The sequence below is a fragment of the Trichosurus vulpecula genome, chromosome 9, assembly GCF_011100635.1.
Source record: "Trichosurus vulpecula isolate mTriVul1 chromosome 9, mTriVul1.pri, whole genome shotgun sequence".
Classification (NCBI taxonomy): Eukaryota; Metazoa; Chordata; class Mammalia; order Diprotodontia; family Phalangeridae; genus Trichosurus; species Trichosurus vulpecula.
The window spans coordinates 101,114,040-101,258,218 of record NC_050581.1 but is presented as its reverse complement, the minus strand read 5'-3'; the positions used below and the strand labels follow the sequence as shown (position 1 = coordinate 101,258,218).

General features: G+C 38.6%; 2 protein-coding genes and 1 non-coding gene across 9 annotated transcripts; all 3 read left to right on the top strand.

The window, feature by feature from the left end:
- The first annotated feature begins 38,504 nt into the window (after positions 1-38,504).
- PLIN2 (perilipin 2) lies at positions 38,505-72,898 on the top strand. Of its 3 annotated transcripts, none has more exons than XM_036737905.1 (9): positions 38,625-38,856; positions 41,432-41,483; positions 41,920-42,115; positions 43,711-43,793; positions 49,277-49,562; positions 50,264-50,445; positions 53,245-53,379; positions 53,814-54,104; positions 71,503-72,898. In XM_036737905.1, the coding sequence occupies exons 2-9, from the start codon at positions 41,454-41,456 to the stop codon at positions 71,635-71,637; spliced, it is 1,338 nt and encodes a 445-aa protein (XP_036593800.1). In that variant the 5' UTR covers positions 38,625-38,856; positions 41,432-41,453; the 3' UTR covers positions 71,638-72,898. The 3 variants fall into 3 exon arrangements, with proteins under 3 accessions (XP_036593801.1, XP_036593800.1, XP_036593803.1); XM_036737908.1 differs by lacking the exon at positions 71,503-72,898 and adding an exon at positions 56,720-56,972 and having other exon boundaries at positions 38,693-38,856; XM_036737906.1 differs by lacking the exon at positions 71,503-72,898 and having other exon boundaries at positions 38,505-38,856; positions 53,814-54,784.
- A 5,506-nt stretch (positions 72,899-78,404) lies between these two features.
- On the top strand, positions 78,405-117,892 carry HAUS6 (HAUS augmin like complex subunit 6). Of its 5 annotated transcripts, none has more exons than XM_036738896.1 (18): positions 78,407-78,889; positions 81,461-81,556; positions 83,687-83,765; positions 84,872-85,004; positions 86,946-87,093; positions 87,587-87,649; positions 87,785-87,833; positions 88,482-88,655; positions 89,464-89,657; positions 90,742-90,868; positions 91,491-91,593; positions 97,445-97,526; positions 102,685-102,751; positions 104,595-104,768; positions 110,564-110,699; positions 112,709-113,698; positions 113,804-113,842; positions 116,936-117,892. In XM_036738896.1, the coding sequence occupies exons 1-18, from the start codon at positions 78,756-78,758 to the stop codon at positions 117,022-117,024; spliced, it is 2,877 nt and encodes a 958-aa protein (XP_036594791.1). In that variant the 5' UTR covers positions 78,407-78,755; the 3' UTR covers positions 117,025-117,892. The 5 variants fall into 5 exon arrangements, with proteins under 5 accessions (XP_036594793.1, XP_036594791.1, XP_036594790.1 ...); XM_036738895.1 differs by having other exon boundaries at positions 78,480-78,889; positions 90,727-90,868; XM_036738898.1 differs by lacking the exon at positions 113,804-113,842 and having other exon boundaries at positions 78,405-78,889.
- On the top strand, positions 102,474-102,604 carry LOC118832434. The gene has a single exon (XR_005009196.1).
- Positions 117,893-144,179: the final 26,287 nt, after the last annotated feature.

Below are 144,179 nucleotides of genomic sequence, written 5' to 3'. Positions count from 1 at the left end.
GCCATTTGATGACTTTTGAGATGTAGTTCCAAATTTATTTCCAGAATAGTTGGCTTAGAGTTCCACCAACAGTGCATTAGTGTGCTGTTATCCCACAATGCTTCTAATAATTTCTATTTCCCTCTTTTGTTACAATATTTGCCATTCTGATGGGAGAGGTGTGGAATTTCAGAAGTTTTAAAAAAATTTCTATTTCTCTAATTATTGACGTTTTGGAGAATTTTTTCATTTGGTGGTTAAAAGTTTACTTTTTTTACTTGAAAACTGCCAATTCATATTCTTTGGCTGTCTGTTGGGGGAATGGCTCTAATTCTTACATAATTGTATTGGTTCTTCATATAACTTAGACATTATATCTTTATCAGAGGTCTATCTAATAGCTATCTTAGTTATTAGACCTTTATCAGAGAAATTTTCTGTGAGGATTTTTTTCTCAATTGTTTCCTTTTTAATTCTAACTGCATTTATTTTGTATGTGCAAAAGTTTTTCAATTTTAAGTATTGAATTGCATACTTTATCTCTTCCTTGTTTGGTCAAAAATTTTCCCACTCTCCATAATTGTGAAATTTATATTCTTCCCTTCTCCTGTGACTTATTTATGATATGAATGACCTTCAATTCTTTCTTCATACCATTGTCAGAACAATTTTAAATAGCACTTTCAATAGCTTCCCATCATCTACAGAATAATTAATTTCAATTCTTTTTTTTCACTTTTAAGGAGGGATATTTACGTCAAAGGTATGGGAAGAAAAAATACAAACATTTCCCTTAGTACCTTTCTGATGTATTCTCCTACCTCTGAGGGAAGTAGGCACAAAACTTAGCTCAGTTCCTATATAGCATTGGTCCCACCAAGTTCATGTTCACTGCCTGATGAGTTCTTACCTCAACTACCATTAGAAAGGAGTCCCAATGGTCACTCCCTATGCCTCAGGATGGTGTACTAGCTGCAAACCCAAACTCTGGAATTCCAGGATGCTAAGGTTGAGAGCTGACAAAGTCAGAGACTTCATTTCCTCTACTGCTCACCAGATGGAAAGAGTCACCAAGCTTCTCCAAGGCTGCTGAGGCAAAGAAATTCAATTAACTTCTACAAGTTTTTAATAACTACTATGTGAAAGGAACTGAATAAAGACTAAACTCTTAAATCTAGCACTAGAATGCCAACTCCTCAGGTCCTCCTCAGTCTAGACTCAACTTTATCCTACTACTCTCAGACCCTGTAATGGCAAGCAAAGTAGAATTTTTTGCTGGATTGAGTTCTAGCCAATCAGAGACTTGTATGTGGCCTCTAGCCAATCAGACATGTGGATTGAGTTTCAGCAAATCAGATGCCGCCTAGAACTGTATATAAAGAGAGCCATGTTGAGAGAGAGCAAACTGTGAGAGAGCCAGCATCAAGGGGGTGAGCCAGCATTGAGAAGAGACGAGACAAGGAAGAAGAAGAATGAGCTTTGAGCGTTGAGCTGAGAGGAGACCTCTGAGAGATGGGAGACCACTGAGAGATGGGAGGAGACTTCTAAGAGATAGGAGGAGACCTCTGAGAGTGGTGAGGAGATCTCTGGGAGCTGGAAGGAGACCTCTGAGAGCTGGGAAGAGACCTTTGATTGCAGAGACTTGCTGAAGGAGCTTCCGAGATGTAGGGTAGAAACCTGTCCATGGGAAGGGGGTTTAGCTTAAGCCCCCTTTGAGAGCTGTTAAAGTGAAGTTAGCTGTTATCACAGAGTCTCTGGACTTTGGAGGTGAATTGAGATGGCGGTGCTGGTAGTGTGTGTTGTTGCCCTGTTAAGCTTTGTTTTCCCAGAAGCAGAAGCTGTGGGCAAGCGCTGGAGCCCGCTGTTGGGCAGGAGCAGGAAGAGCTTGGATTGGAGCAGTCCCCATGAGCTAAGACCTGGAGCCCAAGCAGAGAGCTGTCTATGTGTGAATCTAGGGGAGAGTCAGGACCAGTCAGCCTACAGAGAAAGAGCCATGGGACTTGGAAGTCAACCTTTAGTCAAGATGAAAGAGGACTTTACTTGGATGTTTGGTATTGATTAAAGAGATTGTTCTTACTGTGATATAGGGGTGGATGGTGTATTTTCTGCTACCCCTTAAGGATGTGTTGTGCTAGGGAAGACCCTAGCCTGGGATGCCTCAACTGTGTAAACAAGTATTTTGGGGAATGCTCCTAAATGCAACGATATATGCTATGCATGTGCCATGTGACATACTGAGTGTTATGATATAGATATTAGATGATATGTTTTGCTTAAGGATGTTGTTATGAATGCTGTGCTTTACTTTATTGAACAATGCTTTAGTTTATTGCCAAGTAAATAGAGAGTTCATTATACTATGTGATTAGACCCTTGAAATTATTCATAACAGCAGTTCTCAAGTGTGCTGCCATGATTGGCATTGCAGACCCAAATCATCTCCTCCAAATAGACTAATCCACACAATTTCCATAAACATACTTTCTTCATTCCTCACCTTTATTCTTGCTATTTTTCCCTAGTGGGAATTTTATCTCCTCCTCTCCCTGCAAATCCAAATCCCGTTCATCTTTCAAAGTCCCACTGAAGTTCCATCGCTCACCTTCCTCACCCACCCCAGCTCACAATGATCTCTGTCATTCTCTCCCCTTCCTCTGAACTCCCATGGCATGTATTGACCATACTCTTTATTTGGCTTTTATTCTCATGCTACCTTGTGTTGCTATCTAACACTCATGCCTGCTTAACTTATTTCCCTACTTTAAAAATCCTTCATCCCTTAAAGCCTAGTACAATATTTTATGTCAGGGATTTAAGGAAAAAGCTACGTAATAATGTGCTAGGCTAACTGATTGGCATTTACCCCAAGGAGTTCAAAGGCAGAAAAAAGGTCCCATATATACCATAATATAGTAGCATTATTTTTTTGTGATAGCAAAGAACTAGAAACAAAGTAGATGCATATCCATTGGGGGATGGCTAAACAAATTGTGGTACATGAATATGATAGAATATTACTGACCTATAAAATGATGAAGAGTTCAGAATGATAAAGAAACCTGTGAAGACCTATATGAACTAAATCAGGGTGAAGTAAGCAGAACCAAGAAAATGATATCAATCATTCAACAAGCATTTATTAAGCACCATTTAGGTGCTAAGTGCTATGGTAGATGCTCTTAAAGACCTTTTTCTATCAGTGTAAACAACATGTTAATCTATAAATATATACAATATAGATACAAAATTAATACAAGATGATTTTGCAAGGAAAGGATTATCAACTAGGAGGTCAGGAAAGAGCTTGTGGAGAACATAGTATTTGAACTGAGTCAAAAACTAATGATTGTCAGAAACAGAGGTGAGGAACATCCTCATGCCAGGCATGGAAGATAGCCCCTGCAAAAGCACAACAATCTGAGATGGAACATTGTGAGTTAGGAACCAAAAAACGAGTTTGACTGGATCATGGCATTCATGAAGGAAATTCATGATAAGGGTTTTAAATATCAAAACACTTGATCCTAAAAGTAAGAACCCAGTGGAAGTTATTGAGTAGGAGAATAATATAGCCAGACCTGTTCTTTGGGAAAATGTCTTCAGGGTTTATATGGAGGATAGATTGCAGAAAGAAAATACTTGAGGCAGGAAGACCAATTTTGAGGCTATTATATTTTACTAATATAATATTAATGAGGCTAACATAACATAATGTAATATTAATTATAATCAGGCAAGAAAAAGTGAGGACTTGAACTAGGATGGTAGCCATGTGAGTAGGGAGAAGTAGATAAATTCATCCAAGAGATGCTGTGAGGATAAAATCAACAAGCCTCGGTAACTGACTGGATGTGGTGAGGGGAGGGGGAGGATGAGAGAGAGAGAGAGTGAGGAGTCAGGGATGACTCTGAGATTGCAAACCTAGGTGACCGGAAGGATGGTGTTTCTGTGGAAAAGAATAAAACCCAGAAACTCCTACCTGAGAGAGCTGCCCAGGGCACTCAGAGATTAAATTATGTTTCCAGGGCCATACCACCACATTGTAACAGTAAGGTAATAATAACAATAAAGACGATAATTGTCAAAATGCCTATGTGGTTCTGTATCGCAAAGTATCCAAGACTTGCCACGTAGAAGGTAAAAGTAAACCATTTATTCAGACACCAGAGAACCAGATCCCACAGGTCATTTATTCAGTCTACCACAGCTATAAAACATTCCACACAAAATATAACAACCTGGAGCCTGGCCACCCCAAAACCTTTCTGACCCCCTTCCGGGGTCTTCCCCAAAACAAACTCACAGTACAGCTAAGTCAGCCTGTTCAGTTCTAACCATCACAAGGGTGGCCATTAGCAGCCATAACTACTCTCTCTGTCTCTGTCTCTGTCTCTGTCTCTGTCTCTCTCTCTCTCTCTCTCTCTCTCTCTGTCTCTCTCTCTGTCTCCATTTCCTATGACATAACTTCCTTTTCCTCTCAGCAAGCTCCTCCTACCACATGTAACTTAGGGTTCTTGTGATGTAAGCAGGTCACACGGCCTATTAATGGGGTGGGAAAGATCTTCAAATCTAAATTGCTACTGCACACATCTGTACGTCAGAGATGAGACTTGGACATGGGTTTTCTTGGCTTAAAGTCCAGCTCTCTACACAGTATACTATACTACCTCTCAATGAAACAAACACAGTGAAATATGCATAATGATCACAACCCAGTACATAGAAAGAACAGCCACCAAAAATAAATAAGTAAAGCGGTATCTCATTCACAAAAACAAAACACACAAATCAAAAACGATTAGTTTCCATCTAAAGCCAGTATTTGATACTAATTAGAAAGTGACAAAGCCACATAAACAGAAAACAACAGAATGCTTTGGATTTAACATATGCTCTCCCAGTGGGAGAAAGTGAAAGAGGACCGGCAAGTATCACCATCAGCTCTAAAGGAAGAAAACAGCAACAACCAGTCCAGCTCAGACATGGTCTTAGGAAGTTTCTTAGGGATGTAGGGACTTGAGGAAGCCAATGCTAAAGTGCTCTGGTTGCTGTTCATACACCAAATATTCTGGCTACCTCATTTCTTCCAGATGCCCTCATACCCTGCAGAAGAACTTTGAGCAAACTTCTTTACCTTGGCTAGGTCCTCATTCCTCACTAGATCTTATTTTTCTTCTTTCAGGATAAGGAAAGAGTAGAGTATTATTTTTTTCCAGATTAATCACAGCCTTGCTTACCCAGGGACTCACATAGGGGTTAGGCATTTTATTTCTGCCAACGGAAACTGATCTCCAATGCTTTACAGCATTGATCAATAGGAAGATATAGATAGATATTGAGGTAGATACAAGTTTTCAGTGTCAGAAACAGGTTCTTCTTATTCTTAAATCTGTGGCAGGATTTTATTCTTTAATTTGTTAAGGTTTAGATTCCTGTTAGGCCTATCATTTAACACCAGAGAAGCTGAAGTCACACTTTAGCTTCCTTAAGGGAGTTAGTCTTTTCCCAAATCCTACCTCAAACACCTTATGTTTGGCCCTGGGACTCATTTTGAAAAGGGGAGTCAGAAAAGTGTAGCACTTTGGGTAAGATTGTTATTACTGTTATGAAAAGGTACATGCCCTTTGGTAACCTCAGGGATCAATGTATCTGTCTGAGGCAAACGTAAAAAGTCAGACCTTTGCTTGGCCTGAACTGCTTACTGTAAGAACAGATTACACACATCAGCAACTTGGGCAATCTCCTTTGTCATGTGTTAAAAGTTAGCTTAGATCATTTTAATATTACACAACTCTCCACTGTACACGTGAACAAGGTCTTTAATGTGTTTGAATCATTTCCCACATAAATTTGATTTCCACTTAAATAGTATTCAAGGTCTACAGGTCTTATGATGTTCCACACGAATAACTCAGTAACTTATCTTTGGCACTAAGTCTTCAATTTTGATCAGGCTAAGGGTTGTGATTACACACTCAGCTCAGCTGACATGCTGTAGACTTTAGTCATCACAGAAATTAACTAAACATTGCCCACGTGATCTTTCAATACTTTAGCATAACCATAGATCTGTGATCATTAGACTGTGAGCTCCTTGAGAGCAGGGATTATCTTCTGCTTTTCTTTGTATCCCCAGTCCTTAGGATAGTGCCTGGAACATGGTAGGAACTTAATAAATGTTTATTAATTCACTGCCTGATCTCATCAGCATGTGTATTCCCTCTGTAGATGGCAACCCTTTCAAGCCTTCTCGTCCAATGCCAGTTTTGTTCATGTATTTCTGTAAATCCTCCAAAAAAGATCTACCAAATATGATGGAAGCCTTCCACTGGTTGTTTTAGTATTTTATGAATACTGGTATAAAAATTGGTCTATATAATTGTTTGTCCCTTTCTCTTACTATATGACTGCCCCCATCTCTTTTTCTGGTCACATACTTAAAACTTTTTAAGTATTGTTGGAATTTTTTTTAAAAGTCAAAAATGCATACATTTCAGCCACATAATAGGATTATTCCTTTTTTTTTGAGCCTGGGGTACATTTGCAAATTTGTAGTAGCACATAGCCATTTACCAGTCCTGCTGTCTATCTATATGCTCTTATATTTAATCTCAAGTATCTCTTTACATGTATACAACACATGTGCGCGCGCGCGCGCACACACACACCCCACCTCCAAAAGGATCTCTCTTCTTGTCTTCTCATTCCTATATACTGAGTATTCCAAAAGTCTTAGTGCAGCTTTAAGCTATTAAAAAAGCAAAACTCTTCAGTCTTTAAGTTAAAGACTAAGACTTTTGGGATACCCTGTATAAAGTTTTGTAACCGGAATGGCCTTTGTTTTCTTTGAGTGACTCAATTTATCTTAGTGAGCTTTACTAGGTGCTAAGCCCTGGGCCCAAACCCCATTAGGTGTTAACGTAATCCATGTGGATGTGAACCTCCCAGGGTCCTAAGGGGAGGGACCAACTCAAGAACCAATCACCAGAGAGCTCTGGTGATTCAAATGAAGTTTGATGTCTGAAGCCCTATAAGAAGGGAGGACAGAGCCATTTGTGCGGGGCTCTGGAGGTGGTGTTGATGAGGAGACTCTGGGCAGCTGTAGCTAAGGAGCCCTCCAGCCTGTAAACCTGGATGCTGAGATTTTGTTGAACTCTGGTAACTATGTGTTGGGATTGAATCAGACAAAGTCTATTGATGTTTGAAATTTGTTTGCATTTTGTTTTGAAGTTCAGGGTGCTGGCTTTTTCCCCTGAACTAACTGAATGATATTTGAATGATATTGGTATTTGAATTAAAAGTAAGCTTGTCAACCCCTTCACTTTGCTTCCCTTGCTTAAGCAGATCAGATGAACCTGTGCTGTTGGCAGCTTTCTGGGTGCTGGCTGTGGGTGAATCCAAGCTGCTATGCAGATTGTTGACACAAGTTTCCACTCTCCTGGTCAAAAATTGGCAAACTGGAATAAGAAAGCAAAAGATGCTATTATCCATTGGACAAATAGGGGAAAAAAACTGGAGGCAAAATAGATAGACTTGGTTATACAAAAAAGGGGGGGTGGTAAACAACAAAAACAATGGATTCAAAATAAGGAAAAGAAATTAAGAAAGAAATCTTTGTAATAGCTATATCTGAAAAAAGTCTGATGCTCAGAATCTATAGCAAATTGACAGATTTATAAAAGCAATGCCCACATCAATCAATCAATAAACATTTATTAAGTACCTACTTATGTGCCAGGCACTGTCCTAAGTGATGGATAATTGACAAAATGACAGAAATTATTCTTAAAATAAGGAACAGAAATTGTTAATGATTCTTCAACAATTGTTCAGACTCTCCACTAATAAGAGAAATATAAAATAAAGTATATTTAAGGTACTACCTTTTGCCCATCAAACAAGCAAATGTAATTAAATGCAATGAAAATTGTTGGACAAAGGATGAGATGTGGTGAAGCAAGCATGCTATTTTGTTAACGGTGGAGTTGTAAATTGTACAATCTTTATGGAGAACAGTCTTGCAACATACAACAACAGTTGCAAAATCAATCATATCCTTTGCCCTGGTGATCCCACTTCTGGAACTATAACTCAAGAGTTATGTTGAAACAAAAAAAGAGCTAGCCATACAAAGATATTTATAGCTACTTTATTTGTAGTAGTGAAAAACTAAAAGCAATCTATTTACTCACTGATTGCAGAATGGCTAAATAAATTGCAGTAGAGCAATGAAAAAGAATGTTATTGTTCCACGAAAAAATAATATAAAGAATTTAGAAAGCTAAATATTTATATTTCAGAAATTTAGAAAAATTTAGAATTTAGAAAGATTCAGAGTAATGAAAACAAATCAGAACATTTGCAATGACTATGATTATATGAAATTGAAAGAACAGCCACAAAACCTGATACCTACATGCAGAGATAAAGATATTAAATGGGAATACAAAGAAAATAAGATAGTACTGTTATTTTATTAAAATTAGCTCGTGATCTTTTTCACTGAGTAAATGTTTTAAAGATTTTAAAGATTTATGCATTTATATGAGATTTTATTCTTTGTGCAAAATGGGCATGTCATTGCCCCTGATGGTTTAATCCTGTCTGATCTCATTGGCCATAATGTCTAATGTAAGGAAACTACCTATCATTCATTGGGAAACAACCTCAGGATGTCAGAATACTGTGAGATTGGTACCTGAATAAAGTGAATGTCCTAGGAGCTACATGCTGGGTTTAAATAGGTAGGTAGAAAGCTTTGGACCAGAGTAAGAAAGACTCACTACAGAGTGAGTCTTCAGTGGGGTCTCTGGAGTGAGAAGGTCTGCTAACATCTGACTAATCATAGATCCAACAAGGTAAATAAGAACACCTGAGCCCACAGATCTCCATCCTCGAAACTGATTAAGCTGAAAGGAGATGGGGAGAGACTGACTTTTCCTTCACTCTATCTGCCCCAGAATATGAGGCAGTGTTTCCATACCTAAATTAGCTTCCCCAGAAATTGTTGCTTACCCGTCTGTTCTTGTAGGAGATTGCATCCATTGTGAGTATGGGGTGTGTGTGTGTGTGTGTGTGTGAAGAGTGATTACATTGTTATGTGAGCTATCTTCTTTGCCTTAATTAAATATTTTGATATTTGATTTGTGGCACCTACACGACTTCTGAATAAAAAGTAATGATTGGGATGGGAACCTAAGTTATATTCACATACTTAAGATTACCTAAAGCACCTTGGGAGATTAAAAGCAGCTAATGTTTATAGATCTAAAGGGGGACCCTGGTTACATAAGGAAACTCCGAATGACTCCTGTAATAAATTGATTCACCATATACCAAATTGCGTAGGAAACAATGTTATGGAAATGAATTTATATAACACTTAAAAAAATTCTAGAGAACACCCTCAGTCCTGATGAAGTTCTGCATATTTAACATGCAGGTTCTGGGTAAGGGAATATCGCTGATGCCAAAAGGCACATGATACCTTGAGGTACCCATGACATATTTCACTGGAGTTTCAGAGATTGCCTGTCAATCTAGACAATGAAACACAGAACCTGTGAACTTAGGCCAGACTAGCCTTAAAATATTGAGACACTTTTATAAGGACAGGGAAGTTCTGTTCTCATCCTGGAAGCTTTCTGTCTCTTTGGTGGACTTCCAAGGAATCCAAATCAAACTATGAAGGCAATAGGGTGCAGTGGAAAGAGTATTGACTTTGGGTAAGGGGAGCTTTGTTCAAATCATGGCTCTGCTGGTTACTATGTGCATGACCTTGATTAAGACACTTAACTTTTCTAGGCTTTGATTTCCTTGTCTGTGAAATGAGGGAGCTGGACTAGATGACTTCTACGCTCTCTTCCAGCTCTAGTTCTATGTTTCTCATCTGACCTTAAGAAGCTATTACTTGGCCTCATAGGCTAAATATTATGCCCACTCCCTTCACTACTAAAGAACCCTTCTGTTCTAGACCCAGGCATTCAATTTGGACTGGGTTCAGTCCTAGGAGAACTTGGCCTCTGCTGAGAGGGTGGGATCCCATTTCTCACACTCAATCAGCTTATTAAGCCTCCAGGCTAATGACCTGGGGACAAATTATTTAAAACTTAGGTTTAGGTTCACATCTAGAATTTCCTCGAAGGGGGGAAGTAAAAAAAAAGACACCCAATGTGCAATATGAATCAAGTGTGGGACAAGTATTTATTTCATACACAAAAGAAATGTTAAACACAGAACACCCACAAGGATGTACTTGACAAAATACTCAAATGGGTTTGTGATCTCATCAATTCAGGAGTTCTCTCCAAGGATACAAATCACCTATCCATGCCAGTCTATCTTGTGTGACTCTAGTCTAAGCCCTCTCAAAAGTTTGCCCAGGGGTCCACCCAACAAGTTGAAGGCCTTTGTCACTTTCTCCCAACATTATTAGGGTACCAGTGGATCCCTCTGGCTATCCACCTGTCATACTTCATTCACCAGCCCACCTTCTCTTCCTATCATATGTTTCCTTGGTGCTATTCTCCAAACAGGCTGAACACCTTACTTTGTCCAGATATTACAAGAGTACTAGTGGAGTACTCTGAATGTCTGCCTTCCCTTTCTCTTGCCAGGATACTAATCCATCTCCTCTTCCTATCATAAAATGACATTTCTTTGCTATGGTTCTTGTTTAGAGTTTTTTGTTGGTTATCTTTTGCAGCCTGCTCATTTTCCTCTGCTCATATTTTATCCACACCAGAACCCAAAATTACAGCTTCTAGTGATAGAGAAGAAGGGGGAGTCATCAGGTTTCATGGGAAGTAACTATTCCTTCTTTTTCACAGTTTACCTTGCCTCCCACCTGAAGGATTCCCCTTTAATGGATAACTGCAGTTCATTTTTCTCCAGTCTTATAGAATCAAAGTAAATTAGACTCTAAAGGCATCCTTTGCAATTTATCCTAAGATTTTTTTAAGGAGTCTATGTTGAGCCCAGTGGGTGAGAACTCTGGCAGATGCCTTTGGTCTCGAATCCTCTTCTAAATTCAAGTTTGGAAATTTCTCAAATCCTGGAATGTAAAGTCACCCGAGGCACCTTACAAATTTAGAGACCATTATGTGGATGTTCATTTCCATTAGGTCACACTTAGGGGTGGGGGCTAGTGGGTAAAGACTCTGACTGTCATAAGACCTTTAGGACTTGAGACCGAAGGCATTTGCTAGAGTTTTCCCACCCTTTGTCTTAACATGGACTCGGCTTAAAAAAAAAATCTTCCTGATTAGTTATAAATGACATAGTCTAATTTAATTAGACTGATTCTCTGAGTAGAAGAAAATAAACTGAAGTAAACTTTTAAAATGGAATCCTCCAGGTATGGGGCAAGGTAAACCATGAATATAAGTCAATATGAGACAGAAGGAATAGTTACTTCCCACAAAACCTTATGACTCCTTCCTCTTCCTCCATCACTAGATAGGGATTTTTCTCAGGCCTTGGGGACAGACAGTAATAGCAGAGGGCCTGATAGTGATATAGATACACAGCCACATGGAAGGAAGAAAGGAAGGAAAGATTTATTAGCCCCTATTATGTTCTGGAGACTGTACTAAGTACTTTACAAATACTATCTCATGTTTATATATATATATATATATATATATATATACATATATGTGTGTGTGTTTGCATATAAATACATATAGTAGATGCACACAATATATGCTTCATAATGTTGACAAATTTTCTCAATGTACTACTTTGATCACTGTAAAGCTCTATATAAATGTGTGTTATGCTATTAATACCTTATGATTCCTGTACTCAAAAACCTTCAGTATCTTCTCATTCCCTTCTCAATAAATTACGCTCCTTGCAATCAAGAACCTCCACAATATAGTTTTCACTGACCTCTCTAAGCTCATTGTATCTGGTCCCCTTCATGTGCTATATCCAAACTGCTCTACTCACCACTCTATCCTTTGCTTAACTTCTCTGCCTCCATGCCTCCATTATTCCCTGTACCTACAGTAGATTCTCCCCCATCTCTATGCATTCCATCTTATTCAAAATAAGAGTTTTGATATCCTTACTTTCTTTGAGACCCAACCTACCTAACCCTGACTACCACACTCAAAATTCATCTCAGTTTCTATATAGTACCAGTCCCACCAAATTCACATCCAAAGGTACTGTTGCTGCCAGATGAGTCTTTTTACTGACTTAGGGTCATAAAGGTTATTCCCAAAGATCACTCTTTGAGGCATTGATGGTGGACTAGCAGCAATATCTGGCCTAGATTCTAGATCTCAGATTCATGTACCTTGTGTTTCTAATCCAGATTAAAGATACCATTCCATGTACCTAGAACTGAAAGGAATGAATGTCCAAGCTGAGGAGACCCCTATTTTTCTGGAAGCCATGGCCACATCCTTTCCCCTTATAGAACAGTTCTCTCACCAAACACCATGGTGCAACTGAAGAGAATAAGGCAAAGAATTGCAAAGAGCAAGCTGACAAAACTAAAAGGCCATTTTGAATGACTCTAAAGTTAATCAAAGAGCCTATCCTTTACAATATGGGTTAGTCAACTGGAAACAGCTACCAACTGTCCATGCATGGGCATGGTAAGCTACCTTACCAAGGTATTTCCTTTACACATCATCTCAATTCTCTCAGAAGTTAGCTCCTAGACTCTTCACACAGAGTGGCACCATCTCAGGTGGTCTGTGTATGCACTAGACTCCATTCCATTCTTTTATCACATAAGCACTATTAATTCTTAAGATTATCTAATTTGTATCTTCAATGCTAAAAGGATGATATATCCAGGACAGGTAAATGTAAATGGATAATGGGGAAAGGGAGAAGATCTAGAAGGGATAAGCTTCGGGTGGTATAGATCAACATAACAACTACAGGAAATGACATATAAGGGTTTAAGTTTTACAAATCACTTTACAAACATTACCTAATTTGAGTCTTCCATATAAATAAGGTGCTATAATTATTGTCTACATTTTAGAGAAGTTAAATGGTTTGCCCACAGTCACATTGTTAGTAAGTATTGTGGCAGAATTCAAACCCAGGTCTGTTCCAAGTCCAATAAATCTATTTACTGCTCCATGCTGCCTCTCCTGAGGTTAATATGAGATCTTGGGGTCAAGGAAAGCAAGTATAGTATGATGGAGCAATTCTTGGTGTAGGTTATACCATGGCAGAGAGATCCAATAAGAAAGAAAGGGTGGAAAAAATGAAGAGGAAGCTCTAAGGATACAATGGACCTACTTCATTAAGACCAACTTAGAATGATTTCAATCTTGACCTTCTTTAACTAATACCATGACTGAATTAATTTTTTTTACAATCTCATAGCTTGTTAAGATAGATGAAGTAATGTATCAGCTCTACCATGTCTAATTCATATGGTTTTTTAAAAAAAAAAGTAAATCCAGGTTCAGAAGGGTTAAAGTACATGCAAGACAGCAGCATGGGTAGGGGATGGTAAAGGTCAAAGGAAGAGGAAAGAAGAGATCAGAAGAAAGAGTGAGTTTTCTCACCCTGTCTTATCGATTAAACCTTCTTCAGATAAAAGACCTTTGGCTCAAACTCAGCTGAGAAAACTTTAACTTGTTTGAATATTGATTGCTTAAAACACAAATAGAAGACTGAATTGGATTTTGCTTTTAAGTCAATAATTGGAACCCTTAGGGGAAAAAGCACCAGAAATACTTGTCCCATAGCCAAGGAAATAATCTACACGAATCATTTGCTAAATGAGAATATTTGGTTCATATCTGGAGCAATTAGATAGCAGTGACTGAGGAGCGACAACACTGGATTTGGACTTAAGTTTAAATTCCAGCTCTTCTACTTACTAATTGTATTACTTTGGATGAATAATTTCACTTCTCTGGACAGCCCCTCTTCATGCCCTCCACCGCCCATCCCAGCCCAGTTTCCTTATCTGTAAAAGGAGGAGGTTGGACTAGATGAGTTCTAAGGTTCCTTCCAGTTCTAAATCCCTACTCTCATAATTTGGTGATTCAATTATCTTTTTGGTGTTGGTCTTCCTTTCACCAGGGCACATCCTGACTCTTCTCATCCTATGCCACTCTTGTCTATGACTTTGTAAAACTTCCAGAGAAAATCTACCCAATGTGTTAGAAGCTTTCCTCTGGTTCCTTGAGTATTTCCTGGATGTCAGTGCTCTACTTTAGTCATCTGTCTTTTATCCCTTGCTCTCATTACAGGAGTTCCCAACTCTTTTTCTGGTCATACATTTCCTCAGTGATGTCTTTTTGCCGTTAATATTGACCTTTGATATTTGTTATTATTGAGAAAGTGCTACAATTTCATCATTCATCTTTCTGTCATCCTTTGAGTCACCTGTAATTTTCAATTGCCACAGGATTTGGAAAAAGAAAAAACGAAAAGACCTATGATCCTATTAGGGACAGGAACTGGACCTGTGATTTCATTAGTATAGGGAGTTTCCAGATGAAGAAACTCCCTCCTACCTATGCAGTTTGGTAACATCTCTGCAACCTCTCTTCTTGGAGAGCTGCCTAGAGGGGTAAGAAGTTAACTGTCTTACCTAGAGTCACACAGCCAGTACAGCCTATATTTATCAGAGGCGAGACTTGAAGCCAGGTCCTCCTAGTTCTAAGACCAGCTCTATGTCTACCATTAAACTCTGCCTCTTATGATTATTAATGGTATTTAATCTCATTTGCTTTCTCTTATATTTAGAAATTGTTCTAAGTTGTCTACCCCACTAGACTGTGAGATTCTTGACATCAGGGACAGTTTGACTTTCTTTATATCCCCAATGCATAACATAGTGTCATTTAATAATTGCTAACTGACTGACTGACATGGAACTCAGTTTCATAGTCACATTCTATTTTCTTTATAAGCAGAACCTTTTATTTTGAATAATTTTTTACTTTTTAAATAACATCCTCAATTATGGCCTTTCCCATTTCATAATACTATGATATTTTGTAACTATAATAGCCAATACCAGATCCCTGAAGACTGGGGAATTTCCACATAGAGACATAAGACTGTTATATACCTACTGGACAGGAGAGGATGGTTGTAAGCCAAGAGAAAATGGCACCATGTTAGAATGTGGTCATTGTAAGACTGAGGAAAAGGAGTACACAGTGTACTGTTTGGAGTAAAGCAGTAGGAACTAATCCATATTCACACCTACTCTCTTCCTGGAATGTCTTGGCTGCACCCTGACTGATTGTTGGCACTTGGTGGAGCTCCTTGGAGCCTTGAGCTCCATCTACACTGTTTTGAAAACTAATTTAATCCAGTTCAAACTAGTATTAATTGGTATAAATTGGTTTGAACTTGTTTGATACTTGTTTGAACTAGATTATGCTGCTGTTTGACCTGGTTAATACTGGTTTAAACTGCTTTGAACTGTTTTATGCTAGTTAACCTGGTTTGAACTGGTTTATGTTTGTTTGAACTGGTTTATGCTGTTTTTTACTGTTTTATACTGCTTTGGACTGGTTTAAACTGATGTAGACTGGTTTAAACTGGATTAAACTGGTTTGAAATGTCTTGCACTGGTTTGAACTATTTTGCACAGGATTAAACTGGTTTGAATTGGATTAAACTGATTTGAACTGGTTTTCACTGAATGAAACTTTTTAAAACTAGATTAAATTGGTTTAAACTGGTTTGACCTAAATTAAGCTGGTCTGAACTAGATTAAGTTGGTTTGGACTTTATTAAACTGGGGATCTTTAGAGGGGTTGTAACTTGCCCAAAGTCACAGCTACTGAATACACAGTCAGGATTTAAACTCAGGTTCTTTAACTTTAGATACAGTGCTCTCTCTCTTGTGTGTGTGTGTGTGTGTGTGCGCGCGCACACACGCGTGTGCGTGAGAGAGAGAGAGAGAGAGAGAGAGAGAGATTGAGAGAAAGACTATATGTGCGTATGTGTCAGGAACCAGGTTCTTGAGTGCATACATATAAGCTTACCTAACTTAATGAAATTAAGTTAACTAGATTGAAAACTTCTTGTGGTCAGATATTCTAAATCTTTTCCTTTGTATCCCCCTCAGCACCTCTTATGGTGTGACATGACTAGTAAGTACATGTTTGTTTCTCTTTAATGTGCCCAGATAGGAGTGGACATTGACTCTGAGAAGTCACATGTTACATAGTCCAGGAGGCACCATAAATTTTCCAGCATTTCCTAGCTCTACTCCAATATTTTCATTCTTGGATGTTTAAAATTTTACATAACAACCCAAATGAAAGAAAACTAGCTCTGACTGAGCTTAAGCTTGGAATAGGTTTCTTTCCAAAGTTACTAATGATCTTTTAGTTGCCAAATCCAATGGCCTTTTCTCAGTCCTCATTCTCTTTGACCTCTCTGCAACCTTTGACACTGCTGATCACTTTTTCCTCCTTGATACTCTTTTCTCTCCAGTTTTTCGAGATACTATTATCTTTTGATTTTCCTCCTACCTGTCTGACCACTTTTCCTCTCTCTTCTTTGTTTAAGCCTCTTCCAGATGATGCCCTCTAAGTGTAGTTGTCCCTCAGACTTCTGTGCTGGGCCCTATTCTCTTCCCTCTGCACTACTTCATTTGGTGATCTCATCAGCTCCCATGGAGTTAATTGCCATCTCTATGCTGACAAGTCTCAAATCTCTCTGCTGACCTCTATTCTCATATCTCCAACAGTGTTTCAGACTGGATGTCCAGTAGACATCTTGAACTCAGTGTATCCAAAATAAAACTCATTATCTTTCTTCTAAAGCTTCTTCCCTTCCTAATTTCCCTATTACTGTAGAAAGTAATGTTGACTTCCCAATCCCTTGGGCTTGCAACCTAGGAGTCATCCTGGATTTCTCACCACCCCATCCGCCACAGCCAATCTGTTGACTTCACATTTGCAACATCTCTTGAATATCCCACTTTCTCTCCTCTGACATTGCCACCACTCTAGTGCATCACTTTATATCTGGATTATTGCAATAGCCAGTTGGTAGGTTTCTCAGATTCAAGTCTCTCCCCACTGCAATCCATCTTTCATTCGGCCACTAAAGTGATTTTCCTAAAACATGGACCCCATCATGTCACTCCATCACTCAAAAAACTCCAGTGGCTTCCTATTGCCTCCAGAAGCAAATACAAAATGCTGTGTTTGGCATTCAAAACCCTTTATTACCTAGCCCCCTCCTACTTTTCAGTCTTCTTTTACCCTACTTCCCTCTTGAATCCAGTGACACTGGCTTCCTGGCTGTTCCACAAAAAAAGACATCCCGCCTCTCTGCTCTAAGCACTTTCTCTAGCTGTTCCCCATGCCTGAAATGCTCTCCCTCCTCTGCTTTGACTACTGACCTCCTAGGTTTCCAAATAAAACCCCATCCTCTACAGGAAGCCTTCCCTAACCCCTCATAATTCCAATGCCTTCCCTCTGTTAATTATTTCCTTTTACTCCTGTATATAGCTTACTTTGTATATATTTGTTTGGATGTTGTCTTCCCCATTCAATTGTAAGCTCCCTGAGGTCAGGGACTGTATCCTGAGAATTTAGCCTGGTGCCTGGCATATAGTAGGTGTTTAATAAATATTTATTGATTGATTGAATAGGACTTTGTTGGTCTAAATTAGCCCGGAAGGCAATTGGGCACTTGCCTAGTGGCCTCTGGGATAAGTTGTACCTTTCCTATATTTCAGTGATGAGGAAATACCAGTTGCCTCCTGCCAACTCAGGAGTGTGTCTATTGGTCTAAAGAAATTTGTCCAACCTGTTTTGTGGTGATAGTCTGACCCTAAAGATAAGAAAATGTCTCTGAAGAAAAAGATATTTGTTTGACTTCCATTCCCCCTCAAGTTTAAATCTGACAAAGTCTTCCATTCAATCAGTAAATAAGTTAGGGAACCAAATTGCCTCAGGAACTGCTCAGCAGCATAGGCTTTTACCAATTGAAGTGGAAAGGTAAATTTAAAGAGATTGGCATGGATAAGATTTAAGTCTGATAAAGGCCTAACAACTGTATTTTCTATTTTTAGGATATTTTAACAAAGAACAGTGAAGATGATACAGTCAAACCATGACATTCAGGTTAGTTCTTTGAAAGAGAATATAATGACACATTTTCCTTGGCTGTCCCTTATGCCTAGAACTCTCTCTCCTTCCTCATCTCCTCCTCCTCGCCTCTTAGCTTCCTTCAAGTCTCAGCTAAAGTCCCATTTATGCAAAAAGCTTTCCCCAGTCTACCTTAATCTTAGTACCTTCCCTCTGAAATGATCTGAAGTTTATCCTGCGTATGCCTTGTCTGTGCATAGACATCTCTATATTTTCTCCCTCATTAGACTGTAAGTCCCTAGAGAGCAAGGGCTGTTTTTTGCCTTTCTTTTTATTCCCAGCACTTAGAATACTGCCTGGTACGTAGCAGGGACTTAGTAACTGATTGCTGTTGATTTGATAAAGATATATACTGTCACGCTCTGAAAATAGATGACCAAAGAGTCACAAATGTTATATCAACCCTTTGATTCTGAAAAGTAAAATAAAACAAAAGCAAAGATCTCAGAGAAAGTCAAAAGGCCTTCTCTATTCTGTTGGAGAAGGGAAATTAGCAATGTGTACCCAAGGCAGTGAGGCTAAGCTTTGATACATATAGTTGTGGCTAGACAAAAAGCCAGGCAGTAAGAACCAACAACAACGAGACAAGTTTGTCTAGTGAAAAAAAGTCTATTCATAGCAGGGTTTCATGACCAAAAGTGATTCCTGCAGTTGCTTGTTCCAGCTCTGGGACTACCTAGGGCTGGCTTAAGCCAGTTCTGTGATTTAGCTGCAGCAGAGTTCATCCTGAAGGTGAGCACAAAGGATTGTTGTTATGAGCACAGCTTACTTGCTGAGCCTTAGCTCTGGAAAAGAGGGTGTCCCCTAACAGTAAAAAGAGAGGGGTAGTCTTGGCATGGAGATCCTGACAATATTATTGAAACCAAATTGACCATTTGGTATAATGTAAAGTGCCTTGTATGCTGTCTCTGTTGCTTATTACCTATGAGACCCTGTCTCATCTCTCTTGGATCTCCATTTCTTCATCTGTAAAATAAAGTGTTTAACTGGATGTGATCCCTAATGTCTCTTTAGCTCTAAATTCTATGATTTTGGAGCAGAATTGTGAGTCAATGTGTCATCAAATGAAATCTGGATTTAAATCTCACTTCTGGAACTTTATAGCTGAATGATCCTGGGCTACTCACTTAACTTCTCCAAGGTTTAGTTTTGACTCTTAAAGTTCCTTAAAAGCTTCCTGTGTGTAATGAAGTTGCCTTTCCTCATAGTGCTTACATAAGCATGTTTCCATTCTTGATTTTTATCTTACACAGGAAAACATGCTATACATTAGGCAATTGTGTTCTAAGGAACATGTTTTAAAAAAAAACTCATTAAAATTCTAAGAAGGCCTGGTGATCAGCCAAATGGATTAGCTAGTAGGAGAGGAGTTGTCAAGAACATGGTCAGTGTATCCATATATATGAGTGCAGCTCATCTCCACACATCTCAGAGCAGTGCCAGGGAAGGGAAAACATAGGGTTAGAGATCTAGATTTGGCTTTCTTAACAGTAATTTTCAAGGGTATTCTAAATGTTGTAAGTCATCCTCCTTCTTACCCCTCCACCTTGCAAAAGGAACTCGGAATTTAAATGAGTCACTTCATGGAACTGCAGCTGGGTCTTCTTCCTGGAAGCATGCTGCCCCTCAAACTGTTCCAGTAGTAGTCTGATGTTTGGTCATGAAGGTTGAGGGGTAGAACACTTCTGTGAATGTGTACTGTGTATTTTTCAATGCTTTGTTTTTCAATCATGTTTTCATATTATAAACTTGATTGCAATCAACAAATACAACCAAATAAACAGAATGAAGAATAAAGTCCCAAGTCAAAACAAAATACAGACCTATATTTTGATAAAACAATCTGTCTCTTTCTCTCTACACACACACACACACAAAAGTGTGTGTGTGTGCGTACATATATATATGTACATATACACACATACACATATAAAACTTTGGCAAAAAAAAATTTTTGCTCTCTCTACCATGAGCATCTCTTTTACATCTGCATACTAATGGGGTTTAATGCAGTCTTAGTCAATGTGCACATTCTGAGACTTCTACGTTTGCTTTGTGTCACATCTTATTTATAAACTCTTCCATATTGCTTTGCATTCTCTGTATTTTTTTTTTCATTTTTAAAGGACATCTAGCAGTGTAGTGGATAGAACGCTGAATTCATATTCAGAGGACTTGGGTTCAAATATCATTTCTGCTGCTTATTAGGTGTGATTCCCTTAGATACGTAAGTCACTTTACTCCTTTTGGTTTCAGTTGTTTCATCTGTAAAGTGAAGAAGTTAGACTAGATAATCTCTAAGTTTCCTTCAGGAAAGCTCTAAACCCTAAGACCTTATGACTATTCTGTGACATTAACATCCTAAAATATGTTTAGGATAAATATATTTATCCTTTCTCTGATTGTTGCTTGCCTAGGGGTACTGGCACCTTACTATTTATGGCTCTCCATAAAAAAAAAATCAATCAGCCACCATACTAAATAAATACTAAGAACTAGTGACTTAATTATATGTTTTAGTGTTTGTAGTTACACTAAAAATGACCGTCATTCATCCCTTCATTATTAGGTTTATTATTGAAATCTCTATATATAAAATACTTTTTGCATTTGATTATTATATTAGTTAATTGTTCTTAAAAATTATCTGAAGATGAAGTTGATTGTATGAAGTTTAAGTCTGCCTACATAAAATTATACCAAATTTGGGATGGTTGAGAATGTAGAAATAGCATTGTATCTCACTCACTGCAGTGGCTTTTCTAAATCTTTTTATCCCTCCTCAGGTATTGCATGGCTTGAGACCCCCCATTCTCTCAGCTGAAAATTTTGCCTCATATTTCACTGAAGAAATTGAGGCGATTTGCCAAAAGTTCCCTCTTATCTCCTCCCCCTCTTCTCACATCACTCAGAGATGAATTTTACTACTATCTCCTTCTTTATACTCATCTCATGACACTGCATTCTCCTAGTTCTCCTACTACCTGTCTAACCACTTTTCTCATTCTCTTTTGCTGGATCTTTGCTCAAGTTGTGCCCACTAACCGTGTGTCCCCCCAGATTCTGTCCTGTGCATTCTTCTCTTGATCCTCTACATGATCTTATCAGTTCCCATATATTTATCATCTCTATGCAAATGATTCCTCTATTTCTGCAGCCTCAACCTCTTTCATTACCTGTAGTCTTATATATCCAATTGTCTTTTGGACATCTAGAAATGGATGTCTTATAGACATCTTGAACTCAATATATCCAATAGTGAACTCATTATCTTTCTGCCAAACCCACCTTCCTAACTTCCCTACTGAAGGTACTACCATGCTTCTAGTCACCATTTTCACAATCTAGTTGTCATTCTCCACTCCACATTTTCTCTAATAACTTTTCCCCATCTTACCTCCCATATCCAATTTGGGGCCAAGTCTTGTCAAGTTGGCCTTCATTATATCTCTCACATATGTCCCCTTCTCTCCTCTGATACTGTCCCAACTGTGGTGCAGGCCTTTTTCAACCCACACCCGAACTACTGAAATAACCTACTGGTTAAAAGTCTTCCCGTCTCAGGTCCCTCCCTACTCCAGTCTATCTTCAATTCATCTGTCAACCATAGATTAGAGCAGGTTTTTGTTTTGGGGTTTTTTGTTTTTTGTTTTTTTAGTAGGTAAAAAAGGCCTTTTTTTTGCCTCATCTCTTACCTAGCCTTAATCATTGAATGACTGTTGCCTCAGACAAACTGAGACCTGGGAAAGACATTATCTTAGAAAGACCAAGGTCTCCCACTGCATTGTGGGTCATCTCTAATCATCTGGATCTATATCTTGCCACTGGACCCCCGATGGCTCCGGAGGAGAGAGTGAGGCTGGTGACTTTGCACAGACCTGCCTCACTTAAATCCAATTCACTTGCAAGTCAAGATAACACCTTCCTGATGTCATTAGTCCTCTTCAAGAATGAAGTACAAACAGCAACAACAAACAACAGTGCCTAACACAGTGCCTGGCACATAGTAGAAACTTACTGATTATTGACTGACTGATCTATCCTCTTAATAAGTGTATGAACCAAATGATAATTTTGGAAACAGGAAATAACACATCTAGGAATGACTAAAACTAGATCTGACTAGTTTTTCACTCTGCAAATCCAGTAGACTTTTCTGAATATGATGATACTTCTACTATATGGGGAAAAGGTCATTTTCCTTGCCACACCCTTATTTGTTATTTGAGCCTTGTAAAGACTATTATTAGAAATTAATTCAAGAAACCTCCTTACATACTTCTACTGAATTTAATTGTGGTTGTTGTTTGTCCTTCATTCTTGAAGAGGACCAATGGCATCAGGAAGGTGATGTCTTGACTTGCAAGTGAATTGGATTTAAGTGATGCAGGGCTGTGCAAAATCACCAGCCTCGCTCTCTCCTCCAGAGCCATCTGGGTCCAGTGGCAAGGTGTAGATCCAGATGACTAGAGATGGCCCACAATGCAGTGGGAGACCTTGGTCTTTTTAAGATAATGTCTTTCTCAGGTCTTAGTTTGCTTGGAGGCAACACCCATTCAGTGATTAAGTCTAGGTAAGAAATGGGGCAAAAAATGCCCTCTTTTACCTACTCAAAAAAAAAAATAAAACAAAACAAAAACCTCAGCGTTTCTAGCCAGAACAGAAACAATTGCTGCTTACACTTTGAGCCATCAAAACCCAAAGACCAAGAGAGGCTTAGGCTGGGACCAATTTTATGAGCCAATCAGTGAGAGCTAGAGTGATTTGAGTTTTAGACATGCTCAGGGAGCTCTATTTGAATCCCAGTGGGATTTATCAAAGCCTGGCTTTCCAGTGCTGTACTTCAAGAAATCATAAATGAAACTACATGGAGCAAGAGTTAACTGTCCCAGTTTTTTTATGATAGAATAAATAAATAGGGAAGAGAAAAAAAAATTCTGAAGCAGAATTTAATATTTTTCATAATGTAGCCCCAAGACTGAAAAACTAACTTTGGAGTGATGATTTTTTTTTCATAACTACAATATGCAAACAGGTAGAGAAATTGAAGAGGGCAGAATGAGAATAAGGAACAAAGAGTAGTTCTATTAAGCTGGAACATAGAGTACAGGAAGGAAATAATAGACGAAGATAGAAAAGGCTGGGGGGGGGGTGCTACCCTGAGTACTCTAATTACAGGTTAATAAAATTTTGAACAGAAGCATAATGTGATCAGAGTAGTGCAACAGAAAGATTGCTCTCCTTGGCCGGGAGAGAAGGGTTGAGAAAACAAGCTACTTTGCTTTGAAAAAGTGGCAGACTAGGAGGAGTGATCTTGGGCAAGACACAGTAACTCTGAATCTGATCTGTGATCTTACTGAGACACCATTGGGTATGGCTATCAGTTCAGAGGATAGGTGATCAGATAGAAACCTTTAATCTTGAGCCCCTTAGACTTAATCATCCACACCTTGCCATAACAATTATCTGTCTCTTTAGCCTGGGGCTTCTACGGAGCTGGAGATCCACACCATTTCATCTCAAGTCTGTCTCACCCAGACTGTGTATGTCTCTTTAAGAACTGTGAAGCAAAACTCAGGCCTCTTCAGACTCCAAGAACAAAACAGTCCCAAATCACACTTCTGGGCTGGGAGAGGGAATGCTTGTCATTATGAACTACAAATCTTAAGATGTCAGACGTCAAAGGACTATAACATTATGATGCTATGAAATATCACATCCATAGCAGACATAGTTAATGTGCTGGTTGGTTTGGCTGAGCTAGTCTTTCCTCTCTTTTCTATATTACGAAGGTTGGTTATTGGGTAGAGAAAGGGGAGGATTTGTAGGGAAATTGAAACACTGTTAAAACAAAAGATTTTTGTGTGTACATGTTTTTTGGGGGGGGAGGGGGATTTGCAGGGCAATTGGGGTTAAGTGACTTGCCCCAGGTCACACAGCTAATAAGTGTGTCAGGTGTCTGAGGCTGGATTAGAACTCAGGTCTTCCTGACTCCCAGAGCCGGTGCTCTGCTCACTGTACCACCTGGCAGCCCCAGTGTGGGTGTATTTTTAAAGAATTGTTGTTTCAGCCATTTTTCAGTTATGCCCAATTCTCCATGATGCCATTTGTGGTTTTCTTGGCAAGGATAATGGAGTGGTCCAGTTCATTTTACAGATGAGGAAACTGAGGTAAACAGGGTTAAGTGACTTGCCCAGGGTCACACAGCTAGTCTCCAAGGTTGATTTGAACTCAGGAAGATGAGTCTTCCTGACTCCAGGCCTAGCACTCTATCCATTGCACCACCTAGCTGCCCTCTTTAAAGAGTGGTTTAGCTGTATGAAGAATGAATTGGCTAAGGCATAGACTAGAGGCACAGAGACCAGTTAATAGACCGCAAGAGATTAGGGTCTAAACTAGAGTCTTTGCTTAAAATCATTAACCACCAACAAACATATGTTTAAGTATACAAAAAAAGGATGGCATATGAATGTGTAAATTTCCATGTTCAGTTTTAAATATATATTCAGTTTAACAAGTTTCTAACAAAACTACCACTTGTTTTATCTTCTGGTTTTCTTTTTGGTGTCTTCTGTGTATTTCTTAAATGTTTCCTCATTGCTCTATTTTTTTCTTTCTGATTTTGCGACTCTAATACCACCCACTAACTCACCAACACAACCATAAAAACTTTCCATTGTAACAAATGATATAGCTATATGAAACCAATCAATAACTTTCTAACCTACTTTCCCACAGACTGAACTTCGAGGCATTTTCCATACTCTAGCTAACCCGGATTACTCACTATGCCTTCTTATTAACTTGCTCTCTCCCACCTTGTGTCTTTGAACTTGAATTTTACCATGCCTGAAATAAACTATAGAAATCTTTCCCCTATTTCAAGGCCCAGCTCAGGTGCCATTCCCTTTGTGATATTTTTGCTGATCTTCCCAGGATAAGGGATCCCGCTCTTCTTGGATTTCTCAGGAGAATTTCATTTGACCTCTTCCATGAATTCATTGTTTTCTAACTTGTATTAAAGTTGTTTGTGAATGTGTTTCATTCCCCAATCCCCACCAGATTGCAATTTTCTGGAGGCTGCAAATGTGTTATTTTGTCTTTGCATTTTTAGCACAAGGACAATGCTTTTTACATGGAACACGGGTGACTAGGGAAATCCAGGATTTGCTGGATTGGGAACCAGAGTTTATCTCAATCTCTGTGGGAGGTTCCCCAGTCTATTGTGTGCTAGTGGTACAAACTGATATTTTGGGGGTGTGGGGAGAGGGGAGAGAAATCCTCCCTGGAAGTCCAAGAGAAGGAATGAACTGCCAAAGGGAGAGGGATAGCAAAAAGAAATCATTTCTACAGCTCTTACTGAGAAAAGCAAAACTAGGGTGTCTTCATTCCACCCCCCACCCACCATTGCAGATAATCTGTAATTATCTTTGATGCAATTTCTCAGTCACTGGGAACCAATAAAGGTTTATACCTCTCAACAAAGGGCCGGGGTACATGTCCAGCTTTATATGAGGTGCCCCAGTCCAACAAATTAGTGCTTCCTTTCATCACCCCTGCTCTATATATGGAGTTAAGTGCTTAACTAACATTCGTTGAACTGAACTGAATTTATAGAATTATAAAACTTAGAGCTGGAAGTTTCTTCTAACTAAATCTATGATCCTAATCCAACCCACTCATGTCAAAGATGAGGAAGCTGAGGCCAACCCAGAGATGTTCAATGTCTTGCTTAAGCAAGTGGCCAAACTGTGATTCAATTCCAGGACCTCCAAGTCCCAAATCCAGTGACCTATTATTCACTGTGTACTTGATCTCAATTTGGTGGATTAGCTTTACCTATGTCATAGGTTTATCCAGGGCAGACAAGTATGACCTATGCCCTACTAGGCAGAGGGAGGCCCAGATCACCCAGCACAAAGGTCATTATGTAAAAGTAAACAAGCTTTATGAAAGAATCTTGTCAATCTAAGGCCTATCCACTCCTACTCGTCAAACTGGTAGCCCTTTGACCTAGAATCTTCACAGTGGGTCCTTTTTCAAACTTTGGGCCCCATCAGTAATCAATCTTATGATGTTTCAACCACAACTATTGAAATATTTTACATGACTTTACATGTATAAATAGGTATCTTATTGCTTGCCTTCTCAATGGGTAGTGGAGGGGCCAGAGGGAGGCAGAGAATTAGGAATGCAGAAATAAATAAATAAAATGATGAATCAGTGATAAGTTAAAAATTTAGTTAGTTTAAGCTAACTGAAACCAGGTTTATTTGCCCACATCAAGGTAATATGAAAATTTTTATTTTTAAAAAAATCTATGGAAATCAACTGCATTAACCAGTTGTTGGGTTATTTTTCATACTCACACTCTGGGAATGCAGTGTGACAAGTCTTAGATTCAGAGCTGAAAGTCTTGACTATGACACTCATTCTTTGTTGAGGTGGATGAGTTCTTTCACACTCCTCGGCTTTTGTATTCCCACCCATCTATAAAAGGATTAGGGTTAGGCTAGAATGATCTTCCACCTCTGACATTTGATGATTCTACTATTTATATACACAATGCATTGGACTTCAATTGATGATTCCTTCAAGAGAAGGAAGTAAGTGTAAATGAGCTCTCTTTAATTCATGAGTTACTACACCTGTACCACTATACAAAAGTTTCCAATTTTTAGGTGATATTTGTTCATCTTCACTGACACAGTGACCTTCCCATATTCCTGTTTGGAATAAGAGCTGGGAACATTAAACAAAATTATGCAAAAAAAATTATATGTTGGTTGGTGTAAATTGTTACTGGGATAATCTCCATTTGGGCATTGAATACAGCACGGTTGAGGAGAGTCCTAGGAGATTTAGGGGAAGTATAGGTGTATGCAGCTTTGCCAGAAAGAAGAAACTTGTCCCCACAGACCAAGTCTGAGGAGAGAAGGGCCTAAGAGAGGGAAGGAGAAAATGAATCACCCCTATGTCTGTACCATGGAGCAAAGGCCTATTTGCCCCATGTTATGTCACTGATTTGCCGGTGGTACAGTAGGAAACTCCCCTTTCCCTCTCCCCCCCGCATTTGGAGTCAGAGGACCTGGATTGAAATCCTGGCTCTCCTACTCATTACTTGGGTGACCCCAGGCAAGTTTCCTCATCTATAAGACAAGAAGGTTGGCCTAGATAGCCTCAAAGGTGCCCTCCACTTCTAAATCTATGATCCTAATTATCCTAGTTCATTTTGATCATTGTTTGGCCTCTAGGTTCTTGTTTGTGCTATTTCTCCTTTCTAGACTATCCTCCCCTTGATTCTCCATTCTTTTATATCTGTCATTACCTTCAAGATCCTTTGCTCGCCACTCACCTCCTTTATCACATTAGCCTTAAGGTGAACCCTAAACGTCCTGCCTTGTCCCAGGCTGTTTGAGTCCTACCACAGTTGGGCCAGTGACACTGGCCTCCTTGCTATTCCAAGAGCAAGACATGCTATCGCCTTATTCCAGGCATTTTCTCTGGCTATCCCCCCTGCCTGGAATGCTCTCCCTCCTCATCTCCACCTCCTGGTTTCCCTAGCTTCTTTCAAGTCCTAGCTAAAATCCCATCTTCTACAGGAAGCCCTTCCCAATCCCTCTCAATTCTAGTGCCTTCCCTCTGCTGCTTATTTCCTATTTATCCTGTATATAGCTTGCTTGTACATAGTTTGTCTTCCCTGTTAGATTGGGAGCTTCTTAGGAACAGGGTGCTTTTGGCACACGACAGGCACTTAATAAATGTTTTCTGACTGACTAACTGACCCAAGGAACAAATATTATCAATGGTTTAAAGAGAGTTTTCTAGGCCATTGGAAGTGAAAATCACTTTGTTTAACTATTTGGGAAGGGTAGCTCAGTTAACCCATTTCAAAAACTAAATATAAAAAGAAATTTAAGTGACCACTATGATTTTCAGATTTTATCTTTTGAGTAATTATGTTTCTGGAAATGCTACAATTGACCTCAAGCCAAGCTTTGGTACTCTATATTAAAATATTTTCAGAGTGTATTGAAAACTCCCATAAAATCCTCAGACCCACAGAGCCCAGAAATGCTCAAATGAGAATAAACTTACTTCACCATAGGTTTTCATAAAGTTCTACCTTCTCCGTAGAAGCAGATGGTCAGGAGGCAATTGTGACCTACTTGGATCATTCAGGTGACAGTGAGATATGAAACTCTCTTATTTACATATAGGCTGAGAACTGGTAGAGACAAATCATCTGATCTCCTGACTCATGATTTGTGATATGGATCATCTTGGGACTAGTAGTTCTAAGGAAGTAAATAATCCATCTCTCAAATTGCAACTCTCAGATAAACATGAAAAAATGAATTATCTCTATGAACGAATGAAATTCATAAGATCGTAGAATTATAATTGTAGAACTGTAAGTTGCTTCACTTCCTTTAGAGTTAACAAACCTCTGTTGAGTGCCTACTATGAGCCAGGTGCTGCCTTCAAAAAGGATAATAATAATATATACCCCAGTGGATTTCTAATTATAAAACCATAAACTGTTAGATCTGGAAAAGAACTCAAAGATCGAGTGATACAACGCTGTCAGTTTATAGATGAGGAAATCGAGGCCTAGAGCAATTAAGTGTCTTGCCCAAAGTCAACAGCTAGGTTAGACGATTAGGACAGCTTTGTAGTTTTTCTCTGTTGAATTTTGCTTGGATCGTACTCTAGAGTGACTTGCCATGAAGTGCAGTGAAATCCCGGATGGGTATATAGCTTCACTGGGAGAGAGGTTAAACTGAAATGCCAGAGTGCACGCTGGTTCCTTTTCACAAACTATATTCTGTCCTTCCTTCTCTCTCTAGGCTTATCTAATTCCTATCCTTCCTTCAAGGCCAAGTTTAAGACCTACATTTCTAGGGTAATGGAAGTAGGGGGCGAAAGTGGGTAGACCACTCCATCTTGTTCTGAGAATTTGAAGAGTTTAAAGTTCACTGCTAGATTGTAAGTACCATGAGGGCAGTGACCATGTTTTGACCTATATTGAATCTCGGCCAGATTCTATAACATGCTATATACAGGACAAATTGGAAATAATTGACAGAGGGAAGGCACTGGAATTAAGAGGGTTTGGGGAAGGCTTCCTGTAGGAAGTGGGATTTTAGTTAGGATTTAAAGGAAACCAGGGAGGTGAGTAGTCAGAGCAGAAGAGGGAGAGCATTGAAGCTATGAGGGACAGCCAGAGAGCAAGCCCAAAGCCAAGAAATGGAATGTCTTGTTGGTTGACCAGGAAGGAGGCCAGTGTCACTGGATCAAAGAGTATGTGTTGAGGAGTTCCCCCAACTATTTTCTTTTAATTTATTCCCTATCTCAGTCCCCATAGAAGCTATTCCAAACCTTCTCCTTTTTCCTATAACCTCCTATATCTCTCCCCCCTCTCCCACCTTCTTAGCTGAGGACCTTACCTCTTTATTGAGTAAATGGGGCCATTCACTTCTGCACTTCTTTTCATCTCAAAACCCCTTGATGTCATCCCCACTTTTTTCCTTTCTTCCAGGCTCTAACAAAGAGGATGTCCTCCCAGCCAAAGCTAATACCTTTACATGCACCCTTGATCCCACCTTTCCTATTTTCTTCAACTGGTTGATCTTTCTGTCATCCCTCTGACCACAATCTCCTACAAATTCTACCTAATCTCTAATCTTCTATCTTTCCCTATCTACTGGTTTCTTTCCCATTGCATTCAAATATGCCCAAGTCTCATCCAGATTTAAGAAATCTTCATCAGACTCAACCATCCTCAAGTCATCATCCTGTATCTTTCTTCCATTTCTCAACCAAAATGCTAGAAAAAGCAGTTTACCCTCAGTACCTTCACTGCCTCTCCTCTTACCCACTCTTTGACCTGTTGCAATCTGGTTTCTAACCTCTTCATTCAAATGGAACTGTTATCTCTCTGAAATTATCATTGATCTCTTAATTGACAAATCTGGTAGTCTTTTTTTTTCAGTCCTCATGCTTTTTGATCTCTATGCTGCATTTGACACTGCTGAGCATCCCCTCCTCTGGTGTCTTCCCTAGGATTTCATGATATTCTCTCCTGGTTCTCCTACTACCTAAGGGCTCCTTCTTATTCTCCTTTGTTGACTCATCATTTATATAATATCTCCAAATTGTGGATGTTCCCCAGGGCTCTATCTTGGGACCTCTTCTCTCACTACATTTTTTTCTCTTGGCGACCTCATCAGTTCCCATATGTTTAATTATAATCTTTATATTATAACTCAGAGATTTTTATATCCAACCTCTGTTTCTCACCTGAGTTGCAGTTCTGTATAACTATTACCTATTTAACACTTCGAATTGGATGTCCTAGAGAAATCTTAAACTAAAAAAAATGTCTAAAAGAGAACTGATTATCTTCCCCACCCCTACCCCAACCCATTCCTCTACCAAGTTTCCCTATTTCTGTTGAAAGTACCACCATTCTTCCCATCTCCACACATCCACAACCTCAACATTGACTTTGACTCTTCACTCTTCCTCACTCTAACTTAATTAGTTGCCAAATCTTGCCGTTCCTAGCTCTCTCTCACTTTTAGCCCATTAAGTAAATATCTGACAATATCACTTCCCTACTCAATGAACTCTATTGGCTCCCTATTGCCTCTGAGATTAAATATAAATTCTTTTGTTGCATCTTGAAGACCTCCTGAACCTGACCCCTTCTTACTTTCCAGCCTCATTGTACATTACTCCCATATCTGTATTTTATGGTCCCACCAAATTGGCCTTCTCTGTTACACAATACTACATCTCCATCCTCCATATTTTTTTACTTGCAGTCTCCTGTGACTGGAATGCACATCCTCATTAGCTTCACATCATGGAATCCCTCACTTCAGTCAAGATACAGCTCAAGATCTATCTTCTATAGGAATTTTCCTGATTCCCTTCATGCTAATACCTCCCCTTTCTGAATATTCTCCCTCCTCCCCTCAAACTATTGACTTCCCCGCCTTCCTTTAAGTCTTTTTTTTTTTGAGACAATTGGGGTTGACTTGCCTGGCTCACACAGCAATAAGTGTCTGAGGTCAGATTTGAACTCGGATCCTCCTGACTTCAGGAGATGTATCCACTGTGCCACCTTGCTGTCCCTACTTCCTTTAAGTCTTAACTAAAATCCTACCTTCCCCAATCCTTCTTAATTCCAGTGTTTTTCTTCTTTTAATTATTTATTTTATAGCTTGCTTTGTATATATTTTTTGTACATTGATTCCCGCATTACAGGGACTGTCTTTTGCCTTTTTTTTTTTTTGCTTCCCCAGTACTTAGCACAGTGCCTGGCACATAGTAGGTGCTTAATAAATGTTTATTCAATTGAAAATTGTATTTAGTCTATATTTATTAGGGGCAGCTGGATGATGCAGAAGATGGAGTGCTGGGCCTGGAATCAGGAAGACTCATCTTCCTGAGTTTAAATCTGGCCTCAGACCCTGTGTGACCCTGGGCAAGTCATTTAACCTTGTTTGCCTCAGTTTCCTTATCTGTAAAATGAGCTGGAGAAGGAAATGGCAAATCACACCAGTATCTTTGCCAAGAAAACCCCAAATGGAGTCAAAAAGAGTCAGACACAACTGAAAAATGACTGAACATGTTGTTTCTTCTCAAATAATGTAAGCTTCTTGAAACTATGGATTGTTTCATTTTTTGCACTTACTCCTCAGCACCTGCATAGTGCCTGGCACATTGTAGGAACTTAATAAATGCTTCTTCATTGATTATTCATACTAGTCATTTGGTATTCAATTAGATACTGCCTTACATAGTCAGCTACTTTTTTATAAGCGTACTACCCTCTTACCTAAGAAATTACAATGGGACTGGGATGAATGCTTGCAGTTTGAGACAGAAATCCTCCTGTGGTCTGATACCATGAGGAGGAGTTGATACCTCTTGAAAGGTAAGAAGTGAGCAAACCACTAAAAGGTTATCAAAGGTCTGGTGAGCATGCTGCTGCAAATAGAAAGAGATGGTATGAAGAAGCAAGAAGGCCTGCCTCATCCTTACTGCCTCCTTTGCACCCAAGCTGCCTCAGCAGGAGTGGGGAGTAAGGGGATTTGAGGGAGGCAATCTGAGGTAATCTGAAACAGGAAAGGAGTTGTCTGAGGTACAAACAAGAGAGGAGGATAGAATGGCTCTACCACTGAAGCTGCTGCCATACTGTGAACTTGGAGAGGAGAGAATGGTAAGATAAAAAGGGAAAAGATCATAGTTGAACAATATGGGACCACCCAGACTCGCTGTAGAAAGCAGTCCCTGTTTGCTAAAAATAACAATGAAAACTCCTACATTCCATTCCTTTTTTTTAGGTTTGTTTGCTTTCTGTATTGGCCACATGTTCTCAGAAAGAAACCACTTTTTATGTGTGTCCTTGGGAGGATTAAAAAAAGCATCTGAGTAGGAGGCTTCAGTCACACTGGGACACAGAGAGGAGGGAGATTCTCTTTCTAGTCCTTGAGATTTCTCTCCAGTTGGGGGCTCTAGATGAACCAAAGAGATTTTTATGGATACATGTAATTATAGTTCCTCAAAGAAGAGAAAAGATTAAATGAATTTGGACCAAAAAGAAAACCTTGATGTGACCTGAGTCAACTTTGTTCTGGTGGGGAGGAGGCTTGGAAAGTAGAAAGTGACCTTGGGCAAGTTTTCTCATAGTTCTTTCCTGGACAATTCCAGGAAAGAGTCCCATCCCCCAAAGGGCTGCTTTGGGACCTTGATTAAGGGAAAGTCCTGCCAAGTGAGATGCCTAAAAGGAAGTATTTCAAAAGAGTGGTTCTGCCCACACCCAGGAGGGGGTAAAAATGTGGGAGCAGGTAGCCTTTTCTTCTGTCTATTGCCTCCAAACCACCATCACCAATGTCAGATTAAACTCTACAAAGGTTTATTAAGTGATTATATTTGGGTAAATCATGGTGCTTGGTTGTTGTCCTACATTCTCCAAGAGGACCACAATGATGTCACTATGCTAGAGTTAAGTTTCAGTGTGTCTGACTGTGGCTGATCAGACCAGCACAAGCTCAGAATGTTCTACCACAGATCAGACACAAATAGTCCATGTGAACATTTGGGGTAGATTCTCTAAATCTATGTATCTTGTGTTTCTTTTGAGCTATTTCAATTCTGTTTTGTTCATAGAGCACAGCACCTTCTCTGATGTGGGCATGCCATGCTGAGCAGTTCTGTGCCAGTGTCTTTCATGTCACACAATCAACAAAGTTCTTAAGAAAGACCTTGTATCTCTTCTTCTGACCACCATGTGAACACTTCTCCTGTGTAAGTTCTCTATAAAATAGTCTTTTTTGGCAAGCGTACATTTTGCATTTGAACAGCCTCTCTGAAGTAGAGTTTGAATGCTTGGCAGTTTAATTTGAGAAAGGACCTCAGTGTCTGGTATCTTATTCTGCCAGGTGATCTTCAGAATCTTCCTAAGACAGTCCACATGGAAGTGATTCCTTTTCCTGGCATGGTGCTGCTATACTCTCCAGGTTTGAAAGGCATACAACAATGAGGTCAACACAACGGCTCTGTAGACCTCCAGTTTAGTAGTCAGTCTAAAACCTCTTCTCTCCCACACGTTCCTTCAGAGCCTCCCAAACACTGAGCTAGCACTGGCAATGCATGTATAAACCTCATTATCAACGTGCACATGCCTGGAAAGTACACTACCAAGGTAAGTGAACTTACCCACAGCATTCAAAACTTCTCCATTTGCTGTAACTGATGGTTCTATGTATGGATGATGTGATGGTAGCTGATGGAGCACCTGTGTTTTCTTGGTGTTAATTGTTAGGCCAAAATTAGCACAAGCCACAGTTGATCTATACTTTGTTGCCTCTCAGCTTCAGAGGCTGCATTGAGTACACAACCATCTGCAAACAGAAGGATATAGAGATCAAAAAACAGCGTACCATATTTCCCCATATATAAGACAGACCTTAGTTTGGGGGCCTGAAATTTGAAAAAAAAATGTATTACATAAAGTTATTGAACTCAAGTTTTATTCATCTACTCATAGCTTTCAGGCATCTTTTGGGCAAGTCTGGTGTGTGTACGCATGCTTAGTCCATTCCATTTCATGAACCTGAAGCACCAGTTGTGTCCTCCTTTGAAATCAGTAACTTCTTTTTCATCAGCAATTCTTCTTGCCTCATGCTGAACCATCTTTGTGGACACAGGAATTCCAACTGCCCTTTGCTCTTCAATCCGTATCTTCAATCCCCTCTCTAAATCAGGCCATTTTGCTGACTTACCTCTCATGGCTTTCATGCTGTGGCTTTTTCAGTAGGGTTTCTTCTTCCTGTAGGCAGTCTCGGTTTGTTTTCTCAGTTGGAGGAGGACCAAACTTACATTCAGCAGCACAATTTCCATTCACTTTTGCAAACTGGATCACTTTTAACTTGAATTCAGCACTGTATGAAAATCTTTTCTGAGCCGTTTCTGGGCAGAACGTGGCAAAATGTAACCTTAATATACCGGTAACAAATGTGAAACAATAAGCGCAAAGACAACAAGCATGAAAAAGCGGGAAATGCAAGTAAAAAAATCTACAACCTGACACTGGAAAGGACTGGGGCTGATCCTCTAACAGATGCCCTTCATTAGACCATCCAGATGAATCCTGGCCCCTTCAGGAAGGCCAGGCTCCATACTTAATAATACTGCCTTGCAGGTGTCTCATCAGAGGAACAAAACAGCTACCAAAGACACAGCTCCATCTCTTCCAGCAATACTTGGAATTCCTTCTTGTTGATTGAGGCATGAAAGATTGTGAGGCCATGAAGTGATGCCTTAACTTTGAGGAGGTGATATTTGTTCTTATTTATAAACAAATTTCTGCACCTATTCTTAGTAGGCAGTTTAAAATGTTACTATATCCCTAACCCTAAACACGAACACTCTAATTAGCAAAGTTTATGGATAAAAAAAAAAAAACTACTACCACTGTATAAGATGCACCCAGTTTTTAGACCCTAAATTTTTCGGAAAAGGGTCTGTCTCATACACGGGGAAATACAGTAGTTCCAACCCTCAATCACTTACTCTTCAAAGTACACAAATATTTATGTTACAAAATAAAATAGAAGCAAAAGAGAGATCCAGACAAAGTATTCTAGAGAGAGAGAGTATTTTCACTTGAGAAGGGGAGTAGAGATAAGGGAAGTCTTCATGGAGTAGGTTGTACCTGAATTGAGCCTTGAAGAAAGAAAAAAATTTCAATAGATGGAGATGAGGAAGGAGTGTGTTCTAGTCATAGGGGAAAGCCCAGACATTCCATGGAGGTGAAAAGTAAAGGACAAGTTTAGGTAGTACAGTTTGGCTGGTGTTACAGTAATTAAGGTAGGACTTTTTTTTTTTTTTAACTGTTTTCTCCTTTGGAGTACTTATTTAATCAAATGCCCTTGATGTGTCTGGCCTTTTTTTTTTAAAATTAAATCAGGAGTCTTTGATGAACTGCTTACCTCAGGGGAAAGCCTAGTTTACATGGGTTTGAGTTGCATGTTGTGACACCCTTTGACGCTGAACAGGGTATATAAACTCAGAGATGGCATTTTGCCTTTGGGGCTTACTCATGGAAGGAGTGTTGAGACTCTGGGCAAGTCATTGTAACTGCCCCCTGGCTTTGCCTACCGAGACCCATTGGTTCTTCTCTGGTAATTACGAATTGTGATTTGTTCTGTTTATATTGTCTCTGTTTATAATTTGTTTGTATTTGCTCTGAAATTCAGGGTGCTGGCTTTTTCCCCTGAACTAAGCGAGTGATATTTGTATGTTGGAGTAAAGTGAGATTGTAAACCCCTTAAAGTTGCTTTTTCCATAGAAAAGCAGATCAAAAGAACCTGTGCTGGCAGCTCTTGTTGCTGGTCTTGTTGGGTCTTACACCTCAGCAGCAGCTGCTAGCCAAATTGTTCTTACAGCTGGCAAGGAGTTTATGAAATGGAATAAGATAAGGCTATATATCTAGGTTAGAGCAGCATCACGGAGGGTTTAGATGGCTTTGTTTCCCTAACTTAACTATAAACTGTCTGAGGGCAGGGATTTTGTACTATCCACTGCATTCAGTACAATGCATTCCGTATAGTAGGGTTTCATAGATCTAGATCTGTTAGAATGGGAAGAAACCTTAGAGGTCACTAGTCTGAACATGCACACATACACACACACACACACCCATGAGAGGGTCAAGGTTCATATCCTAGCTCTGCTTTTTATGTGATTGAGGACAGTTCATTTCCCTTTTCTGGGCTTCATCTATTAAACGTACAGTATAGACCTAGCACAACTGTACTAGCTTCGGGATCATATCATATAAGGTTGTAACATTTCTCTATCAGGGGTTCTCTGGTAAATTCAAACTCCCTTATAAAGTAACCAGTTATATCCTATTAGTAAGCTTAAGGTTTATACTTCCAAGTTGAGGTCAGCTTTCTCATTATACCACATAAAAAGGAAGGTGGGTTGTATATTTAAACATTGTGTTAATAAGGACTACCTTATTAAGACCTCGTTTGAAATCTCATGGAAGGAACCCTTGAGTTCTTGAGGGCCATGTCATCAGAGCACGATGACATCCACAACAGATGGTCTACCTGTGGTCCAAGGACTAGTCTAGCTTCATGTGGAAGAGAAGTTGCTGGTACCAAGTTGGCCACCAATGCCTAATTTTTTTGGTGGGGAGGGAGGCTGGAAGGGTACAGAAACTCATAGCATGGAGAGGACTTGAGTCATCCATACTTATGAAGGAGTGGATAACTAGACGTAGTATCTGTGATATATAATAGATTATGGAAATGCTGAAGTGAATTAAGGGGGTTTCATCCTGAAGTCTAGCAACTATATGCCATTTTTTTTCAGTGTGTTGTATACAGCTTTTAGAAAATGTGACTCACACAGACAGGGGAAATGACTCAGAGATTTTGCAAATGAAAAGAAAGAAGTATTTTGTAGGTGAAAGGGCAGGCATCAATTGCTGCAAAGCAAAAAAAGTGTTCAGAATGAGTTTAGAGGTGAATAGACAATCATTAATAATGTGGCATTCTCAAGCATACTTGTATGCTTTCCCCTGGGTTTCTTTCCCTGCTATCAAATTCCTAGTTAGCTCTGTCTCAGTTTTCACAGTGCCATATTTTCCTCTGACAGTTCCTTCTACTATCTATTGTTAAAAAAAAAAAAGCAAATAAAAATTCTCCATCTCCAATATATTCCTCACACCCTTTTCATCATTTAATGCTCATTAAAACCTGGGTTTCTCTTAGAATCACAAGCTTCCTGAGAGAATAAACATTATCAAAAGTGAATAAAAATGTGTATTTTTAAAAGCAATACTCCTATTCAGGCATTTTTGTATTCCAGTCAAATTGATCTCTCTCACATCTTGCATTCTCCGATCTCTATATTCATAGATCTTCCTATGTGCTCAGGACAAATTCCACCTCATCTTTGCCTATTGAAATCATTCTTTTCTTTCAAGGGTCAGTCAGTTTAGGTGCCATCCTCTTGCTTTAAAATTAATCCATTTCCAGTTTCCCTCAGCTCAAAGTAATTTTTCCTTTCTCAGATTTTATTGAGACACTTTGTGTCTCTCCCCTTCATCATCCTATTATATATTTCATACTTATCTCTGCAAGTCACATTACCTCTATTCTACATTAAGTTTCTTGATGGCAAGAACTTCGTTATTTTTCAGCTTTGTATGCGCAGAGCATATTGCAGAGTCTTGAAGAACTAAGTTCTAAAGCTTTTTTTAGATGAAACTTGAATTGAATTTTGTTAAATTGATTAAGTATATCACTATCATTCTGGAGTTAATTTAATTCAATTTAACAAACATTTACCAGCCAGAGGAAAGGGATAAACCAGATGGCTTTTTATTTCTTGCAGATCTATATATTTTTATTTCTAAAAAAATAGATATTTGGGGGTTGGGGTTCTTAATTCATTCTGTATCAACAAAACCTTTGAAAACTTTTAAATTTCAGTTGTGAAGTAAATCCATCCTCTATCAACAAGGAGAAGGGAAGGTCTTTGTTTTCCTTTCTAAAAATTACTCTGTCTGATCTCATTAAGGTGCTCTCTACCTTTACCAACATACTAATGATAATTGTCCCTAACACTCATCTGCCTTCTGAAAAATAACGGCAACACATCATTGGAGTCATTGGTTTAAATACAATCACTGGTCTCCAGCGGAATGACATTTGAGGCCATCTGGTAAAACCCTCTTATTTTACAAATGAGAAAAATGAGACCCGGAGAGGTTTGGTGTGATTGTGTAACACATGCTTCATTCATCGACGGTTGCCTCACGCATCACACGTAGCTTCTTTCACTGCTTTAGTATTAAAGGCTGCGATAGCTGTAAGCACTAATAAGACAAGGACCTCCCCTGCTGGACTACAGTTACCAACTCAAACTGTGGCACGGGAAGGAATAAAGAAGACTGGGGAGCGGTGCGCGAGACTTTGTCCAATGACGTAATCGTCCAGCCTTGGGCATCACGTGCTGGGGAGGCGGCCCCGGGGGAAGTCTCGCGAATGCAGCGGGGGAGGGGCGTGGGAGAGGCCTACGTGGGTGGGATTTCTGTACAGATATTTAGCGCGGCCCAGAGTTACTTAGTCTATGGTCAGGAGCGCGTCATCCTGTTAGTGGTCTGTGACACTCCGCTGCCTGTGACTCTCGCTTTGCCGGGTGCAGCCAGCCAGACGCCCCTTTCTAACTGTAGGTAAGTGCTGGGGAGAGCGTCCTGGTCTGGTGGCGAGCGTCAGATTCAAGGACAGTTAGCCTGGCCGTCTCCGCAGCGCCTTTGGGAGCTGGGGGTTCCACCTGCTGCGTTCGGAGTCACGCGGGGCTGCCCAGAATCAGATCGTGGCATAGGCAGACTGGGGAGCAGGGGGAGGGGGAGGATTTCTCGGAAACAGTAATTTAAGTTCCGCACACTTCGGAAAGGCTGCTGTATGTCTCCTTTCGGTGGCGGTGGGTCTGGCATTGTGTGTCTGAGCTAGCGTGGTGTTGGAATTCGGAGCGATTGTTTGGATGGGCTACGCCAATTCTGCAAATCTGGCTTAAGTGCATACATATATATACACATTCATATATACACCCTTTTTTGATCCTGTGCGTGTGTGTATGTATATATATGTGTATGTATATATTATAATATACACAGACATACAGGATCAATGTCATAAAGACTACTGTCATAAAGAATACAAAGTAGCTAGATACAAGATGGTTTGGGAAGGCACCAACATTCCTGTAATGGAGGAGAAAACGCAAAGTTTAAGAAAGGGAGACCCTTCCCCACTCTCGTAGTCTAAGGTCTTAAGTTGGTGGGGAGGAAGGGGCGGGGCGGGCCGGGGAAGGCAGTGGCTCGAGACAAACTGGTTTTTCTCCCTTTGGGCTGCCTTAAAAGGGATTTCAGTGATCATAGTTGGGGAACTAGGATTGCTCTTTGCTATCGTTGCAACCCGAATGTTTGCTTTTTGTCTTGTGGCCTTTGGTTTTGCAAACTGCTTTAGTGAAATTAATCATCTCCTATCTTTTTCATTCTTCCCTGAGAGTTAGGGAGCTCCCCTTGCCTTGCAGCTGAAACTCCACCTTCTTAGAGAATGTTGGAACTAAAGCTTTACCGTTTTCTCCCACAGATATAACTCAAACTATATATGGTAGGTGGAGATTTGGGCGCCACCCCAGTTGTCATGTATGTTTATATATATATACACATACATATACACACACATACACACATGCTTCTGACTAGAAGGTCAGATTAGCCAAATCTTAACAAAGGTCTTGTATTCTACAAATTCAACCCTTCATTAAACTCACGGGAGAGAGACATGTGTGCTGGGTACCTGGGACATATAACAAACCATTATGGGCATCTGTCCTTTCCAGGAAGAACATATGCTTAATTCGGTTTTGAATATTATAAATAACGTATGTGCCTAGATATTGGGGAAGAGAAGGATAAACTTGTAGGCCAATGGAACAGAATATTTTGTTATCAATTCCTAACTAATGTGAGTAAACATGAGAAAAATAATATAAATTGAGGATAGTAAACTTAGAGTACAATTCAACTAGTGTTAAAAAAAACATAACAAAAAAACCTGAAGTATACACAGAAAGGAACTCGGTGGGAGGAAACAGAACAAATTGTTTATCTGTTCATTGTTTTTTAAAAGAAGTCTAATTTTATGGCCTTATTTTGGGAATCAATTTCATATGTTTAAATGTTGTCTAATGAAAGTTTCAATTTGATGAAGACAAGGACTCTTAAGATATAGCTAATTTGACGTTCTAGTAAGTAGCAAGAGTATCTAACAACTAAGGTGGTATCCAGACCTTTCTAGCAAACACAACCAAGAGTCTTTAAAAACTCCAAGATATTTAAAAAATGTCTTATTTCATATATTTCATATATTTCATATATGCCTTCCATTTCCCCTTTTGAATGTTGGTAATCCAATGTACTTCATCCCACTTAAATTTTTTCTTCCCTATGAGCTATTGCTGTCAACGTGTCAGATCAGTGACCTCTGGAATTACCTTGACAAATGAAACAACTTTTGACAAACCTGATCTTAATATGGGGAAACAGATATGTTCTAAACCTGTTAAAATATTCCAAGGATTTGAAATACATCTGTCATCTGTCATTAGCTTTATGAGAATGAGTCCTTCTCTCTTTTTGTGTCAACACCCCTTCCTGTCAAGATTGCACACTGTACTGGCAAGCTTGAATTTTAAGGATTACACACACACACACACCCCATACCTATAATTTCCTTATGTTGAGGGAAAACTTAATTGTGGATTTTAGAGTTGGATGAAACCTTGCTCTTACTCCACATTTCTAAATCTACAGCATCCCTGTCCCAACTCACATAGGCCCTACTCTAATTTGTGCCTTTAACGCTATTTGCATGGACTATTGCAGTTGCCTCCTCTTTGGTCAGAATTTTCTGCCTAAATCTTCCCCCCATTCCAATCCACCCGTCAAATAGCTGCCAAATTGCTTTTCCTAAAGCGTAGGGCTGACTGTGACACTTCACCTACTCAGACTTCAGTGACTCTATGCTTTCAGGATCAAGTATGTTGGCCCCCTTCCAGTTGTCTTTCGTATTGTTCTCCACCTTGCACTTTGCAATCATAGTCCAGTCCTTCTTGTGACTGCTGGGAAAACTGAGTTAAACCAAGCTGTATGGGTAAAATGTTGAAGTATTGAAGGTTGCCTCTGTGCTTGATCTTGAGCAGAGACCTGGTGTTTCAAAACAAATGCTTCTTGTTTGCAGGTTCTGGAGATAAGGCACTAAAATGGCTTCTGTTGCAGTTGATCCACAACAGGTATTTTTAAAAAAAATTCAGTTCTTTTATCAGATTTGCATTCTTTTCCCACCTCCTCTTCCTTCCACCGCCAAATAGAGAAAGCAAGAAAAACAAAAACCTTGTTACAAATATGTATTGTCAAGCAAAACAAATTCTCCAATTGGCCATACCTCAAAAAAAAAAAAAGGATCTCAATCTGCACTCTGAGTTCACCAGCTGTCTATGAGGAGGTGAACAGCATGTTTCATCATGAATCCTCTGGAATTGTGGTTGGTCATTGTGATGATCAGAATTCCTAAAGTCTTTCAAAGTTATTTGTCCTTATAACATTGTGCAACAAGTATGTTTTTGACTAGGGTTTCTACCTCCTTCTTCCTCTTCACCCCTCTCAACACTTTTTTTTTTTCCGTAGGAAGACTTAACCATTTTTTTATTCTCCATTTTGGTTGCACAGAATGTGGTAACTAGAGTGGCCAACCTTCCCTTGGTGAGTTCAACTTATGACTTGGTGTCATCTGCTTACATCAGCACAAAAGATCACTATCCATACCTCAAGTCAGTGTGTGAGATAGCAGAGAAGGGAATGAAGACCATCACTTCAGTGGCAGTGACCAGTGCTTTGCCCATTATCCAGAAATTAGAACCTCAAAGTAAGTCCTTGTGTGCTTAAGATTGTATTGATTCCAGTGATCTAAGGAGGGAAGGGAGCAAGAATTGTGCTAAACAAGTCAACTTGGGCTATAATAATTGATTTGGAGTTCTGAATGTGTTGGAGATGACCAGTGTTCCTTTTGTATTCCTGAGTTAGATTCTTCTTCTTCTCAGCCATCACATAAAATTCTTCATTGATTTTATGTTCTATTGGAAAGAACTTTGGACTTAAGTAGGTGACTTAGATTCAGACTTGACTAATACATACTAGTTGGATGACACCCCAGTTGTTTTATCTACATTTTAGAATTAGTACTTATAAGACCTATCTCCATTGGGCAGTTGGGAAGAAAGTGCTTCAAAAACTTTTGAAATGTTAGCTGCTTGGGCAGGAGAGAGGGTGAAGGTGTAGGTACACGTACACATGAAGGTTTTGTTTGCTTTTTCTTTTCTTTTTTTTTTTAAGTAATTTTCTTCCTGGCTATTTTCTATCATTTTAAAGCTTCTCATTATGCTACCCACCATGAACTCCCAGTTTACTCATGCTGACCCCTTTGCTGCTCCTCACAAACAACACTCCCATCTCCTGTCTGCCATGCCTTGGCACTGCTTGTCCCCTATGCTTGGAATGTTATCACTTCTAGCCTCATGACTTTTAGAATGGCCTTGGCTTCCTTGAGATTCAGCCCAAGCACCGCCTGTTCCAGGAAGCCTCTCTTGTTCTGTACTCCCCATCCCCAGCTGCAAAAGCCATCCCCTCTAAGGTACCTTCCATCTACTCTATTTTCTGTATTATATGTTTTATAATATACACATATATGTACCTATACATACATACATGCTTGTGTGTGTGTATATATGTGCACATACATAATTTATTACAATATTGTATACCCATCTGCATTGAATGATGTGTGTGTGCACATGTTGTATATATGTGTGCATGTGCCTACATATATGTGTTTATCACATTTTCTGCATTAGAATAGAAGCTCTTTGGGGGCAGGGGACCTAGCTTTTTTTGTTCTGGTTTTGTTTCTCTTTTTTTATATCTCAGGAACTTACACAGTGTCTGGCACATAGCACTTAATAAATGCTTGGGGTTTTTTAAATTTTATTTTTAAACTAATTATTGGTGTTAAGCTGGTATAAGAACAGTATAAAACACACTTAGGAAAACTGGATTTCGAGACTGCCTAAGTATTCCTTGATTCCTAAGATTCCTTGAACAAGATACTTCAGCTAAACCCTGGCTTAACTTTAGGATAAAAACTTGTACTATTGTTGATCTCTGTAAGGCAGGATACTTAATGAAGCCTAATATTAAACTTTAACATAGTCTACCTATTTCCTTTTCCCCTTTCTCTTGTTAACTAAGCTATCATTATTTGCTGGCTGATAGATAGAAACCTGTTGTAAATTTGGGTCTTTGTGGTGAGTTAGGGTGGTCGGGGTGGGGGGCGGGGAACTAAGTTTATAAAAACCCAATTCTAGCAAGTTGTTGGGATGATAGTTCAAAGATCAGTTAATTGGTTTCCCCTTTGCATCATAGCTTGCATTCCAACACAGTCTCTTTACTAACTCTTCCATCTAGTTGCAGTTGCCAACAACTATGCTTGTCTAGGATTGGATAGAATTGAAGAACGACTGCCCATTTTGAATCAGCCAACAGATAAGGTAAGCTCCTCCAGAACAGGTGGATGGGCTTTCTATATCCTATTGGTCAAGTCTTTATAGGGTGAGTGGTGTGGAGAGAGGCAGAGATTACTGTCTTTTGTCAGGCAGCTTGGACAGTGCTCAGCTCCTGTTTCTTTCTCTTGACATGAACGTTGAGTTCCCACTCTTCTGGGGATAAATGTCAGAACCTATAAAGACCTCTAATAGTTTTCATGGCCCCCTCTCACAGTGGGGCAAGCCCTGGGCACCACCACCTCATAGGTCATATCTCCAACAAAATTGATGTTCCTAGTCAAGCATTGTAATGGCAGTGGTGTTATAGTTTCAGGATCGTAGTTACTTTGTGGCTCTTAGTGAGGCCCAGTGCAACAAGGTAGTGGATGATCATGCCTCCTGTGCTACTTAGCGGCTAATGGTTGGCAACAGCGGAAGTAATGAGGGAGCATTAAACTCTGGACTAAGGGTTTTCTTAAAAAAAGAATCTTGATATTTAACTGCTTATGTAACTTCAAATATGTTAGTTACATTAAATTGGTGGCTACTTTAAACTTCACTTTTTGTTCAACAATATGAAACATTTTAAGGAAATGTTAATAGATTTAAGGGGAAAGTATCAAATATTCATAAGACCTATCAGAAGGAGAACTAAGCAACTTTGCTATCAAGAGAAGATAGTCATTCCCTTGATTAAAAAACAAAAATGTGAAACCTAATCTTCAAGAAACTTTATCTGAAACAGTGACAAATTTGCCTTAAATATTTTCATTCTATTTTTCCCAAAAGAACAATAAATAGTAAGTGGTAAATATAATGCCTTAAATAGAAATGTCAGATCCACTGTAACTAAGACTATTCCCTAAAGAAAGTATGGCATACTGTAGGATTAGTGTTTCCAGGGCCCTGCTACTTTTTTATACAACCACGAATAGTATTTGTGTATTATTGCCATGCAGAAGACTTGATTTGGAGTTAGATTAGAACCTGGGCTGTCCTACTGAATTGCTCAAGATCCTTAGGAAATTTCTTTACTGTCTGGTTCTGTTTCCTCTAAACAAAGAGGTGGCGGTACAAAGATGAATGCTAAGATTCCTTCCCATTCCTAATTTTCAGATCTTTCATATGAACTTCTTTCTTTAACAATATGTATCTTAATAATTTAAAAAAATTGTTGTGAACTTTACAAATGTTTGTATTGCCTTATACAAAAAACAGAAAAGGATTGCATATGACACTGTAAATTTTCTTGAGTTATTTCCAATGCTGCTCTCCTTATGAACCTCCTTTTGCACTGTCTTGTCTTTGATATTTATATCCTTATCTCCCCACTAACAAGCCAAAAATAAAAGCCCTCCCTTTACAAGTACACAATTCTACACATTGGCCAAGTCTGAAAGTATACTGTGCTAATAACTTTGAGCATCAGTTGATCAATATATTTCCAGTGTCCTCTGAAATAGATAAGAAGGTCGGTCTTGAGACCTAGATGCAATTGCTGTTTTTAGACTGTTAATTATCCTTCTAACAATCTTTAGAGTAGTTATGAAAGATCTCCCATTTAAAGAAATCCTATAACCAGATGATCCCTCTGTTCACCTCTCCGAGGTTCACAAGTATACCAAGTATTTCTTAACGGTAGAATGAAACAGGTTTTCAGGGGTCAAAAAAACAAAGTAAAAGAAAACCCCAAACCTATCAAGGCAGGTTATAGCCTATTTCTCAGAAATTTCCACAGGATGCCAGAACAGAAGGCTTCCCTGCCAAATGAAGTACAGTGATATCTTCCTCACATGAAGGTCACTTCCCTGACATTCTCAGTAATTTAGAACCTGGAACTTAGTAAATGAGAAACCTCAGAACAGGCAGAAGAGAGGTCATAGGGTTTGTGCAGGGGACACTTATGCCTTCTATGCACAGATTGCTCAAGTCCTTACTAACAGCTCATTTATCATTTTTGGATCTATTGGGCTTGGCTCTTTGGCTTCCTAGCTTATTATGGTTTAAAGGTGATGGATTAGAAGGGGCCAATACACGCCTGTGGCGGGGAAAAAAACTTACAAGGAAGGATGAAAGAACATATAAAAAGCATACTGTAAGGGTCAGCTGATGTTTGTATTCATTGCCTCTGCTTTCTCACCACCGTACATCCTTTGGTCCCTTTGGATCTAGTTGTTTTGACTACATGCTCAAAAAAAAATATCACTCTTGAATTTCTAGGAAAGTCTCTAAAATGGAATTAACTTTCCTCTCCAACTTCTGTTTCTGTTGATGGTAACACCGTTTCCCCATTTGCTCAGATTTATAGTCTTAGGTTATCACCTCTGTATGAAATATATTGTCTTAATTCTTCCTTCTCCCTCATTTTGTATAATAGTTGCTGAATTTTTTCCATTCTATCTCTGCAGCATTTTTTGTATTCATTCTCAATATGGTCACCTTTCTCAGGTCTTCATCTCTTCTCCTCTGTACTGCCTCATAATCAAATCTTCCTGCCTGTCCCCTGTTGCCCTTTTGAATTCCTTCTCAGCATTGATGTTTCCAAATGTTGTCCCCTAATTTAGTTTATAATCATATTCTTCATCTGTTCAACTTCTAGACAAAACATATTGACCATATTTCAGGGAGTGCCAAAATCAAGAAATATGGCTCCAAATAAGAAATGTCCAGCAAACTCACATTGCTCTCATTAATTCTAGCTAAATTGAACTACCTAGTTCACTTCTTTACTCCTTTTTCATTCTGTCTTCCATGCCTTCCCCCCTTCCTCCCCACATCGTTCTTAGATTAGACGTGACTTTTTTCCTCGTTTCAAGGAAGGCCCAACTTTGCTACTACTTTCCATGAAACCTTCCTTTGCATTCTCTCTCTTCTGTAACCCAACTAACACCACAATCATCCTCAAATTCAAGAATTCTGCCTTCTTTATGCCTCTTTATTTGCCTAGGTGTAAGGGAGGAGGTATTCATATACATATGTTTTTTACCTTCTCTTTCTCCCCTAATAATCTGCTCTCTCCAAGAAACACAAGTTTCTTAAGAGAACAGGTTATCATCTCTATATTCCTAGCATAAGGCCTCATTCATAGTTGGTGCTTAATAGGTATTTGTGTGACCTTTTTCACCATTAGCTCCTAGGATCATTTGAAATTTAAAATATTCATGGCAGTACAGTTGTGAATATAAAGCCCTTTAGGTTTGATGCAGTTTCTAGATCAGACTTATTTTTCCTCTGTGAACTTGATCTTAATACCTTTAATTTTGAATAATCCAGTAGTAAAAGCTATTAATCATGAATCTAGTTTCTAGTGATTTTCTTACTCTTATTTTCAGAGGGTTTAACATCTAACTCATTTTCACCTAGTATGAGTTAGCACTTTTATTTTGAGACTAAGCTGTTGAAGTCTTACTATTAGATTTAGCCTATGTTTCCAGTTAGTTTCTAATCTGAGAAGGATTCATTGGAGTTCTTTAAATGATAACCTCAATCCAAATACTAATAAGTTTGTTTGGAGAAGAGGTCTCTGCTTGGCCCTGCATAGCCAGTCTGTTTTTCTCAACCTAATTATTGTAATTGACCCTGAAGTCAAAGGTATCTAAGCTGGTTAAATTATTCTCCTCCCAGCTGGAAAAATCACCAGCTTTCTTCAATAGCCTTTAAGGTGATTAATGGATTCAAAGGAGCCTTAAGTGATTTTTGTGTGTGTGTATATAAAAGCTCATCTGGCCTTTGAATGACTAAAGAAGTGTCTTAAACAAAACTGGTTTCTTTCTTTCTTTCTTTCTTTCTTTTTTGAAAGTCTCTTTGCTTCTAGTATAAATCCGTTGTGGGAAAAATGAAAAAAAAAAACAAGCAACAAAAAACAAGTCAATTTTTAGAATGATTGCAAGATAATAGATGAGTGATCGGACTGGGCCAGTGTCCTAAGTTTTGCATATTTTTGTATCTTGTACAGGCTTACTTAAAGCGTGTAAAACAAAATAAAAAAGATTAGACCTCCCATAGAAATTGATACATAATGGGTTTTGGCCTCTATTTATATTTTCATCTTGTTGTTGAGTTGTTTCAGTCATGTCTGACTCTTTGTGACCCCATTTGGGGTTTTCTTGGCAAAGATCCTTGAGTGGTTTGCCATTTCCTTCTCCAGCTCATTTTACAGATGAAGAACTGAAGCAAACGAGGTTAAGTGACTTGCCCAAAGTCATACAGCTAGAGAGTCTCCGAGGTCAGATTTGAACTCAGGAAGATGAGAGTCTTCCTGACTTCAGGCCCAGCACTCTATCCACTGTGCAACCTAATTGCCCCTGTTGGGCTTGAGGGAGTCCAAACTTCTGTCTTGACAGTGTCAGCTCCATGCCATGAAGCATCCAAGGAACACTTGATTTTCTGAATAGCATTTCTTAATCTCTAAAAAAAATCTCCCTTTGCAATTTAATACCTGTTTTTAGTATGGTGTCAAGTAGTGCTACAAGTCGGCACTCTTCTTAGCTCTCTTCCCCTTATGTTAGAATTTTTATCTCACAGATATGGAGGGTAAAAGAACCTTCTTAACTTCCTAGCTTGGACTCCATCCTTTAAGAACTATGGTCATATATAGAGACTGGTATGTGATCCTGTACATAGGCATTAAGGAAAGTAGGAGCATCTTCTAGACTACAGAATGGAGCTTCTTAACCTTTTTTTTGTTTCATGGGGAAGCAAAGGGGAAAATAATTTGTGAAACACCTAATGTGTGCCAAGCACTGTACAAATATTATCTCATTTGTTTCTCAAACCAGCTGGAGGGGGAACAGGTGCTATTATCCCCATTTTACAGTTGAGGAAACTGAGGCAGTTCAGTTTGCTCAGGGTCACACAGCTAGTAAGTGTCTGAGGCTGGATTTGAACTTGGGGGTGCCAGATTCTGGGCCCAGCATTCTATCTACTGAACCACCTAGCTGCCTCCCTTTGGCAGTTCTAAAGCTCATCGATAACCTTCTCAAAATGTTTTTAGATGCATAAAATAAAATACAAAGGGTAACAAAAGAAGCCAATTATATTAGAATATAGTTACCATCATTTTTATTTCCAAATTCTTTCCCTTCTGTCCCTCTCCCACCTATTGAGGAGGCAAGAAATAGAATATCCATTATACATAGGAAGTCATGTAAAACATATCAAAATAAATTTTTTTTAGACATTTGTGGACCCTAGGTTAAGAATCCTGGCTTAAAATTCAAAATCTTGTGGTAATCAATGCTAAAAACTAAAAATATTAAATAAATAATTTTTAAAAATCCTGGCTTAAGAGCTAGCCGATTCTTTTGTAATTCTGTATGTAGGTCCATCACCCTATCTCTAAGAATCTAACTCTGAAATTTGTCTGATCATAGTTTCCTATTATGTCTCTCCCACCATGACCTCCAGTCTGTCCTTTTCTAGCATCCGTTCTCATACTTGGAGAAGAAGCATCTTCAACTTGAAGTCAAATGACTCTCCTCTTCTTCTAGGTTGTTGCCAATGCCAAGGGTGCGGTGTTTGGTGCAAAGGATGTTGTGACGACGACCGTGACCAGTGCCAAGGATTCTGTGACTCACACTATTAGTGGAGTTGTAGGCAGAACAAAAGGAGCAGTTAACGACAGTGTGGAAATGACTAAGTCTGTGGTGAATGGCAGTATCAACACTGTATTGGGAAGTCGCATGGTACAGATGGTGAGCAGTGGAGTTGAAAATGCGCTTAGCAAGTCGGAGTTACTTGTGGATCAGTATCTTCCACTCACTGAAGAGGAACTAGGTAAGACCAGCTCTTGTTGGTACCACCTTAGAGCAGCTTCTTTTAAAAGTTTTGGGTGATTTTAAAACTCCAAATTGTACAAATAAATATAGAGTTGAATTTTGGGGGGCTGGGAGTAGTAGGGATAGAATAGGAGTGGGTTATGATTCCCATGAACTACAAAATAGTCAAAGTCAACTAATTATTAGTGTAGTGAGGCTACCACCCTGGAGTCAGGAAGACCTGACCTGAGTTCAAATTTGACCTCAGACACTTTCCAGCTCTACGACCTTGGGGAAGGCTCTTAATGTAACTTGGGCACATTGTGTGACCTTGGGCAAATCACTTTGTTTTGCCTCAGTTTCCCCAACTATAAATGAGGATAATAATACCTATCTTGAATGCGTTGTTTTGAGGATGAAATGGGTTCGTATTTGTAAAGAGCTTAGTGCGCACACAGCAGTGCCCAGCACATAGTAGGTGCTATGTAAATGCTAGCTATCGTTATTGTTGTTAGGGAGTCAGAAGACTTGGGTTCAGTTCCTAGGCGTGTGTTCACTGAGTATGATGGGTCATTTAATTCCTGGACTTCTGTTTTATTTACCCCTAAAATGAGGGCATTCAACTACATCTCAGTCCTGTGATCTTAGATATACAGTTACTACAAACGGACAGTGAAATTAAGCTGGATTCTTCTCCCCTGCCCCAATCTCTAATTTCAGAAAAAGAAGCAAAGAAAGTTGAAGGGTTCGATGTGGTTCAGAAACCAAGTTACTATGTTCGTTTGGGATCTTTGTCCTCCAAACTCCGCTCACGCGCCTACCAGCAGGCTTTAAGCAGGGTTAATGAAGCCAAACACAAAGGCCAAGAGACCATTTCTCAGCTGCATTCCACTATGAACCTGGTAAAAACCTCCTTTAATAAGTTCACTGGCCGTGATGAATAAAATTAGTTGGGAGGGCAAGGTGAGGGTAGGGTGGAAATACTTCCATGGGTAATGTCATTTTTGGCTGTATTGCCTCTAGGATCAAATACAAAATTTCTCTTGTATTTAAAGCACTTGACAATCTGGCTCCAACCTAGCGCTGCCCTTATTACGCAGTTCACTCTCCTTTGTGCAGTGCAGTCCAACCAAGCTTAGCCATTTTGTTGCTCTTCAGTTACCATGTTGCATCTGCATGCCTCCAAATAGGCAGTCGTCTTCCCCCAACCCTTCTATCCATCGTATATCCATAGGGCTCTCCATTATCTCACCTAGTTGTCACCTTCTTTATTCCTCTTAGAATCTTCACCTCTTGTAAAATTCAGTTCAAATGCTGCTACCTATTGTTTGCTACTCCTCTCCCCCATATTACTTTTGTTATGTAAGGCAGAGATTATGGGTTTTTATGTTTTGTCTTGGTATTCTCAAAGGCTAGTACAACATAGGTACTACTTAAATACTTGTTGATTATTGGAAAAAACATGAGTTGGCACTCAAATGTTGGGAAGAATTTAGGGATAGATGTATAACTCCACTTAGTTACTTTTCTATTAGGCAAGCAAACTCCAGTGTAAAAACAAATTAAATTCAAAATTAATGTGAGTTTTTGGCAATTCGCTTCATTTCTTAGCAAGCTATAAACCTTGCTTGCATTCCCAGGACAGGTCACAGTAACCTGTTATTTAACCTGTAATTCAGCTGAACCATTAACAGGCCTAGCTTTACCTGGATCCCTGGCAACTAGAGGCCGTGTAGTCTGGAAGGCAGAAAAGGCTACTTGTCCCAAAGCCCCAGGTTATTTGCTTTTTAAAAGAATGTTAATCAAAAAGAAAAATATGGTATGGGGGAAAAGTGCTTGTGCAGAGCACTCTGATATGTAGGCCAACCCGTGACGGGGAACAGACTTTCAACACTGCTGCTGTACTTTCAAAACTTTATCAGTACCTTTTGCTACCTCCGCCCCTCCTCAATTCCAGATTGAATCCTTTTTACAAAGCAAAGATCTTTAGCAACAATATTCACTATAGTGGCCACATCTGATGATGAGGCAGATAGTTTTCCTTTGAACATCCTAATTCTTTGCTGAGAGTGGTAAAGTATTTATGTTTCATTATCTCTTCTCTGAGACCTAATTTTTTTTTCTTGTTAGTCAACAGCTCAACTTAATTGTAATGATCATTTAATTTACATTGTTACAGGGCATTGCATATGTGTTCTTGGTTCTGCTTATTTCACTCTTTATCAGTTTACGCAAACCTACTCACATTTCTCTGAATTCCTCATTGGTAATATTACACAATAATATTTCATTACATTCAGCAGTTCCCTAAGCTTTGTTTCTTAGTGCATACACATTGCATACACAGCTGCTTTGTTTCTTATTCATTGCTACCATTGAGTGATCTAGATATTTTGGTACATATTAAACCTTTGTTTTGGTTTTTGGTTTCTTTGGGCTATGCCCAGTAGCAGTATTGTTGGATCAAAAAAGAGGAATAAGCCGCTTTCCTATGTAACTCCAGAATGGTTGGGTCATTTCATAGATATTTTCACAGTACATCAGGGTGTCTTCCCACAGACTTCCACAGACACTCCAATGTTGGTTTTTGCTGTTTTTGTCTTTGTAAGTTTATGTGGTCTATAGCAAAACTGCAGTCATCTTAATTTTTTTTTTTTTTACTGTTAGTAATTTGTAGCATATCTGTAAATGGTCACTTACTATTCAACTCATCTTTTAAAAACTTCTCACTTTTGACCACTTTAACTATGGCTCATGGTGTAACACACTTTAAAAGCTAATCAGATGATTATTTTTTGTATAATTGGTATTTATGCCGCTTAAAGTAACAATTTGCCTTTGTTCTATATTAATTGGAACAAATAACTGTGGACTAGATTGGAATACATTTTTTTACCTGTTATGCTAAACAAATATATTGGTAATGAATGGCTTAGGTGGTATTTTTCTTAAAGTATATACACCAAATTGATACCACTCTACCAAGCAAACTGTGGAACAAGCAGCATTATGAATTCTGATGAACCCTAATCACAATTCATATGAAAACTGTTTTAGATAAACTTGTAACTCTGTAAAGCTCACTTCAGTGTTGGTCTTTTAATTTGTATGCTAATATCTTTCATGTCTCTCCTTAATCTATGTAAAGAGTGGTGGTGAATTTTATAGATTATTATCTCACCAATAAACTATATTAGTGAAACACTTTTGAGTGCCTCAAAAGATATAGTTATGAGGAAGCATAGTTTAGCAGAAAGAAAACTGGACTAGAAATCAATTCTGCCTGTCTATAAAATTTTTCTGTTCTCTGGTCTTCAACTTCATCCCTAGACTTCTAAGGCTTCTTTTAACACAAAATCCTTTAATTAGAAAATCACTCTATTTCTTCCTAGATTACATGAAATTTCTTCCTTTTTCCCCACCCCAAAGGCCCTCCCCCCCCCGCAAAAAAAACCCGTAAATTGAAAAAGACTAGATGAACTAACCTTTAATATAAGGCCCCCAAATTTGCTGAACTTCTACCATTTCTCTACACACATACCTCCCCACCCCCAGTGTGTGTATGTGTGTAAATCTTGTGTATAAACTTTCATTTTTAAAGTTCATAAGCATAATGCCTGACCTCTTGGTTTGTGGATTCCTGAGTTCATGAAGTCCTGTTTCTACTCTAATATGTCTCTTTACATTCCTATGGAATATAGATAGAGTTTGCCAGGAAGAATGTTGATAGTGCCAACCAAAAACTACAGGATGCCCAGGATAAGCTATATCTCTCATGGCTGGAATGGAAGAGGAGTATAGGCCATGATGACAGTGATGAATCACACTGTGCTGAGGTAAATGACCACTTGGAATAAAACAAGGATGTTTTATTAGAAAATTTCCGAGTAAATAATATAATTCATGTAATCTAATTTCTCTTTAGCTTTTGTTCTGGAGTTTTGTGTATTCTAATACTTAAAGGTTCACACAATTTTGTTGACACTGCCACTTTGGAGTTTCTCCCTTAGTTTTGGTCTTCTGTACTGTTAAGATAATGGTTCTATAGGTCCAACAGCTTACTTTCTGCTTATTTACATTCCTTCATGGATTATTGCATCCCATTGTTAAGGAGGAACTCCAGGATTTCTTTATAATATGTATTCATATGTATTCCTTACAACATGTATTTTACCATTCTCTTATGTCTCTGAAGAACAAAGTGATCCATAGTAGATTAATTTGAGCTGTGTTTCTTTTTCTCTTTTCCTCCCCACTCCCTCTCCCCTAGCATATTGAATCCCAGACTCTAGCTATAGCTCGGAACCTGACGCAGCAGCTCCAGACCACCTGCCTTACTCTTATGTCCAATATCCAGGGGCTACCCCAGAATATTCAAGACCAAGCCCACCATGTTGGATCAATGGCTGGTGAAGTCTACTCAGTATTTCGAAATGCCACTTCCTTTAAGGAAGTATCGGATGGTCTCCTCAGTTCCAGCAAAGGGCAGCTGCAGAAAATGAAGGAGTCTTTAGATGACGTGGTGGATTATCTTGTTAACAACACTCCTCTCAACTGGCTGGTAGGTCCCTTTTATCCTCAGCTGGCTGAATCTCGGATTGCTGAGCACCAAAGTGAGAGGCGAGAGACATCCCGCTACGAGGACAAACAGCCTGAACGCAGCACAGCTTAACCTTTTATGTGACATTATACTCTTCTGCCAGCTAGACACCATGACTCTTCTAAGTTAAAAGTATCATGCTGCAAATAATTCAAAGTTGAGGAGGGGTAGAGCTAATGAACGCCATCATTTCCCAGTTCTAGAGAAATCTCAGCCTTAAACTTGCTAAAGAATGGGAGAATGGATTTTAAATTTTAAATGGTTTTGGCAGCTCATAATAGGGAATTTCCAGTGCTCATCTGGCTGGCTGTCCTGTCTTTGATATGCAAAATGGGAAAATTGAGTGTCAGAGCTTGACTAGAACTTGCTAAACAGTGCAACTACTTAAGGATTTGCTGGGGCTAGCAGTAGCCCTACAGTCTAAGCAACTGTATTAAATAAATAAACCATCATAAAAAACTACTGCCATAACTAGTATACTTGTTGGGGCCCTTTTAGATTGGGGTTTCTTACTATTTCTCTCCTTCCCCTCTTCCAGTTATGGGAGTGCTTTGGCAATTTTATTTTTACCTTAAACATTTTTTTTTGTTCTGAATAATATTGAAAATTAATAAAAGGTTTCTTATTAGTAGATGTCCTCAGATTCATGCTGTTTGTTCTAGGTGCTTTGTGTCTGGGCTATAAAGCACGAAGCTGGCTGCTTAAGTTGTGGAACAGCTGCATATTCAAAAACTACTTAAATGCTTTTTAACAATGAAGTTGGAAACATTTCAAATGTAGCTTATGGCTGGTGAACACTGGCCCTTTCTTCACTTCTACCTGGTGCATTGCTCAAATATGTTAATGGATTTTTTTTTCTTTTAATCTATGGGATGGGATCTTTTGTGGCTGATCAGTCATTCTTACTCAGACCTAGGGCAGAAGATTCCAAAGCTGACGTCTCATTGGAATTGTATGGGGTTTGGGTCCTAATAAGACAGAAAGGGGACTTAGTTGGGAAATTAATTAGTACTCTAGTACTTAATCTCATTTAGGGGTAGGAGTGGTGAGGGGGTCAGTCATTTAAACCTTTTTACCAAAATTAAGGACCCCTTAAGTACTTCTACTGCATTATTTCATTTTCAATTTCTTATTCATATTCAACAATATTCATTTTTACCTATTCATTATCTTCACCAAGAGACTAAAACTAACTTAGCATTAATGGTGACCACCAGAAAAGATTGACTTTCTTCCTTGGAGAACCAAAATGTTTGACCTGCTAGCTTCCAAAAAATATTTTGGAAAATACTTGGCATTTTTTTGTCTCCTGTGCTTTCCCAGTAATCTTCCAAGATTTATTTTTTCTTGTTTCAGGTGCCTACCTTGTCAAAATTAGGAAGGTTTTGATGTTCATTTTGTGTCAGGTGGACAGGGTGAACAAATATCGGTGACCTCAAAGTGTAGACACACACACATACCCTGCCTTTTCAAAGATATAAAGAGAGATTTCTGAATTGAAGAGTTGGATTTTACATGAAACCTAAATTTGCCCTATTAACTCCCCCCTTTCATCTGGTTTCTTCTGTTGGCCCCCAGGGTGACAGAACTAAAATCTAATCATTCACATGACAGCCACCACCATTTTGAGTCTTTAGCAATACTTTTAATAAGGATAGTCTAAGGATGTGTTTTGATGTTGACTAGACACTAAATCCAGACTAGTATAATCTACTTCTTTTGCTTATTTTATGAGGCTGATATTTAGGCTACAATCACATATAAGGCAGAGCACTCAAGTGGATAATCATGAGGTCATAAACGATTATGGTTTTAGAGCTGAAGGGAATAGAACATTTGAGGTCATCAGTGGTCTCTCCGCCCTGCCCCCCTTCATTTTCCATTTGAAGAAATTGAGGCTCAAAAGTCAAGTTCCTTCCCAAGGGGCCCACATACAGGTGGTGAATGGGAAGTAGAATTTGAACATAGATGTTACTGACTCTCCCAAATTTAACATCGCATCCTCTATACCAGACCTTTTGAACATGAGGCCCAGACTGCAGCCCAAGATTAAAATGTAATTGGGAAATATTTAATGAAACAAATACATTTGAATATAGATCATGTTGATATTTGGTTTTCTAAGTGAATGTGTGACTGACTCTCAGGGATCCTTTATGTACAGTTTAGTGGATTATAATTTGACTCCACTGCACTACCCCATGTTGCCTGTTAGAGAAGTGCTGGATCTAGATTCAGGAGCATCTGGGTGACCCTGGGCAAGTGACTTGTCTGAGCTAATAGTGTATCTCTCATAGGTTTGTTAAATATAAGTATATTTTAGCCAGCATAAAAAACTGAAATTCTAAGTCAGACTTATAGGAGCAAAATAGAACAAGAATTGATGTGCCAGCAACAATATTTGTCTCAAACCTTTAAGCAGCTTACATTCTACAGAGAGAAAGATGTAGAGAGCACAGTAATGTACCATGTAATATTGATAGTGGCACTAACAACTAGTAGAATTGGGAAAGACCTTTTGTAGGAAGCAGAGTTTGAGCCAAACCTTGAAGGAGTGTCTTTCCCCTCCCCCACAGCAGAGATGAAAGAACACATCCCAGGCCATGGGGGATAACCGAAGAGAAGGCATGGAGGCTGGTGATGGAGCAGAGTATGGCTAATGAAAAGCAAATGAAGTGGTATTCCATGCCTGAGGTGGGCAGACTTACTAGATTATCCTTCTGAAACAGATCATTGTGACTTCTCTAAAGGAAATTGCCTAAGAGCACATATTAACTCAAACATTTGCCTGCTATGCATTAAATAAACCTTCATGGTTGTTGTTCATGACTTTGCTGTTCAGATAATTTTAGATTTTAATTTTTTCTTGTGACTGCAGAACATGCTTTATGTAAGTTAGATATAACTTATCTATATATATCTATATAACAACTATCTAAATATAGAGGTCAAGAGATAATGTAGTGTGGGCATTTTCTAATGCTCTAAGTTAAAAGAACCTGGAAAATTTAGGTGAATGCATGATTAGATTCATTTACTAAGGTCAAGATTACAGTAAGTTGATCAAATTTCCCAATAAAGATGAGCACCTACAATGCAAGTAAGTACTTCATGTTGGTTAAAGTGAATCAAATGCTTAATTACCATTTGGAATCAGTGTCACCATTTTTTAATAAAAGTTGAGAGAGCTGGGTTAAGAATGCAACTCTAAATAGCTGAATGAATGCCACTTCTGGATGGGATTAAAGTTGACCTTTTGAAAGAAGTTTGGTGAGTGTCTACCAAATAGAGTGACTTTGATTGCACTGTAATTCATGTAAACTACCACTCCCAGCTTTTCCTGGCCTGATGATAAGCTCAAGTCATAGCATAAAGGAAGAGGCCTATCTTTTCCCTATCACAGCAATACATACTCAATAATCATTGCCAAATTACTTGAATAAAAATTAAAAAGGAGAGGGGCTGGGACCGGTGACTGGTGTTCTCATCTTTTAAGTTGTGAGCAAAGGACTATGGTGCACAAACACTAAACATACAGATGTAGAAAATCATAATGGCTTTCACAAAACTCACAAAGTAATTGTTACTTAATGGTGTAGATGTACATCAGTGTGCTGTAAGGTAATGAGCCATCGACAATGATGTAAATGGTTCACATAAATGAATACCATTAATCACAGTTGCTGGTTTTTCCCTTTTCTGACCATGATTAAGGACAATGAAGGCACAACTGGATAACTAGGGTTGTCTAGTTCCTGCTTTCCTGTCTTCCTCCAGAAGTGAAGTTTCTTTTCATGTAGTACTTCCCTTTTTCCTCCACTTGAAAAGCCTAGAGCTCCCTCTCTGACTTCCCAATTCTCATCCAATTCTTACTAGGGGTTCTAGTACTAGAGGGCTTAGTGAGTATGCTGCAGGAGAGATCCAGGTAGAGAAAAAAAATAAAGTGACAAAGAGCTATGAATTCCTGCTGTCCAAGTTTTTGGGGCTAAAGGGATGGGTTAAAGTGTGTGTAGATATAACAAGAAAACAAAAACCAGGGAGGCATTCCACAAACTAGACACTTTGTGGCTCAGTCTCCTGTGTACCTGAAAATCAAAACTAATTTTTCCTTCAAAGTCAGCCTCAGGTACAGGTTAGTGAAGCTTATGGGCCTGTTTACTCCTGCACTTAAACAATCCTGGGCTGTAGCAAATACCAAGCCTGCTTCTTAAACAGGGCTTCTTAATTTGGGATGAGAGAGGTCTGTGAACTTTGGATGGAGAAAATCCAATTTTTATTTCAATATGATTGGATTCCTCTGTAACCCTAAGATTTCATTTTATGCATTTAAGAACATTCTGAGGAAAGGTTCATCAGCTTTACCAGACTGTTCAATGGATCCATAATGTAAAAATAAGTAAATAAAGTTAAAAACGGACCCCAAAAGAATTTGAATGTTAATTTACTAATTCAAAACAAGGAACTTCAACAACCAGACCATCAGGGGCAAAAGAAGCTCCCCACCACCCCAAAGCGACTCCTTCATCTAGATGTTTTGCCCTTTTAAGCTTTATTAATGCCTTTTGCATTTGCATTACAGTTATTTCTGTTTTATTTCATCCTTACTCCCTAGCCGGTGCTCTTCTATTCTAAAAAACAAAAGCCTAGTTCAGCAAAAACAGCTGATACTATCCATCGTTTGATGGTGTATGCCTTCATCTATTCCTGATTGGCTGAAATTCCTTTTATAGGAGACAAGGCCTTCTAAGGCTCAAAATGTAAATATTTTGGAGAGTTAGCATTCTGGGGCATAAAGTTCACTCTAAGTGGCAGGAGCGAGGGTCTAGAAAGAAGAAAGGTACTTGCCCTTGAAAGTTGTTCAGTTGTATTCAACTCTTTGTGATCCCATTTAGGATTTTCTCGGTAAGGATACTGGAGTGGTTTTCCATTTCCTTCTCCAGCTCATTTTACAGATAAGAAAACTGAGGCAAATGGGATTAAGTGACTTGTGTAGGGTCACACAGCTAATAAGTGTCTTGAGACTGAGGTTTCCCTGACCCTAGGCCTGTCACACTGTGCCACCCGGCTGCCATGAAAGCAAAGAGGCTTTAATAGCTTTAGAGACTGGGGCTCAGGGGAAGGGGTCCAGAAACTAAATGGTGCAGTGGATAAAAAGTTAACTTAAAGTCAAAAGTTCTGGATTCAAATCCAGCTTCAAACACTTACTAGCTGTGTGATCCTGGCCACATCCCTTAACTTCTCTCAGTCTCATTTATCCTCATAAAACTGGGATAATGATGGCATCTACCTATTCCTAGGACTGTTGAGAGGAAAAAAGAGAATATTCATAAAGCAATTTTCAAACCTTAAAACTCCATTTGAATGCTAGCTATTTTCTTAGAATTCTAAGAATTTAAGTTTTGTCCAGGGTCACACAGGAAGTATAGTATGTGTCAGAGCTTAAATCCAGGTCTTCCTGGTTTCAAGGTCACCTCCATATCCTAGGCATCAAGGTAACAAAACAGAGGGCTAGACCTGCGGTGGTGGAAGAAGACCTGAATCCAAATCAAGCCTCAGACCCTATTTGTGTGACACTAATAACTAACCTCTCTGCCTCCATTTCTTCATCTCTAAAATGGGAATGCCCCTCAGAGTTGTTACGAGGATCAAATGGGATAATGTGGGGAACTAGGAGGAATTGTGTTTCCACAGGATTAAAAGTACTCCTAGCTTCAGCAAACTGTAAATCAGGTGACTGGTTCTAATCTGAGCTGTGATCTAGCAGAACCAGGCTTCTCATCAGGTGAAAGGTTAGAAGCTCCTACACTTGCTTAACCAGCTGTTAGAGGTGGGGCATGACATGGGCAGTTCAGGTTGTTGCATCTGGCCAATGGAGAGCCATGTGGGAGATTTGAATTCGAATAGCATAAAAGGTTGGCCTTGGTCTGAACAGACTGTACTCTTCAGTACTTTTCATACAGGACATACCCATTTATTCAGAGAGAATAAATGTAAACTATAATGAAAACCTTCCTGGTTTTCCAATAAGTGTTGTTTATCCCTAGACTAAGTATGTTTCTCATAGATAATTGTAAAGCGCCTTGCAAACATTAAAGCACTGTGTAAACACTATTTCATGATACTGCTCAAGGTGTTTGGATATCATCCCTAGAGAAGATGAGGAATTTGCCTGTGGCAACACAGCTATTAAGTGTCAATCGGGATTCAAAGTCAGATTTACCTGACTCTAATCCCAGGACCATTAAGTGATCAAAGTGAAGTCCTGGAGATGCCAAAAATTAACCTTATTCATTTAACAGCCTTCCATAAACTAATCCTCTGCATGCTATTTTAGTGTGAAGGGTCGAAGTTAGGTTTTAGATTAGCTTTGTCTCAGATACCAGTCCAGGAGCTAGTTCTTGGCTAGGATGAAGATTGCCTGTTTACATGTAGCCAAACATGCTTTACATCACACGTGTAAATTTTGATTGATGAAATCTTTTTTTTTTTCTTAAGGACCACACCTTAAACCCAAATCATTCTGGCTCTCATTGTTTGGCCAACAATAGGCTCCAGGCCAAGCCCCACTTGGTCATAGTTTGGGCCTGGACTGGCTCAGAGTGAATGTAAATTGCAATTGTTTCTGTTTTAGAAACCCTGAGGGTCTTCCCTCCTAGATTGATTATTTTTTTTTTGACTAGGTAGAGAGGTCATTTCCTGCCTCATTTCTTACCTAGCCTTAAGCACTGAATGGGTGTTGCCTCAGTCAAACTAAGACCTGGTAAAGACCTTAGCTTAAAAAGGCCAAAGGCTCCCACTGCATCCAGGGCCATCTCCAGTCATTCTGATCTGTATCTCCCCTGGACCCAGATGTCTGTAGAGGAGAAAGTGAGGCTGGTGACTTTGCACAGCCCTCCTTCACTTAAATCCAATTCACTTGCATGTCATGGCATTACCTCCCTGATGTCATGGTCCTCTTTGACAAACCAACCCATGCTTTACATCACACAGGCTAACAAGGCTTCTTTAAGCATCTAGCCCCTATTACATACAAAGCATTGTACTCAGCACTAGAAAATAAATAAAATGAAAAACTGCCCTTGCCTTCAAAGAGATTCCATTCTATTCAGTGGACCACAACTTGCATAGTTAAGTAAATATGATATGATTTGAGTAAGGGGAGAGTACTTAGACCCAGAGGCGTCAGGGAAATTTTTCCCATAGGAAGAGGCTGGAACTGGAGCAAACTTGTTCTAGTTTGAATAGAAGTTGTTGATTAGTGGATTATATTCCTTTTTAATGAGGGGAGATCTCCTGTTACAATGATGGGTTTAGGGAGGGCAGTTATTCAAACCAAGTAGATATTTCCTTTTTCCTTCTATTCTGGATATTTCAGGGAAGAGCACTTTGTTTTGAGGTTTGGGTTTTGCCTGGGGGGGAGGGTCTGAACTATAAATATAAAGGAAACAAGCATTCATTAAGCACTACTATGTGCTAAGCACTTTACAAACATCATCTCATTTGATCCACAGATGCTATTACTATCCCATTTTACAGTCGAGGAAATTGAAGCAGATAGAGATTAAGTGATTTGACCAGGGTCACAAAGCTAGAAAGTGTCTGAAGCTGGATTTGAATTCAAGTCTTCCCGACTCCAGCCTCTTACCTACTTCACTACCTACCTACCTCTCATGATAGACACCTCTGGTTTGCATTTGTACACATAGCTAACCCCTACCCCTCTAGGAAATAGCTTCTATAAGACCCCTTGATATATGTATGTGTAATCCTATTTCTGGGAAACAGACATCTATAGAAGATACTTCTGGAGATAACTTTCTGAGGTCCAAGATAACGTTTTAAAAAGCTGGGAGGGGAAGTATTTCTTCCAGAATGAAATTTTTAAAAAAGGCTATTCAGTATATTCTAACACAGAAGCAACAAATAAGGGCAAATTTCCTTCTAGTTATCCTGGATCATTTCAGTATTATTCCATTACTGGGAAGGATGGAGAAAGATTTAAAAATAACTTTTTGAAAAATTAGCTGATTACTGGATAAAATAATCCTAGCTTTGAGGCTCCCCATTTCATCCCAATGGGCTCCTTTTCTTTTTATTTTATCCTACAGTGCAGCTAGCTGTGATTACCCTCCTCTGTTTTTCATTTGAACTGTTAATTCCAGGTTAATGTCAAATAGGCAGTCTTTCCAAAGGTAACTTTCCATCTGAGAAACAAAGTCTTAGAATGTTATTAATTCCCTATTGTCCCTTAGGTTCCAAAATGGAACCCTACTTCCTCTAGGACAGCTTCTATCTGGGTCAGGGACTGCACAAAGGTGAAGGGTCAGTTGCTAGCAGATATAAGTCAACTTCAGTGTTATTATAACAATTACTTCTTCAGAAGCAGCAGCTAGGTTCTGTGCTCAGATGTTTAAAAAACTTGGCAAACTGGGTAAATGGTTCTGCAAGGATGACCAGCCAGCAACTGGGCTCCATAACCCCTCATTGTCTTTTATAGGGCCTGATAAATGTGGAGCACTGACCTAGTTAGGTTAGAATTGAGTCCTGATTTTTCCAACTGTGTGACCTTGAGGTGGTTATTTAACCTTTCTGAATAAAATTTCCTCATCTATAAAATGGAGAAAATGGGATGAACATTTAGAGTTGAGAAGGACTACAGAAATAATCTCAACTAGTTGACCCAAAGACATTAAATTTAGGACTTGTCCAAGGTTATATAGGCAGTACCAGTCATGGGATAAAAGGATCATAGAACCAGAAGGTCACATAGTTTGGGGGTTTTTTGGGGGTGCAAGATTTGTTTTGCTTGACTATGCATATTTTATTTTATTTTCTTCTTATTCAATCTTTTATTTTTTCCCAATTACATGTAGAACAATTTTTAACATTCATTTAAAAAAGTTTTGAGTTCCAAATTCTCTCCTTCCCTCCCAGTCCCCCGATTGAGAAGGCAAGCAATTTGATATGTTATATATGTGCAGTCATGAAAACATGTTTCAGTATTAGTCGTACTGTGAAAGAAAACACAGACAAAAAAAACAAAGTAAAAAAAAAAGGTATGCTTTGATCTATATTCAGACTCCATTAGTTCTTTCTCTGGAAATAGGTAGCCTTTTTCATCACAAGTCCTTCAGAATTGTCTTGGATCATTGTATTGCCAAATCTTTCATAGCTGATCATCCAGAAGGTCATATAATTTAGCACTTTACAGACCACAGAGATTAAATAACTGACTTGGCCCAAGATCAGATAGATTGTTAGTAGCTGGGAATTGAAAACAAATCCTCTGGTGTCAAATGCAGTCCAAATGCAGAAAGATTCAATGATACCAGGCTCTTATGGAGTCTGTAAACTCTGTGGGATAAGGGATAGGGACTAGACTTGTAATCTCATTATCATAGGGAACTCCCAGATAAGGAAGCTCCCACTACCGATGCCAGTTGGTACCTTTTCTATAATTTCTAGTCTTAGAGAGTTGCCGAGAACACTGGGAGGTGACTTGTATCAGAGATGAGACTCACACCTAGGTCTTCCTGGCTTGGAGTCTGGCTCTCTATCCACTATGCTATGTAGGGTTGTCTACACAGGGACAAGGGAAGAATAGAGGATTAAGTAAGTGGCAAACCACTGGCAGAGGTCCAGGCAAATGACTGGCTTTGGAAAGGTCTGGCAATGGGTATAAGGGACTCAATATTGAGAAAACAATGGCTCCCTGGGGCAGCATTAAAAAAAACCCTAGTGGTATTAGCGTACTGGGCAAAAACTTGTTCACCCAGACAAAGAGAATTCTGGTTCTTCGGGACAATAACAGTGCAATCCTATCCTGGGGATAAGGCAGAAATGTAGTCACAGGAGAACAAAACAGGAACTCCAGAAAAAAATAGAGTTGAAGCAAAACACTATGAGACTACCCCATTACTGTGTTTGGAGACACACCTGTGCAGAGTGGAAAGAGCAGTGGACCTGGAGCCAGAAGATCTGGGCTTGAATCCTACCTTTAGTATTTCTTAGCTCTAATACCTTGGAAAAATCCCTTAACCTCTGAATCTGATTCCTCTTCTATATAATGGTGTAATGGTAAGAAGGGTGGGACTTTTTTTTTTTTTTTTTTACTGTTTTCTCTTTTTGGAATGCTGAGGTAATCAAATACCTTTGATGAGTCTTGCCTTTCAAACGTAATGGCAAAGTAGAATTTTTGTTGTCTTTTGTTTCTTTGATTGAATCAAGAGTCTTTGACCTGCTTAAGAAACAAGAAAGCCTAGTTCACATAGTTGCATGGTTATGATGCCCTCTGACCCTGAGAAGGGTATATAAGATCTGAGGTTAGCATTTTGGTTTGGGGCTCTCACTCACTGGAAGAGTGTCGTGTGATTTGACCAGATGAAACTCTGGGTAGCCATTGTTAAGAGCCCCCCAGCTTTGAAAACCCAGATGTTGGTGCTTCTCTTTTTGGTAACTATGTATGTGATGTCTTGATCAGACAAAGCCTGTCTGTTGATCTGTTTGTAGTTTCTGTTTATATTTGCTCTGAAGTTCAGGGTGCTGACTTTTCCCCTGAACTAAGTGAATGGTATATGTATGTTTGATTAAAGTAAGATTGTTAACCCCTTAAAGTTGTATTCCTTAGAAAAGCAGATCAAAGAACCCGTGCTAGCACTCCTCCTGTGTGCTGGTGTTATTGGCCTTACACAGTCATAGTAGTGGCAAGTAGCATTGTTGTTACAAATGAGGATACTAATACTTGTACCACCTAAATCACAGAGTTGCTAGATGCTTGAGTTTTCATTCCACTTCAGACGTTTACTTAGTTGTGTGATGCTACTAGCAAGTCATTTTTTAACCTCATTCTCAGTTTCTTCTTTTATTCTGTAAAGTGGGGGTAATAAAGGGTCTTCCTCACAGGGTACTTGTGAGGATCAAATTAAAGTGTATAAAGTGCTTCACAAACCTTAAAGCCCTCTATAAATATTGGCTATCATTACTATTATTGTTAGGAAAGTTTTTTGTCAACCTAATAATGCTATATAATTGTGAGTTATTTCCCTGATTAGGACAAGGATTGGAGACTAGTTTGGGGCTGAGACTATGCATGAGGATTAAGTAAATTCAGCCAATATGGTTAGAAGGATGAGCGTGGGGCAGAGGTGGCAAACACCTGGCCAAATAGAGGCAGCAACACTCCTGAGTATAGTCCAAACTATAATATATATTATATATTATATAATATATATATATTTGGATATATATATATTTTTATATATATATATATTTGGATATATATATCCAATATATATATATATAATATATATATAATATATATATTTGGATATATATATATTTATATATATATATTTGGATATATATATATATATCCAAATTAAAATATAATTGGAAAATATTTAACAAAATAAATAAAAAATACAGTAGAACATAGATAATGTTAACATGTTGTTTCCTAAGTCAATACATGGTATGTAGTATTTAGTGGCCCCTTTTCTATTTGAATTTGATGCCACTGATGTGGGGGATCCCAAGCAGGTTGTTAATGCTATTAGGTCTCCAGGAAAGGAGGATGGGTGGTAATTCTTAGACTCTTTGTCAGGTCTATTTTTTTTTAATAAAGCCTATCCAAGACAGCTTCCTTTTTGTTTCCTAAACAGTCCTGTATATAAAAGTTTCCAAAAATTCTCTCCATCAGGCTCCTGAAACTCCAAGAACTCCTCCATTTAAAGGATAAAACCTAGCAGAGTCATTTGATCTTTTTGGGATACGAAGCAAGTTTCATATTCTAGTAGGGCTATCATAGCAAAGTTTTGACTCTTCTAGTTAAGAGTGGGATAACTTCACAGGAGAATAGCAGTCTCTTCCCTAGAGATCCACTTGAGAAAAACCCCTATCCAAAATTAGTATCATTGCTTTCAGAATCTGAGAGGAAATTGGGGTATATTACACAATCAGAATCCTTTTAAGGATTCTGTGCATAAGCTCTTTCTTCAAGATAGAGGATGGGTCAGTTTGAACAAGTCTGCTCTATGGCTCAACATTAAATTATTTTCAATGAACAAAAATTGATTTTATCATCCTCCCACCTTCCCCCCCGCCCCAATTAAAAAAAGAGAAAAGAAAAACAAAACCCTAGTGACAAGTAAGCATAGTCAAACAAAACAAATTCCTGCAGCGGCCATGTCCAAAAATATATATTTTATTCTGCATCTTGAATCTATGATCTCTCTGTTAGGATACAGGTAGCATGAATCATTACTCCTCTGGAATCACAGTTGATTATTTCATTGATTAGAGTTATTCGGTGGAAGCAATGTCAATAGCTGAAATTTTCAAAGTGCCTTAAGGTTTGTAAAGAACTTTATGAACATGACATCATTTGATTCCTATGAGATAAGCTGAAGAGCTATTCCCATTTTATAAATGACCAAACTTGATTTATAAAGTTCATTGACCTGCTCATGGTCACACAAGGAGTAACTGTTAAAGGCAGGGTTTGAACCCTGGTTTCTCATGAATTCAAGTCCTTGTACTACAATCCAAGTTCTAATACTGCACAATTCTAATCATTTGAATAATAATTACTTATTGCATTTTCCACTTAGGATTCTTACCAGAGACATTGAGGATCACTTAATTTTAATTTCTTAAAACCTAATTTTCATTTAACTCTTTTGTTTTGGTGTCAGTTTTCAATATATCTCTCCCCCTTCCCGACCCATTTAGTCAGAATAAGTGGGGGGGGGGGGGGCGGGCCTAAACAGGTGAGCAAAACTAATCAACACTTCAACTAGGTCTGACAATATTCAATGTCCAAAGCATATTGCTCCCTAACTCCTGCAAATAAAGGAAGGAAGATTATCTTAAAGGTAGTGTTAGACTAGTCAAGGGATTATATTGTGGATACCATCCAGGGTATGGTTTCCCATCCACTTTTTTCTCCATGCTCAAATAAACTTTGCTGGAGACCTTGGGGTGGGGGTTGGGGGTGAGGTCTCCAATTATAAATTAGATGCAATTATTTGGTCTTAATAGTCTTTAAGGACTGGATATCAGGAAGCTGAGCTGTTTGAGTGGCTCTCCTGAGAGATCTTCATTTGTTTTTAAAATTTTTTTGGTAAATTTTGTTTCAACACATGATAATCCTCCAGGATGTAAAATCCTTGAACACAGTTAAATCAAACAACATATGAGTGATTTTGATGAGTACATGCAATCTTTACCTTCAACAATTTTCCATTTTTTAAAAGAAAAATTGTGTGCTTTTGAGCTAGTAAAAATGTTTCCCATTCTTTTTGACCTAAGATTTGTTACTGTTATTTTTCCTTTACTTTCTTGTAGGGCAAAATAGATTTCTATTCCCCATTGCCTGTATACCTTATTTCCCAGTTGCATGCAAAAACAGCTTTTTTTTTTTTGAACATTTGCTTTTAAAACTTTGAGTTCCAAATTCTCTCCCCTATTCCCTCCCCACCCACCATCCCTAAGAAGGCAAGCAATTCAACATAGGCCACATGTGTATCATTATGCAAAACCCTTCCACAATACTTATGTTGTGAAAGACTAACTATATTTTGCTCCCTCCTATCCTGTCCCCCTTTATTCAGTTTTCTCCCTTGACCCTGTCCCTTTTTGAAAATGTTTGCTTTTGATTACCTCCTCCCCCCATCTGCCCTCCCCTCCATCATCCCCCCTTTTTTATCTCCTTCCTCCTTCTTTCCTGTGGGGTAAGATACCCAATTGAGTGTGTATGTTATTCCCTCCTCAGGTCAAATCTGATGAGAGCAAGATTCACTCATTCCCCCTCACTTGCCCCTTCTTCCCTTCCCACAGAACTGCTTTTTCTTGCCACTTTCATGTGAGATAATTTACTCCATTCTATCTCTCCCTTTCTCCCTCTCTCAATATATTCCCCTCTCATCCCTTAATTTGATTTTTTTTAGATATCATCCCTTCATATTCAACTCACCCTGTGCCCTCTGTCTATATGTGTATACATACATATATATATATACACATATACACACACACATACACACATATATATATACACACACATATATATATATATATATTCCCTTCAGCTACCCTAATACTGAGGTCTCATGAATTATACACATCATCTTTCCTTGTAGGAATATAAACAAAACAGTTCAACTTTAGTAAGTCCCTTATGATTTCTCTTTCTTGTTTACCTTTTCAAGCTTCTCTTGATTCTTGTGTTTGAAAGTCAAATTTTCTATTCAGCTCTGGTCTTTTCACTGAGAAAACTTGAAAGTTCTCTATTTTATTGAAAATCCATATTTTGCCTTGGAGCATGATACTCAGTTTTGCTGGGTAGGTGATTCTTGGTTTTAATCCTAGCTCCATTGACCTCTGGAATATCATAATCCAAGCCCTTCGATCCCTTAATGTAGCAGCTGCTAGATCTTGTATTATCCTGATTGCGTTTCCACAATACTCAAATTGTTTCTTTCTGGCTGCTTGTAGTATTTTCTCCTTGATCTGGGAGCTCTGGAATTTGGCAACAATATTCCTAGGAGTTTTCTTTTTGGGATCTTTTTCAGGAGGCAATCATTGGATTCTTTCAATTTCTATTTTACCCTCTGGTTCTAGAATATCAGGGCAGTTCTCCTTGATAATTTCTTGAAAGATGATATCGAGGCTCTTTTTTTGATCATGGCTTTCAGGTACTCCAATAATTTTTAAATTATCTCTCCTGGATCTATTTTCCAGGTCAGTGGTTTTTCCAATGAGATATTTCACATTGTCTTCCATTTTTTTCATTCCTTTGGTTCCATTTTATAATTTCTCAATTTCTCATCAAGTCACTAGCTTCCACTTGCTCCAATCTAATTTTTAAGGTAGTATTTTCTTTAGTGGCCTTTTGGACCTCCTTTTCCATTTGGCTAATTCTGCCTTTCAAGGCATTTTTCTCCTCATTGGCTTTTTGGAGCTCTTTTGCTATTTGAGTTAGTCTATTTTTTAAGGTGTTATTTTCTTCAGTATTTTGGGGGGTCACCTTTAGCAAGTCATTGATTTGTTTTTCATAATTTTCTTGCATCACTCTCATTTCTCTTCCCAAATTTTCCTCTACTTCTCTTACTTGCTTTTCCAAATCTTTTTTGAGCTCTTCCATGGCCTGAGACCAATTCATATTTTTCTTGGAGGCTTTTGATGTAGGCTCTTTGACTTTGTTGACATCTTCTGGCTCTGTGTTTTGGTCTTCTTTGTCACCAAAAAAAGGTTCCAAAGTCTGAGTCTGAAACTGAGTCTGTTTTTGTTGCCATCTTGGCTCCACCCCAGTAGCTTATTTTTAGGTTTGTAATGTGCATATTGTGCTTTTAGCTGTCCTTTGTCCACTCTGTATTCCTTCATGAACTCTTTGCATATTTCTCTTACTTGTTCACATGTTTATTTTTGTACCCAAATAATATTCCATTACATCCATATAACATAGTTTCTTTGGCTATCTGGCAGGCATTGGTCATAGAATTTGTTTCCCTCTTTTGCGGAGGGAGGGGGCTGTAACAAATAATGCCTTATAATATTTTTTTTGAAGATAGATCTTTTCTTGTCAGTAGCTGCTGCAGTGCATAAACTCCACAATTAGATCACTAGATCTGAGGTATTGAAAAATTTTGAAGTTTTTCTCGCATAATTCCAGATTATTTTCCAGAACTGTTGGGTTGATTCACAACTGATATGGTGCATTAGTGTACATGTTTTCCTGTATATAAAAAGTAGTGACTTTTGAAACTATTTCAGGTATTCTTGGAGGTCATAGAGGGTCAGCTTCTCCAATAAGTGGGCTTTCATGAAGGGCTTTGAGTCTTTTAGAGCATCCCATGCTAAGAATCGTAGGCAAAGCACCTATAGGATTTTCCCTGCCTGGCAAACAGGCATCTTTAAGTATCTGAGCAAAGAGTGAAAAGCAGAGTTGTGGGATCAGACAGCTAGACTGAGCCCCCAGTCAACAATTTAAGCTTCTCCTTTCCAGACTGCTTTCAACTAATTAATCCAGTAACCATTTATTATATTTCCACTGTGCTGGATACTCTGCGTGGCTTGTTGCCTTCTTTAATATCCCTGTTACTTCTTGAAGTTGTTAGTGTGCTAGCAGTTACACTTACTGTTATTCCTATTCCCCATGATTGGCTGCTTCTAATTGGGGATGGGGAAAACATCACCAAGATTGTTAGAATTGCGTCTTAAGGATAAGTAAGACTCTGATTGCCCAAGGGCCTTTCCTATAGAACAGAGTACATAAGCTTTAGTATTTTTTTAAAAACCATCTGTCATAAAGACTTTTTTTCTGTCTTCTGTCTGATTCTGGATATATTTCAGAGGACTGCAATTGCTGGAAATCTGAGCGTGGACTATTAAGTGCATTATTACTTTACTTTTCTTAAGGTGTAAACAAATGAATATTCAATGAAAAGAGTTATGAGTCCTAAGTTCAAATTCCGGACCTGCCGTTTACTAGCTGTGTGACCTTAGGCAAGTCACTTAACCTGTCTGTCTCAGTTTCATCTGTAAAATGGGGATAATAATTGCACCTTCCTCTCAGAGTGGTTATGGGGATCAAATGAGAAAACAATCATAAAGCTCTTAGTACAGTGGCCACCACAGAGTAAGTGCTATATCCATGCTAACCGTTATTATTACTTTGACTTTGGGCTAGTCAGGTGAATTCACCAGCCCTCAGCTTCATCATTTGTAGAATGAGGGTATTGGACTGGGTGACCTCTCAGACCTCTCTCAGCTTTGCACCTATGATCCTTTTATCTTTGCTCTTGTTCAGTCATTTCGGTTGTCTCTGACTCTTTGTGACCCCATGGGGTTTTCTTGGCAGAGATGCTAGAGTGGTTTTGCCACTTCCTTCTCCAGCTCATTTTACAGATGAGAAAACTGAGGCAAACAAAGTTAAGCAACTCGCCTGGGGTCACACAGCTAGTAAGGATCTGAGGCCAGATTTGAATTCAGGTCTTCCTGACACCTGGCCTGGTATTCAACACTTAGCTGTCCCCTTTTACTTGCCCAGGGTCACACAGCTGGTAAATGTCTGAGGCCACATCTGAACTCAGTAAAATGAGACTTCCACCAAGCACCCTAGCTTTCCTTTTATCCTGCATTTATCCTATACATTTATGAACAGGAATGCTTTACACTTTAAGAAAATCTGGCACATAAAAATCTATATTTACAATTACAAATTACAAATACAAATTATAATTTTTTATTTTTGAAAGAATTTATCCCAGATTTTCTTTGATAAGACAGGTTCTCATTCTCTCCATAGATCTTTCTGTTTAAGTAGCTGTTACTTCTAATATTTGAGTTTCTTCTCTTTCAGGTGCCAGATTTTACCATCACCGACTTGTCTTCTGAAACTTATGAAATTCCAGACATTTTAGGTCTGGATGAGGAGGATGAAGCTGATTATTCACGATTTAATGGATCTGTTAACCTGAGTCAGAATAATGAATGAAGAGCAACAAATTGATCTCAAATGTACCATTTTACCTTGTTACATTACATGTTTTCTCCACGTATTTATATAGTTTTAGGGAATGGTAGTAAATTTATTTTAATTTTATTGATTCCTTATTTCATTCCCCAGAGCAACCGTTACAAACTTTTTCTTCTTTATTCAAGTCCCCCAGTGCACTCCTGTCCTCCATGCTTATAACACACCGAGAAAACAGACTGATTGCATGTTTCCCTATCCCTCCACTTTTCAAAATTACATGTCTCTCTGTTCCCAATCTCGCTCATTTCTGTGCTCGTGTTCTAGGAATTTTCCTCTCTCTAAATACATCTCCCCCTCTTTCTCTCTACTTCTTTTCTATTTGCTTACAGACATTGGTCAAATTTCCCACATCCTAAGAATATCCTCTGTTGATACTCCTGTCTCAGATAGCTACAGCTCGGCTTCCTTCTCCCTTAGGCTTCTTGAAAAGTTGTCTTTTGCCTAATATAACCACTCTCTTCATTACTTCCCTCATTAACCCCATTTAGCTTATCGAATGGAACACCTCTCAAAAGATACAAATCAGTCAACCACCAAGCCTCTATTAATCTCTTATGATGAGCCAGACATTGCTAAGTGTTGTGGGTACAAATACAATGAAAGAAACAATCCTTACTTGAAAGGATTCCTACTTAACCCATGGCCTTTTTATTTTATTGTTTTAAAATTATATATATTTTTCAATCTCCAACATTTCTTCCCCTCTCACACTAAACCCCACTGGGGTGAAGAGGGTGGGGTTCAAACAGAAAACAAAACCCTTGTAACAAATAAGCAAAGGCAAGCAAAAATAAATTTTCCTACTTGCCATGTCGAAGAATGTCTCATTCTGTGTCTTCACTGCTCTGTTAGGAGTCAGTTAGCATTCTTCACCATCAGTCGATTGGAATCATGATGTGTCACTACGTTGTTCAGTGTTCTTGAGTCTCAAGGTCCTCTTTTGAGTCTCTGCATGGGGCATTTGCTACTATTGACGACCTTTCTTCTTTAGGATCCTATCTCATCCTTGGGCTTCTGAGACAGTCTTTGTCCTTCTACCTCTTTAACCTCCCCTTCTCTGTCTCCTCTACCCTTAATTGAATTGTTTAATTTGTTCTAAAAAACACTGGAAATCTGATTTTTTTTCCTCTATTGTATGTGTAAGGAATTCTGGTTGTGAAGGCTATTAATCTAGCTTGATAATCACTGAAAAGGTTGAAATAAAGTTTGAGCACTGCTATTTGTATGTGTCTTCTTTTACTAATTATGACTAATGCTGCCTGAATAGCTATTATCTTAGAAGTTAAAGGGGGAATAAAGAGAAGGTGAATTCAGAAGAGCAAATTGGATAGCCAGGATTACCTTATTCTACACTGATAATGTAAATAAAAAGAACTATACCCCCCCAATCAAAAGTGAATGTAACAAAATTATTAAGACTAAGCAGGAGCTATGAAGAGATATGAAAAGACTCCCCTCCTCCCTCCTATCCCTTCATGGAGGTGAGAGGTCCACAGGTGTTACATATTGCACATGTCTTTGGACTTTTTCAAGGTATCAGTCCTCTATTTTTTTCCTCTGTAAAATAATACTATTTGTTGTGTGGGATGGCTCTCTGGGAGAGGGAGGCAAAATTAGGATAACTATGATGATGTAAGAAACAAGATATCAATAACAGCTTATTTTTTAAAAAAAGAGCCTACTACCTTCAAGGTAATGGAGATGCAAATACAAAGAATGAAACAATCCCTACTCCTAAGGAGCTTATATACTAATGGAGGATACAACAAATAAATAGATAAGTTTATGAAGATAACTATTTAGCACTCCCCGTGGGTTCATTTTATACCTAAAACTAGATGAACAGGTTGAATCCCTATAAAGGGGCTGACTTTCTTTCCTTCAGGGGTAAAGGTTTATAGCTTCTAGTACTGTTACTTAGAAGCCCTCATCTGTTGTACTCCCCATTGATTACCAATTAGTTGGCTAGAATTAATTAATTTTAGAGAGGGAGAGTTACTGAGACAATATTGTAAGAAATTGCCACAAAGAAGAATCCCCTCCCCTCTTAAAATATGGGACACTCCCACAATTACTTATTTTCATAAGTTTTTATTGATGTCGTTTGTTTTTTACATCAGAATAATTTTCCCTGGGATACCTCACCTTTCCCCTCCCTGAAATCAAATACCATCCCATATAAGCAAATAGCAGTTTTTAAGGACAGGGAAAGAAAAGAAAAAAAAATGGTACAACTAATCAATACACTGAGAATTCAAAAACATGTGCAACATGTGAAGCCTGTGAACCTCTCACCTCCATGCTTCTGCAATAATGGGAGAAAAGGCTCAAGTTTAGAAAGCATATGTAGTCCAGTGGCAAGATACAGATCAGGACGACTGGAGATGGCCCTGGATGCAATGGGAGACCTTGGATTTTTTAAGATAAGGTCTTTCTGAGTTCTTACTTTAAATAAGGCAAGTCTCATTTGGTGATTAAGCCTGGTTAAGAAATAAGCCAAGGAATGGCCCCTTTTATTAAAAAAAAAGTCAATCTGGGAGGGGAAGACCCTCAGGGTTTCTGCCAAAACAGAAACAATTACTACTGACTTTGGTCCCTGAACCAATCCAGACCAAACAATGACCACTAAGTGGTGCCTGGGCTGGGACCTATTGTTGGCCAATCAGTGAGATCCAGAGTGAATTGGGTTTAAGGCCTATAAAGAAATCTAACCAGCAGACTCCATGATATCTTGCTAGGTTTCAGCCATCAAAATTTACATGATACCCTATGTGGACAGAGGGACAGGAAGGAGAGAAGGTAAGGAAAGGAGGAGAAGAAGAGAGGGGAGGAGAGGAGAGAGGAAGGAGCTGAGTTGCCCAACTGGAACTGGTCAGTTGAGTCCCCAGTGGGGCAACTTGGACTACTCACAGGTTGTTGTTTATCCTTCGATCTTGAAAAGGACCTTGATATCAAGAAGATGACACCATGACTTGCAAGTGAATTGGATTTAAATGAGGAAGACTATGCAAGGTCACCAGCCTCACTTTCTCTTCCAGAGTCATCTGGGTCCAGTGGCAAGATATAAGTCAGGATGACTGGAGATGGCCTTGATGTGTTGTCATGTGCTATTCTGGGACATTGCTACTGATACCCAACAGGAAGTCTAAGTCTTCTGATTTTTAATTTTAAAGTTGACCAGGTTGTCTTGTGGTCAAAAGTGGAGTGGGAACTCAATCCTTCCTTTCCACCTTCAAGGGAAGTTACCTTGGCAACTATTACACTGGTTTGTTGCTGAGACGCTCATACTAGAATTTTCTGGGTGGTTACACATAAATCTCCATGTATGTCTGATTCTCTCCACTAACACAACTACATTTCCGATGTGGTGTCATCTGATTTAATCCGTGATCAAATTACTTCACTCTTCCCAAATTGATTAAGTCATTCCATCTAGTTTATTATGCCTTTGATTGATTGAGTCAATCAAACTTTTCAATTTTGGCCTTGGGAATTAAGATGGTAGGAACAGTGTAGGGAGCTCCTATCCATAAACTCCTCCAAACAGATTTAACAAATTCGCCAAATGGAATTCTGATTGGGAAATCTACAAAAGGTCACGGCGAGTCCTTTGTCTAGTCTAACTCAGCATACAGAGACAGAGACATCTACAGACCCTGGAGAGTCTAGACATCCAATTTAAAAAAAAAATCTTAAAAGAAAACTGCCCAGATCTCTTAGAACCAGAGGGCAAAACAGAAATAGAAAGAATTCTGTGGTAACTTTCTGAAAGAAATCCCAAAACGAAACTTTCAGGAACAGAATAGTCAAAATCTAGAGTTTCCAGGTCAAAGAAAAAATATCACAAGCAATCAGAAAGAATTGAAGTACTGAGAAGCCACAGGCAGGACCCCATATGATTTAGTAACCATGGCTATAAAGGAATAGAGAACTTGAAATGCCATATTCCAGAAGGCAAAGGATAGGGCTTGGAGCCAAAAGTAACTTATCCAGCAAAACTGAGTGTAATGCTACAAGGGAAAAAAATGGATCCTTAAGGAAATAGAGGACTTCCAAGAATTCCTGAGGAAGAGACTCTAGAAAAACTCTGCAGTTCCAATACAGGAGTGAAGAGAAATGTAAAAAAGCAAATATAAGTGAATAGTGATAAAGGACTAAATAGGGATCATCAAGTATTGACATGCAAATATAGGGTGATGATACACACATCCCCTCTGAACCTTATCATCACCAGGGTCCATAAAGGGATTCCAATTATAAAAGGCCTGGGAATGGTTCTATTATGTCTTGATGATCTTAAGAAAAGGATGGAAATAGAAGGGAAGAGAAAGGCACTGTGGGTGAGGGGGAATGGGAAGCGTTTAGCAAATTATGACACATAATGAGGGTGCCTAAGCAGATATCTATACTAACAAGGCGGGGGGGTGCTGGAGACACTTGAACCTCACTCTCATCTGAAATGGTCAAAAGAAGGAAGAATATATGCATACACAGAATTGGGTACAGAAATATATTTCATTCAACAGGGAAACAGAAGGGAAAGGGAAGAGGGGGAAGGGGCAGCAAGAGGGAGGGTAGATCAAGGAAGGGACTAGTCCTAGGCAAAGGAAACCAATGATGTACAAAAATATTTGTAGCTCTTTGAAAAAAATTATTATTTTTAACACTTTCCTTTTAAAATATTGAGTTTCGGATTTGTTCCCTCTCACCCCTTCCCCACCTACTGAGGAGGCAAACAATATGATATCAATCACAAATGTGAAACCATGCAAAACGTAATTTCCATATTAGCCATATTGTGAAAGAAAGCAAAAAAAAAAAGTGAGAAACCATACTTCAATTTATACTCAGAGCTCATCAGTTCTCTCTCTTTGGAATTGTCTTGGCTCATTGTATTGATGAGAGAAGCCAAGTCTTTTACAGTTGACTGTTATTACAATATTGCTGTTATTGTGCATCCAGGGCCATTAGTCCTCTCCATTTATATCTTGCCACTTGACCAAGATGGCTCTGGAGGAGAAAGTGAGGCTGGTGACTTTGCACAGCTTTCTCTCACTTAAATCCAATTCACTTGCATGTCATGGCATCACCTCCCTGATGTCATGGTCTTCTAGAATAATGTACAGACAACAACTACCTTTGTGAGTACTAAAACTGGCCAGTTGGGCAGCCCAGCCCTCTCTGTTTCTTTTTCTCTTCTTTCCCTTCCTTCTGTCTGCATAGGGAATCATTCCTTACCTACCGGTGTGTAAATTTTCACTGAAACTTCACAAGATATCTTGGGGTTTACAGCTAGATTTCTTTCTTAAGGACCATGCCTGAAACCCAAATCACTCTGGCTCTCCTTGATTGGCCAACAATAGTTCCCCTGCCAGGCCTGACTTAGTCATTGTTTGGGCCTGGACTGGCTCAGAGTCAATGTAAATAAGCAATTGTTACTGTTCTGGCCAAAAACCCTGAAGATCTTCCCCTCCCAGACTGATTTTTTTTTTTTGACTAGGTAAAAAATGCCATTCTCTGCCTCATTTCTTACTTAGCTTTAATTACTGAAAGTTGCTTCAGTCAAACTGAGACTGTTAAAGACCTTAGCTTAAAAAGGCCAAGGTCTCCCACTGCATCCAGGGCCATCTCCAGTCATTCGGATCTATATCTTGCCACTGGACCCAGATGGCTCTGGAGGAGAAAGTGAGGCTGGTGACTTTGTGCTGCCCTGCCTCACTTAAATCTAATTCACTTGCAAGTCATAGCATCACCTCCCTGCTTGTCACAGTCCTCTTCTGGAATAAAACAATGTTGTGCACGATGATTTCCTGGTTCTTCTCAATTCACTTTGCTTCAGTTCATATAGATGTTGCCATTTTTCTTCTGAAACCACCCCAGTCATTTCCCACAGCATAATAGTATTCCATCACAACCATGTGCTGCAACTTGTTCAGCCATTCCCCAATTTTGGGCATTCCTTCAATTTTCAATTCAGACACAGCTTTGCTCTTTACTAGTTATGTGGCCTTGGGCAAGTCACATCACTCTGGGCCTTAGTTTATTCATCAGAAAGATTGGAAAAAAAATACTTGCCTCACCGATTCTAGATGAGTCCTAGATAAGTAGCACTGGACCAATTAATTTTCTTTCTGCCCCTCACTTTCCTTATCTGTAAAATAAGTATGTGAGACTACAGAATTTCACTTTTAAAAAATTATTATTTATTTTTAACACAAATTTTAAAAAAATTTTTGGTTCCAAATTCTTTCCCTCCCACCTGCCCCTCCCCATCAAGAAGGCAAACAATACGACATCAGTCAGGCATGTGAAGCCATGCAGAACATATTTCCACGTTAGCCACGTTCCAAAGAAAAAAAGCAAAAAAAAAAAAGTGAAAAAATTATACATCAATTTGCACTGAGTTTATTCAGTGCTCTCTCTGGGAGTGGACAGCAAGGTCCGGTCCAGTTCTAGCTCCTTTAACCTGCTACTGCTACATTTGGTTTCCAGTTCCCTTTCTACTGGGGTATCCTTTCTTTTTGCAGAAAACCGCTTCAGAATCTGGTCCCGCTACAGTATGTGGCCACACCCCCACATGCTTCTTCCCCCGCCCCCTCTCCGCGCAAAGTATTGTGGGGCTCGTAGTTAAAGGCTCGGATTAAAGAGCGCGCCTTAAAGCGGCAAGTGGCCTAGGCCAATCACGTCGGGTCAAACTTCCGGAAGTGACGCCATTCGTAGGGAGCGGGGGAGACGTTTCCGTTGGCGGTTCTATTGAAGTCGACAACTTTGGGCGGTTTTTTCAGAGGGTAATAAAATGGCTGCTCCCTTGTGAGCCGGGTTGGGTGGGGGCGGCTGAGCAGTCGCCTCCGCTGCGGCCGGGGGAGCAGCGGCGGCATGTAGAGGAGCGGCGGAGGAAGACCGTTTGTCGGGGGCCTGGTCTTTTGTCGTTGTCTCTGCCCTCCCTCGCTCCCTTCCTCCCCGCTGGGCGTCATCTCCCTGGAGCCAGCCGCCTCCGGCCTTGGGTCTCCTGGGTGCGCCGGGCTGCCGCCTGAGGAGGAGGAGGAGGAGGAAGAGGAAGGAAGCAGCTGAGAACCATGAGCGCAGCCGCCGGCGGACCCGCGGCCTGGAAGAAGGACCACCTGTGGCAGCTCCTGCTGGCCCTGGGCTTCGAGCCGGAAAAAGCTGCGGCCGAAGCCGGGAAGCTCGCGTCGCACACGAAGCTGGGCGTGTAAGCGGCTGACCTGTTGGAAGCGAGCTGGGGCCCGATGAGGAAACTGAGGCCTCGAGAGGGAGGGGGAGGCGAGAGGGTAGGGGAGGGAGGGAAACAAGTAGTCCATTTTATGTATTAACTTATTTTAGGAGGCTCTCGGGGTTAAGTGACTTGCCCATTAAGTGTCTGAGGGCGAATTAGAACTCCGGTCCTCTTGACTCCAGGCCGGTTCTCTATCCACTGCGCCCCCTAGCTGCCCCTCAAGTAGTTTATTTTAAAACGCCTAGTATGTGCCAGGCGCAGCGCTAAGCACTTTGCACATATAATGTAATAATGATGTCACCTGAGCTCTTTGCGCCCTAGTGGGGTGTCCTCTGAGTTTCACCCAGGCCGGGCTTAATTTCACCCTCTGCCCTGCCCCTGACATTTTTGTTGGGGATCTGGAAAGAGCTTTGGCTGTGGAGTCGGAGCATCGGCCTTTGGGTGCCGGCTCGGGCCCGTGTGCAGCAAGCGCCTTAACCTTTGCTTCATCTTCCTCTAGTGTAAAATGTGAGGATCTACTGATGCGGCGTCTGTAAAGCGTTAAGCACACAATGCGTGGTATAGAAATGGCTATTTTTTAATTTCCTTCACTGCAAGATGTAAAATAACGGAGCCTTCCCTCCCCGGGGTTGTGAGGATCAAGTGAGGTGACGGTTGTAAAGCCCGTAGCACCGCGCCTGCCGCGTAGTAGGTGCTGTAGAAAGTCTCGTTTCTCGTCCTCCTACAACGTAAAATGAGGATGAGGACTTCCTCCCTCCCAGAGTTGTTATGAGGATCAAATGAAGTCACTTTTGTATGGTGCCTGGCTTGTTGTAGGTAGGCTGCTGTTACTGTTGTGATGGCCGAGTGAGGGAGTGTTTGCAGAGTGCTTTGTAAACTCTAAAACATAATACAAAGGCCAGTTGTCAATATTATTAGTGACTGAAGCTGTCCTAAGCCGAATAGTCATGGGACAAAAACAGAAGGTTAGGCAATTCATCTGTAATTTCTTTTTTTTTTTTTTTGAGGGGGGGGGAAGGCAGGGCAATTGGGGTTAAGTGACTTGCCCAAGGTCACACAGCTAGTAAGTGTGTCCGGTGTCTGAAGCAGGATTTAAATTCAGGTCCTCCTGACTCCAGGGCCGGTCTGTAGTTTCTGCTTGGAGTTTCAGGGTCCCAGAATCTCTGAGGCCATGGAGTCCAACTTCTTCCCTCCCTAGGCTTTACTAGATGGGCCCTGTAATAATCAACCTACCTTTACTTTATTATAAATAAAATGTTAGAGCCGAAAGGGACCTTAGAGATTATCCACTTCATCTTATTTTGCAGATGAAGAAAATTTGAGGCCCATAGAAAATAAGACTAGGATAACTTGTGTTTTAAAAAGTAACTTTATAAAGCCCTTCATAATCAGTGAGGTACAAGGATTATTCTCTTTTTACTGATAAGGAGTGGTGAAGTGAATCCTTCTAGATAGTAAATGGCAAAGCCTCTGGCTCAAGCCCAGCCCTTCTGATTCTCAACACTTGGCTTTTTCCATTATGGGGTTCTGTTTCCTAAAGTGGATTGGGAAGGTGTTGGAGGTAGAGAGTTGTGGGTGGCCTGGAACCTATCCTTTCAAAGTCTTCCTTAGTTTTTATTTTGTTTTCCTTTGGAGATAAACATCTTAGTTGGTAATTTTGTACTTAGCGACTCACAGACTTTTCATCAGTCTGAGAAACAGAAGTAGAACAGGCCTTGGGAGCCCTGGCTTTGCCACTATTAGCTTGTAACTTAGGTTAATCACATTTCTTTTTTTGAACCTCAGTTCCTTTGCCTGTAAAATGAGGGATCTCTAAAGACCCTTCCAATGCTAACCTTTTGTTATTTATTCTTTACCACTTTTTCAGTAGATCAGCTGATGGAAGTAAGCCATAGGCTTCATTAGATTTGGATTCTCTGTTTTTGTTTTATTTTGCTGGAATGGTCAGTCTACAGGATTCAGAGTCCCATCCTCTTACAGCTGGATGCGCCCTTTAGATAAACTAAAGTTTGCAGTAGGGAAATCACTTGTCCAAATTTCACAATTATTAGATGGCAGACTGATTAGAACCTAAATTCACTAACTTCAAAATGGTTCTCCTCTTCACCATGATTGATTCAATAACTTTGTTCAGCAATTCTTAGAGTAATATCTTTCTTGTACCATGCAGCTAAAGCTCATAATGTTCTTTTATGTATATTTAATTCTTCCTCAAGAACAGACTTTTCTTATACTTGCCTAGTTGGAGAAACTGAGGCAATAGAGAGGCCAAAATGCTGGCAGCTCTGATAAACCTGGGATCAAAGCATAGATTTCATTATCAATTAGGGCTCCTTGCTAATGGATTAGGTACATGGGAATATCTAATTGACACAGCAGATGTTATGCACTGGATCAATATTTCCCAGAAATGCACTTAGTTTTTATAAATTGTACAATGCATGTGAATGAGAAATTAAGTTGCTTTCACCTGGAAAGGAGGAATTCATAAAGCATACTGTTACTGATGTTCACTAATCACTCTCTCTTATCATTTAAAAAACATAGGAGCATGTTTGACAAACCTAACAGTGATGCCTTTCACATAGTTGCCTACTTTTTGTTTACCACTTTGAATCCTTCCCATGCTAAAGAAGTATTCAGGTGAGCAAAATATTTTTTACTTTATCCATTTTTGTGTATCAAATTGTAACATCTGTAAATTTAATAAGTTATAATTTACAATTTGAAATTTGGTCTGACAATTTTTCTGAGTAGTAATCTCAAAGCTGTTTTCAGAGGATATTTAAAGTTGTAGGCAGGTACTTATGTAAAGTTTAAGTTCTGGAAATGCAGTACAATTTAATGTTCTTGTAAAATGTTAATTATTCTATAGAGTCAATTGTTCCCTTACCCAAAAGCAATTCAACATTTTACCTCTTTTCTAATGTAACATAAAGACTTTTTTCTTTGGGCCTAGTCTGCCTAAGCTTTCGATTCTTGTGGCCTTCGTCACAAATGTGACAACTTTGTGTCGGAATTAAGCTCTGAACTACTAGAAATAGAAAGCTATTTAATCTTTACATAGATTGTCAGTCAGCAGTTGTTTATTAAGTACCCACTATGTGTACCCCTGCCACTGTCACCTACAGTTTACTAATAGTTTGGAATGATAATTTCTATGAGGATGTTTGAATTATATGGTAGCAACTCAGACTTTTGCAACCCTATTATCATGACTGTCCTTTGAAAGAGAAAATATGGCTGGAGGGGAATTATGAAGTATATCTTCCTAAAAAAATAAAAAAGAACTAGTTGCTACTTAGGTAAAGACACTAGAGATTAGAAATTATGGTTTGTATTTTGTTGTCTTTGTTTAAAGTACATTTTCTGACCATGAGTAAATCTTAACTTGTTTCATAATTAGGGTGAAGACTTGTGGCTTCATTATTAGTCATTACTTTTTGTGACTATGCCCTCTTCAGGAGACTAAAGAAGCCCTAGACTTAGGATCCCTGACTGAGGCATCTTAGTGGCACTGGGGGCTCAGAATCAGGCAGACCTGATGAGGTCATCTTCATGAGTTCACATATTGGCCTCAGACACTGAACTAGTTGTGTGACCCTGGGCAAGTCACTTAACCCTGTTTGCTCAGTTCTTTATTTGTAAAATAGGCTGGAGGAGAAATGGTAAACCACTGCAGGATCTTTGCCACAGAAACCTCAAATGGGGTCACGAAGAGTCAGATACAACTGAACAACCTTAATGGTTTGCTCACGATAACCCTTTGACGTTGGTAGTGTCTTGTTATTCCCATTGCACAGGTGGGGGAGATGGGGATAGGGTGGTTAAGCAGCTTGTCCACAGTCACAATAGTAAGTGTCAGAGCTAGAAACTGAACTCGGGTCTAATGATTTCGGTATTGTTCCTAGTATACACTGGCATCATCCTGGAGCTGCAGAATGCTTCTGATGGTGCTAAAGTCAAATTCTAGAATCTCAATAGTCCCTTAGTATGGAGCTCATTCCCAAATTTGTTTATTGTTTTTCTCTGACTTTAATTATGATGTGAAACCTATTTTAGGTAATATTAATAATAAGCAAGTAATTAGTAACGATATTGGTTAATTGTGAGATCTGTAGCCCCATACTGTTGTTTCTCTCATGCCTCTTAGTATACACCTCATAAATTCATGGCCCAGTTTTTCTTTTCCAAGTTTTTTGAACAAATGGATCTGTGCTACTTAGCTTGGTGTATTAAACCAGAGGGATTAAACATGTGGCCTGTAACACTCACAGATGTACCACGAACCCAGATTAAAGTATAATTGGGGAATATTTAATAAAATAAAAATAGAATAAAAAGAAGATAATGATAAATTGTGATGTCCTAAGTTAATATGTGGCCTGTAGAAATCCTTATGTATGATTTAGTGGACCCCTGTTTATATTTGAGTTTGAACCTTCTGCATTAAACTAATGCTTCTTTTAATTTGTCCATTTTAAAGGTAATTTCTGTTTACGTGTCTAGGAGCTTGGTTGTTTTTTGGTTTTCGTTCAGCAAGTATTTGTTGAATACTCGCATTGAATTGTAATAAATGCTATGTAAAAAGTGTAAGTTATAAGTTTTTTTAGTCTCTATGTAGATATAAATGCCACCAACCTTGACTGTGTTACTATTCATATTACACTCAATCAGGATAAAAGATTCCTCCCCCCACCCCCACCCCCACTTAAATGTGCTAGGTGACTTTTCTTTTTTAACTCCTTTTTTTTTTTTAATGAAAATAAAAAGATTCTGTTGGCCTCCAGTAGACCGAAAAACTGATGCTGAATTTCGGAAACAGTGCTGTGAGTGGTTGAAAAGAATTTCTGTGAGTATTCTTATTCTAAAGATGGAAAATTCAGCTTTAATGTTTTTCAGTAGAACTCTGTTTTAACATTCTTATGGGTATTAAGAACTCATCTGGGAAAATGTTAATTGGCATAATCTTGGGTTCACATTTTTTAAAATGTGCATTTTATGCACATAAACTATAAGTATTTTTGGAAAGTATTTTTAAGAAAGCAAAAATTAAAAGATAGGTAAGGAAAATTAGATCATATGAAAATTTGTATTTTGTGGATTTTATTTAAAAGGAATTTTCCTAGTTATGGATAACTTTTAGTTTATTTCATAAATAAGGTCATTGTGGCTCCACTGCTAGCTATTACCTAGACCCCTCCATAATTTAGGGGAATCTCAGACTTATGATCTCTAGGAGACCTTGGCTCCAATACCTATATGCTAGAACTAAAAAATATATCTTAAGATAACCAGTGCTGTGTTCTACAGCCCGACTTCTGTCTGTGAAGTCTTCTGTGTCATGTTCAACTTTATGCTTAAGGTTTTTGTTGTTGATACGACTATATGGGAAAGTTTAGAGTCAGAGTCAGTGTTTTTGACTTTTGTCACCTGTTGCTTTCTCTAAACAGGGAATTAGGGAAGGAAATAAGCATTTATATAGTACTTGCTATGTGCCAGGCACTGTGCTAAATTTATGACAAATATTATCTCATTTAATCCTCACAACAGCTCTTAGGGGTAGGCGCTATTATTGTCCCCATTTTATAGTGGAGGAAACTGACCCAGGGTCACAAAGTGTTTTAGGCCTGATACAACTCTTCCAGATTCCAGGCCCAGCATTCTATCCACTGTATCACTAATTGGCTCTGCCTAAGTAGTTGTAAGGGGAGCAAGGAAACAGATCAGAGAGATGAAGAGATTTGGCTAACAGGGCACCCAGGGAGTTTGTGACAGCATCAGGATTGTTGACTTTCAGTATTTTTTAAACTAGTTTGGTGCACTACTTTAAGCAAGGAAACAATATGTCAGGTAGATAATAGCATAACCTGTACCTAATTCTTTTAAAAGTAGTCTACAGCAAGAACAGATCTCCTAAGAAGATACCCAAATTTAAATTCATTTTCTTTTTCTCAGGATGAATGTGGAAGCAGCTTTCCTCAAGTTGTTGGTTCATTGTTTCTTTCTCCTGGTGGCCCTAAGTTTGTTGATCTCATGTACTCTTTTGCAAGATTTATTGCACTGCAGTATATTAAAACCAACTCTGAAAGTAAGTTAAGCAAAATGGTAGTAAATTTACATTTTGAGAAATGCAACAGGAACTTTTGCAGATCATGAAGAGATGGTTTACAGTCCAGGGGTGGGGAACCTGCTTTCTTGAGGCCACATGTGGTCCTCTAGGTCTTTAGGGTGCGGCCTTTTGACTGAGTCCAAATTTTATAGAACGCATCCTTGTATTAAGGGGATTTGTTTTGTGAAGTTTGAATTCAGTGAGAGTACCTGGAAGGCCACATGTGGACTCAAGGCCACAGGTTCCTCACTCCTGGTTTACACCTAAAGTAAGGTAAGTTTTTAGTGTGATGGTCAAATGTAAAAAAAGTTAAGAGATTTTTAGAATATTTGGACAAATTGTGTTACTATAAACTACATGACTTAAAATTATTTTATTCTGTTAGTATTCTGTTTTTTGAATGCTTGATGAAAGTGGGTCTTCAATTTTTTTGTTACAGAAATTTTGTTGTAATTTTTTTTAGTGATATTTGACTTTTATGTATATCTTGAATCTTATAGGAAAATTCATTAAAACTACAATTTATTCATTTCAACAACACAGTGAACAAATATTCATTAGACATCTATTGTGTTAAGCAGTAGGGATGGCTTGATCACGAGATGGCATTCATGGAGCTTGTATTTTAATAGGGGGTAAGGCATATCTATATATATATAACTTTGATGCACAATAAATACATTTGGTATTAAACTGGTTTGTGAAGTCTGATGGCCAAGCTTACTAAAGGATAATGGAAAGGAATCAGAGAAGGGTTCGTGGAACTAAGTGGTCTTTTAATTGTTTTAAAGAATGCTTAAGAATTTGGGGGCAGCTATGTGGCACAGTGAATAGAATGCTGCGCCTGAAATCGGGAAGTTGTTATTGTTCAGTCCTTTTCATTGGGATTACATAGCTAATAAGTGTCACCTAGCTGCTGTACAGTCAGGAAGACTAAGTCCAGTACTTTATGCATTGTGCCACCTGGTTACCTGTGCTCTGTATTCTCTGTTTTTAGACATCTGAAAAGTATGTAAAACATAGAAAGAGTTCTATTTAAAATTGTTTCAGAAATTTAAAGCATATGCATTTGAGGCAATAAACTGAATTCAGTTACTTGGGTACTTTATGTAGAATACTTCAGTCTCTAGCAACATTGGATAAAGGAGACATCAGTAGACCAAACTATATACTCATTTATATTATGGGGCAGCTAGGTGGCACAGTGGATAGAGTGTCATGCCTGGAAGTCGGGCAGGCTCATCTTCCTGACTTTGAATCTGGCCTCAGATACTTCCTAGCTTCATGACCCTGGGCAAGTCACTTAATCCTGTTTGGCTTAGTTTCCCTCATCTGTGAGGTGAGCTTGAGAAGGAAATGGCAAACCACTCCATTGTCTTGGCTAAGAAAATCCCGTGGTCCACAGGGTTATGAAGAGTCAGACATGACTGAATGACTAAACAACCAGAGGCCTACTGGTTTGGGGTAGTGAGTTATTCATCATTGCAGGATCTTGGATGTTGACAGGGATGTTGTCCAGGGAATCCATGGCTTTTGGGAAGGGGTTGTACCAGGTAAACTGAGGTCCCTTTTGACTCTGAGATTGATTTATTTTCTTGCTAGAGAGTGCCTTTGGCCATTTGCCCGTATTTGTTTTGGAAATGAGGGAAAAAATCAGTGTCGATTCTTTGGTTTCTTGTAGCCTTAGTTAGCTATGATGGTTAAAATGTTTTTAAAAAGTCATGTGGCTTTTATTTATTCATCCTATCCTATCAGTATGAATAATTGAAATTTGACTCTGCTTTTCTTGAAACATTAACCATTTAAATAGGAGTGTTTTACAGTTGCACCTGCAATTTTAGCAATATCTCAGTTAAATGCCACTTTGTTAAAAGCATATTAATTTGAATACTTGTGACTTTTTTGTATTTTAAAATTTAGGTTCTAATAAGAGCTTTGTAGAGTCATTTAATATGAAATTTCAAGATCCTCATAAGTCCTTTACAAGATGCCATGTAGCACGTACCTGGTTTTTACAAATTTTACAAAAAGAAGATTCTCTGATTCGGCAATACCAAGAAAATTCTCAGTAAGTAATAGTTTTATTTTGGTAAAATGGAAATTTTCTGTTGTCCTTCAGTGACATTTTAAGCCATAGCTGCTTCAAAATTGTCCCTAAAAGTGGAATATGATGTAATACCTTAAAGGAACTTTTTGCTGAGAGTTTCCCTCACCACAAGGATAACTTGGATAGAGAAACCATTAAAATTCTTTGGAACTGGCTCTGAAATGCCTGCTTGCTAATACTATTGTGTTTGTGTGTAATGAGAGTTAGCATGGTACAGTGGTTGGAGAGCTGGACTTGTAGCTTTAGTAAGATGAGGGGGTTGGACTTGATAAGCAATCTGACTAAAGTTGGAAGAATATATATTCAAGAGAACCTTAAAATCATCTTTCCTTTTGCTTGGGTAAAAATGGAGAAAATAAGGATTGAGTACAAACTATTTTCCCTTGTGTTCCTTAGCATGAAAGAGGGAATTAATTATTTGAATAGAGCCATAAATTATTTTGTTTTCTTGCAGATCATTAATTAAACAAATAAGAGATTTGAAATCACAATACACAGAATTGCAAAAATTACAAAAGTAAGTATTTTAGATATACTTTTATTCAGTCTGGGTTTAGTAGGTGAATTTCTTAACTCATTTAAAAGAGTTGACTTAATCCCAAAATCATGTGGTTTTTGTTGTAGCTAACTGAATTGTTTAATTTTTACCTAGAAGGAACCAGAATGAAGACCAAAGAAACATATCAGAGAAAGTTCAAAAGGTGAGACTTTTCTTTGCCATAAAAGTTCATTTGCTGTCCAAAAACATTTAATCTTTGCCTTATTGTGGCTCTCTACATGCATCATCATCTTTGTAAAGCTGGTTAAGTTGCTTTTTCTGATCTTCTTGGTATCTAGTGGTTAAAAAAAAATACACTCCCTGACTGGGGAATATTCAGATACTCATGAATCTGTGATTTCAGTCACGTGGAAGTTACCTCCCTTGATGCAGATAACAACCCATCCATGCTTACTACTCATTACTCTTGTCTCTGTACTCCATAAGTTTGTTATGTTGTGTACCTGCATTGAGCTGGGAGCCCTATCTTGATTTTTCTTGATACACAAGTGCCATATATCATGCATCTCAGTAATATGATGTTCTTTTGTTTAGCAACCCAGATTCTCCCAGTGACTGAGATATCTCATGACTGAGAAGTACTTCTGGAAGTTGTAGCAATGCTTTTAAGACTATTAAAAGTGCTGTTTTGTAAATTGTCTTAAAATCTTTTAAGAAGCTTGTCTTATTTACTCTTAGAAGTAAATGAGTTAGTGTGATTTCACTGTCTCCTACCCCCTCATTTCTTAGTCTATTAAATAATATTGAGTCTATTTAGTCTCTTTTTAAAAAATAATCTCTATTTTCAAAGGTTCGATCGATGTGGGATTCTGTGATGGAAACTCTTACATTTTTGGAAAAAGAAATAGAAGTTGTTAATTCGGTCATTACAGGTCATGTTGATCAGTATACTTTGGATGGAACTGGTGTTGCTATTAAGGTTCCAAGACTCTTACTGGACAGAATTGAAAAACAAATGTACCATGTAAGTTCTTGGTTCTATACAATTTTTAAAAAATGACTCACTTAAATCAATTTGTCTTGTTTTACTCTTCTAATAAAATATTTTGGCCAACAGTTTTCAGATAACTGTTCTGTGATTTATGTAAGGGTTTCATTATCTGAACACATATTAGGTGAAATTTGCTTAATTCAGGTGAATTTTTTTGAATTGCTGCTGGATGAACACAGAGGTTAGCCACTTTTGCATTATGTGATTCTGCATGAAATTTAAACCTATTGAATCACCTCAGTACTTTTGCATTCTTTTTATGCAAAGGAGTTCCTTTATTCATTAGAACTTTTCATGTAACTTTGAGGGGTTTTTTTTTACCCAAAGTTGAATTAAATAGGTAGAACGAGGAATAACTCAACAGTGTTTTGTGTGCTGTAATCAGTTTGTCAGTTAATAGAAGGTCTCTTCATTACAATTATATCTTATTTGAGTTATGGGACTTAGGTATTGAAAGAGCTTGCATATGTAATTTTATTTTGTAATCTATATTCAGCTAATGAAACTTGTACTATCAGTGTCGTTGATCTATTTTTTTTTTTGTATTTCAACATGAAAATTTTCATTAAAATGTAGAATGGTATGTAATTTATTCTTGTGTACTAGTTCATTGGAGGATTGAATACTTTGTATTCAAGGGGGCATATTTGTGTTTTCATATAGCTCTAGATGGTACAGGTGACTTTTCCCTATGGTAAAAAGTATAAACAAGTGTAGCATATAGCACATTCTTTTCACAAAAATCCTCTTACATATACTAATACTTTCTCCCTTTTTAAAGTTATCTATAGGAAATCTTTATGAAGCTGGAAAATTGAATCTTTTAACTGTTATTCGATTGCTGAATGAAGCCCTGAAGATTTTAAAAGATGAACGTAGTTGTACTGACCAAACAGGACTAACAACAGACCTTAATTACGTTGAGAGAGAGGCCAGAATTCAGAAAAACTCATTATTACAAGTGAAGCAGATGAGGTATGCACTGGAAGAAACATTGGCCGGAGAGGCAGTAGACTTGGATTATGAGTCTTGACTCCGACTTTGACTAGTCCTGTGACCTTGAGCAAATTGCTTTACCTCTTTGGGACTCTGTTTCTTTATTTCTGATGGGTTTGGACTAACGTGGGGTCTGTGAACTTATTTTTTAAAGATATTAATAACTTTAAATATTATTTGTTTCCTTTGTAGTATCTTTTATTTTATACATATAAAAATATTCTGAGAAAGGGAGTTGTTAGGTTTTACTAGACTGCCAGTGGAATCTGTACCATCAAAAAGGTTAAGAACCCCCACTGGACTAGATGATACCTGACTGTCAGTTCCAGGTCTAACCTATTTGAAGCTTAGAAAGCTTAGTTATTTTGTTATTGGGGAGGAAGACTGGTTGTAGATAATAACTGTCAGAACATTTGCTCTTGATGTAGTTATAACTTGTTTCAGCCTTGCCAGATAAATAGTTTAATGGCCCATAGCCTTTTCCTCTCATGAATTCCTAAGAAATGTTTGAAGTATCCAATAAAATTGCTATATTTTTTCCTCGTTTGGCTTAAATTGCCCACTCTTCTCCGCATCTCCACCCTTCACACACCGCCCCCGCCCCCCCGCCCCCCCCCCCCCCCCCCCCCCCCCGCCAAAAAAAGAAAAGAAAATGAATCTCCTGTTTGATATTTTTTATTGTTTAGAGGCATTTTTAGAGTCAGGTATTCTATTGGTTCATAATTGAAACTTTCTTAAAATCAACTAAGAAAGTATAGGGTGCCAGTGAATCTATTGTAGATGGTGAACTAGTGAGAATAATACACTCAATATTTTAAAAAAATTATGCTATGAAGATAAGATTAGAATCCCTCTTTATCCCTTAACAGAGAGGTTACTATCAGTGTTGTTTGTAGATTATTCCTTTAGTTCTAAGAAGTGATGTGTTGTGTATTTAAAATATGTTTACTTTGGGTTTATGTTACTCTTACCAGCTTTATTTTCTACAGTTAGATTTTCTCATTAAATTTTCAGCAGAATACTTCTCTATTTCTATGATTTTGAACAGTTTTCTCTGTCATAGGAATAAAATAAAGCAAGAGGCTGTTTTTGTAAAGCAATCAAATACTGAAAAACAGAGAGAATGGAACAAGAAGTGGGAAGAGTTCCTTAATCAGGCTCCTCTTAGTCTAATTAAAGATGAGACACCAGTAAGTAATGCTGTTAATGTTTTTACTTTGTTTTTGTTGTTGTTTAGTTGTATCTGACTCTTTGTGAGCCAGTGGTGGACCATATTGTCCATGGGGTTTTCTTGGCAGAGATATTGGAGTATTTAACATTTTCTTCTCCAGTGCTTTGTTTTTAGACTATAGTTATGGGAAGAATTTCATTTATTGCCTAGCTAGAATTGGTATGTATATAGACATTTGTTGTGTTTGAATCAATATTTCTAAGATCCAGGGTTCAGTTATGATTTTGTTTATACATATTGTTCCAAATAGATAAAGGCATCATGAAACAGTCATTATGTATGGCAATCTTAATCTGAGATACAGATTAGTAAAGGCATTAGACTAACCTTCTTTAAGTTCTGAGGTATTTTACAGTTTAAGATAGAGGAACATTGGGGGATGAATGGGGGAGGAGGGAGTTAATAAAAGTCCCATAGCTCTCTAGTGTTGTACTTCTCCTGAGTATGAAAAGGAAAACAGATTTTGAAAAAAATGGTGAATCTGGGTGTTATAAAGAATCACTCATAGATCAGTTTAATGGAAATATTGTAGTAGCAATAATCAAAATGTTTTCCAATACGCTAATCTCATTTGTTTTAAGGCTCTGGATCTTTTACCAGCAATGTCTCCTCTTTCATTTGATCCTGCTTCAGAAGAAGTTTATGAAAGCAGTATCTTCTTTCGATATCCCATTTCACTTCCAGGTTTGTTCATGTGACTTCTTCCAAGGACTGTGTAGTTTTTGAATTTTTATTGTAAACACTTTAAGCTCTGTATACTTTTCCTTGGTAATGTTCCTGAATTATCAGGAGCTGGATCGATGGTCTAGGATTTAGTTGGGACATTGATGCAAAAGTGCTAGTTGAAATTGGGCAGGACCCTGAATGGGGCAGGCAATTTGGTAAAGTGGTTAGTCAAAAATATCATTAAGTCATCAGATTTTAGTGTTAGAAGGGATTGAAGATAATCGTATTGAAACCCTTAATTTTATAGCTGTAGAAACTTAACCCAAGAAATGTTAAGTGACTCATACGGGTTTTAAGGAATAACCAGGATTGGGATTGATGCTTCTTCACTCTTTTCTACCATGTTACTGCTACTAAATACTGGTTATGAATTGGGGCTGGGGAGGTAGTTTAGATGTTTGTTATGATCAGGGAGAACACAGGCTGTAAAAGCTAGGTGGTCTTGTTTAGTTGGATTCTGATCACCATACTTCGAGTTATGTATTAGCAGCAGGTCTGGTACAGAGATGAAACTTTGGTCTTTTGGTTCAGACAGCTCCAGTCAGAGGTAACATAGTGTCCTGAAAGGATCTTGTACTCTGAGAGTCAGGCTGAGATTTTTTCTCCACCTAGATCTCAAGCTTATTGGTTTGACTTCACTGTTTGGGGACATAGCAGTTCATACAGTTATGGATTTAGAGCTGGAAGGTACCGTAGGGGTCATCCAGTTCAGCCACATCATTTTACAAATGAGGAAGACTCAGGACCAAAAAGGTGAAATGACTTGCCTAGGGCCACAGATTTACTAAATGTCTGAGATGGGGTTAAGACTCAGGTCTGGGGCAGCTAGGTGGTGCAGTGAGTAGAGCACCAACCCTGGAGTCAGAAGGACCTGAGTTCAAATGCAGCCTCAGACACTTGACACACTTACTAGCCGTGTGACCTTGGGCAAGTCACTTAACCCCAATTGCCCTGCCTTCCCCCCTCCAAAAAGCAAAAAAAAAAAAAGACTCAGATCTTTTGATATTTTAAGTCCTGAATTCTGTCCACTGAATATAGACCTTACCCATCTTTTTGATTCCCCCTTTCACCTGTTCTGGTACATTTTGGACAAGGTGACCTCTTAGGGCTCTCCTACCTCTAAAATTCTTTCATTATGTGTCCCTGGTATTAGATAATTGTCTTCAGAGCCCTTTGCCACCAACAAAACCTTTTGGATCCTGTGAGAATGAAGAATCACGTCTTCAGGGGCTCCATTAGAAGGACCATGTTTTTTGAGGAATGAATAGACTGGCATGTGATCTTGTCTCAGTGATCTCTTCAGCACCCACGGGTTCAGTTTTCAGCTCTATGTAGATGATTTTGAAATCCAATTATTGAGCTTCAATCTCACATCAACAATTACTTATAGATATTTTCTGTTCGGTATCCCATGGAACCTCAGACTTAACATGTGCAAGATAGAGCTCATCTTTCCTACTCAAATCCACCCCCTTTCCCACCTTCTTTTGAGAACACCATCTTTCTAGTCACCCAGGTTTATAACCTTGGACTCATCTTTACCTCCACCACTCTCCCTCATCTTACAGATCCAGTCAATTGCCAGTTCTTGTCAGTTCTGCCTCTACAACATCTCTCATTTATTCTCTTCTCTTTAGTGACATGGCTACCAATTTAGTTTAGACCATTATCAGTTTTACCCTGGATTATTGCAACAGACTCTCAATTGATCTTCCTGCTTTAAGTCTTCATGTTTTAACCCTCATCAATCTATCCTCATGGCTGCCATGTTACTCCTCTTCTCAGAATTCTCAAGATGGCTCTTCCTTCCCCCCCCAGATAAAATTCAGACTCGTGTTTGACATTTAAAGCCCTTCCTAGTTTGGTTTTAGTGTATCCTTTCAAGCTTATCACACTACTTACTTTACTGTACTCCACATTTTAGACTGCTGGACGTGTTCTTTTTGTACCAAGTATTCTGTCTCCTGGGCTTCAAATTCATTCCCTCCTCTCCTCTGTCTCTTGGAATGCCTAATTCCTTTCAGAGCTCTGCTTAGCTGCCACTTCCTATTTGAGGTCCTTCCTGTTCCATGGCCCTCCCCCTTCCCCCCCACCCCCCAGTAATTTTTTTTATTTAATTGGATATGCACGTATTTTCCTTTTTATGTCTCTCTGTCCTATCACTTGCTCTCTACCTTGCTCCTCCCCAAACTATAAAGTCCTATGACCCTGGTGTCTGAACAAGCATTAACTTTATCATGACCAGTCTTAGGTGTACCATGTCCTGGCTATGTCCATGCCATTCAATACCCAACACCTCTTCTCTCTCAAATCCTTTTTCCCTACGTAGTTCTCTCCTTTTCTTTCAACTCAGTCAGTAATCAGGTCAACACAATACTTGGAAAGGATGTGTCAGTCATTTGTTTTATGACTCCATCACTCTTATCTCTGACTTCTTGGTTCAAAGCACTATTCCCTGGCAACCACTTCCTTTTATATGGTTTCTTTCCCAATTAGAATGTAATCTCTATGAGCTCAGGGATTGTCTTGCATTTTTCTATTTGTATCCCTAACACTTAATATGGTACCTAGGACAAAGTAAGCCCTTAAAAGCTTTTTCATTTATGTACACACTGTAAGCTCCTTGAGGGCAAGGACTGTTCTTTCTCTTGTCAGTGTACCTAGAACAGCGCCTGGAACATAGCTGCTTAATAAATGCTCATTGTTTTCCTTGAATTTGCTAGATGCTGGGGATTTAAAAAAAAAAAAAAACAAAAAATGAAAGCCATGACAAATTCTACTCTCAAGGAACTTACTCTCCAGTAGGGAAGATGAAACATATAGGGGATGGGTATTATGATCATTTTGTAGATAGCTTGGGAGTTACTAAAGGAGCTTTGCAATTTCTTAAAGACAATCCAGCCCATTTACCTGTTCTTTTTCAACTCTGAGCCAAACTTATTGTCCATTTGTATTGTCTGTCCCAGACGTATACAAGCACTAAATGTAGACAAGGTCTAACGGTTGTTTATCCATATGTATGTCATAATCTGGGCAATAGTCTTCATCCTTTTAGTCTTTCCCTGTGTATATGGTGAAGCCCAGATTCTTTCAAGTGGTTGCAGATTTATTTTAGAAGACTCTGTAATGTTACAGGGCAAATAGGAACATCTGGAGGACCTCAGTATTCATGGAGAAACCTACTTCATTATGAACTTTGACTTTGTGCTGGATCTCCTCCATCACAATCACCAAAGTGGCAAATGCCTTTGGCTGTCCTATAACTTCCTATTTTAAGTCTTACCTCATGTTTATTATCAGAAAATTATTGAATAAGGTTTTTTCCTCTATTTCTTTATTGACTTTTGGAAGCTTTTATTTTCTCTCTTAGTGTTCCCCTCCTCTATTGACCAATTTAAAAAAAAAACTTTCATATCAAAAGTGTAGTCCAGCAAAAATTCCTACATTGTGACCATATAACAGAAATGTATGTTTTATTTTGCAATTTTAAGTCCATTAACTCTGGCAGGAGAGTGGCGTATCTATGACTCAATCTTCCATTTAACCTTGAACTCCTCTAGCAGTATGTCACTCTGTGGTCATTGGGAAAAGATCTTACATTTAGAGAGTCCTTACAGTCACATTAGTGTGTAGATGGTCTTAAAACTTATTCTTAGCACTCTTTCTCCTTTTCCTCACATCGCTATCATTGCAGAAGTATAAAGGGACTACACAGGACTAAAGGCCATTCTCTTCCTTTTTGCTTTATGGGTTAGTGTGCCCCCAAAAAAGTTAGTATCAAGTGGCCTACTGGTAATGAGCCTCTCCACACTTAATTGGACTTGTCCTTCAAAAGCATATACAGGCTTTTGTTGGGGTCATATTTAAAGCCTTTCCAGCATAGTTGAACCTGCCAGATCTTGTACTCTGTTGGTGTTTGTTTGTGATCCTAGAGCTCTCTCCACATTGTGATAGGGTGTTAGACTAAAATATTATACTAAATTACTAAATGGCAGGGGGACATGGAATACATCAGTTTGTGAAGAATTAAAAATTAATATCACACAGAAGGCAGTGAGGAGGTGCGTGGTGGGTATGAGCAAAGAGATATTTAAAAATGTTGATTAGGAAGAGAAGATGGGCTGGTCTGTGGTAAGGGGGGCCAGTGGATGGTAGGTGGACAGTCAGCATATTTCCTGGGTAGTCAGGGGAAAGTGCAAGTCTCTAGCACAGTTAGGGGTGGATTCCCTGTGATGAATCCTCTGTGATAAATTTATAGGAGACCTGGATAAGCAGACCTGAAATAAATTGCAGTCAGTTTCATTGGATAGAATTCTCCAATTGATGAGATCACAGGTATATTTGAGAGTATAGTCACTTCCATTAGAAATTAGTTTTCTGCTTTGAAAGCCTCACCTAACTATCATCACAAACCAAATGCACAAGGCTGCCCCTTGGATCCTAAGCTTTTAGACTAAATTGTTTCCATTGCATAGGATTCTTCATTCTCATGTCTTGGCCTTTTGTAACTTTAGCTAGACAAGACCAACGTTTTTTCTCATGACTTTTTCACTGAAGTGCTTTATAATACTTGATTTAGAAATTAATTATAAGCTAATCATTGTAACCTTTCTTATGAATGTTTTCTTCATCAAAGTGTTGTGCAGTGCATTTTATAAATATCTCTGAAACATTGGATAGATAAAAATGATAGATTCCTTGTACCAGAATTTGCTGTTGTACAATTTAATAAGTTGTATATTTAGCTCATAGCATTATAGCTTTTGAGATGTTCTTTTGACACTTTATTTTATAAATAATGTTAGTTATAAATTTTACATATATGTTATTTATAAAGTTATAAATTTCATGAAGTTAAAGTTATAATAATATTAAAGTATACTGCTGAGAAAGCTAGATTTTTGAAGTGCTTTTTCCCCCAACTTTCTCAAGGCAGAAAGTGGTGCAGTGGTTAGTGTTGGACTTGGAGTTTGGAAGACTGAGTTTGAATCCTTCCTTAGGCACTTAATAGTTATGAGACCCTAAGCAAATCACTTAACCTCTTTGAGCCTCTGTTGTCTCACTTATAAAATGAGAATAGTGATAGAATCTACCTCACAGAGTTGTTGTGAAGATAAATGAGACAGCAGTCATAAATACTTTGCAAACCTTAAAGCATTATATAAATGTTGCCATGACTGTGAGTTATCAGATCAGACTTCTGATTTATTTGTATAATCTGGAGGAAGAATGGACTAGCAAAAAAATTTTTTTTTTTTAGCAGCTTGATTTGGTATAGGGGAACTGGACCTGTGATTTCATTGGTATAGGGAAATTTTAAAAGAGGGATACTCTTTTTCAAGAGGGAGCTCCTCTGATGCAGGTTATTACACATCCTGAAATTTATAATCTGAGTTACTTAGAATACTGAGGTAAAGTGACTTGCCTAGGATCATCCGCTCCTGTGTTAGAGGCAGTGCTTGAATCCAGGTCTTTCTGAATTTGAGGCAGCAAAGCCAGTGTTAATAAATAGGTAAATAATGCATAATAAAATGCAGTTTTGAGGGTTTGAACCCTTGATCCAAGATTATTTCTTGCTCTATCAATTGTGTTAGCCAGGAAGCCTTGATTAATATAAACTATCATAATTTGTCATGTAGTCTTTTATTAGACAGCTTCTGTTACTCTGCTTCTTGTTTTATCAAATTATCTACACTGTTCTTTATTGTATTGTTTTCATTCCATTTTTTTAGCAAAAGTTCAAGAGATGCTTGAATATTTTAAGAGTGGCTCATTGGATAATTAAAATGTAATTAACCTGTTCTTTTAGATTCACCTAAGAAGCATGCCCAAGAAAATTCCCACTGGAAGGATGATGATGCAGTAAGAACTACAGCAGAACTAGTGAACAGGTAGACCTAATTTGCCTTTTAATTTTATTCTTGATTTTAGGACATTTTCTAAAGCAGTTTTTTTAATGATAGTCTCGTCTTTTAATTGACTTCTTAGTGTCATCACACATTGGAAAAAAAAGAGATTTAATGTCTCTCATCTACAAGGGGATTTTTTTTTGCTGTTCCTTTACCATAACATAGAAGTGGGTTATTCATAATGAAGGATATGATTTTGCTTTTTGAAGTGTTGAATACAAATTCTAATTGGTAGTTTGTTTATATATGTGTTTTTTAAACTACTCTGTATTTCGGTAACATTCGGAAATTTCGGAATAATCTGCTAGCTATATTTGTGATTAGTTCTCATAATTGCCTGATGTGATTAGAAGGGTTTTTTGGAATAGGAAAATTAATTAATTGGGTTTTGATTATATGCAAGAAGATTATTGGCAGTCTGCTTTCAGTTTCATGGCTGAGAAGAAGTTGATCATAGATGAGAATGCAGCATATCTTTGTATAGAAGTCTGATCTGATAACTCACAGCAAAGTAACAAAGCATTCTATTAAGATCTGATTTTGGAGTGATGGAGTGATCTATTTTGAAAACTTCTAAAAAATCTCTTTTAAAAATTCTTGCTTCTTTCCTCTCCATTAATTAGTGAGAGGGCACCAGCTGTCCACACTTCTTGTATTTTTGCTATGTCTGATTGTAATGAAGAGGAAAATAATTATTTTGTTTTAAGAGATCTTATGTTGGTATGAGTACTTCGTGGGGAGAGTAAACTAGATACAAGTCTTTATAATGAATTATAATGAACTTTCTTGGGACCTCAGCATTCTACGTTGTAAGATTTTCCTTTGACCAGTTGCTGACAATCTTTCCTATTCTGAGGAGTTGGAAATGAAACAGTTGGCAGTTATACACAGATAAAAGTTAGCATTTATATACTGCTTTAAGGTTTTCAAAACACTAATTTTTATCCTTACAACAACCCTGACAGGTAGGTACTATTATTTCCATTTTGCAGTGAAGAAACCGAGGCAGAGAGAGGTTGAGGGACTTGTCCAGGGTTACAGAGCTAGCAAGTGTCTGAGGATAAATTTGAGCTCCCATCTTCTGACTCCACGGTCATAGCTTTATTGTGCTACCAGCTTTAGATGTGATGTGCTTTGATACTGTAATGGAGGAAATGACGAGAGATGTTTTGCACATCTTCAGATTGCCATCACTTTCCTACACCAAACTACTATGTCTGTTTCTGTGTTGTGAGTAGTCTGAAAAGGGTTTTTTTTTCCCTTAGGGGTTTGGATCCTTGATAGGAATTGAAGGATAATTGGTTCTTCGTGGCAGAATAGAAAAACTGTGGAGTGCTATTACAGCCACAGCCAGCATCTGGCTCAGTGTCTCTTACATAGCAGGTACTTAATAAATGTTAGTGGAAAAGAATTGAGTTCTTCTCTCAGCCTAGAGTGCAATCCTTACCCATCAGACAGTTCTCTTATATATAATTCCAGTAGATCTGTCTCAAGAACAGACAAGATAAAATTGATTCAACAAGTATTTGTTAAGTGCTCATTAAATTTAAGGCATGGACTCTAGGAGACTTCAGAATTTTTTTTTTTGGTTGTTGTGGCAGAATTTTACATTGTCAAATTGAATATAACAAATATAATGGGATCTTCTGTTCTATACATCTTTCATTTGTTGACTGTGAAAATGTGACCTACTATAGAAATACAGCAGAGTGAAAGCCTATTCTCTTTCATACCTTCTTCAAGGATTTGAAGAGTGTTTGTGTGTGTAAAATATGTATGATACTTATGCTTGTAAAAAAGCCTATTCCCTTTTCATAACTTCTTCAAGGATTTGAAGAGTGTGTTTGTGTGTATAAAATATGCATGACACTTAATGCTTCTAAAAATTTTGTAGAAACGGTAGGGTAGGCACATGGATCAATATTCCCTTTACAATATCTTTGTGAGCATAAGCTATGATAATGAGGTCCATGATTTTTGGCAAGCATTTAGAATCCACTCCTTTCAGGTATCAAGTATAAAAAATCATTTGATTAAATATTAACGCAATGCCACTTTATAAGTACTCCTACAATTAGATGTTTTCTGTGCATTTACTGGAGTCAGACGATTCCTCGAAAGACAGTGAAATCTGTATAGACAAATAGTTTGCCAACATAGTTTTCCATTGTTCTGGAGGTTATCCTGTGACCAGTCCAAATGTAAGACATAGTGGGCGAGATCCTTCAAATGTTCCTCTTTATGGATTATAATTGTTCTGATTGCAACAGACTTCTAAATATTGTAGAGACTCTTCAGTGAGATCTGTAAGCATCCAAGAATTTGACTGAACCACTATTTTGTCAGTACTTTGTTCAAGGAGAGGCAATCCAGACTGAATTAAGCCCATAATTGGACAGGTTGAAGACAGCAAATTCAATTGCCTTTGTGGAAATAACACAGTACTTTTAGCAGCCTCAAATTTCTCCTTAAATCGGAAGCTTACCTTAACAAAAAAAGAGGATTGTACAAGTGCTGTACTCAGCCACAACGAATCAATAAGTCCAGCATGTCAAGAATGTCCGTGGGATATAACTAAGTGGATTGATGTTGGGCAGGTAGATACTGCATTAAAAGGTGGAATGCATTGTGTTAAACAGGAGGATTCAGATAGTGGTAAGAGTCCTATATCTGATGGTAGAGTTATAAGTGTTCTGGATGAAGTGGCAGAACTGGGAGAGCTTGTACAGTCTTGGATAATATTACATTGGAACGTTTCAACCAGGTATGACCATGGGTCTGACATTCTACATCTCTGCACCTGGGGCCTCTGGTAGGGACCACCTAGGTGATATAGTGGTTAGAATACTGGATAGAAAGATTTGAATTAAAATACTCCCTGTGATATTTGTCAGTAGTTGTATGTTACCCTAGGAATGTTACTCTTGTCTCTTCTTTAGCGATAGTTTTCTCATTATAAATGTGGATAATAATAGTATCTGCCTTGTAAGGATCAAATAAGTTAAGAGTACTTTGGAAACTTTAAAAGCACTGTACAAATGCTGACTGTTATTACCTCCTCCTCATCTTTCTCTTATGCTCTTAACCTGTGCTTTTGTTTCTTCCTTCATTTTGCTCTCATGGTAAAGTGGAATTTGACATTCTGGTGCTAAGACCAAGAACAAGGTCCATCTGTTTTTTTTTATTTATGGTTAGTATTCTTCCACTGCTACTGTATGACTGAATTATGACATCCCATTCTCTGACAAATTAAAGTTGAAGGTGACCCAAAAGACAATGGAGAGGGACACAGTAGACAGGAGTATATTGCAATGAATTACTAATGAAAAGCTAAAGAGGAGCAGTAGCATAAAGGATTTCAACAGAGCAGTTGGTTAACAGAAAAGAAGTGGGCCATTCATCTAGTAAGACTGAAGAATAACCATTGGACTTCATTGGTATCTAAGCAATATCAAGAAATCTAGAAGGTGGCTCCCAACGTATTGGGCCCTTCGAAGAGATTAAGGAATACTATGAACAAGAGTTGCACAGGATGAGAAGATGTGGGTAGGTTGTAATCTTTATCATCAGAGGGAGTACATACTTTGAGCTCACAGGTTAATGAAATAAATGAAATTTTGCCAAGCACTTGGGATACAAAGTTGAAATAAAGCAATTCTGCCTTTTAGAAATTTGTACTCTGATATACAAAGAACCATGCTATGTGCAGAATGTGATCAGTGCAGAAGAGAGGTCTGGGCATGAAGAATTTGAGGAGGAAGAACTAACTTTGAATTAAGAAGCTCAAGAGAGGCTTCACAGAAAGCTTATGATATGAGTTGGGCCTTAAAGAAAATAGGGCTTTTTTTTTACTGGAACTTAGGACCAAAGGAGCCTGGATATTCCAGTGGTATACAGAAATACAACAGCATGAACAAATGAATAGAGGTAGAAGTGGGCAGGATGAGAACAGATAACAGTGAGTAGTCCAGTTTGCCAGAAAGTGAGGCCCAAATTGTGGATGACTGTAAATACTAGGAAAAAGCCATTTAAACTTTATTTGATGAATTATGGCTGACCACAGAAGGTTTTTAAATAGAGGAGTGCCATCATGAATATAGCATATTAATAAGATTTTGTGGGCAGGATTTTGACGGATGAATTAGAGAATGAAAAGACTGGAAGCAGGGAATTAGTCTCTTAAAATAACCTAGCTAGGAGTTGATGAGGGCTTGAAGTAGGGTAGTTTTAGTGGCAATAGAAGGGTGAGCCACTGTTCCCTTTTCCATAATATATATGAGAGAGTTTATGGAGATAGTTTTATTAGGAATTGACAGCTGATTGGCTGTCATGGATGAGGAGGGAAGAGTCAAAGAAAACAGGTTTAGGGCATGAAAGATTGTAAATAGGCCATCGATGTAATAGAACACTGTGTCCAAATCCTGGCTGTTTTACCTGTGTGCCTGTTGGGTTTTTGACCTTCATTTTTCTCCAATGTAAAATGAACAGATGACGTCCGTTGTCCCTCCCCTCCAGCTGTAAATCTGTGAATCAGTGATATGACAGCATCAGAAGAGAATTTGAAGGAGGGTGGGTAGACTTTTAGGTGAAGATGGGGGGGGAGGAGAGGTTCGGTTTTGGACATCCATTTGGCAGTTTGAATTGTAAGACTGACACTCCAGAGAGATTAGATGATTTTAGAGGTCCTCTGCATAAGATACTGAAGTCTTGAGGGTGGATGATATCATTAAGGGAGGAAAAGATCCAAGGCTGGAATATTGGAGAATATGCATGTTTAAAGCTTTGGGGGAAGATAAGACACCAGCCTGAGACAGTAAAGGATTAAAGAGCTTTGTTGTAGACCAGTATTTGTTACTGTTCTTTGTGTCTAATGGTCTTTGATCCAAATGAAAAAAAAATCTAAACAGTACAGTAAACAAAGTTTCATTCTGGGAAGCTGATACACAGGTAGAGCGTAATTGTTGCTCTAGTTGTCACAAGCTCTCCCAAGATAAAACTGCCTTTTGATGACCGGGACGAATTGAGAGAAATCGTAACGGACAGATACGGGGCAGATATTCTTTGTGGTATACAACTGAATAAAATGTAAGTAGAACTTCTTTACTTTTTAATGGACATTTGGTATTGTTTCCTCCTTTAGGGTGCCTGTTATTCCAGTGCAGTTGGATACAATGTCTGATAGTAGCAGTGTTGTGTTATTTGAAAAGGTACATTTTAAAACAATTTTGACTTAAAACACAGTATCTTCATAAAATCTTCAGTGTTGCATGGGACTTCAGTGGTCATCTAGGCCAACCCCCACACAAATATGAATCCCCTCTACAAGATCCCTGATGAGCTGGTTATCCAGCCTCTGCTTTGAATGCTTTTGGTAATGGAGAACTCACACTACTTCACAAAGCAGCCCATTCAGTTTTATGACTAGATCTTATTGCTAAAAAGTCTATTTCCTTATATTGTCCTAAAGACAAATCTAATTCCTCTTCAGTTTTTCTTTAAGCTGCACATTCTCAGTTCCTTCAACTGATCCTTGTGTGGGACATCCTAGTTATCCTCTTGGGCATGTTTTATCAGTGACTCTTTTAAAGTACAGTACCCAGAAGTGGACATAAAATTCTACTTATCAGACCAACTAGTCAATAAGCATTCATTAAGTGCCTGCTATGTATCAGGCACTGTGCTAAACGCTGGTACACTGTACACCTACATTGTGGATGTTAAACCTATCTTATGCAGATCAATTGATAAACATTTATTAGGTGCCCACTATGCGCATTAACTCTTTTGGCTAGAACATTATATTACTAAATCCTTTCAAGTATATAATTTACCAAGCCTGACTTTTACACATCCCTCTCCCATCCTTGACTTTTCTGTGTATTTTTTTTTTTTAAATCCAAGTTTCAGCTAAACCATTATGTCCTATTGAGATATTTTTGGGTGCTTTCTGTCGTTCTACATAAGTCTTTTTAGCTTGGTCTTATCCTCATATTTGATCACTTTGCCACGTATGCTTTCATCCAAGTCATTGATGAAAGTGTGGAACTGGTCTTTGGACAAAGTGCTGATTCCATTAGATAGATCAAAACTCCAGTTAATGAGTTCTAAACCCACCCAGTAGTGCTGCCATCCAACTTATATTTCCATATAGTTTGCAAGAATATCATGAGTGACTTTTAAAAAATATGTCTTGTTAAAATCTAAACTAATATTCTCTCGTACTATGTTTAGTAATGCTACCAAAAAAGCATTATAGTAGTTTTTTCTGCTTTGTTGGTATTTTTAAATGACCAGTCATTCCAAGTGCACTCAACTTATGTTTTCCCTGTTCTTTCTCCCCTGACCCTTTCAATCCAGTGAGCCTTTCCTTTTAAGACAGAAAAAGTGTCAAGTACAACCAGACTGCCCCTATATAAGTATATAAAGACAATATAGCCAACATTTTTCTAGCCATTAGCTCCCACCGGTCCAGAGAATAGAAGGTGAGGCGTTTTAAGGTCCCTACTTGGGCTTCAGTTTTTTTCTGTGACAGAAGATGTTGCTGTGGCAGCTCAGTTTCTGTCGTTAACTTCCTTAGGGTATATATGTAATATTGGGGCCTCTGAGTCAAAGAATGAACAATTTGGTGACTTGACTTATATAATTCCAAATTTTTCAGTGTGGTGGTAACAGTCCACAGCTCTGAGGTCCTTTTGGTATTACCTTTTGTTCATAGATATCACTAGTTAAAAGCTCAGGAGGCTGTCCATCATATTCAGAATATATGCTGTAGGGAAATAATACATCATCTGATTTATTACAAAACAAAAGCTAGTATAGCCTACTAACCACATAGTATAATTAGTCTGTGAACATATTTCTCATTTTCCCCCCCAATTTAAATACACAGAATTGCTACACCGGTAAATTTTACTCTTAAACTTACATGACTTTGCTAATGTTGTATCTCTAATGAAAAAATGTGAGTACTAAGCTGTTTGTCAGTACAATTAAGGAATGGGAGGAGAATGAGTAAAACTTTAAACGTGTAATGTTTTTTGTCTCCTTTAGGATGTGAAGACAAAGATTCTTAGAGATAAAGAACAGCCAATTTCTAAAAAGAAACAAAAAGTCAGAATGGACACATCTCAATCACTGTCAGCTCAGAAGAATAGAGAGAATTGTGTACTTTCAACACCAGTGCTAGATCCTTTCAAAAAAGAAGTAGATCATCTGGCCGAGGAGGTGAGGGAAAATCTTTGTTAAATAAGTATGTTTGTTGAATGTCTGTAGTACTGTGGTAGGTGCTGTTGGCTAATGTAAGTATGATACAGTCTCTTCCCTTGAGTGCCTTATGTGCTGTTTCAGGAAACCAGATTTATACTTTTAAAATGATAGTATATCATTTAGTGATTTTCAAAAGTGGTATAAATAGGAATTCAGAGGATGAAAGATAATGCAGGTTAGACTGATTGGGATAGATGTCAGAAGTAGCACTCACCTGGCTTTAAAGGATGGATAAGATTTGAGGAGACAGTGTTGGACTTACTAATGTGTGGCAGGGTAGTGGAGAAAGTACTATTATGGAGGCAGTACCTGGGTTTGAATCCCAGTATGACCCACTTTCTGCCTTTGTGACTTAAATCACTTAACTTTTCTGGGTTTGCATTTCATTTAAAAAATGCCTTAGTGATGTTTTTTTTTTAATCACAGTTTTTCTCGGTTATTACTCCTGCTTCAGAGACCTCCCTTGTAACAAAAAGTTAATCAAAACTAGTTAACACAGAAATTAAAATCTGACAGCATATGCAAAATTTTCCACTTGGAGTGTGCCACCTCTCTATAGAGCTAAGCAAAGTGTTTCATAAACACAGCAGTTCTCTGAAACAGAGATTGGTCATTGCATTTAATCTGATTTCTGCTATCTTTTAGTGTTTTTTTTAACATTATTTTAGTTAATATGGTATTGGGAGAAGGACTCCATTGGGTTAAAGGTAACTTAGTTTTATGCATGTTGACTTAGAGACAGTAGAAAGGCAGAAGTGTTCGTTAGGTAGCTAACAATGAGGGAAGGGTGTTGAATGAATTGCTAGGCCTAGAATCAGGAAGATCTGAGTTCAGATTTGGTCTCAGACACTTACTAGCTATGTGGCCCTAGCCAAGTTGCTTAACCTCTTGTTGGTCTCAGTTTCCTCAACTCTAATTATGTGAAGTAAAATTTAATTAGATATAGGTTTTGTGTGGGACAAAAGACCACTGGCTCAAGTAAAAAAAAAAAACAGATGTCTCGGTTCCTCAAGGCAGAAAAATAACAGAAGCTTTATTGGATCAAGTCTCGAGAATTGGGCATCTCTCACTACCAAGGCAGAGATAGCAGTGAAGAGAGGCAAGGTGGGGAAGGCAAGCAGGGAGATACATACCCTTGTACAAACAATTCTAAGAAATCCCACCCCAGAGGCTGGACCCGCCTCCCCATTCGTGGAGACGAGTGGCCTCACAATCTAACCAGGAATAAGTTTTTACCCCATACAAGCACAGAAACTGCAGAATTACCTTATAGGGAAACTTTAATGCTAAGATGGCCATTTGTAAGTAGGCTAGGGGAGAGGGAGAGGGGAATATCATCTGGTTTCCCCGAAATCATATGATTTACAGGAAAATGAAACTTAGGCCTGCTGAGGTTCACATCCTAACTAAATTTGTACTATCTCTATTTGAATATTGCCATGCATGAGTTATTCATAGGGAAGCTTTCACAATCTTGTATTCCATTCACAGTTGAGGTGACATTTATAAATCTAAAGAAGAAGGGGGAGAAACATTCCTAAAGGCTAAATAATCAGACTCCCACAGACTCAAACTTATCCCATTTCCCCCTTCTCTAAATATTGATTCTCAAACATTTTAGATATAAATACATATATATATATATATATATACACACATATACCCTGTGAAGTCTTCACACTTTGTTCTCTCACTACCTCACACAATTTGAAATGTTGATCATTAATATTATCTAAGAAACAAAAACAATCAAGAATATTTACTCTTGATTTTTCCTTTACTTTCTCTAAATCCTTTTATTTAATGTCAGTCATTCCCATGGATCTTTTTATTTTTTTAAATTAGTCTTACTTTTGGTCATTGTATAGGGTTATTATGAAGATCAAATGAGATAGTATTTGTTAGAAGTGCTTAGAAGCTATGTGCCTGGCACATAGTAGGTGCTATATAAGTGTTTATTCCTTTACCCCATGAATGAAGAGAATAGCCAGTGAAGTAGATTGACAATTCACTTTGACATTTATTCAACACTTACGTTTACATTTTTTTTTCCTTTAATGAGTTCTCTAGTCATCTCTAGAAGAGACAGGACAATATAAAAAAAAATCCAGTGTGTAATTTCAATTACAAGAAATAAAGAAGGGAGAGGAAGTAATGAGGAACTCAAGAGCAAATACTCTCAACTGTTTTCTTAGATAATATTAATAAACAACGTTCTAAACCTATACTTAATTAAATCTTATTTCATGTACTGGAAAATTCACCAGATAAATTTTTATTTCCATGCAAATCATTTACTTATGCTGATGATCTTTTAGTAAGTAGAATTGTTGCCTGAGAGAATAAAGGTACATGCAACCTGAGGCCTTTTTGGTGAGCCTTCATTTATACTCAATTGCACAGTGTTGATGGGGTACTTATTCAGATTCCCATCTCTGAGGCCTCACTAGTATATTTCCTTATACCAGCCCAAGCCACTTATGAATTCGATGCAAAAGGCATGTGATGAAACAGAATAGCAAGGTAATTTACATGAAATTGAATCAGGTATTAAGCACTCTTAGCACTCATTCCAAAATTTTCTTCCACCCTCAGCAGCTTCTCTGATTAATTGCTCAGGTACTTTTACAGTGGGATAGGGACAGGTCCATTCACTTGTTGAAAGATGCTAGGGAAATTCAACAGAGCATCTTGGGAGCATTGATTTCTTTTTTGGCAGAGCAAGTAGAGCACACTTGCACAGGTCACAGCAATGGCAGTGTAGGTTTTGATGATCCCTCTTGGTTCTACAGGATGGATTGTGTTGACCTCTTATGGTACTGCTCAGTGCTTCTGTTCACCACACTAGCCCTCGGGAACACCTACTTTGTTCTAGGCATTGTGCTAGGAGTTAATTTAAAAGAGGAACTGATAGTTACCTGTGCACATGGGTAGTATATATACTAAGTGTAAAAAGTAATTTCAGGAGAGAGAAAATGCTAATAAAGGAGGCTGGTCCCTTAACTGTGCTGTGATAGATTCTGTGATGGAGATGAGTGGTATCTTCTCATATGAGGATATTACTTCACAGTTGAAAATATTGGGGCTGTTTGTCACCAGCTACCTCTTTTCCCCACTACTACACGTCAAATCACCTCTAGGTATATATCTAGTAGGGAAATTGAAGGTTTAAAGAATAGCAAAATTTAGTGACCAAATGGCTTAACAGAATGATTGGGTCAGTTCACAGTTCTGTTAGCAGTATTTTAATATGCTTGTCCTTTGCAGCCTTTACAGCCATTCTTTTTCTGTCATCTTGGGCACCGCCAGTCTTCCCATGATCTAGGCTTGCAACCTCAGTCAGCCTTGTCTCTTTTTCCCTTATTCCCTCATAATCAACCATTTTTGACATTTTGCTGATTTTCCCTACACAACACATTTCTCATCTGCCTAATTCTTTCCATTTGTATAACCACCACCCAGGTTCAGGTCATCGTTACTTCTTGCCCAGACTACTGCAGTAGCCTCCTAATTGGTCTTCTTGTAGCCAATCTTTACTCTCTCCAATCTGTCTTCCAAATGGATATTCTCAAAGCATAGGTCTAACCATATTGCTCCCCTGCTTCAAGAAGCTCTGGTTGGTACTCTCCTTTAGTTGAAAATACTAACTTCTCTTTTTGTTGTTTAAAGATTTTCTGACTTTTGCCTACCTTTCCAAGTTTATATACATTATTCTATTTCATACATACCCTTTAGTCAAATTGTCCTGCTTGTTGTTTCTTATACAGGACATTCCATTTGCCATCTCTGCCTTTCTTACAGCTGTTCCCCATGGGTCATTCTGCTTCTGGCTATAACTCCATTCTTATCTCCACTTAACAAAATTCTTGACTTCCTTCAAGACTTAGCTTGGGTGCTTCATTCTAAAAGAAGCTTATTCTGATTTTTTCTCCTGTCTTTACCTCCATGGTCCTCCAAAATCAATTAGCTTCTGCTTTGTAAATATGTTACTTCTCTCCCTGCTCCTACAATGAAATGTAATACTTTGCTAGCACGAACTTTTGCTCTTTTGTTTTTGTTTTTTTTGTCTTTGCATCTTCAGCACCTAACAGTGCCTGGCACATAGGCAATTAATAAATTCTTGTTATTTTGTGTTATCATAGACTTAGAGTTGGAAAAGCTCCAAGGGTCTTTGGAAAAGCTCTTTTGGGTCATCACATGTGCAAAGATATATGGAGGATGGGACAGAAGTAGGATGAAATAAGTAGCTTTATGGAAGCCAGTAGAATTAGAGAAGGAAGGAGTTGAGAGGTGGTCAGTAGTATCACATACTACCAAGAGGGTCTGGAAAAGTTATAACAGAGAAAAATTCCTTGGATTTGAAATTATGGTCATAACCTTGGAGAGAACAGTTTTAGCAGAGTGTCAAGGCTATTAGCTGTAGTTTAGATTGTTAGGAAGAGAATGGCTATTAAATAAATTTAGGCAGCAAGGAGAGATTATTCACTTAAGAATTTTGGCAATGAAAAGAAAACAGGATGAAACAGGATGAAAGATAGAGCATAATTTTTTTCTTAAATAAGAAAGATTTGTTCATATTTGAAGCAGATGGTACTAACTGATTTGCAAGGAAGTTAGAACACACAGAAGAGGGAAAGGATACTACTGGGAACCCAGGTCTTCTGGGATTTGGGGGAGAGGATGGGAGCTAGGACTTCAAGTAAAGAAAGGAGACACCTCTTCCTCTGAGAGTGCAGGAAAGGAGAATGGTAATTGCAGTGAATACTTAGGAATTATGAAAATAAGGGAAGGAATAAATTGAACAGAACTTCAGCTACATGGAAGATGGTCAAAGGTTCTGTGATCTTCTGTTATCCTCATTTTATTTCCTGCTGCTTTGAAATTTATACTGGGACTGGTCTTCCTATATCTGCAGGATAACTTTTCTTAGGGGCTCCTGGGGGAAGAGGAGGCTATGCCTCCCTAGTTAGATTTCTGTGACTTAGAACTATTTTTCCCTTGCATAAATCTCTTCTAAGGCTTTAACCTTTCTTTCCTAACTTTAACCCTTTGCCTTATTTGCTAGCACATTTGACATTTTAGTTAATGTGAAAATATTAATTATCCTATCATCTGTTTTTTTGTTTCCTTAAATACATCCTTATGCCCCATATGTTTTCTGCCTTTGGTAATGAAGTTTCTCATGTATTGTATATGGTGTCGATAATCATTCTCTTTGTTAGGAAGGGGTATATGCCTGTACCTAATGGATTATTAGTACAATTTTTTCAAATAGCTATTTGTGTATAAAAGCTTTGTAGAACTGATGAGAACCTCACCAACTATTCCATTCTTCTCTTAGGGCTGAAATTTTATTGTAATTATATTAATTTTTGTTTTTGTGTCTCCGCTGTCTTCCTGCATTAGTAGGATTTTTATCATGTGTTAGTTCCCTTTACCAATGAAACCACAGGTCCAAGCACTATCATCCGTTATCCCTAGTGCTTTGGTTAATAAATGCTTATTGATTGACTCCAATTCTCTGTGGAATGGATCCTATTCTTCTAGTATAGGAGAAGAGAACTTTGTCCTACCTCACTTTCATTTTATTGATTGGGGAGTGCTTGATTGTGTGCTCCCATATGCATTGTTCCATAATTATCATCTCTTAAAGGAGCTATCTGAGTTATGTAGTATTGGGCATTCTTTACATCTGGTTTATCTAACACATGACAGGTCATTTAGGTTTAATGTTTACTTTTTTTTTCTTCTAGGTTGCCAAAGCTGTTGTAGCAGATTCACCACAGCTTTGTAAAGAAAGAGACTCAGAATTAGGGGACTTAATGAACTGTCTATTTTCTAACCCATTTTTGACAAGGAAGCAGATTCCACGAACTCCAGAAAATCTGAGTAAGTTCACTTTATGCTTCTGATCTGTTATTTTATTTCATAGATGTTAATTTTTAAGACTTTAAAATGACCGACTGTTTACTATGACAGACAAACACTATAACTATTTCTGGTTAAAGTGAAATTGCAATGGACTTTCTTATAAAGCCTACAGAATACACTGCCTCCAAACAACATGTTAATTTTATTTCATTTTTTAATTTCATTTTTTAATAATTTATTTTTAGCTTTCAACATTTACTTCCATAAGAATTTGAGTTTCGAGTTTTCTCCCTTCCCTTTCCTCCCCCTCGCCAAGACATGTGTAATCTGATGTAGACTTTACTTATACATTCATATTAAGCATTTCACATTAGTCATTATGTAAAGAAAAATTAGAACTAATGGGAGGAACCATGAGAAAGAGGAAACAAAACAACAAAAGAAAAGGAGAGCAAATAGTATGCTTCCATCTTCATTCAGACTCCCAAGTTCTTTCTTTGAACGTGGACAGCATTTTCCATCATGGAGTTGTCTTAGATCTTTGCCTTGCTGAGAAGAGATAAGTCTATCAAAGTCAGTCATCACACAGTGGCTGTTACTGTGTAGTGTTCTCCTGGTTCTGTTCATTTCACTCTTTTCAGTCTTTCCAGGTTTTTCTGAAGTCTGCCTACTCATCATTTCTTATAGCACAACAGTATTCCATATAGCATGACTTGTTCAGCTATTCCCCAATTAATGGGCATCCCCTCAATTTCCATTTCTTGGAAACCACAAAAAGAGCTGCTATAAATGTTTTTGTATGTGTGGGTCCTTTTCCTGTTTTTATGATCTCTTTGGGATACAGACCTAGAAGTGGCATTTGCTGGGTCAAAGGGTATGCACGTTTTTATAGCCCTTTGGGCATAGTTCTAAGTTGCTCTCCAGAATGGTTGGATCAGTTCACGAATCCACCAACAATGCATTAGTGTTCCCATTTTCCCACATCTTCTTCAGGATTTATCATTTTCCTGTTTTGTTATGTTAGCCAGTCTGACAGATGTGATGTGGTGCCTCAGAGTTGTTTTGATTTGCATTTCTCTAATCAATAGTGATTTAGAGCATTTTTTCATATGACTATAGATAGCTTTAATTTCTTCCTCTGAAAACTTCCTGTTCATATTCTTTGACCATTTATCAATTGGGGAATGACTTGTATTCTTATAAATTTGACTATATATTTCAGAAACGAGGCCTGTATCAGAGACACTGGCTGTAAAATTGCTTTCCAGCTTTCTCCTTTTCTTATAATCTTGGTTGCATTGGTTTTGTCTCTGCAAAAACTTTTTCAGTTTAATGTAATCAAAACCATCCATTTTCCATTTCATAATGTTCTGTCTCTCCTGTTTGGTCACAAATTCTTCCCTTCTCCGTAGATCTGACAGGTAAACTACTCCTTGTTCTCCTCGTTTGCTTATAGTATCAGCCTTTATATCTAAATCACAACATGTTGCTTTTAGCATACATATGGTTACCATGGTGAAATAAGTATTTTGATGTTTTTGTTAGCTTGAATATGTTACTATGTCTCCATAGCCCGTTATTTCTTTCTGGGAATAATAAATTCTAAGCCAAGTAATAGTTGATTTTAGTCTGAGCCTACAAAGAGCCATAGAATAAGGGTCAGGAGGGGCATTAGAAATTATTTTAGTCCACTATTCCTCCTAGTTCAGGAATCACCTCCACAAAATCACTGACAATATGGCACATGCTTCAATTATTAGATACTTATCAGAAGTGTAGAAGGGCCAGGTGCATCCTTGCCCACTCTTGTGCTCTGAGGAATCAAATTGGAGTTTGTTGGGGCAGGGTGGCAAGTTCAGCAGTTCTATGATTTATTTGAATTTTTTGTTTTAACACTCTATTCTAAAACAGTACCATCAGTCCTATATTGAATCAAAGATTGACTGAATTGCTAAAACTAAATCTGTATGTCTCTGTTAGTCTACGCAAATTGAGAGAGAAATAATTCCATTTTCTATTTTTATCAGCTCCTGAAATTAGAAATTCCCAAAGGGAAGATTTTCAAGATGACATTGATCCAGATATAGAGGTGGTTCAAATGGATGCTGTGTCCAATGAGCAAACACATTCAAGCATGAACAATTTTCTCTCAGGATCAGCTCTTAGTAAATCTTTCTTGCCTGAGGAAAGAGCTTCCCTGAAAGTTGGACCTCAAGAGAACATAGGAACTTGTCACCTTGACCCACTAACAGGCAAATGTGCAAAAATTTTAAATAAAACAGTCTGGGAACGGAACTCAGAATGTGCAGTTTTACAAGTAGACCTTGAAAAAAGCCATACAGGGTCAAGTTTATCTGCTCTGGAGAAAAAGATAAATGAAATAGATGGCAAAGAAGAGCAAGTTAGCAAAAAGCTGGACTTCTCATCTGCATCTTGTAAAGAACAGTCTTGGGTGCATACAAGTTTATTTTGGAATTCTGAGATCCTAAATGAAATTAGTTCTAATAGTAGAGAGGCTGTCCGTTTTGATATATTGCACGAAACCCTTCCAGAGGTAGCAGACAACTTGAGTTTTAATAGCTCCTATAGCACAGAGTCTGGTGATGAAACAGGGCAGAATAGTTCAGTGGCTAATGATATCTTAATGGAAGAGTCAACGAGAAAAAAATTGACCACTGAAGAAAGAAACTTGAGTTTTGAGGCTATTTGTAGTAGATTTGAAGCTCTTAAAAAGTCTAAGTCTGAGAAAAAAAAAGAGTCTCCTCATTTTTCTCCTAAAACATTTATAAAAGATCACTCAAAATTGGGTTGTACTTCAAATAACGTGGAAACAGATGACGTGTTTAATTCTCTGGGATATTTTCCTGCTGTCTACACAGACAACATAAAACCATCTCTACGAATGTCCTTTGGTGAAAGAAAATCTCTTTCACCACTTATCAGATTTTCTCCAGAGGAACAGAGACAAAGGTCTGCAAACCCAGACGATATTCGAGAATTTTTACCTTATATAAAGGGTAAGATTTTTATTAGCCTCCTGTTTTTGTGAAAGTAAGTGTAAAATAGTTGCCTTAAACCCTACTAACTATTCCTTTCTCTGATTATTGTATTCAATTTGACAGATTACTCACCTCAAGAGCATATTTCCGGGGAGTATACTAGTAAGTTCTAAATGAATGAGACTAAATTTCAGAGATACTCTGTGGCCAGGAAGAAAGATGAGAATTTTTAACCCCTTGTAGATTAAACATTTAGCAAATAGTTGAATATTAAATTTTTAGTGAAATGCAGTCATGTGACACTGACTTGGTTGCTCTTATTCATGGGACGAAGGGAGGTAACGAATGAATTTGGTAAAGTTTGAGTCTTAGGATTGTCACATCAGTCAATTAAAAAATTTTTATTAACAATGCTTATTATGTGTGATGTGTGAGCTAGGTGCTGGGGATACAAAAACACAGACTTAGTGGGTGTGGTTGTACATGCTTGTCTCAGCTACTGGGGAAGCTGAGGCTTGAGATCAGGAATTCTGAGCTACAATGGGCTAAATAGATCTAGTGTCTGCACAGTGTCTGGAAATTTTAAAGTGAGTCATGGTGGGGTTAGGGAAGTAGCATCAGGTTTCTTAGGGTGAAGAGGTAGGCAAATTAGTTTCTGTGTCTCTCAAGAGTGGGACCAGGACTTTGATTGGCCCAAGACGTGGTCTTTTACAAGTGTATATATTTACATATATATGTGTGTATAATTAAAAACAATGAAAATATTTAAGTTCAGGTAGCAGACTTAATAATGAAAGACAAGTACCTATATAAGTATAGAATAACAACAACAAAGATAAAGGGGAGGGCACTAGTAGTTGGGGGAATCAGGAGAGACTTCATGTAGAAGGTGGTACTTGAGCTTTTCTTGAAGGAAGAGTGGGATTCTAGGAGGTGGAAGTGATTTTCAGGCACAGAGGGCTCATGCATGTCGTGTGAGGAACAGAGAAGGCATGTTTGATTGGATCATTGAAGGAGGTGGAACACAACGAGGCTGGAAAGATAAGTTAGGGCTTGTTTGTATGTTTTGTTCTGTCCTTTGTTTTTAAAAAGGACCATTAACATCACAATGCTTGGATTTAAGTGAGGCAGAGCTGTGCAAGGTCACCAGCCTCGCTCCCCTCTAGAATCATGAAGTCCAGTGGCAAGACAAAAGTTAAGACGACTGACAGTGGCCCAGGATGCAATGGGTGATCTTGGCCTTTCTAAATTAGGTCTTTCCCAGGTCTCAGCTTGTCTGAGGCAACAGTGATTGATTAATTCGTTCAGTGACTAAAGGCTAGGTAGGAATTGAGACAAAAGATGGCCCAATTTGCCATCATAAAGCTATTAATTTAGGAGGGGAAAAACCTTTAGAGTTCCTGGCCTAGTCTTTAAAAAGCTAAACAAAAGAGTTTATGATGTCTTAGAGGCAATAGGGAGTCATTGGTTTTTGAGTAAGGGGTGACTCCATCAGAGTTTTACTTAAAGAAATCATTTTGGCAGCAGTGTGGAAGATAGACTTCAGAGGGGAGGGACTTGAGACTGAGACACCTGTTAGGAAGATGTTGTAATAATCTGGGAGATGGGATGAATGGAGGCTGTCTGAATAGAGGAAGTGGTTGTGTGTGAGAGATGGAAAAAACAGCAAGATCTGGCAACTAATTAGATACTTTGATACCAGTAAGGAGCAGAATTCAGCTACTTTCCCAAAGGAAAGCATATATATATATACATATATATGTATATAGCATATATATTCTTATGGCATATGTGTAGTTGAAAGTTTATTTTTTTATTTTTTTGGAGGGGGGGAAGGCAGGGCAACTGGGGTAAAGTGACTTTTCCCATGGTCACACAACTAGTAAATATGTCAAGTTTCTGAGGCCAGATTTGAACTCAGGTCCTCCTGACTCCAGGGCTGGTGCTCTACTCACTGCGCCACCTAGCCGCCGCTAAGGGTGGAAGTTTATTTGTAACCTGAAATTTTCTTGGGTTTTTGAGGATGTTAATGGCAGTTAGTGGCTTATTAGAATTGCACCACCATGTAGAGCAAACTCATTTATCTAAATGGTGATATTATGTGTACAGTTATTAAAAGAAAACAAAAAACACAACTATTGGAAATATATTAATAAAACTTTTAAAATTACTGTTAAAGCTGAGGTAAGATAAAGATTATACCATCACATAGATCTTGTTGTAGTGAGTTTGTTTCTATGTAAGAGTGCATGATTTGGCTAATATAATCAATCAGTAAACATTTATTAAGCACCTACTATGTGCCAGGCATTGTGACAACTTCTGGGGATACAAAAAGAGGTAAAAGACAATCCCTGCCCTTAAAGAGCTTACTATCTAAGGGGAGAGACAACATGCAAACAAATATATACAAATCAAGCTATATACAATATAAATAGGAAATAATTAAAAGCAGGAGGGTACTAGAATGTAGAGGTCTTGGGGGAGGCTTCCTATAGAAGGTGGGTTTTTAGTTGTTACTTAAAGTTATGGTGAATAGTCAGAGCAGAGGAGGGAGAGTGTTCAGGCATGGGGGCCAGCCAGAGAGAATTCTCAGAGCCCAGAGATATAGTCTTGATGTTGGAACAGCCAGGAGGCCAGCACCACTGGATCCAAGAGTATGTGTCAGGGAGTAAGATGTAAGAAGACTGGAAATGTAGGAGGGGGCTAAGTTACAAAGGGCTTTGAACATCAAACAGAACATTTTGTATTTAATCCTAAGCCATAGGGAGCCACTGGTGTTTGTTCAGTAGGGGAGTGACATGACACTATTAGGGCCTACCGTAGAGTGATGGCAGTGTCAGAGGAGAAAAAAGGGGGCATATTTGAAAGATATTACAAAGATGAAAGTGGCAAGCCTTGGTAACAGATTGGATATGAAGAGGTGAGGAATCTAGGATGACTCCTAGGTTGTGAGCCTGAGGGACTGGGAGGATAGTGTTGCACTCTACAGTAGGAGGGAAGGGTTTAAGGGGGAAGGATAATGAATTGATATAACAAAATCTTAGTATATCAAGAGGCTTTTGGGCAGAATTTTACTGACTGCCTTTGGGAAAAGTGCTGCAGTGGGAAAGAATATAAATTTATTGGTAGGCAAGTAGTTTTAGAGGCATAAGCACAATTTTATCATATACAGAGATTCTAAATGTTGCTGTTACTTTGGAATATGTGATTTTTGTTTTTTTGACTTTGTAATGTTTACTTTTATTTTTTCAGAAGAAAAGAACTCGGATAAAAGGCTTGACTCTTCATCCAATTTAAAGGCTGAAGAAGATGGAGCAGTTGCACAATTAATTGAATTATGATGGATTTAAATTGAAGATTCATTATAGAATAAAAAGCTGATTTGTAATCTAAATATTTTTGGGAAGCCTTACTCCTGCAGATAGGGGAAAAAAAAACCCACTGGGTAACAACACTTCAATCTTTTAGGGCAAGAGGCGTATATAGTATCCAGTTAGTGAATTCTTTAGTCTTTTTGAATGAAAAAATGTATAGCATTTTGCCCATTTGTAAAAAATGGAAGTTGAAAACAATATAGAATGCACAGAATGTTAGAACTTGAAAGGACTTTAGAGATCATTTAATTCAGTCTCCTCATTTTATAGATAAGGAAATTGAGGCCCAGAGGGGTGAAGTGATTTGTTCCTGGTTACAAGAAGACATTTTAATATCATCATCAGCAATCAACTTGTAAAGAACAAGCTTTCCGAAGTTAAGTAACCTGTTGGCATACATGGTAGCTTGATTGATTTTAAAGGTTAAATAGCATAAGAAGGAAATAGCACTTCTCTGTTACTTAAGGACATGTTAAAATCACTAACAAAAATATTGAAAATAGTAAATGATGTAGGGCATGATTGGAGAAAAAGTAAGAACCAGATAGTTTAAACCTTAAACTTGCTTTCCCTCCAGCTTATGGAGTTGCAGTTAGGTGTAGTAAAGAATGAGCATATGAAAGAAGATTGGGAAAAGGATCTCCGAATGAGAAAATGACAGAATAACAGAAGAAAAATGATGAGAAGATATAAGAATGACTACCAAGAACTAGAAATTTACTCAGTGGGTTTAACTGGGTAGTGGACTTATTTGGTCTAATTTAGACTGGGACTATTTATTTTTCTAGTTTTGTATTTCAAATTAAAAAAATGTAAATAAATAATATTCACTGTTCCTCTGGTGGTTGCATTTATACCATGGAAAGTTCCCCAGATATGAAATGGAAAGTTAGTATTCACAAAAAATTGAATAACGTAGACAGAATATTTTGTTAGATCTGAAAAGACAAAATATGTGGTATTTAGAGTTAGCATTTTAGTTACTTTGAGTCTTTTTAACTTTAATAAAAATCGTGCATGTTTAGCCAAAACAATAATTTTGCATTGAGTACATCATGATGACACTTGTTAACTCAAGTTGGGCTTATAGTATCCCATTATTTTAATGGATGCCACAGTTTTTCAGTGTAAATTCATAATCAAGTTAAACTTTATGCAAAAAATAAATTGAAGAGATAGAAGAGTTTATTAATCAAGTTTTAGGGTGTTTATAACTCCAGAAAGGCTTGGGAATCATGTCTATTGCATCAAAAACTATATCCTAAGGAGATACAATTCACAACATAGTTTTTCTATTGATTTATGCTGCAATTGTGATTAAACAGAATTAACACTTAAATGTAAGCCATAGCCACGTTGCCAAAGAAAGCAACTGATCTCACCAGCTTTCTTACTGGCTGCCAGGAACTTGGTAAAAACTGGAAAATGAGGAAGTGTATTTATTTAGATGGTGGGGGAAAAGTATTGTTTGTATGTAACATCTGGCTTAAACTCAACAGACATTTAAGCATCTCCTGTGCTCAGTGAAAAATATTATGACATAGTGGATAGAATTGGTCTTGGAGTGAGGAAAACCTGAGTCGAAGTCCTGCCTCTGGCACACATAAGTTGTGTTATCATGGACAGGTCACTTAATCTCATGTTCTAGGCAACTCTCCCAAGACTAGAAGCTACAGTGGAATTGCTGAGTGGGGATTCGCATCATTGGAAGGAGTTTCCACACTAGGAATTGCCTATGAAATCAAGTTTGGACTAAAATAAAAAACCACTTCAAGGTGTTGAGGAAGATTCAAAGTTTACATGTGATCATTTCTACCTTGACAAAGCTAACTGATGTAGTAGAAGAGAGGATAGATAATAGCAATACACAACATTGGAGAACTCTGAGGTCCAAGCAAGAAAGATGTTACTGATCCCATGGGAAGGCTTTATGCAAGAGGGATGTATGGGACTCACTGTTGGAAGTGACACAGAGGAGTCTGCTGCATCGGAGGTGATGTGCTGAGCAGTACACACCTGAAGCAGCCCCAAGTGTCCAGGAACTTTGCTACTGGTAGGAGAGATGAGTACAGAATAAAGTAACACGTAAAAAAAGAGACTATGGTAAGTGCATCGGACACAAGTGACGTGATAGTAGAGATCACAGTTGAGGAAATCAGGAAAGACAACTAGAGAGGGAAACAGGCTTAGAAAGCTGGGAAAGATTTTAGGTGCTTGAGTAGGGGTGTGGTGCAGCCATGTATTTGAAGTGTGGGGATGGTACCAGTTAGGAAAAAACTGGGGAATGGTTAAAGAATGGGGGAGTAAGTTTGGTTAGAACTACTATTCTGCGTACAGGACAAGCAGGTTGGAGTCAGTTTTCGAAAGGGCTTGAATGTTAGGCAATGGATGTGTAGGGATGTTCTGCATAACCATAGGTCTAATCCACTTGATGGGTATAGAGATTGAATTGGTGATTGAATCGGTATTGGGAATTGTCCGGTACAGTCCAGCAGCTTTTTGTAAACTTACTGAGGTAGAAGTTGTAGAGGAGAGTGATTCTGACCAGTCACACGGCCAGTATGTGACACAGGTTGTAGTTCCCTTCTGACTCTTACATTAATGTGCTATCATGTTTGTATCACCCTTTAGCCCTTTCCCTCAATTCAATAACAACAGTTTGTTTAACCTATTAATTTGTATACATATGATTTAAGGGTGAAGGCCTGAGCTGGACACTTGGGAAGTTTACTGATGCTCGTACTCATATAGACTGTAACTCAAAAAGGGATCAAGCTTTAAAAAAATATTTTGTTAAATGTTTTCCAATTACATGTAAAAATGTTTTAGCATTCGATTTTTTTTAGTTCCAAATTCTCTCCCTCTGTCCTGCCCTCCCTGCTCCATGAGAAGGCAATCAATTTGATATTGATTATATATGGAAACTATGCAAAACATTTCCATAGTAACTGCTGGCTTTTTTTTTTTCCGAATCAACTAATTTCACTCCCCTTTCCTCCCATTCCAAAGGTCCATGTTTTTCTGTTTTTCAGTTTTCTTCTAGAGACCTCCTAAGCTTAAAGGTAGAGAGGTGCACTAGAATTGGCTGTCCTTGAACTTAAGAGATCCGCAGCCGGTAACATGGATACGGAAAGGGGGGCGGGTCCCTGGCGTCACAAGGGCCGGCGCTGGCATCAGAAAAGCGTACACGAGTCCACCCATGAACATGGGGACGTCACAGTAGGCCCTGCGTGGGACGTCACGGGAAAACCCCGCGAGTGTGTTTTGGGAAAACAGGCACGTGCAGGAGCGCCGGGTGCGGCTCGGGGCAGTGCTAAGGCAGTGGCGGGCGCGTGTGGGTGGGCACGGGCGTCCTACGAAAAAAAAGCGCAGCGGCTATTAGGAGCAAGAACCCTGGGTTCAGCCATTCGGCCTCTGTGTATAGAGAAAAATCTACCTGATTGACGAAAACCCGACAAAGAACTGTACAAAAAAAGTTTTTTTTTTATTTTTTGAAAATATTAAACGACGAAAAGCCCCTTAAAAATTTTGAGGTTGATTGTGAGCGAAACAAGCCCGCCTGGGGCTCACAAAGAGGTTGGAAGCAAAGAAGTGCGGGGTATGCACTGTCCAGCCAGCAGCATCCATAGCATCAGCATCACCTACTAAAGATGCCTCAGCCGGTGAAAAAATGCATTTGCGAACTGTGCTCCTGCGGGTAAGTTTCCGCGCAGCCGCGCCCGCCCAGGGGCGGGTTTGGGCGGGCGGTGGGGTGGAGGGACACTGCCTCTTGGAACTAATCAGTTGGGAAGCAAGGAATTGGATGCAGGAGGCCGCCTGCTATGGCCAGCCTTGAGACAGCCTGACTGGAGTTTTAGCCTGAGAAATGTTTACAATAGCAAAGTCAAAGCAAAAGAGCCTCCCGAGTGGTCCAGCAAATTCAGCACTGATGTCTGTGGAAGTATCTTATACAGCATTGTCATGGGGATTGAGAGTCACGCAGTCCAACTCCATCATTCTTCAGATGAGGAAAGTTAGGTTCAGAGAGGTCAATGACTCAACCTGAACCAGGCTTCTAATAAACAGCAGGAGCAGGGATTGGAACCCAAAGCCTTGACTTCTGACATCCAGGGCTCTTCCCAGCACACCCACGTTTCCTGGTTTGAAAATGGACCAGCAAGTACCAGGACATAGGGATGGTGGTGATGGGGAAGACCTTCTAGGATCCTAGTCCTATTCAGAAGTGATTTTGTGGGGAATTTTGTACCACGTTTTTTAAAATCCGCTTCTGATGAATATCTCAGAAGGATGGGTTCACTTATGATTCTCAACCTGCAAAGTGCCATCATTACCACTTTCAGATTTAGTGAGAACTAAGGTTCTGAGGGTTTCTAAGATAAGGCTAATGTTGTTATTTTAACGCTTTTTCTAAATTTTCTTGAAATACTTTCCTAATTTCCATGCACTCCGATTCATAGTCACACAAGAAAACAGCGTAATTGGAGATAGCCCTTAGAAAAATGTTTTCCTGTGTCCTACAGTCTTGCCAGAAGGACACCTAGCTTCTTTGCAGACTGGGCAGGCAGAGGCATGGTTTATTTATGTGTGTATCAGCATAATATATTAGCAACTGGAAAAAACTGGTTACTGGAATGGTCACAATGCTAAAGGGATACTTTTAATATCTATGTTTCTAAAAGGACACGAAGTAGAAACAATTGCAGTAAGAAGGGGGATATAAGTTTAAATGCTTGTTTTGCAAGTAGAAATTTGCAAATTTAGCTTTAACATCTCCCATCTGGAAAAATTCTGAAAACCCCACTTCCAATTAACAACCAAACCTAAGGTGAAAGAATATATGCCTGTGATGTTTTTAATTGAATGAAATTAACTTACCCAAGGTCGACCATACATACAGATAGGAAGTAGCAACTTTAGGGCTTGAGCTCAGGGCTTCTGACTTTCACTGTACTATATTGCCTCCAGGATACCATGGAACATATTCCCCGCCCCGCGTTTTATTCTCACTGATATTTTCAGACCCTTATCCCTTCTTGCCTGGATTTTATTATAGCCTCCTAACTAGTTTTCTTGTCTTCATTTCCCACTCCAGTCCATCCTTCTGTTACTTCCTGAGGAATATTCCTGAAGGACTACATTGTGTCACTCTTACTCAAAAACCTCCTGTGGCTCCCCATTCCCTATTGAATAAATTTTAAACTCTTGCGTTGAGGAATCTAGCATTCCCAACATCCTGTTTCTAACTAATCCACTATATGACTCCACTTCATGCTTTCTTTCACATGCTTACTAAATATTTATTGAATTAAACAATGAAAGAACTGTACCTCTGTCATTCTTGCTATAACTTGGCACCAACATGCTAGCAACTAAAGTGGAATAGCTGTGACCCAGAATAGTAATGCTTCTATTCTTGGACATTATGCTAATAATTCACATTTATATATTACTTTAAGGAAAAGCAAGTTGTATGTAATAGGGATTAGCTGTTTCACGTACTTTTTCTTTTTTTCTGTTCTAGCTAATTGGTACAGTGGATAGAGTGCCAGGTCTGAAATAAGAAACTCCTGAGTTCAAACCTGGCCTCGGATACTTACAGGCTGTGTGACTCTGGGCAAGTCACTTAACCTCTCTTTGTCTCAGTTTTCTCATTTGTAAAATGGGGTTAATGACAGCACCTACCTCACAGAGGAGTTGTGAGGATCAAATGTGATAATAATTGTAAAATTTTTACTATAGTGCCTGGTATGTAGTAAGCACTATGTAAATATTAGATATTATTATCATTATTTTGTCTATATAAATGTCCATTTTAGTGTTTGCTAAGTTCAGAATAGAAATACACATATATGCCGTGTATATTACTATAAAGTTTGTAAGACACTTTTCTCAACAATCTTGTGAAGTAAGTTATGCTGCATAATTAAGTACTAATGCTCCCAATTAATGGATGAGGAAACTGAGGCTCTGAGAAGGGTAACTTAATTGCCCATTAGTGAGTTAATTAACATCTGAGATAGGATTCAAGTCCAGATTTTCTGACTCCAAGTCCATCATTCCATATCCACTGACCCACATTGTCTTACGATGTCATATCTGCATATGATAAGAGCCAGAGATCTTTCTGTTGATGGACTTGAAGGCACAATAATCACAATAATGTCATGTCACAATTGACAGCTATAACAAAGTACCATAAATATTGAGGCTTTAATTTTCTTTTGCTTTTCAGTTTCTAGAATCAATGAAGTAGGTCAGTTTGCATTTCTCTGTAGCAAAGTCTGAGAACTGTCCAGGCTAACCTATATATTTATAGTACAGATGCCTATTAAAAAGTTTATGTAATCATTCATTTAAGAGCATTAGAAAAACAAGAGTCTAAAAAATTGTGGTTGTAATCCCTCCTCCCAAATTCTTCAGTATATTGCTGCTCTAGGTATTTGAGTCAGCTTATTCTTTGATAGAAGATCTTCATACATGTATCTTTTAGAAAGTTAAGAAATGGGGGCAGAGCCAAGATGGCAGCTGGAAAGCAGGGACTTGCATGAGCTCCCCGCCAGGTCCCTCCAAAAACCTATAAAAATGGCTCTGAACAAATTGTAGAGCTGCAGAACCCACAGAATAGCAGAGGGAAGCAGGGCTTCAGCCCAGAACAGCCTGGATGGTTGCTGGGTAAGGTCTATCCCATGGAGCTGGGAGCAGAGTGGAGCAGAGCCCAGTGTGGACTGTGCCTGGACCAACCAGACCGGGAGCCAGGCGGAACAGGCATACATAGCGCCCTGAATCAGTGAGCTGTGGCAGTTACCAGACTTCTCAACCCAAAAACACCAAAAACAACAGAGAAGGTTAGTGGGAAAAACTGCTGGGACAGAGTGAAAGAAGTTCGCTGTTCTGCCACCGCCCTGGGGGCAGCGGAGGTGGTACAGCTCTGAGGTTGCTTGCAGAGTTACAGCTGCAGTTGCTTCTGGGCCCAGGCCCACCTGGTGGGAGGAATTAAGTGCAGATCAGAGTGGGAGTGCAGAGCCTGCTTAAGATCTGAGTCACTAGCCAGGTTGGCAGTTCTTGGGGGAGGAGGAGCGCTGGTATGGCAGAGCTTGCTGTGTAGAAATAGCTCGGAAAAGAACAGCACAACCCCTCAAGCTTGGGACAAAGTACTCTCTACTCTGCAAGCAGTCATACCCCGATGAAAAGCTCAAGAGTGAAATAAGTTGGCTGGGAACATGGCCAGGCAGTGAAAACAGACTCAGATTCAGACTCAGACTTCAGAATCTTTTTTTTGGTGACAAAGAAGACCAAAACATACAGCCAGAAGAAGCCAACAAAGTCTAAGAGCCTACATCAAAAGCCTCCAAGAAAAACATGAACTGCTCTCAGGCCATGGAAGAGCTCAAAAAGGATTTGGAAAAGCAAGTAAGAGAAGTAGAGGAAAAATTGGGAAGAGAAATGAGAGTGATGCAAGAAAACTATGAAAAAGAAGTCAATGACTTGCTAAAGGAGACCCCCCCCCCCAAAAAAAAAATACTGAAGAAAATAACACTTTAAAAAATAGACTAACTTAAATGGCAAAAGAGCTCCAAAAAGCCAATAAGGAGAAGAATGCCTTGAAAGGCAGAATTAGCCAAATGGAAAAGGAGGTCCAAAAGACCACTGAAGAAAATACTACCTTAAAAATTAGATTGGAGCAAGTGGAAGCTAGTGACTTTATGAGAAATCAAGATATTATAAAACAGAACCAAAGCAATGAAAAAATGGAAGACAATGTGAAATACCATATTGGAAAAACCACTGACCTGGAAAATAGATCCAGGAGAGATAATTTAAAAATTATTGGACTACCTGAAAGCCACGAGCAAAAAAAGAGCCTAGATATCATCTTTCAAGAAATTATCAAGGGAAACTACCCTGATATTCTAGAGCCAGGGGGTAAAATAGAAATTGAAAGAATCCAACAATTGCCCCCTGAAAAAGATCCCAAAAAGAAAACTCCTAGGAACATTGTTGCCAAATTCCAGAGCTCCTAGATCAAGGAGAAAATACTGCAAGCAGCCAGAAAGAAACAATTTGAGTACTGTGGAAACACAATCAGGATAGCACAAGATCTAGCAGCTTCTATGTTAAGGGACCACAGGGCTTGGAATATGATATTCCAGAGGTCAATGGAGCTAGGATTAAAACCAAGAATCACCTACCCAGCAAAACTGAGTATCATGCTCTAAGGCAAAATATGGATTTCCAATAAAATAGAGTACTTTCAAGCTTTCTCAGTGAAAAGACCAGAGCTGAATAGAAAATTTGACTTTCAAACACAAGAATCAAGAGAAGCATGAAAAGGTAAACAAGAAAGAGAAATCATAAGGGACTGACTAAAGTTGAAATGTTTTGTTTACATTCCTACATGGAAAGATGATGTGTATAATTCATGAGACCTCAGTATTAGAGTAGCTGAAGGGACAGAGGGCAAAGGGTGAGTTGAATATGAAGGGATGATATCTAAAAAAACTAAAATCAAATTACAGGATGAGAGAGGAATATATTGAGAGAGGGAGAAAGGGGGAGATAGAATGGGGTAAATTATCTCACATAAAAGTGGCAAGAAAAAGTAGTTCTGTTGGGAGGGGGCAGGTGAGGGGGAGTGAGTGAATCTTGCTCTCATCAGATTTGACCTGAGGAGGGCATACCATACACACTCAATTGGGTGTCTTACCCCACAGGAAAGGCGGAAGGAGATAAAAAAGGGGGGATGATGGAACCGAGGGCAGATGGGGGAGGAGGTAATCAAAAACTAACACTTTTGAAAAGGGACAGGGTCAAGGGAGAAAATTGGATAAAGGGGGATAAGGATAGGAAGGAGCAAAATATAGTTAGTCTTTCACAACATGAGTATTGTGGAAGGGTTTTACGTAATGATATATGTGTGGCCTATGTTGAATTGCTTGCCTTCTTAGCGTGGGTGGGGAGGGAAGAGGGGAGAGAATTTGGAACTCAAAGTTTTAAAAGCAGAAGTTCAAAAAAAAGTTTTTGCATGCAACTAGGAAATAAGACATACAGGCAATGGGGCATAAAAATCTATCTTGCCCTACAAGAAAGTAAGGGAGAAGTGGATGTGGGGGGTAGTGGGGTGACAGAAGGGAGGGTTGACTGGGGAATGGGGCAATCAGAATATATGCCATCTTTGAGTTGGGGGAGAGGGTAGAAATGGGGAGAAAATTTGTAATTCAAACTCTTGTGAAAATTAATGCTGAAAACTAAAAATATTAAATAAATAAATAATGATTAAAAAAAAATAAAAAACAAAAGAATGTTAAGAAATGTTACCCTAATAAAGGGAAAGCTTTCCAGTTGCCTTACAGGTTTTTCTGCCTCAAACAGATGAAGTAAGACTTTTCAGCAGGGAGGGATAATTAAACAAACTGAAAGCAACCCTCCTGCCCCACTCCTTTTCACCAAAAAAAAAAAAAAAAAAAGAGAAATGAAAAAGAAAAGAAACCAACTTAACCAAAACTCATAAACATTTTTTAAACAGTACCAGGTGAGCTGTTTCAAAGAATTCATTCAGTTCTAATGAAGTAAATAAAACATGCTGAAGTGACTCGAAAATTCTACCCCATAGCACAGACTTTTATTATTTTAATCCTGTAATAATGTAATTTCCTTCTTCCTAGCTTCCAAGCTTGCACTCATTCTAAAATTTTCTGCCTATTGTAGATAAGAGCATTTTCCAGCCTTGCTCCGTTTACCATGCTCCTCCTCTACCTTAAGTTATTTTTTTCCCCTTCTTCCCAATTCTCTCCCCAGGAGTAGGTGTGTATCAAGTATAGATTAGTGGTTACTGTGCCTTCCACCAGAGAGATCTCGTTCCCTGTCCTCACCTTACCTTACTATCCAAACTCACAGTTATATTTCTGCCTTAAATATGTTGACTATTGATTAGTTCCATTGCACCTAGAGTTAGGACACCTGGGTTTAAACCCCAACTCTTTCACTTGCTACTTTTATATAGCTTTGGGCAAGTTACTCTGTGGGGCTCCAAGGTTTCTTCATCTGCAAAATTAGAATTTAACCAGAGCAGCTGAGAACTAGAGCACTTTCTTCTGATGAGTAATGGGGGATTGGTAAAAGGAGAAGGGAAGGGTTGTATTAACCTACACAGGAAAATGCATTGTTTGATATTTTTTCCTGTAGAAATCTCCCTTTTCCTTTCTTCCTTATATATAGAATAGTTAATTCATATACAATTTCTGCAGGTGCTAATTTTGCTTTTCATCTCTTCATGGAGATTTTTCTTTATTTACTTCTATGCTTCCTATTTATCATTTTAACAAAAATATTATTCCATTATATTAGTATACAATATATTTAGCCACCCTCCAATAGATGACAGGTTTTTTTAAAAAAAAATTTTTTTTTTACTATTCCAAATTGGGTATCTATGAATATATATTTTGTGGTTAGGTCTCTTTTTCTTTTTGTGATTTTTTTTTCAGGATAAAGTGCTAGTAGTAGTCACTAGGTCAAAAGGTATGACTTTTTCTTTTTATAACACATTGAATATTGCCATATTGCTCTCCAAAATGCTTGTACTGGTCCAGTAATTTATTAGAGTTCCTATTGATCCACAGCCTTGAAAATGCTGATTTATCCTTTTTTTGTTGCAGTTTTTAATCATTCCTAGTCTTATAGCTAGTAAGAGGGTAGGTATCCAAAGGTTCTCTTGTTTTGTCTGTGTAAGACAGGTAAACACACAGGTGGGCTGTTAGCATAGGTTCACTCTTGATCTGGTCAGACATGAAGGACAGGAAGACAACTTTGGAGGGGTTAATAATCTTACTTTATTCTAGTCTAGTCTTCTCAAAGGGGTTGCTGATAATGGGAGCACCAACTCCTACAGCATTCCCCAATTGCCCTTCTTTCAGTGGCTGACAAGAAGTGGGGCAACTACCCCTACCTGTCTGGATGGGGTCAATCAAGACAAGCACAGCTAGTGCACTCCACTAAATCCTCTTAAGCCTCAATGGGGGCCAACTGAGGCAAATACAGATTCCCCCTCCCCACCAAGCCTTGATGGGGGCCCATCAAGGCATGTACAGCATTCCACCTTGTGCATTCAACCATAAGGGTTCCCCACTCACTGACCAGTGCCCGTTTGCTTTATAGGGCAACAGACAAAGAAGGCATCTAGCCAGTGATGGCCTCACAAGTTTACTTTGCCTCGCTGTTATATCTCACTGTGCAGTAGCAGTGGATATTTACAACTTTAAGCAAAATGTTATGATGCTGCGCAAGTGTGGTAACACCTGGGAAGAAGACATTGCTATGGATCCTGGGAACTAAACTATAAGAGAGAATAACAAAAATCTACCTTATACACACTTAAATCTACCTTACTTACAGCCTGTTTCTGATTATTAGAGAATTAATCAATTTCATTCAATAAACATTTAAGTACTTACTATATGCCAGGCAATGTGCTAGATATAGAAAGACAAAAATATCTGTTGCCCTCAACAAAATTATATCGAATACACAATATGGAATACACAGGTGAAAAGGTTTAAAAAAAGGTGATTTTGGTGGGATGGAGGAGAGCACTAACAATTTTAGTAATTAAGACATATCTCTCTCTCTTTTTTTTAGTTTACAACACTCAGTTCCACAAGTTTTTGAGTTCCAAATTTTGTCCCCCTCCCTCTCTTCCCCCTTACCTCCCAAGACAGCATGTAATCCAATATAGGTTCTACATATACCTTCACATTAAACTTATTTTCAAAATTGTCAAGTTGTAAAGAAGAATTATAACCAATGGAATGAACCAGGAGAAAAGGAAACAAAACCAAAAAAGAAAAAAAACAAAAGAGAACAAATAGTTTGCCTCAATCTGCATTCAGACTCTGTAATTCTTTCTCTGGATGTGGATAGCTTTTCCCATCATGAGTCTTTTGGAGCGCTTAAGACATATATCTTGTAGGAGGTGGTATGAGCCTGGGGAAAGCTAGGGATTCTAAGAGACAGAAGTGAAGAGGAGCTACGTTACAGGCATGGGGTATATCTTGTGCAAAGGCATCATGGAGATGGGGAATGTAATATCGTATGTATGGAATGGCAAGTAGGTCAGTTTGGCTAGAACGTAGAGTGAGGCAAGGAGAATATTATAGCAGTTAGCCTGGAAAGAGCCATACTGCAAAGGGCTTTAAATACCAAACAGAAGAGATTGGGTCTTATTCTAGAGCAGGGCTTCTTAAACTTATTTCACTCTGGATCCCTTTTCATGTTTCGTGTTTCGGCAGTGCTCATTGGCATTATGAGGGCATGTGCGGTGCAAAGTGCACATGCTTTGTGTTCAGAACCAAGGCTACAGTGAAGTTGTGTGATACAGCATGGGCAGGTGCTGCCAGAAACTTCTCAGATTCATTATGTATTTGATTTTTAATTAATTTTTGGTCCTTGCACAGTCAGAAACCTTTTACTGTTGCGACCCCATATGGGGTCTCAACCCACAGTTAAAGAAGCACTGTTCTAGAGACAATAGAAAGGTATTGGAGTTTCTTGCACTGGGGAGTAAGATGGTTAGTCTTGTGTTTTAGAAATATCAATTTTGCAGCTGTGTGGAGGATGGATTAAAGATAGAATGGATTTAGGAAGACAAATTTGGAGGTTTTTGTAGTAGTTCAGCTGAGTAGTGATGAGGTTCTAGACTAGGGTGATAGTTGTGTGAGTAAAAAGGAGACAGATAATCACGGAATCTCAGGTCTAAAATTTAAAAGGGATTTAAGAAGTCACTGAGTTCACCAGTTGGAAATTGGAGGTGAGGGAGAAGAAGAGTTGAGGAGAACTCTGGATTGTGAAGCTGGATGTCTGGAAGGATGGCAGTGCCCTGAACAGAAATTACTAGAGTTGGGAGGGAAAGGATTGGGGGATAGAACTGTGCTGTTTTGGATATGCTGAGTTTGAGAGGACTGCAGTACATTCAGTTGGAAATGTTCTATAGGCAATATCTGTTCTTTGGGTCATTAACATTTTGTGTTTTGTCGTGTTAAAATGCATTTCTTCTGGTCTCCTTGACTGCCCCCACCCTTTTCTAGTCAATATAGTAAGTTTATAAGTAACCAATATAAAGGGGCAATAGCAAGAAATGAGATTGCAAAGGGAAACTTGGAAGTTACATAAAACCATTATAGAGATCAGAGGAACATAACTTACAAACTATCATATATTAACTAAAATTCCCATCTTGGTAATATTTGTCAAATTAGGGGGAACCATCTTTGGGGTGGGGAACCTGTGGCCTCGAGGCCACACGTGGCCCTCTAGGTCCTCAAGGTTGGCCCTTTGACTGAATTCAAACTTGTGAAGTTTGAGGACCTAGAGGATCACATGTGGCCTCGAGGCCACAGGTTCCCTACCATTGATAGATGCTTCTTGTCAAGGCTTTTGGGCCTCTGATATGTACAGACAATCCAGACCTCCACAGTTCCAGAACATTAAAAGGGTGCTGATAACTTTGAGATGATGATTTTGACTTTGATGTTTTACCAATAACTTTGAGATAATTTGGACATTACCGCAAGATAACACAGATGATCTTTTGGTCTATTTCCTCCCAAAAAACTATAAAAATGAGACCTCAAACCCTTCCTGCCCTCGCACTCTTCCATCCTGCCTACTCTTCCCAACTCTCCTTCACTGTCTGCCCCTTGACAGATGACCTCTCTTTGTACTTAACAGAGAAAATTGAGATCATCAGGTATGAGCTTCCCCATCTTTCTTTTCTATCTGCTACTACATAGCCTATTTCTCCTTCTACTCTTCGTTTTTTTTTCTCCTATCTCAGTGGAAGACAAATATCTCTTGATTCTTAAGGTTAATCTACCAGTAACCTTCCAGTAACCTTGATACCCCACACTACCCACCTGGGGCTTGCTTCTTCAATTATGCCATGTATACCAAAAATGACAAAAGGCAAACTCCGTCCTAACCCTCTCCCAAGAGAGAGGCAACACATATGGATAAGGGAGTTTTTGTCTCAAGAGAGTCACAGGAATCATGAGTGGTGTCATGTAACAATCTATTGTCATGCCATTTTCAGAAGCAATGGTAGTGCTGATTGTCTAGAGCAAGAGGAGATGAGGCGTGTGTGTGCATGGAGCCTGGACAGGAGGGCAAAATATCCCAAAGTACCTGAGGTGGATGGATATGAACTAGTTCTTTGGATGAGTTTGCATTCACTAACCAATCAAGGATAGTCCAGGGCAGAGTTCCAAGCTGCGTGGAATAACTTATTCAGGGATGAAGAGAGGGCATAGTATCTGCTGTGGAAGGAGCTTCTCCTAGTGGAGAATGGGACTGAATCAGTGAATGAGAATTTCTTACTCTTCAGGGTGGTAAAATGATGGAATGATCTCTGAAGATAACATATAGCTCATAACCAGAGATCTTGGGTATCCTTGTGTAATTTAGACATTGTTTACTTTAAGGCTAGGAAGCTGGACCATGGGAATTTTTTTGAAGCCCCAGTGAGATCTAGGATTCTGTAATTTTGAATTCTTAGGCCTGAGAGAAGATTGGGTAGGATGGCAGTTGGCAAGGGTTATACCATAAGGGACAGTTGTGAAGAAGAGAACACAAGAAGAACTGGAAAAAAGAACCCTGGTCTCTTGAGTCTGAAGTACGAAGTTTTAGGCCTGTTTGGTCTGGGTTCTAGATCTGTCACTTAACATCTGAGAAAGGCTCATCTATTTTCTGGGTATCATTTTCTTCTGTAAAATGAGATGTTTGGGATAAGTGACCTCTGAGGTCTCTCAAAAATTAACTCTTAATTCTCTCTGGAATTTTATTATTTTAAACTTCTTCTGCAGGGATTACTGGGTTGGCAAAGTACTATTACATATAAGATTTGATGAATCACTCAGTGTGTGGATGCTGTTTTTCCTCTTTATGTCCAACTGTAAACACAGTGATTGGCACATGGGAAGCACCTAATACATTTTTATTGTTGCATTTAAGAAAATTAAATGCCAGACCTGGAGAAAAGTGTCAAAAAAGGTAGGATGGGGAGAGAGAGAAAGAAAGAGGGAGACAGAGAGAGAGAGAGAGAGAGAGAGAGAGGGAGAGAGAGAGAGAGAGAGAGAGAGAGAGAGAAACAGAGAGACCGTGTGTTTAAAACAAAAACTTTGTTTCATTTTGGCCAGAAGATGGCAGCATGCTACCGATGATTCGCCTTGTACTACATGTCTTAACGGTAAAGCTCACGTCAGAGAACAAAACCCTGCAGTTACGAGGTTCCCTTTCATGCTATTTCTCACATCTCAGCTTTGCTAGGCTCAGTGAAAAGAGTCATTTATTATCTCTTTTATGCTAAGTAGAGCTCAATATGTGGGGCACTTTGTGGAGTAAATCACAAAATACTACTGATTCTAAAGAATCTAATTTGGTTTTTGGTTTTTGTTTGTTTGTTTGTTTTTTGGCAAAAATACTGGAGTGGTTTGCCGTTTCCTTCTCCGTCTTATTTTATAGATGAGGAAACTGAGGCAAAGTGACTTGCCCAGTTTCACACAACCAGTAAGTGTCTAAGGCCAAGTTGAAACTCAGGTCTTCCTGACTGCAGGCCCAAACACAGGTCAAATGATGATATAAACCACCATTATCACAAGAGTTGCAATGACATATTTTATACCATTTTTGATTACATTGCGTTTTTGTAGTCATCATTTCATTATTTCATGAAAGCATCATGATGTAGGCTATGTAATATGTAACATGAAAACTGAGGCTCAGTGATGGTAAGGGATTTAATTGCTGAGAGTCATACAGGTTAAGGACAGCGAAGTGTATAGTACCTGGAGTCAGGAAGATCTGAGTTCAAATTCGGGCTCAGATGCTTACTAGCTGTGTGACCCTGGGCAAGTCACTTAACCCTCTTTGCCTCAGTTTCCTCATCTGTAAAATGAGATGGAGAAGGAAATGGCAAACCACTTCAGTATCTTCACCAAGAAAACCCTAAATGGGGTCATGAAGAGTTGAATTAAAATGATTGAAACAACAACATGCTGGTTAGTGGCTAATTTTAGACTTGGTCCCCAGCTAGGTCTTATGACTCCAATTCTGTTTTTTTCTTCTATAAATCAAAGTACACTGAAGTTAGCCATTATTACTTACTTGTATGCTTTTTTGTCTTGACCACTTTTTTTTAAAGCTGTCTGGTATATGTGAGTTTCTGGTCCCGTATGAGATTATTCTTTCCCAGCTCAGGATCTACGTTTACACTGTATTCATAATAGTACTGTTACTAATACTAATCAGTCAGTAAACATATTAAAAATACCTACTATGTGTCTTTGCAAAGAACTGGATATAAAAAGACAAAAATGGAACATCTTAGTGATTCTAGGAGCTTACATTCTATGAGAGGGAGACTCCATGAACCCATTTAAGCATACAAAAATTAAATACAAGACAGTTTAGGGCACTAGCAGTTGTGGAGATCAGGAATGGCTTCATGTAGAGGATGGTGCTTGAGAGCTTTTAGTAAGTAATGGATTTCACAAGGTGTCAGTAAAGAGAGAGTACATTCCAGGCACTGGAGATGACCAATGCAAAAATTTGGAATGCCGTGTGTGAGGAATAGCAAGAAGCTCCATGTGGCTGTACCAAAAAGTACATGTAGTTGGGAAATGTGAGGCTGGAAAAAGGTCGATTGGATACAGGTTGTGAAAGGCGTTTAAAAGTCAAACGGAAGTTTATATTGTATCTTAGAAGGAATAGGGAACCACAGCAGTTTATTGAGTAGGCGAGTGACATGGCCAGATTTGCAGCGAATGGAAATCACTTCTGAGGGGTAAGGGTAATTGGAAAATTCTTTTAATTACCTCAAGCTTCTCTCTGAAAAAGAACTCTTAAAAAACATCAGTGTTCTCTGGGCAATATTGTAGTCATGGAACACAATGATTTCCAAATGATTGAAGATCACCCAGAAGGCAAAGAGAGGCACATGGTAGATGAGAATAGGCTGCAACATATTACAAGTGAGGAATTGTTAAGGAGAAAGAGGTATCATAAAGGATATCAACAGAGAAATATATGTGCAGGAAAATTACTTTGGCAGCTGACTGGTAGATGGATTGGGGTGAGGAAAGACTATTGAGTCAGGGAGACCAAGTAGGAGGCTGTTGTAATATGTTTTTAGGTGATGGTTGTTGTGACTCTGTATGAAATAAAGTGTGAGTCATGGAGATGGCTGCAAGAGATGTTATCGAAATTGAAATGGAAGGAGTAGAGAAAAAGTGAGGAGTCAAGAGTAATGTTGAGACCATGACCTTGGGAAACTGATAGGATGGTGGTATTCTTAACAGAAATAGGGAAAACGTCTTTTTTTCTTAGAGTGCTTTCTCCTTGTCCAAGCACGCTCAAAGATATCTTCTAACTTAACTTTCTTTGTTAAATGGGGAGGGAGCATCGCCTACTACTTTAACAATTTAATTCCCTTATCTTAGTCTTTTTCCCATTCTGTGAGATGTTTTATATCTACTGTTTCTGTCTAAAATGTCCAGGTTTTAAGCAACGCAAAATTTGTTAACCATAGATGGTAGAATAGAAAGAAACCTTGTATAAATCATCTAGTTCAACCTGTCCATTTCACAGATGAAGAAACACACCTGGGGAAGCTAAATGATTTTTCCGAAGTCACACAACTGGTAAGTAGAAGGGTGAAGATTCAAACTCAAATTTTTGACTCTACAATGAACATCCTTTCTTCTACATCATGTAGCCTCTCATAGGGTCCATTCTTATCTCTCCCACTTACTAACAGTGTGACCTTGGACCATTCACTTAAACATTCTGAGCCTCTATAGCCTCATCTGTAGATTAGGGGTAATAATACATCCCCATTCTTCTTACAAGGTTTTTTAGACACAAATACAATGTGGTATCTGAGCTTTTGTAGGTTTTGTTTGGTTAAAGGTAGAAAAAGATTCACCAGTTGAACTGCAACAGGAAGGGCAAAAAATCTTCACTCCCTCTTCTCTGAGGACCCACTCTTGGAATGTGGTCATTACCACTCTCCTTCTGCTGGGCAAGACTTACTCTCTAGTAGCTGTCTTTGGCTCCAGCTTTACAGAGGGGTTCTTGGGAGTGTACATGGAAGGGAACAATGGGAAAGTGACCACAACAGTGCCCAGCCCTTCCCCTCTGTCAGACCACTAAACTGGGTTGTTGCTGGATTTTTGGTTTGTTTGGTTTTTTGGCCTGATAAGGAAGAGTATTGGATCCACATTATTTGATCATTCTCTGCTTTTGCAAAGTTTATCAAATATAACAATAATCCAAAAGATTCTCTCTTATATAGCTTAGGAGCCCCTACTAAAGAGAAAATCTGAATGATTTAGAAAGAAAATACTTGCTTATTGGCACTACTTTCACTTTTCTCCGTATACTTTACTCTCACTGCCCCATCTTTCTTTGCACTTCCTTATCTACTAGTAATGAAGCACACAGATCAAAAGCAGTTGTTAAACTGGCTAGGGCCTTGCCTTGGTCAGATAAGGGGAGCCGGGTAAATAAGACATAGGAGCTAATTACCACACCAAGGCAGTTCCAGTTGGAGTATGGCTGGTCTTGATTCAAACTGTGGGCTGCTTTTTATAGCAATTTCCATGTAAGGGCAAAATTTTGAACACAGTAGTGACATAAGTCAGATCTATGCACAGTCAAGAGAGACCTTTATTATTAAGTATCATTTGATGAGATGGTGAGCTCCGTGAGTGCCGGGATCAGACGTGGTGGTCTCATTCAGTCATTCAACAAATGTTTATTAAACATCTGCTATTTTTAGGCACTGTTGAGCACTGAGGGAGATAGAATATTTATCTAAGACCCAGACCCCACATTCAAGGAACTTATAGTCATATAGGGGATAAAACACAAATGCAGATAGCTATAATAAATAATTATGTGATAAGTACATTGGAGAGGTACACAACAAGGTAAGTGCCGTGTAAGATCTGGGACCTGCTAGAAGCAGGGGGCTATGGGGATATGGGGCTCCAGTCGTGTCATGAAACTAATTAGTATTTAGTAAATGTTTATTGAAGTTATAACTATTCATACTTCATACTATTAAGAGTTAAAAATATTTATCCACAAACGCTCTGTGAAGTGGTTAGCATAAATATTATAGATTTTACAGATGAAGAAACTGAGGCCCAGAGGCATTAAATGACTTGACCAGGGTCACACAGTATATGGTGGAGCTGTATTTTGGACTCGTTTCTTTTCCCTCCAAATCCCAATTACACAAACAAGGCTGACTCTCTTAAAAAATTTGAACTCGAAGTTGCAATAGTTAATGAAGTAATCGATATAGCAGTAACTTTTACATCCGATCATTTTTGTGGCTTGCAAAACATACATTTTTTTCTATTTAAGTGATACAGGAAATTCCAGTGCTGATTAATGTGTCATTAAATGTTTATATTGCACTGGCAGTGTGCTCAGCAGTTTATAAAAAAGTGAGTTCCTTAGAAGACTCCCAGAGTTGAAAAGGATGTGGATTTGGCCCTTGAACAGTGCACAGGGAGAAAGGTGATCTCTCGGGCAAGCCATATATCTGCAACTTAAATCAGTTATGTTAACCAGGGAGAACCTTGTTATTTTAATTTTGGAAAATATTTTCTTCACATTGATGGAAATTTCCTTAACCTTAGATTTTTATTTTCTTAGAGTCTTAGTAACAAATTGAGAAGTGGGGAAAAAAGGAGCTCTGGTCTGATATGACATGTTTTTGTATAGAATTCTTCTTTTTGATTTTAAAAATATACTTCATAAACCCTGTCAGAGAAAAGAAATGGCACAGAACAACTTTGAGAGATACTTTATGGTATCTTTTCATCTTGGCTAATTCTTAGGAGAATACAGTTCTGGAAGCTAAACAAACAAACAAACAAACAAACAAACAAAAAACTCCTACCACCTATCTTCTCTTCTGACCTTTGGTGTTCTCGATCGCAATTTTTTTATGTTAAGCAACAATGTGTGCATGTCTTTTGTAAGCATTTAAAACATGACATGTTTTGGAGTTGGCAAAATGTTCATGTTTAGAATTTAGCCATCTGTTCACACACCTTACATCTTACAGAAAGAAAATAAGACAAGACAGTCTGTGTAATTTGCCAAATCCCAATTTAATATCAAATTACACCAACAGAAGAATGAAACAAACTATATATATTACTTTAAGGATTTGTGATTTTTGTCAGTGTGGGCATGCCTTCTGCCAGTGCAGATACAAAGCCCCTCTATAGCTTAGTTGATGGTCTTGGAGGGTTTTTGTGGCCCCAGAATTCATTGTTTCGAGGCCAACCTGAATTTAGCCAGGTTGTCCTTGGGCAACAGGTAGTCTGTCATTGGGTCTTTATTTAAAAAACTAAATATGCTGGAGTTTGAATTGTTCTGACAAAGCCTTTGAGAGGAAGCACCAAAGGAAGTTTCGGTCTAGGGGAGGAATACTGATTATAAAGTATTATGCCAGGTGTCTTGGAGAATAGTATTAGACATGCTTCCTCGAAGAGCACTTAAGAGCCACTGTGCATAATCTTTGAGAAAGCACAGAGGATCAGAGAAGTGCTAGTAGTAGACTGGAGACAACCATGGGGCAGATGCTGGAAACTATAGAAAAATTGTAAGCTGGCTATGATTTCCTGGCAAAATTCTACATCAGTAGGTGATTTGTGAGCTATTAAGAAAGAATATTGTGATTGCCAGGTACCAACAGAGGTTAAACTCAAATGAATCTGTGATCTCACTGATGTCAGTTTTCCCTTCAACAATATAAATGACAACTGGCCCATCCATGCCTAGCCATACCATGTGACTCTGGTCCCTTTCCTCTTTTTTGTTTTGGGGAAGAACTTTGGGGTCAAAGGAAACTATACAATTAGCCCTCTTTATTCCTCCTGTTTAATTGTGGGCCCAATTATTGCCTATTTTCTGTGTCTGCTCAAATATGGATGGATGAACAGCTCGCTGCATGCATCATCTAGACAAAGGGAATTCTTCATCTGATTGGTTTTTCCTATGTAGATATTTAGGTCAGACTCTTTTGGTTGGTAATGAACCTCCTCCAGGAGATTATGCAGTGTTCCTATGTTTGATTGTTGTGGTTGTTCAGTTGTGTCTAACTCTTTGTGATGCCATGGACCATAGCACACCAATGCTGGGTTTTCTTGGCAAGGATAGATACTGGAGTGGTTTGCCATTTCCTTCTCCAGTGGATTAAGGCAAACAGAGGGTAAGTGACTTGCCCAGGGTCACATAGCTAGTGAAGGCTATACCAGTGGAACTTAAGCTCTGACAAGTTCTGCTATTTTAGAAGGCCATTGAATATGGCCTGGAAAAGAAACTTGAGTTTGCTTTCCCAGGACCAGTCCAGCTAAGCATGGAGAGGCTCCTTACCAGTAGGCTGTCTGCTTGGCAATGAATTCCTTGGCTATAGAAACTTGAGAAATGAGGAAAAATACAAAATGAACCTCTGTTCCATGGGACAACTCTTCTACTTCTCTAATGGTAATATAGGCAGAATGGCAGGAAAGGGACAGGGGATATTAAGAATCACATAGCTTTTAGATTGCCTACAAATGTTAACTTAGCTATAGGTACTCTAAATATGAGATACTTGTCCAATGACTGGCACATGGACACTGCAACTAAAATAACTTTAATGGCACCCATCTTGACACATGTTTCTTATAAAGAAAACCAGAGGGGACAAGAAAGTTGTAACTAAATGGAAAGATGGCTCACAAACTAGTATCTTTGGAGAAGTGAATAAAGGAGTTGGTGTAGTTGGTTTTATCATGCCTACAAAAGCAACAGATAAGCATCATTTCATTGAATATTTGGTCTTATGTTGCAGGCTCATGATAAGTATTTGCAAAAAGGCCTCCACAAAAATAACTGTAGTTGATGCACACCAAAAAAAAATCGGAAAAAGCTGGAAAAGATGAAAAGGTAGAGAAGTTCCACAAAGAACTCAATCAGGCCATCCAAATTAAGTCAACATATACTTTGATGCTTGGTGATGAGATTAGATGTGAGGAGAGTAAAAAATCTGTGGGGAAAAAGGGGTGAATTTTGACCTAGATTCAATATCGCTCCTAGATTCTAACTTAAAGGGATCAAAGGAAGAGGAAAAGGGTCAATATGAGCAAAAGCATTTAAAACAGCTCCTTTTGTGGGGGCAAAGAACTGGAAACTAAGAGGGAGGGGGTCGATGGTGTGCTAGAGCAGCCAGCTCATTGAGCTCAGCTGATTTTTAAATTTTCATTGTGGTCATTTACATGTTGGAAGTCAGTAAAATACTATAAGCCAGGGCTTGAGCTATGGTTTTATTGATTGTTTAGACTTAAGGAAGTGATGGAGAAAATGTTAATAATTCAGATTAAGCTTAAAAGTATGTCTTGGGCTTTTTGGAGAGTTGATGGTTAAAAAAGCACAGTCAAGAAAAACATATCTGTTTGTGAAAATTGTGCTTCACTCTGCCCATATTGTCCATCACCTGTTTGCCTACAGGTAGGAGGTTTACTTCAGCATCAAGCCCTTTAAAGTCTTAATTGGTTACTCTATTGATGAGAATTCAGATGTATTTCTACATAACTGTGTATAAATTATTCTCCTTGTTCAACTCACTTGGCTCCGTATCAGTTTCTTATAGGTCTTCTCAAGTTTCTCTGAATTTTTCACATTGGACATTTCTTATAGCTTATCTTCTTAATACTTATCATTTCTTACAATACTGACACAGTCCTGTGCTACATAAATATAAATATGGTGTGTAGATCATGGGAGCTAGTTGTCCCACTGTAACATGCATTGGGTAGACAATATTTGGGATAACGTTTTTTGTTTGGTCTTTGATAAGATAATCAGAAGACAGCACCCAGGACTGGTAAAGAGTTGGCAAAATCACGTTTTAATGGTAAACAGTTAGAGGAACAGGATGATTGTTTGCCACTATTATTCTTTCTCATCTTCCACTAAAGTTCTTCTCTGATGCCTCATTGTGGTTGGAGGTGACCATGGGATCTTGAAGGTTATGCCAGTGGAATGCAAGGGCCCTGGCAGATCCTATAATAATGGCTCACATTTATTTAGCACTTCAGAGTTTGCAAAACACTTTCCATACAATGAACCCTGTGAGTTGGGAGTGCAAGTGTGATTGTTCCTATTTTATAGACGAGGAAGCTTGGACTTTGAGAGCTTTAGTGCCTTGTCTAAATAATTTATAATTAATAATTTATAAATACTGAGGCTGGATCCAAAAATAGATCTGCTGACTAGTGCCATGGTGCCTCTCCACACACATGTAAGGCATAAGGAAGTTCACTGAGTGGTTGAATAAAGACCTTAGTGATCAGAAGAATGGTTGCCAGAAGAATGGTGCCTCTCCACACACATGTAAGGCATAAGGAAGTTCACTGAGTGGTTGAATAAAGACCTTAGTGATCAGAAGAATGGTTGCCAGGTGACCAATTATTTTGGAAACAGCAATGATCTTTTCAAGCAATTAATAGTAATGGTTCATATTTATATATTGCTTTAAAGTTTACATGCTATTTCATCTTCATAATAACTGTTTTTGCCTTTCTTTGTATCTTCAGAACTTGGCGTAGTGCCTGGCACATAGTGGGTGCTTAATAAATGCATAGGAGGTGTAGTGGAAAGAGGATCATTATTCTCATTTAAAGATGAAGAAAATGAGTCTCTCACAGAGGAATTGACTTTCTCACAATCACACAGCCAGAAAGTGCCAGGGCTAGGAATCAATTCCGGACCATTTGACTCCATGTCAAAACTCTTTCTACTTTGCCGTTTTTTCAGTCTGCAGAAGAGAAAGAGTAGGATCAGTATCAATAACAATGTTCTCCAGATATTTGAAGGGTTATCACATAGAAGCAGTGGCAACAGACTTATTCCCTACATAGTGTCAGAAAGTAGGACAAATACCAATGTTAGAAGGCAGCAGGTTATTTTTTTCCTTAGCATAAGAAAGAACTTTTTTTTACAATAACTAGCACTGTTGATAATAAATGGTTTTTGAGTAAAAGAAAGATTAAATGAAAAATGATGTATACTACCTGCAAAAGCAAAAGGTGGATAACATTTATTGGGGATCTGGTGGAGAGGGAGGGATTCCTGTGTTGGGTAAGAAGTTGCTCTAAATCAGGGGTTCTTATCATGTCATGGACCTCTTTGGCAGTCTGATGAAACCTATGGATCCCTTCCTCAGAATCATGTTTTCAAATATATAGAATAAAATACATAGGATTGTAAAGAAGACCAGTTATATTGAAATAGTTATCAAAATATTAAAAAAAGTTCAAGGACTCCTTGTTATGAACCTTTGCCCTACCTAGATGGCTCCAGAGGTCCTTCCTAGCCTTCTGAGATTCTGTGATTCTAGAGAGAGAAGAGAATTTGTTTTTTTCATGTGGCCATTGACCTGGAAAGGCTATTACAGATCTTAATTCAGAGAACAGTGGGCTTACATCACATGAAGAAATGAGTAGAGAGCTATAATCCATATGTGACTAAAACTAAGTAGGTTAAGTGCTTCCTTAAGGTATTCATGGGTAAAGTGAAAAAGCTTGCATGGAAAGTACTTCCTTAGTATCTGGGCTCAGTGTTGTTGTAGAATTTGTCTGACGTGTCTTTCTGCTTTGGCCTTGAAAATTGTTCCTTCTTAGCGCCCTGTGAGCATCTCATATCATTTCAAATCCACAAGCATATGTTTAGTGCCTTCTATATGCTAGGTGCTGGGGATACATAGATGAGTCAACACAAATATATACAAAATCAGTGAATAATTTATACTGCTGGAATATGGTTGATTGTTTCAAGTGTGTTGTCCTCATATCTCAAAATCATTACAACAACTAGTATTTGAAAAGACTTCTTGGTATAGTTCTTTGGTTGGTTATTTTAGTTAGTTGAGTTTGTCAGTCGGTAAACATTTGCTAAGTACTTACTATATGCCAGGCACCGTGCAAAGTACTAGGGCTACATAAAAAGGCAAAAGGCAGCTCAAGATATCTACAAGGTAAATTGGCAATGATCTAATAGACGGATAGTACTACTATTAAAGGGTATCAGGAAAAGCTTCTTGTAGAAGGTGGAATTTTAGCTAGGACCTGAAGGTGGTCAGGGATATCAAGAGCAGAGAGGAAGAGGAAGAGAATTTTAGGCATGGGGGACAGGCAGTGATCATGCCTCCAGAGTCAGGTGCGCCTTGTTCAAGAAACAGCAAGATGGTCAGAGTTACTAGATCACAGAGTACAAAGAGGTGTATGTGTGGGTTATGGAAGATGTAAGAAGACTGGAAAAATAGGGGAAGGTTTTGAAGGATTTTGAATGCTAGAGGATTTTATATTTAATTTTGGAGGTGATAGAGAAACATTAGAGTTTATTGAGTTTAGTGAAAAGAAAATATTTAACTTACATTAGAATCTCTCAAGCCACAGATTATGACTTAATAAGTATGGAATTGAATAAGCATCATTATAATAGTAACTTTTGTAGAAGAGGCCATGAGAGAAAAAGATCTTAGAATAATAGACCTATGAATGAGCTATTTTCTCTTCCATATGGGCGTCTGATTACCTGCAAAGTACAAAAATACTCTTTCATTGTGAAGAATTAATCAACCAAACAACAAACATTTATTAATTTCCTATGAAGTGCCCTGAAAATACTGAACATCCAAAAAAATAATTTAAGTGTTTTCTCCAGGAGAAGAACTGTTATTTTAAGGCTTTTGCCGTGAGTTAAGAGAGGAGAAAATGCATTTCCTGCCTTTCATTGAAGGGGTGGGAGACCATGGGTGTAGAATATTGCATAGGCTACCAGTCTTAATGTGTTGGTTGGTTTTGCCAAACTTTAAAAAAATAACATCTTACAATGGAAAACTTTACTTAGTAAGTGGGAAGAGATATGTATATTTAGGGAAAATGGGAAGAAAGAAAGAGGGACAATAATAAGCATTAATATAGCATTTACAATGTGCTAGGCACTGTGTTGAGTGCTTTACAAATATTATTTCATTTGATTCTCACAACAACCTTGTGAGGTAGGTGCTATTATTATCACAGTTTTACAGTTGAGGAAACCGAGGCAAATAGAGGTTAAGTGAGTTGCCCAGTGTCTGATGCTGGATTTGAACTTAGGTCTTCCTGACTCTAGGCTCGGGCTCTATCCACTGTGCTGCCTAACTGCCTCATTCAGAATTAAATGTGAAATAAAAGTTATCAATAAAACAACAAAAATGTATTTTTAGGATCTTTAAATCCTTCCATTCTCAAGGATAAACAAATGAAAAATTTTGTCCATTCTAAAGGACAGTTTGACTAGGCTCTCTTTTTTTTGGGCAAATGTAGGAATCCGTGCAGATATTTGAACAGGCTCTTTATCACTTTTCTGTCTTGACCATCAACAAGAAGTGTCTTCTCCCAGCATGAACAGCTCTACTCTTCCTGAGACCTTTTTAAAAAGGACCTTTTCTTTTTCATTCTGTCTCCTCATAAATATTTGCTAAACCTCTGAGGGAGATTTTAATGCTTTCCAGCTCACCCAGGGTCCATATTTGAGCCTGTATATTTTAGTCATTCTATTCATTTGGCTTCTTTTCTTCTGTATATACAAGAGAACGTTCTATCTCTCATCAGCAAGATGTTTTATTTCCACTGTGGAGCCAGTTCTGAGATGTCCATCATCTTTAATTGGGCATATGGCTGGGGAGTGATTTGATAATGTGCATGGTGAAACCGGGGCCCTTGTTAGTCTGTAGGCCTACTGTATCAGTAAGGCTACACCTACCTTAGAGGCAGCCATAAATCTGAGCATGACGAAAATTGGCTGAATTTCTAAAGGAGAATGAGTTTATATTCACCTTCTTAAGTAATCTGGTCACATTCTGACTCCCTGCTTTTCTCTGTTCATGATTTGGATCAGCAGCAAACAGAATTATCTGGCTCGAATAGGCCAGACGCAGCCTAAAATTTGATTGAGCAAAGGTATAGGACAGACTGGGAAGCAGAGGCAGAACCAAAGACAGCAGAAGATCAACAAATAGCACATGC

Excerpts from the sequence above, each read along its gene's own strand:
- HAUS6 (XM_036738895.1), top strand. The coding sequence starts at position 78,756 with ATGAGCGCAGCCGCCGGCGGACCCGCGGCCTGGAAGAAGGACCACCTG. Across the intron at positions 78,890-81,460 it reads TCGCACACGAAGCTGGGCGT|GAGCATGTTTGACAAACCTA; the intron begins GTAAGCGGCTGA and ends TAAAAAACATAG. Across the intron at positions 83,766-84,871 it reads AGTGGTTGAAAAGAATTTCT|GATGAATGTGGAAGCAGCTT; the intron begins GTGAGTATTCTT and ends TCTTTTTCTCAG.
- PLIN2 (XM_036737905.1), top strand. The coding sequence starts at position 41,454 with ATGGCTTCTGTTGCAGTTGATCCACAACAG. Across the intron at positions 43,794-49,276 it reads TGAATCAGCCAACAGATAAG|GTTGTTGCCAATGCCAAGGG; the intron begins GTAAGCTCCTCC and ends CTCTTCTTCTAG. Across the intron at positions 50,446-53,244 it reads TGCATTCCACTATGAACCTG|ATAGAGTTTGCCAGGAAGAA; the intron begins GTAAAAACCTCC and ends TATGGAATATAG.